At 49.0% G+C, this 134,370-nt stretch overlaps 2 protein-coding genes and 1 pseudogene across 2 annotated transcripts; 1 reads left to right on the plus strand and 2 right to left on the minus strand.

The window, feature by feature from the left end:
• Positions 1 to 36,877: 36,877 nt before the first annotated feature.
• LOC101617412 (annexin A8) lies at positions 36,878 to 53,936 on the minus strand. Its single transcript, XM_004658028.3, has 12 exons — positions 53,797 to 53,936; positions 48,874 to 48,964; positions 48,056 to 48,150; positions 45,719 to 45,832; positions 44,763 to 44,853; positions 44,154 to 44,233; positions 43,615 to 43,674; positions 42,820 to 42,913; positions 42,493 to 42,588; positions 40,813 to 40,871; positions 39,248 to 39,370; positions 36,878 to 37,792 (listed from the first exon to the last, which is right to left on the minus strand). The coding sequence occupies exons 1-12, from the start codon at positions 53,815 to 53,817 to the stop codon at positions 37,733 to 37,735; spliced, it is 984 nt and encodes a 327-aa protein (XP_004658085.1). The 5' UTR covers positions 53,818 to 53,936; the 3' UTR covers positions 36,878 to 37,732.
• An 11,675-nt stretch (positions 53,937 to 65,611) lies between these two features.
• Positions 65,612 to 100,430, minus strand: Antxrl (ANTXR like). Its single transcript, XM_012948654.2, has 17 exons — positions 100,192 to 100,430; positions 90,305 to 90,376; positions 88,862 to 88,933; positions 86,616 to 86,697; positions 86,479 to 86,512; positions 85,520 to 85,599; positions 85,357 to 85,425; positions 84,901 to 84,981; positions 84,751 to 84,811; positions 82,127 to 82,225; positions 79,534 to 79,603; positions 78,847 to 78,937; positions 77,336 to 77,434; positions 75,537 to 75,578; positions 74,617 to 74,727; positions 72,894 to 72,974; positions 65,612 to 66,031 (listed from the first exon to the last, which is right to left on the minus strand). Exons 1-17 carry the CDS (start codon positions 100,428 to 100,430, stop codon positions 65,612 to 65,614), a joined length of 1,803 nt encoding a protein of 600 aa, XP_012804108.2.
• LOC123455822 lies at positions 91,020 to 96,006 on the plus strand (annotated as a pseudogene).
• Positions 100,431 to 134,370: the final 33,940 nt, after the last annotated feature.

The following is a 134,370-nucleotide window of genomic DNA, read 5'->3' on the forward strand; positions in this document are numbered from 1 at the left end:
TCCCCAGGACCCATATTAGCCAGATGAACAAGGGGGATCATGCATCTGGAGTTCATTTGCAGTGGCTGGAGGTCCTGGAGCACCCATTCTCTCTCTCTCTTGCCCTCTTTCTCTGTCAAATAAATAAATCTAAAATATTAAAAAAAACAGGCTAAAGGAATACATGACCACTAAGCCAGCAATACAGAAAATACTTGAAGGGGTCCTGAGGTCTGGAGAGAAGGAAAAACACCTACATGAGGCCATAAGAAAAATAAACCATGCCTGAATAATACTTAATGCAAGAGAGTAACAGAAAAAGAGCAAGTGTTACAAAATCAAGAAGAATGTCAGGAATAAATTCACACTTTTCAATAATAACTCTTAATATCAATGGTCTCAATGCCCCAACCAAAAGATACAGGCTTGCAAACTGCATTAAAAAGTAGGATCCTTCTCTTTGTTGCCTCTAAGAATCTCACCTCTCCAAATGACGGACACTACCTTAGGATGCAAAGATGGAAAATGGTACTTCAAGCAAATGGGCCTATGAAAAAGGGAGGTATTACTGTTCTAATATCTGGCAGAATAGACTGAAGTCTAACCAACATTAATTATAAGAGATAAGGAAAGTTATTTTGTACTGATTAAGGGAACAATCCAACAGGAGGACATTACACTTTTAAACATATATGCACCAAACATGGGTGCACCCAATTTCATAAACAAACACAACTAGATGTAAAATCACAGATAACCTCAAGCACAATTGTAGTGAGCGACTTAAACATCCCTATCACCAATTGACAAGTCATCCTGGCAAAAATAAACAGAAGCATCTGCATTAAACAGAGTCATAGAACAAATGGACCAAACAAGACATCTAGAAAACCCTCCATCCAAATGCTGCAGAATACAAATTTTCTTCAGCAGCACCTAGAACATTCTCTAAAATAGATCATATATTAGGACACAAAGCAAATCTTAATTTTTTTTATTCATTATTATTTATTTATTTGAGAGAAAGAGACAGAGAGAGAGAGCGGGAGAGAGAAAGAGAGAGAGAGAATGGGTAAGCCAGGGCCTCCAGCCACTGCAAATGAACTCCAGATGCGTGCACCCCCTTGTGCATCTGGTTTATGTGGGTCCTGGAGAATTGAATGGGGATACTTTGGCTTTGCAGGCAAAATGCCTTAACCGCTAAGCCATCTCTCCAGCCCAACCAAACAAATTTCTCTCTCTTTTTTTTTTCTCTCTTCTTTTTTTGTTTTTTTCAAGGTAGGATCCCACCGTAGCCCAGGCTGACCTGGAATTTACTCTGTATTCTCAGGGTGCCCTTGAATTCATGGCCATCCTCCTACCTCCACCTCCCAGGTGCCAGGATTCAAGGCGTGCGCCACCACTCCCGGCGGCAAATCTTAATAAATACAAAAAAACTGAACTAATTCCTTGTGCTTTTTCTGATCCATGGTGGGATAAAACCACATATCAACATCAAGCAAGACTATAGAACATACACAAATTCATGGAAACTAAACAATACACTACTGAGTGATGAACAAGTCATTGAAGAAAGCAAGAAGGAAATTAAAAAAAAATTCCTAGAGTTAAATGATAATGAAAGTATTACATACCAAAACCTATGCAATACAATGAAGGTACTCCTAAGAGGGACATTTATAGCGTTAAGTGCTTGTATTAAGAAATTTGAAGACTGGAGAGATTGTTCAGCAGTTGAATGCACTTTGTTGCAGAGCCTTCCAACTGTCGACATAAATGGCTGGGCGCCAGACGTACTGTGGATCCAATGCGGATCTCTCCTGTGTAAACTCATAGTGCGATCCATTACTGAAGGTTTGTATAGTACAGTATACAGCCATGGGCCTGTAACACTTGAAAACTCCTCACTTCTTTGTCTCCTTTGACTAGCAATTCAATGTGGTTGCTACACATCTTTGCAGAGCCTACATTTTCCATGGTATTACCCACATAACAGGTGATAAGTTTGTTATATCCTGGGCCCACTTTGTGCAGCAATGCTCCTCCTGATCCGGAATGGTGATGTTGAGATTGAGTACCATTGGAGCGCCTCGTTAGTAACAGTAGAGAGAGGCTGCACTGAGCCTCAGGCTGCTGGTGGGGACTCAACCACAGAGCATGCTGGGACTCCTGGTCTTGCCAAGAGATCTGTTAATTTGTTCATCCAATGCAGGGGGTGTTGGAAGGGGGGAAGGCCCTGTAAGAATTCTTTATTCCTCTTGGACTTTTAACACTTTGACTGTAGTACCTGAGGCATGTGTTGTGGCTCATGATAATGGAATTCTCTGGAGAATGTGCTGATGAGAAGACTGATTTCTATGGCCGCGGATGAAATATTCAGTCTCTACTAGGTGCCTGTTAAGTCCATCGGAGTCAAGTTTCCCCCTTTAGATCTAATGATCTTGTCTTTGTTGGAGAGGATCAAACAGTGAGGACTTTTTCGACTCAGATATACTTGGATCCTTTGGTCTCCTAGCCCCTGGTGATAATATCTTCCCTAAGATTAGGGAAGGTTTTCAGCTATCATTATATTGAATAGGTTTTTATCTGCCTCTCTCCTTCTCTTCGCCCTCAGAAACGCTTTCCATTTTTTCATTTAGTGCTACCCTATAAGCCTTAGAGGTTTTCCTCAGCTCTTTATTTTGTTTGACTAGAATGTTTCAAAAGACTTGTCTTCCAGACATTCTCTCTTTTGTTGGGTCTTTTGCCTCCTGCCTGGCTTAAGGTGGAATCCTCTCTGGGGGTGGAGAGCTCCGTGTTACTACTGCCCAGGAAGAGGCAGGACCTCCCAAAGCGGCAGCCCAATGGGAAGGAACCTCTGGTCGCCCTCCCCCCTCACCGGATACTCTGGGTATAGGTTACTTCTAGGAGTTTAGGGACATCTGAAGACAGAGGAGGTTAGCAAGGCCGTGGGGGAGGGGAAGGAGGCCTTCTGCCCAGGGAAGGCAACTAAAAGAGGTGAAATGTTTCCTGAGGCCTGGAATAGGAGTTGCCCCTTGATTCATTCATTCTGTCAATATGATCAAAGTGTTCACAGCTAAACCCATTTCTTTTTATCTGTGCTGGTGTTGGGATGCCTGGGGACAAACAGGACTATACGCTATTTTGAAGTAGTGAACATTCTGGGAGTGGTGGACCCAATTCGACTTCAACCTTCACCCCCATCCCCCAGTGTGTAAGCACAAACTTGGTTATGGCAACATGAAAGAATTGAAAGAATTACAAGACAGTCAAACGCAGAGCTTGAGCCAATGTTGGGCTGTCTAGCAAAGAGGTCCCAGAGGAAGCTGTGTGGAGGTTGTCCATGCCAGGCCAGCTGAGGATGAGGGTGGGAGGAGGAAGGGCATTCCGAACAAAGGAAAATGTGCACACAAAATACAGGAGCAGGAAGAAACACAGACTGCAGAAGTGGTAAGATTATGGAAGGAGTGACTGGAGAGGTAGAATCCTCAGCACCAAAAAGACTTGAAGATCTCTCCAGCTAGCCCTTCTGCAGGAAAAGGACTAGAAAAGCCAGACAAAGTGATACATACATCTAGAGTTCATTTTCGTTTCTCCAGAAATACATATGTGTGTGTGTGCATGCGTGTGCACACACATGCCAAATATACAAATAAATAAAATTTAAAAGAATAAGAAAGTTTACAAGTAAATAAATTAATGCTATACCTAAATGCCTTGGGACAAAAAAGAATGAGGAAAACCAAACATCTGTAGATGGAAAGAAATAATAAAGATCAGGGAAGAAATAGAAAACAGAAAGAAAAATCAATGAAATAAATATTCGGTTCTTTGAAAGAATAAACAAGATTAATAAACCCTTAGCAAAAGTGACCAAAACAAAGAGAGAAGAGATTTAAATTAGACATGAAAAGGGCACCATTAAAACAGATACTAATGAGATTCAGAAAATCAAAATCTTAAAAACATGCTCCACTACATTTGAAAATCTGAAAGAAATGGACAGCTTTCTAGATATATATAACCTACCAAAATTAAAGCAAGATGAGATAAACTATGTAAACAGGCTTATAACAAGCAATGAGATCAAAGCAGCTATACGAAAATTTCTCCCAACTTAAGGGACAAAAATAACATGATCATCTCAAAAGATGTGGAAAAAGTGCTAGGAAAAAAAAAAACACCCACATCACTTCATGACAAAAGTATTGAAAATACTGGGAATAGAGGAATATATCTCAACATAATAAAGGCTATTAGTGACAAACCTGTAGCCAACATTATACTGATGGGGAAAAACTTGAAGCATTTCCACTAAAATCAGGATCAAGATAAGAGTATTCACTTTCTCCACTTTTATTTAATCTAGTACTGGAAGTCTTAGCTATAGTAATAAGGCCAGAGACACAAATAAGAGAAAGAAATCATCAAATTACCATCATTTGTAGATGATATGATTCTATACATAAGGGACCCTAAAAACTCTACCAGAAAACTATTAGAGTTGATAAATGCTTTCAACAAAGTAGGAGGATGCAAAATCGTCACCATGAATCAGTGGTTTTCCTATAAACCAATAACAAATGTGCTGTGGATGAAATCAGAGAAATACACCCATTCACAATTACCTCAAAAAAGTGCCCAGCAATAAGCCTAACCCAGGAAGTGAAGGATGTCTACACTGAAAACTTCAAAACCTTCAAGAGAGAAATTGCAGAAGACACCAGAAAATGAAAAGACATCCCATGTTCTTGGATTGGAAGAATAAATATTGCGAAATGCCTCTCTTACCAAAATCAATCTACATATTTAATGCACTTTCCATCAAAATTTCAATGACACTCTTCACTGCAACAGGAAAACAGAGCTACCAATTGACCCATCCATTCCTCTACTGCACATCTACCCTTAAGGCTCCACTCTTCACTGCAGAGATATTTGCTCAACCATGTTTATAGCTGCTCAATTCACAACAGCTAAAAGCTGGAATCAGCCCAGATGTCCATCGTTTGATGAATGGATAATGAAGATGTGGTGCATATATACAATGGAATTCCACTCAGCAGTAAGGAAAAATGATATAATGAAATTTCTACAAAAATGGACAGACTTGAAACAGATCATACTAAGCAAACTCACACCAACACAGAAAGACAAAAGGCACATGTTCTCCCTCATCTGTGGTTCTTAAACTGGAACACCATGAGTTTCAGGCATACCTGACAGGCAACTCGAGGAACATGTAAGATGTATGGAAGGGTTTGGGAGTGGGGGAGCAGGAGGGTGACAGGAAGATATACACCAAACCAAATCCCAGATGAATTAGTACCATAGCAAACTTCCTCCTTGAGAACAGACTAAAAGATATAACCCTCAATAAGGGCATGGAGGGATCTTCTGGTAAGAAGGGCCCTGAGGAGGGTGGGATATTTGGCTCTGGGGGCTGGAGAGATGGCTAAGTGGTCAAGTGCTTGCCTGTGAAGCCTAGGGACCCTGGTTCCAGGCTCGATTCCCCAGGACCCATATAAGCCAGATGCACAAAGTGGCACATACATCTGGAGTTCATTTGCGGTGGCTGGAGGCCCTGGTGCCTCCATTCTCAATATCTCTCTCTGTGTGCCTCTTTCTCTGTCAGTTGCCCTCAAATAAATAAATAAAAATAAACAAAACATTTAAAAATATTTGGCTCTCTCTTTTAGCTCATAGAAATTGGCTACAGATCTGTTGATCAGAGAGACTGACAATCAGCACTCAGCAGGCAGAGGTAGGAGGATCACCGTGAGTGATTCAAGGCACCACCCTGAGACTACAGAGTGAATTTGAGGTCAGTCTGAGCTAGAGTGAGAACATACCTCAAAAAATGAAAAAAGGGCTGGAGAGATGGCTTAGCGGTTAAACGCTTGCCTGTGAAGCCTAAGGACCCCGGTTCGAGGCTCAGTTCCCCAGGTCCCACGTTAGCCAGATGCACAAGGGGGCGCACGCGTCTGGAGTTCGTTTGCAGAGGCTGGAAGCCCTGGCGCGCCCATTCTCTCTCTCTCCCTCTATCTGTCCTTCTCTCTGTGTCTGTCACTCTCAAATAAATAAATAAATAAAAATTTAAAAAAAAATGAAAAAATAGAGAGAGAGAGAGAGACAGACCAAAAATTACTATAGAACTGGACAGAGAGTTCTCAGAAGAAGAAATACAGATGACCAACAAATATCTTAAAACACTCCTGTCAGAATGGCAATCATCAAGAAATCACATGACAATAAATGCTGGTGAGGTGTGAAAGAGAAACCCTTCTTCATAGTTAGAGGGAATGTAAACTGATATAGTCATTGTGGAAATGGGTGTGGAGGTTCCTGAGACAGCTAAAAAATAGACTTACCATATGACCCAGCTACACACTCCTTGGCATATATCTTACGGACTCAATTTATTACGATAGAGATACTTGATCATCGATGTTTACTGCTACTCTATTCACAATAGCTAGGAAATGGAACCAGCCTAGATGCCCTTCAACTGATAAATGGATAATGAAGAGGCGGTGTATTTACACAATGGAGTTTTCTTCAGCTGTAAAGAAAAATGAAATTATGAAATTTGAAAGGAAATAGGTGGGTCTGGAAAATATTACACTAAAAGGGGCAACCCAAGCTTAGAAAGTCAAATATCACATGTTCTTTCTCATATGTGTCTCCTAGCTTTAAATGTTTAGATTTGTAGGTAGTAAAAGTCAGTAGTAGAGTCCAGCAACCTAGCAAGGGGCTGTGAGGGAGGGAGAAGGCGGGGGGGGGGGGGGGTGTGTCTTAATAGGAGGGTATTGTAGATATGTAAAGAGAGGGGCAGGATACTGTGAGTGAATTGGTCAAAGTGGTGTCAGGGGAGGGGATGGAGGAGAGGAGTGAGAGAGAGTCAGGTAGCTTTGTTAGGTAGTCAGGGTGACTGGGCCCCCGAAAGTAAAAAGGCAGGAAGGTCTGAACTTGCTAGAGATCAAAGGATGATTGGTCTTCTTACATCTTGCCTAGTTCCCTAGACCCGTTTTTCCATACCAGACCCCCTCTCTGGGAAGGAAGTCTCTTTTTCTAAAATTCGAAGGTAATCCTGACATTGTGGTTTGGTCAAGCTTAGAAACCCACCACAATAAGGTGACAAAGAGATGCATGTGAGGGGAGAAGCCTCTCTCTGGGCTGCCTGACCATCACTCCCAAACCTCCAGATTCTGGTGAGTTTCCCTTCATCACTGAAAGGAGGGGAGAACCCCCTACCCCCTACTTCCCACATGTGATCTTTACCCTTCCTGCCTTCCACATGGCAATAACGCTTTGTACTTCATTTTTTTTTTTTTTTTTAGTCTCTAATTCTTTTATGTTTCTTCCAGGCCCACCATGTGGGTTCTCAGACCACAGGGGTACAATTTTTCTTCCCTTGGTTCTGTACTTCCCTCAATAAATATAATAATTTAATAATTATCCTTCTCAATCTTATTTTATCCAATTCTTTGGTGAGAGTAGACATGAACCAAGGGTTTGGGGTTCAAGAACTCATTCCTGAACCCCTAACACCCTGTTTCGGGAGGGGTGAGAGGAGGATTAATTAAAATTTAAGATGTTATGAATAAGCTATATGAAAACCTACCTTATTATTTTTTAAAGTTTTGTTTATTTATTTGAGAGAGAGGCAGATAGAGAGAGAATGGGCATACCAGGGCCTCCAGCCACTGTGAACGAACGAACTCCAGATGCATGCACCATCTTGTGCATCTGGCTTACGTGGATCCTGGGAAATTGGACCTGGGTCCTTTGGCTTGCAGGCAAGTGCCTTAACTGCTAAGCCATTTTTCCAGCCCCCAAACCTACTTCTTTAGTAGCTAATAACATATCATTAAGAGAGAGAGAGAGAGAGAGAGAGAGAGAGTTTGGGCAAAAGTATCCTGTGGAGATGATAATGTTTTGCCTAGAGCCATAGATTAGTATTAGAAAAACTTCAGTGCAGTGGTGGGATACCTTCTAGTGAGATGTTGGCCAGGGAGGCCCTTGATGCCCCCAAAACATTACAGGCTATTGCCCACCAGAACTGGGTGATAAGATTCCTTTTGCTGAAGGCTCCATATTCTTGGGCTTCAGATCATTCAAAAATCAAGTTGGAGCTGAGCTAGAAGGTCTCCTTTCCATTGATTAGATGTCAGGATTCTGGGAAGACCTAATGCAGCCTATTGGAGGAGAAAAGTCATCAATGGTCTTTACCTGCAGTGCACCCTGCTAACTATATGGCTGGCCAACCAGGCCAAATATGCTGACTGGTACAAAGGTGGCATGTCTGTTGTGGGGGAAACCAACTATTCTCCGCTTGACTTAAGGCCCACTCTGCAGAAGGGAATTCCTACCTGGTACTGAAAACCCAATCAAAATCTTATGAGTCAAGGAGGTCTTAAGTTTTGTGTGAGGAGGACCTACTAATGTCTGGCTAAATGCATATATTATACCCACCAAACTGCCCTCTAAATACTTACGTTTGTGCCCATATATATTAATGGTACTCTCACTTTTGGTTAGAGATGCTTCTCTTTTCAGTAAGTTTGTCTTTCTCTGTCTTTCACTTGGTGTCCCAATCTCTAAGTTTACTTTTCCAGCAAAAATTGGTGTTAGTGAAGTGTTGGTCAATGTATCTGAAAGAAGCTCTGGCATAGAATTGGAAAAACAAGAAAATGGGTCAGAGATATTTTTTTTTTCCTTAAAGGCCTTAAAGAAAGTCAGGCACGGAGTACAGCACACTTAGGAGGAAACAACGAACCTCCTGGAACAATGTAAAAATTGTTCTATGACTAATTTTTATGAATGGTGGCAATTGCAGCAAACTATGATTCTTTACCAAGAATTTTTACAGGAAAAACAACTGAGGTCAGAAAGAGTTCAATTGAGGGGACCAAAGTCTAAGTATTGGAGAGACATGAAAAGGAAAACTCAACAGAAATGATTGAGGGATAAATGGATCTAGTGGATCAGTGATTAATGGTGAGAACCTTCATTTTGTGGTTGTTTTGCCTCTCACCTTTAATAGAGTAATTGAAAGTAGGAGTTCAAGAAATTGCAAGTGCTTGTCCGCACATACATGGGGAAAGTGTGAAAATAGTTATTCATGATAGGGGCCTGATGGTAAATAATTATGGGATTGCTTGATGTAAAGAAATAGCAAAACGTTTCAATGAATTCTGTGGAACTGGACCTTTCTTGAAGTTTTCTCTTACGTGACATGATCACAAAATAAAAGACTGAGGATAAGAGCTGTGGCAGCAGAGAAGCAGGGAAAAACAGAGTACAGAGAAAAAGAAAAAAAAAAGAGAGAGAGAGAAGCAGAGAGCAGATAGAGAAGGAGAGAGAGAGAGATGGAGAAGCTCAGCTGCCTGCAGCATTAGCCTGTCAGCTTGCACCAGAACTTGACTTCGAGTTGTTATTGCGCCGCTCCCTTTCCCATTTCTGTTCGGGGACCCTACTTCAAGCCAGAGCTGGACCCCGGCATTTCTTCTTTTCCCTTTTTCTTTTTGTTCAAGGTAGGGTATCATTCTAGCTCAGGCTGACCTGGAATTCACTATTTAGTCTCTGGGTGGCCTTGAACGCTCGGCGATCTTCCTACCTCTGCCTCCCGAGTGCTGGGATTAAAGGCATGCACCACCATGCCAGGCCCTTTTATTTTTATTTCCCATTTTCTGACTTACTGTTCAGACTTATATCTGACAAAATCCTGGTATCAAAAAAAAAAAAAAAAGAGAGAGATCCTGTAATTCAATAAGAGGAAGACAAACAACCTGATTAGAAATGGATAAGACAGGATGACGTCGTCTACAGATCCTTCACTGAATTGTATCTACAAAGGCCTTTGCCCAGTGGTTCATGTACTGGACTTGCGTACTGGCTCAGGCTGGCAGAGCAGGACCAGCCAGAGTCCATTTTTGGTAATACGAATGACAGAGGAGTTCTTTGTGTGTACATGCCTTTCCCTCTTGGAAAGGGGGCTGCTGAGTGACATGCTGCTGTCCCGCAGGGAGAACGTGTGGGAATGAGGTCCAGCAGAGACCTGCAGAACCCTGGGGCAGAGAGCCAACACGCGGGGTGTGGCTTGAACTCCCCAATCTAACCATATCCCCAAACCTGATCGTGGATGTTCTAGCTAGGCAAACCTATGTGTTGGCTTTGATGAAAATGGGCCATCAAATCTTGACAGAGGGCTGGAGTGATGGCTTAGTGGTTAAGGCACTTGTCTGTGGAGCCAAAGAATCCAAGTTGGATTCCCTAGTATCCACATAAGCCCAGATGCACAAGGGGGCACATGTGTCTGGAGTTCATCTGCAGTGGCTAGAGGCCCTGGAGTGCCCATTTTCTGTCTGTCACTCTTCTCTCTCTTTCTGCTTGCAAATAAATTAATTAATTTAAAAAATCTTGATAGAGCTTTTCTTGAGAGGTGGGTGGGGGAGGGTCTCCATGACTCCCTTAAATCTAGGTGGGCTGTGCTATTTCTTTGACCGGTGGAATGGTTGGAGTGATGCACCCCTTTCTAAGCTCAGGACTGGCAAGCTGTCAGCTCACACGGCTTCCTTTTCTGAATCCAGATGAAAAACCCCGGCCACACAGAGATGCCACACGTAGCCCTCCCAACCACAACCCCATCCTCTGACAGCCAGGCAGATTTTTCAGTAAGTCGGTCTCCGTCTAGCTAACTGAGTGAGCCGCTGAGTGAGAAGTGAATACTTCCACCTGTGCGAGGCAATAATAACTCACCTAACTAAGCCAGGGGGTTTGGACAAGGCTTATTAGGCAGCTGTAGTGTCCAGGATAGCACCACGTTTGTCACAGGAATCATGACTGATATGGATGCCTGAGGTCCCCACACACGTGTTTTCACCTAATTTGACATCAAAATAGGAATCTTGGATCTCAGCAGGGGAACCATGGTGCTTTGAGCAATTGTAAGATTTCCCGAGTACCTGGGCTTCGCTTCAAAGAACGCTCAAAAATGACTGCTTCCTTCCTATGACCACTTTCAGCTTCTAGGACATAAATAGGGGTCCCACACCTCTCTGAGAGTCTGATCTGAACGTCTGACAGATGGGCTTTATTTTACCTGTGTGCCTGAGAACCTGAGGCAAGAGGAAAATTTCTGTTTTTTTTTTAAATTATTTATTTGCAAGCAGAGATAAGAGAGAGAGAGAGAGAGAGAGAGAGAGAGAAAGAGAGAGAGAGAGAGATAATATGGGCATGTCAGGGCCTCCAGACACTATAACGAACTCCAGATGCATGTGCCACTGTGCACCTGGCTTTATGTGAGTACTGGGGAATCAAACCCAGCTCGTTAGGCTTTGCAGGCAAGCACTTTAACTGCTAAGCCATCTTGCCAGCCCAGAAGGTTTCTTTTTCATGGGACTTATATGTAAAACTTTTCTTTCTTTCTTTTTCTTTGTGTGTAGTGTGATGTGGTGTGTGTATTAGGTATGCACGTGGCACATGCACGTGCGTGTGCAGATGTGAGAGACCTGTGGCAACACGTGGAGGCCAGAAGAGAAAGTGAGGTGCCCTCTTCGACTGCTCATTGGCCTGCTTTCTTGAGTTGGGGTCTCTTCACTCATTCCAGAGCTTTGGTTGTTTGGAGAGCCCCAGCGATTCTCTGATCTCTAAGCCCCACAGAACTGGCGTTATAGATGAACGGGACCACACCCAGCTTTATGTAAAATTGTTATGGAAACAAAACACATATACTGTAAGCATGTGACTTGATTAATTTTTTGCTACACGAACCTTGTAACCAGCACCCAGGTTAAGCACCTACAAAATTCACTTGTGCCCTGAGCCAGCCATAGCCACTTGATGGTAACCATCTCCTTCCCCAGAGGCTAGGATGCTAGAAGCTTCTGTGGATGAGGCTGCTAGGGGAACAGCCATCATGTTTTTATTCTGTGTGAGAATTCCTTTAGGCTGAACTCTTGATAAACTCTTGGATCTGGTCCCTCAAGCTCATGACCAGAAATCACAGGTAGATTCTCATACTGTGGCAGTCTTTAAGTTTTAGGACTCGGATATGGTGCAGCTTATGTGTTGGCCCAGGGAAGGGGCTATCAATAGAGCCCCCAGCTGAAGGCTCTTAGAAACCCGATGTGGTAACGTCTCCTACCTTGTGCTGTGTGGCTTCAGGTCAGCTGGGGGAACAACAATGTGGGTCCTTAGAATGCCCGGTCTTCATTCAGGGTGCTCATAGCCTGATTAGATCCGACGGTCACACATACCCAGGTCATTAAAGCCTCCCGAAGGATAGAGGAAAGAGAGAGGGGGAAGGGCTGGTGCTCATGGATGTCTGGGGAGTAAAGATACCCAGTGTGGTTGCAGCAAAAGGGCCTTCCCAGAGAAGTGGGGAGATGAGGGCAGATGAGCAAAGGGCTAAAGTTTCAACTTGCCCCAAGACCACATAGAGCCACTGAACACCTTTATTTTTTTTTATTTTTTTTTGTTTATTTATTTGAGAGCGACAGACAGAGAGAGAAAGATGGTGGTGGGGGTAGAGAGAGAGAGAGAGAGAGAGAGAGAGAGAATGGGCGCGCCAGGGCTTCCAGCCACTGCAAACGAACTCCAGACGCGTGCGCCCCCTTGTGCATCTGGCTAACGTGGGTCCTGGGGAATCGAGCCTCGAACCGGGGTCCTTAGGCTTCACAGGCAAGCGCTTACGCACTAAGCCATCTCTCCAGCCCGCCACTGAACATCTTAGAGGGCCCAACATGTGTCTGCTGTTGTCCAGGCTTCCCCACGCGGAGCTTCCGAGCCTATGGAATGTCAGGAGTTGATGGAAATCTTTGTTAGCTATGGTGGGTCCTTGGGGCCACAAGTAAACTTATGCTGATGAAGTTTTAGGTTGAGGCTGACCAATCGTGTGATTAGAGGGTTGGGACTCTGAGCCACAAAGAAACAGTTAGACCTTTGAGGAGAAGAAGGGGCTGCAGATTGAGTACAATCATGTGAGAAAGGAGCAAATCAGTTGTGTCCTGCGATGAAGCCTAATAAAACCTGTGCCCGTGAAAGCTTGGCCCCAACCGTAAACCCTGGTAAGAAATCGTACCCCTATGTGCCCGGGTGTGTGTGTGGGGGGCGTCCTGTGGACATGGACGCTTCGAATGCTCTCACAGACTCCATTCTGCATCTCCCCACTTGGCTGGTCTTGTTTCTGTAGCCTTTATGATAAAACCAATTGTAATCATAGAGTTCAGTGTTGTTCTGTGAATTATTGAAACTGAAGCCCTCAAATTTGTGACCAGTCGATCACAAATGCAGCTGGTCTGTGAATGCAGCTGATGTTCTGGGGAGCCCTTGCTCTGTGGCATCTGCACCGTACACACACACACACGTGCACACACATATATGTGTACACACACATGCAAGCGGGTGTACATACACACACACTCAGCAGTTGGCGCGTGTGCCTGCTCTGATGGATAGCGCCTCCTGGGATTAAGCAATAGAGATCAAATAGGACACACTGACAAATCCCCTGGTACGGTCAAAGTTCTGATCACCACGGTGGGCAGCCAGGGACTGGACACTGGCGCCCCTGCTGGGATAAGCAGGATGAGGGGGGCTCACATTGTGGAATTCTCTCAAGTGTCCAATGTGCTTTCCTATCCAGAAGCTGAGAACACCGCCCCCATGACCCCCTGCTTGGGCAGCCGTGAGAGCAGAGCGCGGGGCGCTTGCTTGCTCCTCCTCCTCTGGGCCCTTCTGCTTGCTTGCTTATCCTCAAAGGGGAATGTGTCAGCGCCTTCTTGGGGGGAGCAGGAAGGATGGAATGAGGAGTTTTTGTACCCCAGGCAAACAGTGATGAGAGAGCTGTTTTCCCTCCTTGCCCTGCAGGGGGCCTGGAGATGAGTAAAGGACTCTCCCCCTGGGAGCTTGCTTGCACCAGAGTCCGTGCCTTGGGTGCGCTGCCCGCTGCCCTCCTCAGGCCCCAGGACAGGTCTCACAGGTCAGTCTCGTGGGCTGGGGTAGGGGTGCTTGAAATGACTGAGATGCTGAAAGGTGGCATGGGGCCATGCTGCCAGAACATGTTGCGTGGGCACTGCCTGGACCACCCGAGCGCAGGTGTGTGGATAAGAACCGGGGGTCGCTGGGGCAGAGGCGAGGCTCTGAACATCTGGAAGACGAGTTGGCTAATACCTCGTTGTTGCAGTCAGATCCGCATTGCTGGTAGAAATCACCCAACCAAGAGCAGCTTCTGGGAAAAAGAGGTTTATTTTGGCTTACAGGCTCGAGCGGAAGCTCCACGATGGCAGGGGAAAACGATGGCACGAGCAGAGAGTGGACATCGCCCCCTGGCCAACAGAAGGTGGACAGTAGCAATAGGAGAGTGTTCCAAACACTGTCAAGGGGACACTGGCTGAAACACCCATAAGCCCGCCCCCAACAACACACCGCCTCCAGGAGGCTTTAGTTTCCAATTGCCATCAGCTGGGGAGACTAGCATTCAGAATGCCTAAGTTTATGGGGGACACCTGAGTCAAACCACCACACTCGTAAATCTAATTTTGTATCCATTCACCCTTCAGAAGTGGGTGCTGCTGCTGTCTGGCCAAAGAGGAATCTCAGGCTGCAGGGGGTGGGGAGCAAAGCCGCTCTGTAGGTTGCCAGGGTGGGAGGCTCCAAGTGTCCCTTCCCAACAGCACCTCTTGTTCCTATCACCAACATTCTTGACAATGGGGCAGTGGCCATTATGCACCCCCTTTTTTTGAGGTAGGGTCTCACTCTAGCCCAGACTGATCTGAAATTCACTCTGTAGTCTCAGGGTGGCCTCGAACTCATGCTGATCCTCTTACCTCTCCTCCAGAGTGGTGGGAGTCAAGGCGTGCACCACCACACCCGGGCTCCATTATGCCCTTTTGTCTGCCACCCCTAACTGACTCCCAAGTTACCCCACTGTGGAGGGAGATCTCATTACCACTGGAACGTGGCTCCCACCCCCTCAGCCTCCCCTACCTCCGTGGCTGCTAATGAGCACCCTAATCTTATTGCCTCCAAAATTAAAAGACGCCAGAAGACACTGCCATAAATCGAGTGAGTTGACTTCAATTTATTATGTTTTGAATCCAATTGTGTTTTTCCAACCCTCTCTGAATATCAGCCTGGCTGGAGGGGCCTCGCATTGTTTCTTTCCAGCCGGCTCCGTTGCGCTCAGGCACTGGCATTGGCTGGAAAACTCCGGCCCGAACGTGGGAGGTCAAGGGAGTTCAAGGCCAACTGGCGAGTCTCCCGCCAGCCAGCCAACATATTTCCTGCTGGGGAAAGGATTCAAAGCCGTGTACCCGATTAAAATGGCTCAAAAATTATTTTTAGTGCATAAACAATTCAAGAGACTACATAAAAGGGAGGGTTGCAGTAATGGATTTTGTCATTTGATGGGCCGCAGGGGACGTAATGACCGGAGGTCTGGGCTCAGCCTGGCCGAAAACTCTCTTGGTGAATCATCAGTCTTTCTCAGTCTCAGTTTCCCCATTTGAAAAATGAGAGATTTAGACTGCAAGAACTTTCTTTTTTTCTTTTTTTTTTTGTTCAGGAACCCTAGACTCCTTTTTCTTTTATTTGTGTGTTTCTACACACTTTGGTCCTGAGACCTGGTTTCCCACTAGCTAGTCAGAGGTTTGGAATTTGTAAGTGGGAATCTCGGATTGGAAGGCAGAGTGTGATCAGGATACCTTCCCCCACCCACCCAAGATTGCACCCCTCCAAGGCTCCAGTTACCCGCCTCCTCCCTGTATTTCTAGCGCTGGGGACCCTGTGCCTTCTTTGTCCCTTTCTCCCAGGCGTAGAAACACACCCTGCTTAGCTGTGTCCTTCCACTCCTTGTTAGTTCCCTTTACTGGGTCTCATTTCAATGGGGGATGTTTCTACTCACATCTCATCATTTGAGCCATGTGTGATGAATGCTGTTGCCTGCCATGGCTCTGAGTCATGGAGATGTAAAATCTACTTTAAAAAATTACTTATTTATTTATATATTTGAGAGAGAAAGAGGGAGAGAGAAAGAGAGATAGGGAGAGAGAAAATGGGCGCGCCGGGGCCTCTACCCCACCGCAAACGAACTCCAGACGCGTGTGCCCCTTCGTGCATTTGGCTTACGTGGGCCTTGGAGAGTTGAACCGGGATCCTTTGGCTTTGCAGGCAAACACCTTAGCCACGAAGCCATCTCTCCAGCCCTAAAATCTACTTCTTGACTGTGGTTCCTCATGGAGAATCTCCTGAAGAGAGGGACCACAGCCAAGACAAAAGGGGGACCCCCGCGAGGGAGATCTGGAAGCTGCTGGGCAGGCCTCAGAGCTTCAGGGCCAGGCCAAGGAGGGAGAAGCTGTCCACGTGGCCACTGGCAGCCTTGGGCCCAGAGCCCATCCCGGGTGCAGAGGCAGATGGTGATCCTGATGGGGTCCTGCAAGTGTGTCTTCAGAGAGCAGAAGGTGGTGTCATAGAATGACCGAGGCCGCAAGAGGAAAACTGCCCAGCCTCCACTTGATGCTCCACTGTTAGCTGGGAATGGTCCGCGTGAAGCTCCTGATGGAGGGCAGAGTGTCCTCAGAGAGCCCCGGGGAGCGGGCAAGCTTCAGCACGAGCCCGATGATGGGACGCTCTGCTCTGGAATGAGGCTCCCAGCGGCGCAGTGATGAGGCCACGGGGTCGGCTGTGGGGGAAGGGCCAGAAGGGGAGAATCCCCAGAGCGAGTGGAGGGAGAGGCAGGGCATGGTGCAGTGGCCAGGGCTTGCCTTTGACCCGGTGGCCACAGGTTGAAGGAGTGGGCTCAGGAATGGACTCACAAGGGTTACATATAGCTCCAAGCTTTGGCCAAAGATTTGGCCTCTGGGGGAGGGAGCAAAATCTGCTCTGGTTAGATGGTCCAGGAGCCCTGGGTAAGGGCTAGGCATGGCTAGAAAATACTCAACACGAGTCCCAGGCTGGGTCAGGGGCATATCTGGCTCGGCGTTCAGGTCTGTGGCAGGCTGTCTTGGGTCAACTGGTGGTGCCGAGTCTGAGTTCAGCCTCTGGAGCGAGTGCTGCCCCTGGAGGAGAGAAGGAGCTCTGGCAGAGATACTCTATTCACCTCAAGATGGAGAGGGGAGTCTCCACCAGGAGGGGACAAACCAGTCTCTGCTGCTTAAGACTCTGCTGATGGAGAAAGGATGCAAATGTCAGGTTTGTTCACAGATAGGAACAAATGGCCACAGGGAGCTTCCTGGCTTGGGGATTTGGGTGACTCAACAGGAACTGTATAAGGAAGCTAGGCCAGGACTTTTGGGTAAAGAGAAGTCAGGAAGGATCTAAACCAGGAGCCCAATCCAGGCCCTTAAGAAGCACGGGGGGGGGGGGGGGAGGAGAGGGCGGGCGAGATGGCTTAGCGGTTAAGCACTTGCCTATGAAGCCTAAGGACCCGGGTTCGAGGCTCAGTTCCCCAGGACCCATGTTAGCCAGATGCACAAGGGGGCGCATGTGTCTGGAGTTCGTTTGCAGTGGCTGGAGGCCCTGGCACGCCCATTCTCTCTCTGCCTCTTTCTCTGTCTGTCTGTCGCTTTCAAATAAATAAAAATAAATTTTAAAAAAGAAGCAAGGGGGAAGGGGACCTGGGCCACTTCATATTGCTAGTCACCTATTAGGGTGGAGTTGGCAGATCATGTGATAAAGTAAGGGGATGAAGCAGGGGCTGAGCAGGGCCAAACCCAGTACGCCAGATGCCTGGCAAACAGGTGAATGGGGCACAGGGAGGCCTTCCCATGAAAACCCAAATACTGTTGTGTCCTCTGGAAAAAGTGATAAGAAGAGAGCTGCTTATTTGTGTTTTTATTTATTCATTCATTCATTCTACTTTCTTTTTATATTTTATTTCTTCATTTTTATATTTTATTTATGTATTTGTAAGCAAAGAGTTGCTGACAGAAAAACAGAGTATGGACGCGCCAGTGCCTCCAGCTACTGCAAACAAACTCCACGTGCATGTGCTACTTTGTGCATCTGGCTTTACCTGGGTACTGGGGAATCAAACCTGGGTTGTTAGGCTTTGTAGGCAATCGCCTTAACCACTGAGCCATCTCTCCAGCCCTGAAAAGATTTTTATTTATTTGTAAGGAGAAAGAGACAGATAGATAGTAGGTAGATAGATAGGGAGAGAGAGGAAGAGAAAGAATGGGAACAGGAGGGCCTCTAGCCACTGCAAAGGAACTACAGACACAAGCGCCACTTTGTGCATCTGGCCTTGTGTGGGTACTGGGGAATGAAACCCTGGCTGTCAGGCTTTGCAAGTGAAGGAAAAACAGGAACAAGGTAGCTTTTCTTAAATGGGGATTCAGACAGGGACAGGGGCCCAGCGAGAACAAGGGGATGCACCCAGCCTGCCCGGGCAGGACGAGGCCCTGTGTCTAACCCGGGCTCACCTAGGACGGCTATAACAACACTCCCAGTAGCAACTTCCCGCAGTTTCTTCAGCTCAACACACCTGGGTGGGCTGGGCCCTCCTGAGCCAGCCCCCAGGACCCACCAACCAATCAGGGCTCTCCATTACACACTTGAGTCTGACAAGCCTCATCCTAATTGGACGTCTGACCCATGTAAATGGGCTTGTCACGTGTGTATAAGTTATCTCCTTCTTCCTGTGGTTCCTCCAAAAACACTCTTCCCTTTTTGGGAAGGATGGGGGGCATTTCTTTCTCCCTGGGTATTTTCTTGCTTGCCTCCTGTATGTGTCTTGGTTTGGGGTGCTTTCTTACTTTGTTGCCTGTGTGATCTTTTAAAAATCTCTGAATACTTTACTATTTCTTAATCCTCTCTGGTCTTTTCTGGGAAGGGGGTCTTTTGGTTCTCACGCTTACCACTCGTGGGTGCGTTTGCCTCCTCCAGAGCTCTTTTGCAGGTAGAGAGTGCTCTGTGATTGAGTCTCTCCATCTCCCCTCGCCCTTTCCAGCTGTGCAAGGAGGAGGATTCTCCCCTGGCTTGAGTCTTTCAGGACACCTCCTCCCTGGATCTTAGTTCCCTTTACAAAAAACCTCTTAGTTCACCAGTTACCCTTCTTGAAGTCTATTTTATTAATTCTTTGCTAAATTGGGTAAGGACTCGAAAGTTGAAGTTCGCAGGCTCTCCATGAACCACAAAAACTTTCATCCCCAGCAAGCACCCTTAACCCCTGAACCATCTCCCCAGCCCCCCCAAATTCTTTTTTTTTTAAATTAAAGCGAGGTAATTTTTTTTTTTTTTTTTTTTTTTTTTAGCACCGCGCTTTAAACAAATAAGGTAACAGGCCAATTAAGCAAGAGAATTTTAAGAAAATATTTATAGCATTTAACTTTTATCTTTTTTTTGGTTCTTAAAGGTAGAGTCTTACTCTGGCCCAGGCTGACCTGGAATTCACTGTGGTGTCTCAGGGTGGCCTCGAACTCACGGCGATCCTCCTACCTCTGCCTCCCGAGTGCTGGGATTAAAGGTGTGCACAACCATGCCCAGCTTCCTTTTTTTAAATTTATTTTTTAGTTGACGGAGATACCAACTGGTCCTCTTTAGGGGGCCTAATGTAACATTTGGGCACACATATACATCAAGTCATAATCATCTCCTGCTCTTACCATTTTGTTGTGATGACGGCATTCAGAATGCTCTCTGCTAGCTATTTTGAATTGTGCAACATGATGTATTTGTCTGTGTGGTTTCATTTTTGTTAGAAAAATCAATCTGGAACTTTATACTTTTTATTGAAAGCAGATGAAAAACAAAGCAGTGTTCTTCTTAAGAAGTATTAATATTAATATTAATAAAGATGATTCTGAATTATATTTTTTTCTCCACAACCCTAAAATTTTTATACCAAGTGGATTCCACTGTATTAGATAGTGATCGCATCAGCACTTCCAAGTCAAAGTTCAGGACATCTTTCCAAATATTTTGAAATTTTACTGGCTCTGTGGTACAGTGGTTAGTGTCTTGGCCAACTAGACAAATAGTTTGAAATTTTTCCCTCATCGTGTTTTGTGGCGGTTGTAATGCAAGCAAACAGAAACAAATCAAATGTAAGAGAAAGGTTTATGATGAAGGAAAGCAGCTTCCAGCCTCACCCCATCCCCGTCCTGGCCATGCCCCCTCACCCAGACGTCTTTTAAACATTTCCATTTATAGCGCATCTCCATCCCTCTAAACAGCACATTTACACACGTTATTTGACTCATCTGTAGAAAATGCATCGACCTCCTACAGCAGAAAAACGGGCGCTTTGTGTATACATCTCCCCTGCCTCTTTTCATCTTTGAAAATTTTATTTTACTGTCATTATTTTTAGTTCATCTGTTACTCACTTTTAGCTCTTTACGTTACGTTATAGTACTTTGATTCTAAATTTCACTGGCAGCGGGGATGGGGAGGGCAGTGGATGGTGGTGGCTCATTCTGGTTTTTCCCTAGCCCTCTTATGGAAGGATTCTTCCCCAGCTTGACTTGTACGGGTGCCCAGCTGGCTCAGTGCACTGTGACCACTACTGAATACTGGGTCTATTTTCCCCTCCCCTCAAGGCCAAGGCCTTTCACCATGAACACTGCTCTGGTTTTCCAAGTTGGCTCCTGTAGGTCCCCTGCAGGTTCCTTTGTGGAGAAAGATTGCCTGAGCAAATGAACCCAGCGCACCTGGGAGGGTAGAAAGGAAGATGTCCGAGAGAATGACGGCTGTGGATGTCTCTCCTGAAGTCCGGTCATCTCTTTAACTTTCACAGTGACTTGGGGGTAAAGTTTGATTATTAACATTAATTATGTTAGCTCTCTCACCAACATGGGGAAGGCATTTGTCTACTGGACACCCAGAGCACCCACCGTGAGAATTGACACCGAGGCTGCCCATTATTCTGTTATATAAACGAATCACCCGCACACTTCCAGGTCTAAAACGTCACAAATGTGACATGTACTTCTCCAGGAGTCCAAAATGGATCTCACAAGGCCCAAGTCAAGGTGTTTCCGGGCTCAATTTTACTTTTTTTTTTTTTTTTTGAGGTAGGGTCTCACTCTAGCTCAGGCTTACTTGGAATTCACTCTGTACTCCCAGGGTGGCCTCGAACTCACGGTGATCCTCCCACCTCTGCCTCCCGAGTGCTGGGATTAAAGGCGGGCGCCACCCATGCTTGGCTGCATTTTACTTTTGCGGTCTGGCTTCACAGGCATGGAATGGCCACCTCCCTTCTTGCCCTCCACCTTCATAACCCCCCTCAAGGTGGGACGCACCCCTCGTGGTTCCCTTCCCCCCCCCTTTCTTCTCCACAGAACTCTTGTGATTATATGGGGCCCACCTGGAATATACTGGATCATCTCTTCCCCACTCTGGTATGAAACTGCAAACTCCCTGAGATAAGAGACTCCCAAACATTTAATTTTAAGCAGAGAAAGAGAGAGACAGATAGAGAGAGACAGAGGGCACTGGCACATCAGGGCCTCTAGCCACTGTTAATGAATTCCAGATGCATGCGGCACTTCCTTCATCTGGCTTTACATGGGTACTGGGGACTCGAACCTGGGTCCTTTGGCTTTGCAGGGAAGCGCCTTAATCGCCGAGCCATCATCTCTCAAGCCCCTCAAGCACATTTTTTGTTTATATATATATATATATATATATATATATAGAGAGAGAGAGAGAGAGAGAGAGAGAGAGAGAGAGAGGGAGGGAGGGAGGGAGGGAGGGAGGGAGGGAGGGAGGGAGGGAGGGAGGGAGGAAGAGAGAATGGGCATGGGCATGGCAGGGCCTTTCAGTCACTGTAAACAAACTCCAGACGCGTGTGCCCCCTTGTGGGCATGCTGGTATTGCATGCTTGCGTCTATCGGTTGGATCTGGAGGATTCCAGCATGAGTTCTTAGGCTTTGCAGACAAGCACCTTAATCTCCAGCCCTCAAGCACATGTTTTATTGCTTGGAATTTCCTAATATGGGCTTTGGGAGGAAGACTTGGTTGCTAGGCGTGGGGGTGTGAAGGATTTTCCATTTTGATTGGCAGGATTGGGCGATGTAAGCCTTTCTGTACCGCACATTTCCGTAAAGTGTCTCCTGGACGTGAGTGTGTGTGTGTGTGTGTGGTGGGGGGAACTCTATCATCCACTAATCGCTTTCTTTTTGACCTTATGGGTTTTTTCATGTTACATTTAGTAGCCAAGACCTTGGCTCTGTGAGGTCAGGTGAGTCCCAAGTTGGCACTCATTCACTTACCCATTCATTTATCACGTGTTCCTTTGCCGACTCACTCGCTTAGTCATTCACTTGCTTGCTAACTCATTCATTCACTTCCTCTCTCCCTTAGATATGCACTCACTGGGTCACCCACCAACTCCTTTTTTTTATTTTTAATCTATTATTTAACAGAGAAAGAGGGAGAAGGAGAGGTTGGAAGAGAGAATGGGCACTCCAGGGTCTCCAGCCACTTCAAACCAACTCCAGACGAGTGCGCCCCCTTGCGCATCTGGATAATGTAGGTCCTGGGGAATTGAACCTGAGTCCTTTGGCTTTGCAGGCAAATGCCTTAACCGCTAAGCCATCTCTCCAGTCCACACTCCCTGGTTTTGCATCCTTCCCGCACTAGTTCACCCCCCATGTGGCCTATAGTGAGCTCCTGGTCCTACTGAGAAGCACGCAGCGACCACGAGAGCATGAACCGCCTGTGACCAGCAGGCGTCGGTAGACAGATCTTTCTGTGCGTCTCCTTGGTGAAGGATGAGTGATGAAAGGGTACCGAGCACGCTTCTGTAGGCTCACTGGGAGCCTCTGTACCGCTTCATCCCTGTCTGCTTGCTCCAACACTGATTTTGGAGGGCTCCGCCCACCCACCCCATTTTAAAACAATCAAACTGTCATAGTCAGCTGTGATGACCTTCCAAACCAGGCACAGTGATGGGAGAAAGGGAATTCACTTGAAGCTGGAAGTTCCATAATGGTGGAAGAAGCTGGTCCCCATTCCCAGATCCATGCCCTCTCCAGGAACTCCAGGCAGAACTCAGGAGCTTGGCAAACCTTTGGCTGGAATTCTAAAACACACCTTAGGGCTGAAGCCTAGGATCCGCCCACAGTGGCACCTCCTCCAGCCAGGCAGCTGGAGATGTAGTAAGTGTTAATAAACTTCTGAATCTGTTGGGGGACATCCATTCCATCTACCACAAAAGCACATCACATCCAACAGTCCCTAGTTCTGTAGTTGATAATAATGCTACATAAGGGGCTGGAGAGATGGCTTAGTGGTTAAGTGCTTGCCTGTGAAGCCTAAGATCCCTGATTCAAGGCTGGATTCCCCAGGACCCATGTTAGCCAGATGCATAAGGGGGCACATGCATCTGAAGTTCGTTTGCAGTGGCTGGAAACCCTGGTGCGCCCATTCTCTCTCTTTCTCTGCCTCTTACTCTTTCTCTCTGTCACTCTCAAATAAATAAATAAAAATGAACAAAAAAAATTAAAAAAAATAATGCTATGTAGGTATCATAACCTTTGACTTGCTGGCGTGGAATGAAATGTGTACATATTACAAAGCATTTTATTCATGATGTTTTTACTTATTGTTTCATTTTTAAAAATTCTTATTTGCTTGAGAGAGACAGACAGAGAAAGAAACAGATAGAGAATGGGCACGCTAGGGCCTCCAGCCACTGCAAAGGAACTCCAGTCGCGTGCGCCACCTTGTGCATCTGGAGTTTGTTTGCAGCTGCTGGAGGCCCTGGCGCACCCATTCTCTCTCTGCCTCTCTCTCCTTCTGTCTGTCGCTCTCAAATAAATTTTAAAAAAATAAACAAAATTTAAAAAAGAGAGACTTGAGTACACTAGCCCTTGTTTTAAAAGGGAGGAAAAACTTCCAAGAGGGTGGGCAGTTTTTGTCAGATTCACACAGCCAAACTGGAGCAAAAGTTTCTTAAAGACTTCTCCAGTGCTCTTTCGACTGCTGTGGTTAGAATCCCTCTGGTGGAATTTAAGGAGACTCAAAGGAATGTGCAGTTGATGGTATAAAGTGATGGAAGTTGGGGGCAAGGCATGCACATGACGTGGGAACGGCCTATGAAAATCACAGCGTGACTATTAGCACGTGGAAGGCGCTTCCGAGTGACGTTCCCTTCCCCTTCCATTGCCGGCTTTGGGACACGATCTCTGGGTTATACTGCTAAGGCTGAAGCCCTGTACATCATTTAGTCTCCCCACATTTGCTAATGACTGCATGGGCTCAGGGGGCTGGGGTGCACAACTTCCTGCTTATCCACGGGGAGGGTGCCCCGTAGACCCCCTGATGAGGGAAGGTAGAGGGGCAATCAACTATTACCGACTCACCTGTGAGGACTGTCACACCTGTGGGCACACATATCTGCACACCCATCTGGCATCTCAACTCTGCGTAGCTGGTCAGGATATTACAGCGGAATGAATTTTTTTTTTTTCCCGACATGCTTTAGCAGGATGAAAGTATTCCTTCAGGCTCACAGCGCGCAGGTCTTCTCTGGCAGCACATAATCGGTAATCATATTGTGGAGGACAGGACTCTCTGTGCCTCAGGAATCTGCTTAGTTGATAACTCAATTCCGTGGCTAGGTCCCATTTGTAAACAGTGACTGCACACCCCACGGAAACCCAGAATCCAATTAGTGCCAGGCTGCGCCATTTGTTGTGCCCTGCGCAGCCTCCCATTGCCCTTGCCATTCCTCCCTCTTGGCTGAAGGCTCCCAAAGGTCTGCGGAGTCACTGCTCATGTGACATCTGGCTGCTCACCTGCTCTTCATGACAAGCTCCACATGTTCGAACCAAGGCTTGAGAGGACAGGGTCTTTGTGGTCTTGGGGGGTCGGGCAGGAGTGTAGTGAATAGAGGCATTTCACCATCTCAGGTCCCACCGAGGTTTGGGGATCCTGGGTATTTTCAAACATCATTCATCCAGAGAGTCTTTCAGTGGGAGGAAACTCGGATTGCTTTGTGGTAATAAATATTGAGGTAGAGACTGCTAGAACATCAGATGTGAGGACTTTAACAACATACAAAACCAGAAGTTTCTAGACTGTTCTGGGATTCACACTCATGCCCCGAGTTCCAGCACTATGGAGTCTTTGATGGATTAAATTTGTCCCCAACAGCTCAGCATATCACTCTATGAGCTGTTTAGTCACCACCAGCAGATAGGTGGTTCCTTTCAAACGGGTTCTCTAAGGATTCTGAGGTCTTAACTGGACTGAGAGCAAAAGGGTGTCATGTTCAACCAGCAAAGTGCACCCCCCTGGCTTTAGCAGGGAGAGAGGTTAGACCTTGTTATTTTGTAAGCCAGGGCCTTTCACTGCTGAGTGATCTCTCCAGCCCCTGACTTGACATTTTGTACCAGTCCATCCTAAACTCTGAGAGGACACTTGCCAAGTAAGATCAAAAGGTCCAGGGGTCAGGTTGTTCTCGGTGTATCAGGCAGGGATGGTGGTCCAGTGGTGTCCCCAGATTAATGTGTGGCATCCAGGAGACATATATACAGGGGTCAGTATGTCATACTGTCCAGCCACATGGACTTTGCAGCTAGATATTCCCTAGTTCAAATCCTGCTTGTGACAGTTTCATGCTGGGTGACAGTGGACAAATCACCTAAATTCTCTGAGCTATTCTGTCTTCATCTGTGTAATAAAGATTTTCTCTCTCTGGGCTCTTGCGGTCATTAAATAGCATCAGATTTTGAAGACGGAGCATTTCCCAGCTCACCATGTCACATCGTCATTATTGCGGTACCAGAACCGAAGCCATCATGAGAAAACAACAGACCAACACTTCTTAGGAATATCGACACAAAAATCCTCAGCGAAATGCTAGCATCCCGAGAAACATATGAAAATGATTGTACACCATGACGAAATGAAATTTGCTTTAGGAATGGAAAGTTGGTTAAATGTAAGAAAATTAAGGACAAAATCCTTAAGGAAAAAAATAAACAAAAAACCTCAACAGATACAGAAGAAGGCATTTGACAAGATCAGTATGCTTTCATGATAAAAGCTAGAGAGGGAGAATTTCTAAAACCAGGTAGAGGGCATCTGGAAAGAGAAGCTGCGGCTGACATTGTACTTAAGGGGGTAGACCAAATGCTTTTCTTCTAAGGCTAGGAAGAAAGAAAGGAGGCTCGCTGTCCCCAGCCTCACTCAGCCTGTGTTGGAGGTCTGAGACAGGGCGAACGTGTGAATCCAGACAAGTAGATAAACAGATGAGTTTTCAAATGCATCTAGATGCAGAGGAAGCTTAGACGATATTCACAGATGGTGCGGCTCAAGGAATCCATATAATATCTCTGGTGGTTGGATAAGATGCTCCTTATAAACTCGTGTGCCCTGAATGCTTGGCCCCCAGCTGATGGCAGTTTGGCAGGTTGACCCTTGCTGGAGGAGATGTGTTGTTGGGGGTGGGCTTAGGGGTGTTATAACCAGTCCCCCCACGTTGCCAGAACTGTGTCCAGCCTCTGCCCATAACACCTTTCCCCTGCCATCATGGAGCCTCCCCTCGAGACTGCAAGCCAAAATAAAAACTTTTCTCCCACCAGCTGCTTTTGGTTTCTAATATCTATTAGAAAGAATCAATAAGTTCAACACATGTGCAGACGCAAGATCAATATAAAAAGTCAATTGATTTATATGAAACAGCAGTGGAAACAATTTGAATATAAAATGAAGGAAACAAACTCAATGGGCAGTAGCATGGTTAGGTATTAATTTAACAAATGAAGTGTAAAGCTTGTACACTGAAAATCGCAAAATACTCCTTACAGAAATGGAAGTAGACCCAAATGAATGGGAGGGCATCCCATGTCTGTGGATTTAGACAACTTAATGTGGCTAAAATGGCAATGCTTTCCAAGTTGGTTCATAGGACAACACAACCCCAGCAAAAAGATCACCTACTTTTCTTTCTCTCAAAAACTTATACGGAGGGCTGAAGAGATGACTTAGTGGTTAAGGCGTTTGCCTACAAAGCCAAAGGACCTCTGTTCGATTCCTTGGGACCCATATAAGCCAGATGCACAAGGGGGTGCGTTTGTCTGGAGTTCATTTAATATGGCTGAAGGCCCTGGTGTGCCCATTCTCTCTCTCTCTCTCCATGGGTCTTTCTCTCAAATAAATAGATAAATAATAAAATATTTTAAGAAACTAAAAAAAGCTCACATGGAAATACAGTACTACTCAGCAATCACATTCTCGGCATTTCTCAGAGGACTTATATACACACAACAGTACAGATGTATGGCCATAGCAGCTTTACTTGTGTTATTGTTATTAGTAGACACAACCACACGCACAAATCATCAACTGTGTTTTGGCAGGTGATGCACTCCCTCTCTTGTAAGGGCGAGACCCCTTCGAGCATGTCAGGAAGATCGTTTGCACCCTCCCACTTGCTTTGCCATGTCAGTCTATTCCTGAGGCAATTACTGGTCCAGTGCCCCTCACCACAGGCTAGTTTTACATAGATGGAACTTAGTATTGCACATCCTGTCATATCCAGCTTCTTTTTATCAGGAGCTTTGAGATGCTTCTGCACGTGGAATACATAAGTTCATATTTATTTATTTACTTATGAAACTTTCATACATGCGCACAAATCATGTTGATCCTGTTTCCCCAATTACCCTCCCAGTTCCCTTTCCCCTCCCGCTAAAACCCATCCACTTTCCGTTATATCCCATCCGACTTTCATGCATTATGTTGTGTTTGTTTGATTGACCCACTATTAGTTTTAATTTTATTTATTTACTTATTTGAGAGAGAGCGAGAGAGAAAGAAGAAGAGAGAGAGAGGGAGAGAGAGAAAGAGAGAGAGAATGGGCACGCCAGGGCCTCTAGCCACTGCAAACGAACTCCAGACGCATGTGCCACCTTGTGCATCTGGTTTATGTGGATCCTGGGGAATCAAACCTAGGTCCTTTGGTTTTGCAGGCAAGTGCCTTAACTGTTAAACCATCTCTTCAGCCCTTGACCCACTATTTAGTTAAATTAGGGTTGCTTGTATGATCATGAGTGGGTGGTCACTTCCTGAAGAAGGGGCAAAGTACCAGTGTGTACCCTACTAAAGGACGTGACCCTCCCCCTTCATTTCCTTTTTACTGCCTGTCAGTTTTCCATTGTATGAACATACACCTCAATTTGTTTATTCATTCATCTGTTAATGGCTATTTGGATTATTTTTAGGTTTTGTCTTTTATGAATAAGTCTTCAATTGATATTGCAATATAAATCTCCTTTTTAGATATGGTTTTTATTTATTTTAGATTAAAAGCTCAAATTAGAATTGTTGAGTCATACAGTGAAGTATTTGTTTAACATTCATAAGACATTGACATTTTAAAATATACTTATATCATTTCATTTTCTTACCAGTAACATGAGATAAGCTTGTTTGAAGTTTTGAAAAAGCACACACATTTTTGGGGTTTTATCTGTTACTTTTAGATATTCTTTTGTGAAATGTTTGCTCTAGTCATTGGTCCACATTTTAAATTAGGCCTTTTATTATTGAGTCATGAAAATTTTTAAATGTTCTGGGAACAGTCCCCTTACTTTTTTTTTCCCCAAGGCAGTGTCTTACTCTAGCCCAGGCTAACCTGGAGCATACTATGTAGTCTCAGGCTGGCCTGAAACTCACAGTAATCCTATTACCTCTGCCCCCTGAATGCTGGGATTAAAGGCTGCACCACCATGCCCAGCCAAGACCCTTATTTTTATGTTTTATGAATATGTTCTTCTAGTATTTGATTTATCTATTAATTTTCTTAAGACAAAGTGTGCAATTTTGATGAGGTCCAACTTATCAATGCTTTTCTATTGTAGTTACTATTTTCTGCCTTGTCTAAAGGACATTTGTTCTTCTAACCCAAGGCGTGAAGATAGCCTGTGACCTGGAATTCGCTATGTAGTCTCAGGCTGGTCTCAAATTCACAGCCATCCTCCTACCCCTGTCTCCCAAGTGCTGGGATTAAAGGCGTGCACCACCACTCCAGGCAGCCTGTGTTTTATTGTAGAAGAGTCTTGGTTTGTTTAGCCAGGTGTCCTGGGCAGATCACTCCTCAAGGGACAAAGTGGGCAGGGTGACCCATGAGTCACTACAGTGAAGAGGTTTTGAAACCTTGTTGGAGAAATAGAGTGTTCAGATGTGCGGTCACCGGGCACTCTAGAAACCTGGACTATAGGTAACTAACTCCCCACAACCAATTGCTGAGGAAGGCCTGGGTTCTCCCTCCACAGCCCCTCAGCCTTCCCTGGCTGAGTCAGTGGGAGTCAGATACAATGCCACTTAGCCTTTCGCCTGGTCACTGCCAGCCACTAGAGGGCACTGCAAGAGCAGATTTCCAGGCCTACTTGGTGCCATTCTGCGCAGGGATGCCGCACTGGACTCGGACTGCCCTTGCAAGGGTAGCAGCGGGGATAAAGGGAGGCTTTCATTCAGGTGCAGTCACCTGTGGAGGTAAGATGGTGAGTGACTTCAAGATAGCAAAGGGCCCTCTGGTTGACTTCATAGGACCAACATTTAGTGACTTTGGGTAGGGAAAAGGTTGGGGTGAGGAAAGCTATGAGCCAAAGAGCCAGGAGTACTTATGGGGAAGTCACAGCTCACTTACAGCCATACTATTCACTCCACCAGCAAAGCACTCTCGGAACATAGGTTACTGAGTCTGGGAGAGGAAGAAGTGGCTACAGTAACCCTAGGGAATTATTGACCGGCACAGGCAGAGTTAAGTGGACCGTTGCCAGTCAATGCTGAGTATGATTCTGAGGATTCATGTCTGAGTGATACTGACTGGAGTGTAGCTCATAGAATATCATAGAGAAGGAGAAAACTGGAGGCCTTGGAATTTCATCAGAACATAGCTGAAGGATCAGCCCCAAAGACAGGTAAGGCGGGTGGGCAAAGGCAAACATGCCACTGGGGCATTGGGCCCACCTTGACCCACTATCATCAGACAGCTGGGAGACCGACATTTTGGGCTATGGAAGTGCCTGGAGCTCAGGCCTGTGGCTCACAGAGGAATTTCATGTCTTGGTAGGAGCTGAGGACATTAGTGTCTGCTCCTTACTAAGGGGACAGAGGTGTAGTGATGTGGGTCACCATCGGACATTTATAGAGTCTTCCTGTGATGAGAATGGAAGGTGGCCAATGCCAGGTTCCTCTGGGCGAGTTAACTCAGGATCACAGAATGCTAGACTGGGAGGCTGGGGAAACTGGTTGAGCTTAATGTCAGAGTTTGGCAGAGGCTCCAGGGCTCCTCCATGACGCAGCCAGAAATCTCACTAAAGCCCAGCTAGGAGGCTCCCCTGCCCATCTCCTGAGAAAGCTTCCCTTTATCCTTGAGAATCCACTTCCAAGTCCTTAGCATGAGCCCTCCCTGATGTCCTACTGATGTCTTTATATCTTTGGCTCTTTCACTCTGTGGCCATGAAGCATACCATTCCTCAAGCGTGTCTGGTACAGACCAGATCCCTTCCGCTGTTTTGCAGTCCGTCTTCTTCCTGGAATGTTCTTGTCTGTTCTGTGTGCCCGATAAGCCGTGAGTCAGCCCTCAGAACCGTTCCTTCCTTATGACACCTTACCTTGCTAGTCCCAACCTGGTGACAGGTAAAATGATTAATGATGGAGAAAAGATGAGTTTCTCGCCAAAAACATTCATTCTTCCTCATTATCCCTTGCTCAAAGGATCTCAATTTTGCCTAAGTATTCAACTCCTAGGAAGGCATGTCTTCCCTGGAGCATAATAATCACAAGATAGGCCAAGCCCGGCATTCCAGTCCTATCCTACCCCAAGCATGAACCAGTGCTGAGTGCATGTTCTGGCCAATGCCTTTCAGTCTTACTGGACTGGCTGCCTGGAGTGGCAAATTCTTACCAAGGGACTCCGAAGGGAAAAATGCTGCTGGTTTGTTTCTTATAGTGATGGGGGACTCCAGAACAGGGTCTGGGGTCAGCTGGGTGTCCAAAGAGTTGAGAACAGCCACCTTCTCCCCTTAGATCTATCTCAGAATTGTTACTAGGCTTGGTGAGGGATTCCTTCCATGAGGGAACACAAGGGATCCTTGGGGGCTTCTCAGAATCAGAGACCATAGGGTATTGATGTAGGCTCATCGCCTTACAGAATTTTGTGTCCTACGTTCTGCACTTTGTTTCTTTTTGGTTATTCACACATGTTCTCTGAAAGTCTGTTATGTGTTAAACAGCAGATTTCAGTCCCCCATGGGCTCGCGTTCAGTGCCTGGATCTCAGTTAGTGGCTATTTTGGGAGGTACTTGGAGGAGGCAAACCAATATCTTCTTCTCTCTCTCTGCTTCCTGACTGCTATGATGCAAGAAAACTTTCTGCCAAATGTTTCCACCACCATGTCCTGCTCAAGCACATGGGGTCAAACAGTCATGGACTTCTGAACCCTCTGAAACCATGAGTCAAAATAAACCATTTCTCCTTCCCACATGTGTGGTTCCAGTGACGAGAGAAGTAACTAATATAGACACTGAATATTCAAAACTAAGAATTCCTGCCTTCAGTGCACTCATAGCTTTTCTGAACAAGAAGTTCTTGGGGAAGTAAATCTCTATAACAGAATTGCTCACAAGACAGCTTAAGCAGGAGAAAAAAGAAATCCTGAGAGGCTATGGGAAAGCTCACAGAATTGTGCAGGAAGAAAACGGTGTTCCATCATCCATGCCAGACAAATCTAAAACTCAGTCTTCTGGGACCTGTTTTATCCCTTGTCTCCCAGATGATGCTGATATGGAAGAAAACAAATCCAGTTCTGAGGAAGTCACATGCTGAAATGCACACACACACACACACACACACACACACACACACGGAGAGAGAAAGTGAGAGAGTGTGTACACAATCTCCTGTGAAGAGCATAGGAGCAACAACTTGATGACAGACAAACCATCTTCATTGCAGAGCCATGGCAAAGCCACGAGCAGAGGATACCTGTGACCATAAAGGAATTAGAGCTGGACAGACGCTAAAATAGTTAAAAGCAGATTTCTACTCAGGGCTTGCCTCAAAGGAGAAGAGATCTCACATAGATTATACTCAATTCCAGACACAGCACAAACAAAGGGGACTCAGAACCAAGGAGCAGGGTCAGGGTCAGAGGACAATTACCAAGGGGAGCTGTCAGGCCAGGCCAGGGTGGTCAGAAGTCGACTGGGAGTGATGGGAGAGAGAAGGGCAGTTCTTGCTGAACTGAAATCACAGGGTTGTTGCTCTAAATGGGCTTTATAAGGAAGTACACAGATGAACCCCAGAGAAGCTTCATGAGCCTGACTAAAGTTTGGCCAAGCAGGTAATTCCTGTCACAACTCGTTTATTTTTCTCCTTTTCTGAGATTGCATTATGCAGCAGCTCCTAAATTATCTTTGAAATATAGATGTGCAAAAAAGAATCCCACACAGAAATTTGCAAAATTTGGAATGTGGTTGTAAGATCAGAAGTGTCCCCAAAGGTGGCTGAGGATGCTCCTGGTGTCCCAGTCAGGTTTCCTTCCCCAGAGACCACAAGAGTCACCTGGGAACATTCAGTGGGACCATCACACAGGGAAGCAGCATGACTCCTTCATGTCTCCTTATCTCCATTGCACTAAAAGATGTCTTCTCTAGTCTGAGGGGCCTCCTGTTCCTGTCCTGCCCTGGTGTCCTCCTCTAAGGGACGCTAAGTACTATCTATTCTGTTCGGTGGAGAGTGATGAATAGTTTCATGGTTCTCCTAAAGCATTCTTCTGTTGGGTACAAAATTGGACATGACATTCCTTGGCCATCTCCTTGACCATAATTTTTCTTTCTTTCTTTTTTAATTAGGCAAAACTTTTATTTTCAAGCTCTTCAAAGATTCCCTTCACAAACATAACACATCATTCTAAAAGTATCCCAAATTCAGTCAATGGCACATCATCCAAGTAAAACACTTGGGACATGAAGAACTCTTAGGCTGTAATTTATTTTTATTTTAATCCTTATTTTCAAGCAGAGAGAAATAGAGAGTAGAGACACAGAGAGAGAAGGGGTGCGCCAGGGCCTCCAGCCACTCCAAACGAATTCCAGCTGCATGTGCCACCTGGTGTATCTGGCTTACGTGGGTCCTGGAGAATCGAACATGTGTCCTTAGGCTTTGCAGGCAAATTCCTTAACCACTAAGCCATCTCTCCAGCCCTAGGCGGAATCATTTGCAGTGTTCTGTGTACAGGTCACATTTTAAACCTTTTTTAAGGACATGAAAAATATTTTAAGGACATTAAAGGTACCAACAAAACTATAAAGAAACTTCAAAAAAAGAGATCAATTTGCATCATATATAAGATGGGGCACCCCAACATATAACATTATCCTTTCAAACAAGTCTGTATCAGAAACATCTTCTAAGTTTAGTATTAATTTTTTTTTTTCTCATTCAGAAATGAGAGTCTTCTCATTTAGAAAACCCATAGATCACTGGATTAGTAAAGCCTGTTCTCCTTCCACAATTTAATACTTTGTTCTCTTCATTTAGTAATTCTAAATTCCTAGGAACAAATTTTCTTAGAATACAAAACTCTTCAGAACAAATTACAGATACTCAATTATTTCAGCAAAAATGTTTCCTTCCTAAAACGCAAAACATCCAACATATAGAACATACATGATATTGCACATAGAGCCACACACAACATTTCACTTAAGAAAGAGATGCATTTTAGTACATTTTGTGGCAAGGCTTTAGTTTGTCTCACTAAGTACGTCAGCAAAAGAACTGAGCCATTCATTATTTAAAAACCCTACTCTTTTACTTGCCTTCCTTATTTGAGTAGAAACATCATTAATTTGTGTAGAATTTTGCCTATAGGACCAGGTCAGAGAGGGTCTGAAATACCTAAGTCGTTTGGCTACAGAAAGCTGTTGACTTGAGACCTGGTGGCATTCATTCATCACTTGGTGCTTAAAAGCATTCTTCAGTGAACTTCTTCCCCATAGTTCTGGGCTCCCGTCCTGTTGAAGCTCAGCAATGGCCTGTGAGACCTTGATCCTGGCCACGCCGGCCTCCAGGCCTCCACCTTGAGCTGCTCCACCAGTCACTGCTGGGTGCAGACGTGGTGGCGGTGGTGCTGGCTCCTGGGGCGACCATAACTTTTCTTGAGGTTCCTATTTGGTCACATGAAATCTTTCTTGGGGTTGGGGAGGGTGGGCTGAATGAATCCTGCTCCTGGTGAGCTGGCAGTGGGCGTAGGATTACAGGGTGACGGAGTCGTAGGTCTTCCTAAACCACAGTGGCAGAAAGCAGCTATGGTTACATTGTGACTCAGCCTCGAAAGGAAGTTGGGTACAGCAAAGGACTTCAGCAATTGGAAGAAAGAAAGACAGAAAGAAAGACAGAAAGAAGGAAAGAAAGAAAGAAAGAAAGAAAGAAAGAAAGAGGGAATGAATGAATGAGGCAGGAAGGAGTTCAAGCACCATCACCCAGGAGGTCCAGGTGACATAGCCAGCCATGGCTGTTAGAGGTGGCTGGAAAACTCTACAACCCTTTGGCATTATGGCTTGAGTGCTTGAGACTGTAGTCCCCAGCCCTGTAGTGGGATGGTATTTGAGGCTTTTGGAAAGCAGTTAGGATTAGATGACGTCTGGGCAGGGGTGGTACTCATGATGGGATTAGTGACATAGAAAAGAGAAAGACAAGAGAGGGCTCTTTCCCTCTGGGGGTCAGGCATGGAGGACAAGTCATGTAAGAGCACGTTGGAGGGTCTGCAAGCTGGGAAGACAGCCTGCACCAGGCCACACCTTGCGTTTGGATTTTCCAACATTCCAAGCTACGAGGAAAGGGTGAGTCTTGTTCACAAGATTCAACTATTCATGGCATTTTGTTCTGGTGGTTTTAGCAGACTAACACACATTGGTATGTAGCTACCAGTGACTCTCCAGCCTCACAGCTTCCCCTGGGTCTCATGGACGATCCTACAACCGAGCCTGACCCTGGGGACCTCTAGAGCTCATGCCAGCCTTGCAGATAGCAGGCTGCCCTGCGAGTGGGCTGTGTTGCTTGCTCGATGCATGCTATGAGTGCCACTGTATCAAAAGACGGGACTCGGGCTGGAGAAGATGGCTTAGTGGTTAAGGCATTTCTGCAAAGCCAAAGGACCCCAGTTCAATTCCCCAGGACCCAAGTAAGCCAGATGCACAAGGAGGCACATACATCTGGAATTTGTTTACGGTAGCTGGAGGCCCTGGCATGTCCATTCTCTCTCTCTCACTCTCTCTTTCTACCGCTTTCTCTCAAATAAATAAAATATATTATAAAAAAGATGGACTCTCAATCCTTTGATTGATGGGTTGGAGGGTGTGTCTGTGTGCTTGTCTTTGATTGTTAGACCTGGGGAAACAGATAGCATGTGTTCATTGAGCCTGGCAATGGACAGAGGGGCCATGAAACATCTTCCTAGTCCATTAGGCGACCATGGTGACTAGAACTGCCAAATATGGTCTTTTCCCCTGTGAAGCCACCATGCCATGCTATCTACATTACAGAGCTCTAGGAGACAGCTGAGTGCAGACCAACTCAACCCAGGCATCCAACATAGGTGTGGAGAAGTTACCATGTGATCCCAGTCACCTGCACGATAGTCACCCCCAACCTTCAAGTCATCCTCATGAGATCTCCAGACTTACTGGAGTGGGGACAAGTCACCTGTGCCACGCCGAGGCTGAATTCCTGACCTACGGAATCTGTGGGCACCGGAAAATGGTGTTTCACACTACGGATGTTTGACACAGCAACCAGAACCTCAGAGTCACGGAGCCAGCATGGGGCAGAGCCAGAGCTCACCTGTATGAGCTCAAAGTCCCCTCTTTTTCTGATAGCGCCCACTTTTTGGGGTCCCCTTAGCCTTGAGCTCACACTTTGGAGTTTGGAAACCGGAGCATATCTAGAGGCCACGGCCCCAAACTGGGCTCCAGGAAGGACTTGGTAGAGTTTTAGCTTTAGGCAGATATCTTCTTGGAATAGGTCGACCTGCTTCCAATACAGAAATGTTGTTATTGAAGAAAAAAACAAAAAACATCTTGGCCTTGGATAGCAGAGTTGAGAGGGGAGAAATGGGCACAAAGGGGCAGGTTTTGGATCTGCTGAAGGTAGAGCTCTTGATCACACAAACTGGAAAAAGGCAGGAACATCCAGGAGGCCATGGGCTCCCATCTTCGGAGCTGCCCAGCATAGTTGAAATATACAAGCAGAGCGAGGAGCACCCCTGGGTGGATGTCCTGGCCTGCAAAGCTACAGGCTGGAATAAGGGTAGGCGACTTTAACGTACTGTTTGACGTTGAGATACTGTATTTTAGGTCACAAATCAGGGGGCAAAAAGAAACCATTCTCAGTTGTAAGAGCTGTCCCAGGGTGAGAGTGGACAGAGTTTGCCCCAAATGTTCCCTTAGGGAAATGCCCACAAGTCTCATTATGTTGACTGCTCCCCAGAGCTGGGTTTCTGGCCAGTGAAATTGTCTCATTCTGGTAACTATTGAAAGTCTGCAGGACGTGGTGGCACACGCCTTTAATCCCAGCACTCGGGAGGCAGAGGTAGGAGGATCGCCATGAGTTCAAGGCCACCCTGAGACTACATAGTGAATTCCAGGTCAGCCTGAGCTAGAGTGAGACCCTACCTCGAAACACACACACACACACACACACACACACACACACACACACACACAAATCTACACACAGGGCCCTAGGGAGATTGCTCAGTGGCTAAAGGCCCTTGCAAAGCCTGCTGGCCTGGGTTCAACTCTGCAGTACCCACATAAGGCCAGACACACAAAGGGGTGCACGAGTCTGGATCTTGTGATAGAAGGCCCTGGCATGCCCATTCTTCCTCTCTCGTGCAACTAAATACATATAATTAAAAAAAATTACAGGCATGTTTTGAAAATACAAATGTTTATTATTCTGAAAGCCCAACAAATATTTAGAAAGACTTCCCTCAGCTTCTCCAGGCTCAGGGGCTCCTGGCTGAGAACAAAAGCCACGTGCAGGGTCGGGCGCTCTCCTGTGACTCAAGCTTCACCATGGGAGGAACGAACAGCTGTTCTGTTTAATGACTAGGCAAGCCTGAGCCTCTTAGGCCACAGTGTCCTTGGGCGAGGACATTGATTGTAGTCTAATCTAATTGCTCTGTCATTAGGACAGTCTGAGAATTGTCTGCCAGGGAAGCTGCTGAGCGGATGCTGTAGACATCCCATTTGGCATAGATATATGCTCCTTTCTCAGTTCCCACGGGGGTGTGCTCGAAAACAAAAATATTCCCCCCCCCCCACTGTTTGCCGCTAACAACACATATCAGCTAAGATACGTGCTCGAAATCCGTGCTCCTTGGTGTCTTCCTGGGAGACCCTGGGTCCAGTAGATGGGGTAGGTGTCAAGGCATCTATGTAACCTGTGCCCAGGTGACTTTATGATTAGTAATACCTGGGCAGCATCCATGGAGAGAGAAAGAAATGCTGCCCCCCTCTTCCGAGCTCCTGCCGGCCCCTTTATACTGGTGTTTATGTCCAGCCAGTGGTATGCTAGAGTTGGTGGTGTGCATGGACTGGAAATGAGTGGAGGTGCAGGAGGGAGGACAGACCCAGGCTGGCCTCGGCCTCTGGGTTGGAAGCATAGAAGACTAAAAGCTGGCTGCGGTTTCCCCTCCCGCCCCACCCTCACCCATGGCCAAGGCTGAGGAAGCAGGTCTTCCGGGCTCTGGCTTCTTGGCCTCTGCTGTCCTTCTTTGCTGTCCTCAGGGGTCGCTGCCCACCAGGTTCAGCAGGGCATTCTTGTAGTCGCCGCTGGTATCACTCTGGAGGGGAGGAGGCACGGAGAGTTAGAAGGCGATGTTTGTGACCTTGGCCTTGCTCATGAGGAGCAGGCCTGATCGGCGGCGCTGTCAGCACCCACGGACCTGCCTCTCACCGTCGTGAGGCTTCTTCTCTCGTCTGGAAAACTCTGTAGGTGATGAGACGCGTCTTGCTGGGCTGAGGTGAGGAGTGGGTGGCAGCCGCCTGCTTAGCTGCTGGCTCACATAGGAGGCCAGTGGTATTTGTCCCTCATTAATATGGTACCCACAGGTCCAGTGGCTGAGCCCCATTTCTTAGCCATCAGAAGATCCTACCAGGACTACCTACCTAATCAAGAGTCTTCTAATGGCAAGGCCGAATCACACTGGTCTCCTTTGGTGTGGCTGAGCGCAGCGGACCGAAGGGAGAGACACGGACTTATGAAAGGCCATGGTGGGCGGGGGGGGGGGGGATAAGGAGGAAGGTGGGAACTGGTTTGATTTTGCAGTAGTTTAGATCTCATGGGAATTATCTGTGTCTCTCTCTCTCTCTCTTTTTTTTTTTTTTTACAGTTTAGGAAAATTTGTTGATTTTTAAACTAAATTTCTTTTTACTTATGAAAAGCCATTAATCATCTTCTTTTTCAAATGTACATTTTTAAAATTATTTTTTTTTCTATTGAGATGGCTATCCTTTTGTTTTGATGATGATTTGACTTCATAGCCATTGAAGACTTGAGGATATGTTTGTAATGATTTGACTTCTGGCAATAGAATATTCAAGGCTTCATTTTACATTAATTGCCAGAGAAGCTCTTTGGCTCAAAGTTATAGTGCTGTACCAAACACTCTGGCATTTGAATGCCCTAGGAGTTTCACTAAGTGGAATCCAATTTGGCTATCCACTGGCACCTATCCGAATCTTCTGATTAAAAGTTCACTTCCAGGCCAGATGCCTTTAATTCCAGCACTCAGGAGGCTGAGGTAGGAGGATTGCCATGAGTTTGAGGTCAGCCTTGGGCTACAGAGTGAGTTCCAGGTTAGCCTGGGCTAGAATGAGACCCTCGTAGAAACTGTCATTCTCCCCAAATGATTCATTGCCAAGACTACTTAAAATCTAGACTGAGTGGGAGCCTCGATTTCTACTAAACTGTTTATTCTTATTGCCCCTTCAGATATGGTTTCTTCTCCAAGGATTTGGTGTATTCCCAAAGAGGCAATCATGACTCAAATGCGAACTGGGCCAGACGCTGTCCTCTATGCCCCATGCTTTAGTCTCTGGGTGCTCCTTCCATACTCCTGCAGGCTCCATGCACACTTCTGTCCTTCCTGTTCCCTGCATGTGCTCCCCGGAACCCAGCGCAGGTGCAAGATGCCCACTGGAAGGGGCTGGACACCCGTGGCATCAGTCAGAGGACCAGGTGTCCCAGGAATGCTTGTGTTTCTGGCTGGCAATAAAGTTGGGCATTAGTGGCTTACCATAATCATGCTGCTGAGGGTCTTGCCGTACATCTTCTGGAACTGGCCCTTGATAAGGTTTAAGTCAATCTCACTCCTTGAAACGATGTTCCTTATCAGTGTCCCATCACGGGTCCCTGCTCCCTGGACAAGACAGTGGAAATCAACCTTCACTTGTCACCTTTCCTCTCTACTTCTGTCATGATGGACAAACCTATGAGGTGGGGTTCTGGTGCTTTGTAGAGGAAGGAAGGGAGGTGAAGAAATGAGCGTTTGCTTCAGTGGGGGAAGGGAGCTTTGGTGACAGGGTTTCACTTCACTCAGTCTCCTCTTACTCATTGCCTGTGGTTCTTTCCTTATCAGGAACCCAATGCCCCAAACTGCACTATGCATTCGTTTGATGAATCAAATACTAGACAGAAAGTACTGCTCCAAGAAGCTTTGCTTTTGGAACAGCAGTGCCATCCAAGACAACTTAACTGGACACTTCATGAGCAGAATCTTATTTTTCTTTTATGAGAGAGAGAGTGAGAGAGTGAGAGAGTGAGAGAGTGAGAGAGTGAGAGAGAGAGAGAGAGAGAGAGAGAATTGGTGCTCCAGGACCTCAGCCACTGCAATCAAATGCCAGATGCTTGCGCCACCTAGTGGGCATGCACAACCTTGTGCTTGCCTTACCCGTGTGTATGGTTTACGTGGGATCTGGAGAGTTGGATATGGATCCTTAGGCTTTTCAGGCAAGCGCCTTAACCACTAAGCCATCTCTCCAGCCCATGAGCAGCATCTTCAGGCTCTCTTTCATCCCTGACTAATACTGAGTCTGATGGGACCTCGTGGCCAAAGAGAGCTCATGCTGTCTCTTCTTTGTGGGGCAGATGTGGCCAGAGGGCTTGTGGGGGGGTTGCTGACACTGTGACTCTTCCTTCAGGTGATGCTGGCAATTATGTACCAGAGAAGCTGGGCACTGATTTTAGTTCCAGAGAACTAACACAACTGTCTGTCTTTCAGTTCAGTTCCAGATATCAACAATTGCACTTTTGATGGGCGGCATGGCCATCAGTTTTTGTGGCCAGGGCAGCCTCTTGGACAACAAGTTGGCACGTGGACGCAGATAGGAAAAACTGAGATGTCATATGTGGCGATCTGCCCTGTGTGTCTACCCGTGAGCCAAAGGTGCTTTGGTTCCTGTGATGCCAGCTTGGGACCTCCAGCAGCAAATCTGTTCTCCACAAGGAGGTACAGTTCTGTGCAAAGCGCTGCTACTTAGCACATGAGTGGCCTTGAACCTACTAAGTCTTAGTTTCTCCACTCACAGGATGGGAATTGCAACATGGACCTCACAGAGCTGTGGTAGAGCTTCCGCGCAAAGAGCACCTGTGAATGCATCTGCTCAGATTCACCTTTGGAAAGCGTGGCTTGACGTCCCTACATTTAGCTTCCCCTCTGAGAATGCAAACCTCTCTGCTGCTTGAGGGGACAGGACAGGAGAAGTCCTAATGCTGGAGCCTGCGGTGGCTCTGAGGTCCTGGGCTATGCACTTGCTATCTGGGAGGGCTGACCATCAGGGAGGCGGCAGGCGTGACACTCACCTTCATGGCGTAGTAGAGTCTCTCTGCAAAGTAGCTGTGGAGGTTCCGGGTACATTTCACTGGCAAACAGGAAAGCTCCGTTAGCACCTGTGGTTGTAGGTGGCCTTGCACACGCCTCTGTTTACGTGTTGCTGCAGGCCTGAAGGGTTGTGCAAGCGTTGGCATGTTGGCATCCTTGTGCCCCGCCCAGCTCCAAAATGAAGGTTTTCGTATCAGGTGGGGTGGGGCAGAGAAGGGGACATGGGGCACTGGGCACACTCCCCAAAGGCCCCAACAGGCAAAGGGTGAGATATGAAATCCCCTGGACACCTGTGGGACTCAACACTTGAGGACAACCCTGGGCTGTCACACTCAGGGGCAGCTCCTTCAAGAATCCAGCCATTCAGCTCCACAGAGGAGCTCCGGAATGGTCACTGTAGTCCTTGGAGCCCCCCCGTTAGCAGGAACTTTACTTCTGAACTCCAGTGTGACAAGTGAAATTCCGCCTGGAGGACTAAGGTGCTGGGGCACCGAATGCAGAGAGGGGGCTGTGTGCTTGCTATTTCATGGGTTTAAGTTTCCCGGATGGTGGCGCTTGCTTGGGAGAGGTGGCATGTTAGCCCAAGGCTGAAGGAGTATGGACTTTGAGGGAGGTCGGCATGCATGTGAACCTTGCCTGGATGCAGTATGACCTGGCCACTCAACCTTCTGACCCAGCTGTGACATGACAGTGAGAGAAGCTTTAAGGAGAAATGAATAGGAAGGGACTGGCAGAGCAGGGCCCTGCAGATCTTTGTTGTTTGGGGCTAACTTTGGAGGACTAGGACGGAGCACGGGGTGGGGGAATGCCTAGGTCTGAACTGGCCTGGAAGTCTCCGATGTTAACATACACTAAGAGACGGGGTTGGGCTGGAGAGATGGCTTAGCGGTTAAGCGCTTGCCTGTGAAACCTAAGGACCCCGGTTCGAGGCTCGATTCCCCAGGACCCATGTTAGCCAGATGCACAAGGGGGCGCATGAGTCTGGAGTTCGTTTCCAGTGGCTGGAGGCCCTGGCGTGCCCATTCTCTCTCTCTCTATCTGCCTCTTTCTCTGTTACTCTCAAATAAATAAATAAAATGAACCCAAAAAAATATTAGAAAAAAAGAGACAGGGTACAGTGGCTGCTGGGCTCCACACAGAGGCAGCCTAGGATGGAGGTGAGTGCTTGGCCTAGGAACCCCGATGCTATTAGCTTTAGTGTGTGAGATGGTGGGGGTAAGTCCTTCTGTCTAGGGCTCAGGTCTCTACTCTGCAATGACTCTCCCTTTGTGATTCAGCTCTGGACCCAAGATGTGCTGCACAATCGTTCATCCTCAGTGGGTCTGGCCTGCTGTGAGAAAGGTTCTCCATGTTTCCCAACGTCAGTGCCTCAACTAATGACTAATGTGGTGGCAGGGCACCTGGAAGGACGCACCCTATGTGACACCCTCATGCAACGTTGGGAACCACATAGGCAACACAAAGAATGGGCCCTTCAGGCCACAGGTGACTCTTAAGGTGGAATCGTCCTGGGATCCTGGGCATCGACATGGTCCAGGCTGAGAGCACTGGGCTGGGGTAGAAAGGTCCCTTGCAGGTGAACATGGGGATTCAGTCACTTGCTGTCGTCTCCTCAGGCCTGTGGATGCGCGTGCGTCCAATCCTGAAACCTGAGCTCTTACCCACGGTGAGCATGGCCTCCTCCAGTGAGCCGTGGGTCTCGCTCTTGATGCTGTCCTCAATGCTTTTGTTGGCGATTTTCTCATACTCCTCGAACACTGCGGACAGGGAGCTCCATTTAGGGGACACAAATATAGACTGTACCTCAGTATATCCTCAGTCCACCACCCTTGCCTCCCTCTTGGTGGAGGGGGAAGATTCCAGGTTGGTCTAGCTCCTTTCTCAACTATAAGACATGGAAGGCTGTACGGTGGATGTTCCACATAAAGGGAGGGGCCCTGTGGCTGGGGTAGCCCCTGGGCCTCAGCATCGCCTGCGGCACTCCGTACCTCTCATCAGGTGAGTGGCACTGCGCGTGCACAGGATAGTGATGAATTTCATCTCGTCAGTCCCATGAATCTTCTCGCCTGCTGCATACAGAGCCTGGCATTGGGGCATCCACAACAAGACAGTGAAGAAGACTGAAGAGGGGCGGGGCAGAATTCCAGAGCCCCAGAGTTAGGCTGATGGTCAGCCTCTGTCTACTTGGCCAGGCTACCATGGGAACCCACAGTCCTGAGTTCCTTTACTCCCACAGCTCTGGCTTCAAAATTCTTTTCTGGGCTGGAGAGATGGCTGAGCGGTTAAGGTGTTTGCCTGCGAAGCCTAAGGACCCATGTCTGATTTCCCAGATCCCACATAAGCCAGATGCACAAAGGTGAGGCAAGCGCAAGGTTGCACATGACCACTAGGTGGCACACGTGTCTAGTGTTCTATTGTAGTGGCTGAGGCCCTGGTGTGCCAATCCCCCCCCACCATATATATATTCTATCCTGGCACCTATGTTACTTTAGCAAATGTGTTCCTCCCTCTATGGCCTCTGGGAGCACCCAGCAGTAAGCACTCCACCAACAAACAGAATACAAAGAGATCTGTGCTAGAGCATGCATCCAGGCCCAGTGACCCCGGGATTGTGGGCTGGACTTGCCAGGAGAGCTTTCTTCCCCTGATGCCTGACTTTCCCTCAGACACTACGGGACAGAGGCCTGCAGGGAGTTGAGCTGGTTGGGCCTATGCCAAAGAAAGTTCCCCTGGGCAGGGTCAGCCCTCAGGGTTCAGACGTCAGGGCTGGGGCTCAGCCTCACCTGTGCATCTTGGAGAGCCAGTCCTGGGTCCACAAAGCCGCTGACATCATCTCTGCTTCCCTAGGTTCAGAGGAGATAGCTCTGTAAGGCAGGCCGCCAACCAGAGCACCCGGGGGTGGGGGCTGAGGGGACAATGGGACTTAGAGGGGAAGCAGGGCAATGTTGTTACTTTTTGGCCATGTGACCTTCACCAGGCCACTGTCCTGTCTGAGCTTCACTTTGGGCATGTGTACAACAACAGTAGATGGGCTGCCACATCAGGTTTGGGGGTACAGTGAGTTTAAGCTAGGCAGAGCCAAGCATAGGGCCTGATGGGGTGCTTTCCTCCCATTTCCTTGCCCTCAGCTGGCCAAGGCAGGAGAGATGTGGGCTCCGTGATCAGGACCCTCCTGTCATGTGGAAACACCCCCAGCACATCGAGGCTGTTGGATGGTCCCATGGCTCAGCCCTTACCTGGAGACTCTGCTCAAGGGCTACTCCATGGGGGCAGCTTTGGGGACCTTTAAGCCACAAAGACCCTGCAGCCTGGGCCGGCGTACCTGCAGGAGACACACTAGGATCCGCTCCAGGTAGCCAGTTGTGTCTGCTTGGATATCTTCCTCCAGGCTGGATCCGTAGTCTGCAGGGAAAATAGAGCCAAGGGCACAAGCAGTGACCCAGAGCCGGCTTCCCTCCCCAGCGCTGCTTCCTACACTTCTGCCCATGGAAGCCTTATCAGAAGGACAAGTTCTTGACCCAGGCTGTGGGCACAATGGCTACATGTTGCAGTGGCAGAGATCTGTCAATTGGGTAGTCATTCAGACTCCAAAGAGATGGACTGGGCCAGAAAACCAAACCAAAACCTTCTTGTTGGTGACCCTTATCATCATCAGATTCAGCAGAGCCAAAGGCTTCGTGTGACACCCCCCTCCATGGGGTATGCAAACTGGAGGGACCAGTTAGCCTTCACTTGCCTTGAAGGCTGTTCACTGTATACAAGAGTTGAACTTTGGGAGCTCCAAGGATAATGGACCCTAGACAATGACCAATCCCAAAGGGTCCTTTCCAATGTGGCTCAGTTCCCTTGGGGATTTCCTAGATCTTAATTCCCTGCCCCAAACTGGGCCATTTCCAGCTGCCCACCCCGTCCATCTGGGCAGTTCCCTTACCCTCCTCGTATGCCTTCATTATCTCCCGCAGCTGGTGCTTGGTCCGAGATGCCAGAATCTCAATGATGACCCCTTCTTTGGTCCCCAAGCCCTGGGAAGAGAAACCTTCATGTGCTAAAGTGTTCTGCTGGTGGTCTTGAGCTCTGTCTGCACCGTCGTCTCCAGCCTCACTAAGTGCCCCCTCTAACTGGGGACGGGAAGCCTCACTTGTGTCCTTAGTGACACAGACCGAGGTCCAGCTTTCTCAGCTCTCCCTCCTTCACCAGGTGGTCTCCTATAGGCAGCTCTACCTGGCCAGCATCTTCATCTGTGAACGGGGACAATAAGCCACGCTCGTGCACAAGGTGAGACTGGAGACTCTAGATGGGAAGTGCCTGGTACAAACCCTTTTTCTGAATGATCTTTGCTACTGGGTCCCACTATCTCCTAATCTGTGTAGGCAAAAGGGACAATGCCCGGGAGTGCAGAGGTGGGCTTCCGATTCCACGGCGCACCCCATCTAACCCTATTCGGAGAAGTATTGATCTGGGCTTTCATAATGCCCAGTTCACTGTGGTGGTTGGATTCAGGTGTTCCCTATAAACTTAGGTGTTCTGGATGCTGGGTTCCCTAGCTGATAGCAATTGGAAATTAATGCCTCCTGGAGGTAGTTGTATTGGGGAGACGTGATCTTATGGGTATTATAGCCACTGTCCCCTTGCCAGTGTCTGGCACACTCTCCTGTTGCTATTGTCCAACTGATGTTGGCCAGGGGGTGATGCCCACCCTCTGCTCATGCCATCGTTTTCCCCTGCCATCATGGAGCTTCCCTTCAAGTCTGTAAGCCAAAATAAATCCTTTTTTTTTTCCCCCCCAAAGCTGCTCTTGGTTGGGTGATTTTTTTTTTCCAGCAATGCGAACCTGACTGCAACACCCACCAAGCTCCCTGGGTCGGCCATTCTAAATAACTGGAGTACCTTCATGGCATCGTGCAGCTCCTTGGCCTCGTATCTGTATGGTGGGTACATGAGGGCCACAATGAGTCTCTCAAACTTGCCACTCAGTTCTGACTTCAAGGTCTCGATGAGGTCCTGAGGCAAGGCACAAGGAAAGTTAAGATGTCCTGTCATCCAGGTCCACTGGTACAGGCAGCAAGGTGGTGACTGGGCCCACAGGCTGTCTTCCTTCCCATATAGACTCTGTCATGTGCTGGCTGTGGCCTCTTCAGCCAGCCTCTTCAAGCATCAGCTCTGTGAGATAGGAATACCGGATTTCCTGCTTATGGGGTGATGCAGAGAGACCCGGGTGGCAACTCAGCAGGCAAACGAGGAACACGTGCCCAGCTCACCAAAGATTAAAAACTCCATGGCTTACTACAAGCGCTGATGGTGGTAGAGTGGTACTTACCTCACCATTAAGTGCTTCAATGAAGGAAGGGAAAAAAGAAAGAGAAGGAAGGAGGGAAGAAAGGAGGAAAGGAAGTAACTGTTATGCCCAGATCATGGAGTCCCTAAAGACCACCAAGAGAGCTGGGCACATAGGCAACAGCAAAGAGCTTTATTTTGGGGTTAAGCTTGGGCTCCAGACTTTACCAAGGCAGTGGGTCCATCTGAGAGCCCCGAATGACGTCTGGGAGGAGCTTTCATTAGGTTCAAACAAAGAAAAGGGGGATTTCCAACATAGCAGTTACGTGATTGGTTGACATTTAGCAAGTGTATACATGTTGCAAGCTGATTGGTTACATAGTAGCTGAGGGACTTTAAGCAAGTTTATCTGTGGTCACAAGAGCCACAGGAATGTATAACATCTACTTGGTCCTTTTTGATTGGACTGTTATAGGGATTATTTTGGGTACTGAGCCGTTTGTGGTTGTTAGTCCCAGTAACTGCAAAGTGCTGTGTCAGTAATTTGGGCCCTGCAGGGAAACAGAAATTTAGGCCTATTAATATATTCAAAGTCTGTCATGGCATTACTTTGGTTTGGGCTCTTCAGTAACAATTCTGTCTCAGATATGTGTCTATCTAAAGTCAGATATCATTACAAGAAGCCACCAGGCCACACCCAGCTAATGTGCACAGGGCTGGCCAGATATCTATTTCAATACCAACCTTGCTGCTTATCGGCTCTGGGACTTTGGGGATCTTACTCAGCCTCTTTAATGTTAAACACAGAAAATAATGCATAGCTCTGAGGATTAAAAGAGAGGGGTTTTAAGTGAATGTTGGGGGCTAGAGAGATGGCTCAGCGGTTGAGGCGCTTGCCTGCAAAGCCAAAAGACCCAGGATGCACATAAGCCAGATACACAAGGTGGGCTCATGTGTCTGGAGTTTGTTTGCAGCAGTTGGAGGTCCTGGCACGTCCATTCATTCTCTCTCACACACATAAATAAGCTATAAAAATAAAATATATTTTAAAAATACACATTGTGGGCTGGAGAGATGGCTTAGCAGTTAAGCACTTGTCTGTGAAGCCTAAGGACCCAGGTTCGAGGCTCAATTCCCCAGGACCCACATTAGCCAGATGCACAAGGGGCACACATGTCTGGAGTTCGTTTGCAGTGGCTGGGGGTCCTGACACGCCCATTCTCTCTCTCTCTCTTTCTCTCCCTCTCTCTCTCTCTGTCGCTCTCAAATAAATAAATAAAAATAAACAAATTTTTTTTTAAAAAATACACATTGGTTTCTACACTGGAATACTTGAATTTCATCCCCAATCTTTCTTTGTATAAGTCTCCAAACTAGTGGTTAGAGCTAAGGCAGACTTCCAGGTACCCTTGGCTACGCCCGCACTTCTTGCATTCACTTGTGCCTCCAATGCCTGGCTCGGTCCTAGGGGCTGGAGTGCTCATACAGTCCCTGGTGGGGAAAAAAGGATGAAGTGAATGCAAGTGGCTCCACATGAGAAGTGTGTGCCTCTGCCATGGAACAGAGAGAGCCTGGCCTGCATTGCTGGGGTATGGGGAAGAGGGAGGTCAGCTTAGGTTGCTGGGCAAACAAAGCCAGAGGCAGAGCACAGGATGGAGCCCCAGGGGGCCACTGTGAAGACTGCAGTGAGAGACAAAGAGAGATAGAGATAGAGATAGAGAGACAGAGAGAGAGAAAAAGAGTGCTGAGAAAGCAGAAGTGAGGCCAGACTGCACAAGGCCATCACCAGGCAGAAGCTGTAACTAGGTCTGTGCGATAAAACACTGAAGCCAATGACACTGGCCTTTCAGATGAATTGCAAATAATTGTTCTAGGGTCATGCCCCCTGCACACATGCTTCCCTCCGGGATGGGATGATGCAGTCTGCAGCTCCCACCCAGCCCTGCTTACCTTGCCGAACTGGGCCTTGAAGGACTTGGCGATCTGCTGCCTCTGCGCGTTGCTTCTCTTAGTGAGAACGTCGGTGATGGCCTGCTCGTTGGTCCCTGTGGGGTGTGTGGGGGGGTGCACAGTGTGAGAGCCGCCTCTCTACCTCCAGGGGCATCCGAGAGGGCTGGAGAGGGCAGAGGGCGGCCACGTGGTGGCAACTTGGCAAGCTTCACATGCCTGGATGATTTTTCGGGGGTATGCAAGATACTTAGAAAACTCACCTCTTTATTCCCTACCTCCCACCTATACAGTGTTGGAGTGTGGCCCAGGTGTGGCCTCCTACCATGGAATCTGAGGACCCAGGGGCTCCTCGGTGTTGGTCACATAACTAAGCATCCAGACCAGTAGGCCTGACACCCTGCCCAGCCGCTCAGGGTGCCCGTGGCCTTAGACTGGTGGGCTCATCTCTCGGAAGCTCCATTTGCTCATGCGGGAAGTAGAGATCACGGCGGAGCTCTCCCAGGAAGTGGGCCGGCCAGCCTGGGGCAAGGCACAAGCTCTAGAACCCATGCGGCTGATGTCTGCCAAGTTCTACTGCAGCCCCCCTGAACTGCCATCCTTGGGCCTGTACCAGGCCCTGTGCCAGCACCGTCGTGTCCTGGATTGACAGGGACACAGTGGGCCCACAGTTCTTACAGCCAGTCTACCCATCCTAGGGCCGGTGATTCTCTGCGTCATGGAGTCACTGTCTCCGAATAAGATGGGTATACCCCTCATCCTTGGCATCTGCTTCCTGGGTTATGTGGGAGCCCAGTGGCAAGGCTATGACAGCTACTCACCAATCCCCTTCATGGCCTTGTAGAGGGTCTCTGCGTCAGGGTCTGGGTTGAAGTGCGAGCTGCCCTTCACGGTGACACCCTCCTGCTCAACCTGCAAGAGAGCCGGGTCTGCTCAGCTCAGGAAGGGCAAAGAGGGTGAGGCAGCCTCCAGTCTACCTGCCCAGCAGGAGAAACACCTGCCCTGGACACTAAAACTAGCTTGAGTGTTGCAGGCCAGTGGCTGAGTCCTTGGCCTACAGGTCCGAGCATCTGGGACCAGAGCTTGCAAGGAGAAGCCACCTGTACTTCTGAGAGTAGACAGCAGACCAGACCAGTCACACAGTGGGTGGAAATGTGTACACAAGGAATAACTACCTGGAGCTGAGTGGCTGTCTTGAGAGCAGGCAGCTGGACATGTTGTGTGGTTCCAGTGAAATGTTTAGGCTCAGCACAGCCACTCTGGAGGTGAGGTGTGGGTATTTACAAGAATTCCGAGAGCCAGGAACCCAGCTGAGCATATGGATGAGCTCCAGGGGTTTGCGAAACCACAGGGTCATGCAGATCAGAGGTTAGAAAACACGGCAGATGCTAGGTGGATTGTGAAATAAAGGCGAGAACAGAAGTACCTGGGCCCTTGTTTTACAAGCCTTCAGCCCAGAGCATGCACAAAGGCTGCTTAGATGTGGGTTCCGGGTAATTTCTCAGAAGCAGAAGATGGATGGCCCCTCTGAGGTACGTGTTGGAAGGGAAGAGAAGTAAAGAGTGGAAGGGATTTGGAGATATGAGGGAGATTTGCGCCCTTCCTTCATCACGTCCAGTGTGATTGTCCATATACCGGTTCACCAGCTTCCCAGTGCCCCCACCCACTCATCTGCTTTCTTTTTTTAAAAAATATTTTATTTTTATTTATTTATTTACTTGAGAGAGAGAGGAAGAGGGGGAGAGAGGAGAGAGAGAGAGAGAATGGGTACACGAATGAACTCCAGACATGCGCCATCATGTGCTTCTGGCTTACGTGGGTCCTGGAGAATTGAACCTGGGTCCTTTGGCTTTGCCTTAACTTCTAAGCCATCTCTCCAGCTCCTACTCATCTGTGTTTCATCTCCTACCATCTATCCATCTGCATTCCCATCTACCTACACAGTCATGCATTTTGTTTTTTTGTTTTTTGAAGTAGGGTCTCACTCGAGCCCAGGCTGACCTGGAATTCACTATGTAGTCTCAGGGTGGCCTCAAACTCACGGTGATCCTCCTACCTCTGCCTCCCGAGGGCTGGGATTAAAGGTGTGCACCACCACGCCCGGCACATTCATATTTTCATTCCTTCTCCACCTCTCCACGCAGCTAGCCAATACTTACACCTGGCTACCTTTTCTTCCTTGGCTCTTTCCTTTTTTCCTTCTCTTCTTTTATTTCTTTCAAACACCTGCAGATCCATCCATCCATCTATCCAGCCATTCATCTATCTTCCTCTTCTCCCCCTCCTTCCATTCCCATTTCTTTTCTTTTCTCCATCTATTGATTTTTTCATCTGCCCTTTCATCCAATATCTGGATTAGGTCCTGAAAATATTGGATCCTGCACAGATTCCCATCTTTGATACTTATTTTGAGAAAAAAATAAAAAAAAATAGAGTATCTTTCCATATACTTAACTTGAAGTTCAAATGTGTGGTGGTAGATTTTTTTTTGCCCATTTCTTTTCTTCTTCTTCTTTTCTTTTTTTCTTTTCTTTTTTTTTTTTTTTTTTTTTTTTTGAGGTAGGGTCTCACTGTAGCCCAGGCTGACCTGGAATTCACTCGCTAGTCGCAGGCTGGCCTCAAGCTCACAGCGATCCTCCTACCTCAGCCTCACAAGCGCTGAGATTAAAGGCGTGCGCCCCCACGCCCGCTTTCCTGTCTCATTTCTTTGTATCATATTTCACGACAGAAACTGTTGGAAAGTTCCTTGGGGAAATTTCCTCCAGAGGGCCAGCATAGTCCCCGATGCTGCCCATCTGTGTGCATGGGCACATTCCCTGCTGGTGGAGTTAGGTGCTGCCGTGACTAGTCGACAATGAATCCTTCCTTTGGGTGCCTTGACCGGATGCTCCACTCACGGTCTTCCCCACAGTCCCACTGGGTGAGTGTTAATGCGCTGGTTCGCAGGCGAGGCGGGCTTGGTGGTAGCTCTGGCCCCTTTTCCATGGCCTGACTCAGAAGCTGAACTTTGTCCACTGCCCCCGCTCCCTTGATGACTCAGTCTCTCCCAGACACTGGGTTTTCTTGGGACGCTTCACTGAGGAGCGCCTCACCCATAGGCTGGCTGATCCTCTGAGAGTTGGGCGGGGCGGGGGGTGGATATCTTAGCTCTCGCTCCCTATCCCTACGCCAGCGGTCCATTCAACAGGTATGAGCATCACACTCACCTGGGGACCAGTATTTCTTAGTAGCTCCCTGGATGTCGGCGTATTGATAAGCCTATTTTATTTCCCAAGTTAATACTTTTAGAAAAACAGGGTCATATTCTGGGAGTCAGAGGTTGGATCTACCGAGGGCTCTAACCCATCCCCCGCAGGTCTGCCTGAGATGAGGCCAAATAGACAGCTTCCCACAGGAAAGGTGACTCAGGCAGCCTCAGCATTATGTCAACAGCACCTTCCCTGATGGGCACAAAGGAGCTTTCACATATCACCTCACCCCATCACGGGGCTATCCCATAAGTCTGACAACAGAGATGTCTCTCCAAGAGGAGCAAAAGGGACCCTGAAGACAGGGGGACATATTGCAAAGTCCCCCTTCTGTCCTATTCCTGGTCCAGCTTCATCAGGTCCTCACTGGCAGCCCAACCAGACACAGACGGCCTATCCGTGGCCTTGCTGCCCCAAGCCAGCTCTCCCCTGGGTCCTGGAGGACCCAGCCGGCAGCGTTTGCATCTTTCCAAGTGTTAGAGTCTCAACATCCGCCTAGCACGCCTGTGCTTCAGTTTCCTCACCTGCGTGTAAAACCCCTGGTATCTGCCTGATAGACTTGCTTTGAGGCTCCAGTGAGATGATGACTGAGAAGTATCTATGGCAATATCCCAACACCGAGGGCCCTGTGAGTACCATCGCCATCCTGCCAGTCTGACCAGGGCCCTATCAGGATGGCTTTTAGCTCAGCCTCCCTGAGTGCAAGGCCAGAACCAGGCTGCCTTGGCCAGCACCTGACTTTGGAAACTGTCCAGCACTGGGGTCTCCGCACCAAACACACCTGCACAAGGCATGACTATGGAGGTGACCACAGCCCTTTGCACAGTCCTGGCTTCAGGACAGCCCCATTAAGCCCTGGGCAGCCTGTCCGTCCCCCTTGTCTGGAGCCCGGCACTTCTGTACCTGAAAGCTCCTCCCTGGGTGGCAACATGGTGACAAACATCATTTTATGCAGCTGGCTAAGCTCAGGTCCTCCACTAGGGTCTACCGAGAGTCCAAGGGATGGCTTAGGAGCTTGCAGGTGCTCTCTCTCTGTCTTTCTCACGCTTGCTGTCTCAGGAACTCGAGCAAGACACTTAATGTCCCTGAGCCTCATCTTCTTCTTCTCAGAACGCAGCAGCTAATCTATGCCCGGGGCTGCCTGTGAGGGGATAAGGGAGCTGCGCAGAGCACGTAGCCTTTGGCTGCCCGGGAGGTTTGCTCTCTTGTTTCCTGTGTTTTGAGTCTCTGGAGACAAAAATGGTCTCAGACTTAAACCGGGAAAGAAAGACCCGAGATGCTGTCAGTACATCTGCAGACTGCAGTGGGCATTGCCAGCCCTGGTCATGGGGTGGGCGAGACCCTCTTGCTGATTATTCCCCTGTCAACTCTTTTTTTTTTAAATTATTTATTTATTTATTTGAGAGTGACAGACACAGAGAGAAAGACAGATAGAGGGAGAGAGAGAGAATGGGCACGCCAGGACTTCCAGCCTCTGTAAATGAACTCCAGACGCATGCGCCCCCTTGTGCATCTGGCTAACGTGGGACCTGGGGAACCGAGCCTCGAACCGGGGTCCTTAGGCTTCATAGGCAAGCACTTAACCGCTAAGCCATCTCTCCAGCCCCAACTCTTTTTCTTTTTAACTTTAATTTATTTGATAGAGAAAGAGGGTGGTGGGGGGGAAGAGAATGGGTGTGTCAGGGCCTCCAGCCACTGCAAACGAACTCCAGACGCTTGCACCCCCCTGTGCATCTGGCTAACATGGGTCCTGGGGAATCGAACCTGGGTCCTTTGGCTTTGCAGGCAAACGCCTTAACTGCTAAATCATTCGTCCATCTGCTGCCCCTGTCAACTCTTAATAAGTGCTAGTGATTCCTGCTGCCAGTCCAGCCTCCAATACCCTCAGTTATGGGCACTGAGGAACCCCCCCACACACACAGCGGCGTGCTCACGTGGAGTGCTGGGTAGCCCCAGGTCCTTCAACGGCTTCTTGCTGCTCTCAAGGTGAAACCCCAGCGCCTTAGCGCGTCCCGCAGGACCCTGCCTTGGCTGCTTCTCCGGGGGTATCTCCAGCGCCCCCAGAGCACTTAAGCCACACCAAGCTGGTTCCCTCCAAAACCCAACTTCCCCGCCCTTCTGTGCCTTGCTTATGCTGCTCCTTCTGCAAGAAACAACCTGCGGGGGTCTCCCCAAAAGTCAGCCCCACACACATTCACACATGGCACTCAACCACAGACCCCCTCCTTTGAGTGCCCCACCCCCTCCAAAATCTCCCTCTCACTCCCCTGTCTCTCAGCTTTTGAGTTCAAGGTGTTTCCTTAAGTGTCTACTTTCATCCCCACTGGGTGCTTCTCAGGTATGAGCAGTTTCTTCTCAACCACGTACCCAGGACCTGACTGAACAGGTTCAGCCTTTACTTTTCCTCGCCCTGCACCCCTCTCCCCCACCCCGCAACAAGTTCTTATCACCCAACATGCTTCTGGGACCTGTCTTTACTGCTTGCCCCCCACTTACCCAAGATTTCCACCAGGCCATCTTGTTCACCTTACAGCTGCTTTCCCCAGGAAGATGAAGAAATGCTGCTTGGCCTCTATTCAGCCACTGGGCACATCTGTTCCTGTACAGGCCAATGATCCGATCAGATGGCTGTGACTGTGGGTGTGGTAGTACATGCAGGCCCAGGCCCCACCCAGCGTCCCCTTCCGCCCCCAGGGCTTTGCTTGGCTCTGGGCCCCTTCTGTGGCTCCCAGGCCCCACCCAGGCACTGCCCAGAACTGCCTGGGGGATCACACCATTCACTGAGAATGTTTGGGCTGTGGCTGTCACACAGACTGGAAATTCTGAGGCACCCTTTAAAGGGAGACTGAGTAAACACAGCTATACTTCCTTATAGGCTTAATTATAGAGGAAAAAAAATGAACCATGCATTTGACCCTTCCATTAACTTCACAGTTTCCACACAATTAACGGCAATACGAGCTCAGAGAAGGCCACAGGGAACCAGCAGCCCCATTCAATGGACATCTGGATCCTGTGTGTGTAATTTATTTATCTTGCAAGCAGACAGAGATAGAGAGAAGAGAGACAGACAGAGAGAGAATGGGTGCGCCAGGGCCTCCAGCCACTGCAAATGAACTCCAGATGCACACGTCCCCTTGTGCATCTGGCTTATGTGGGTCCTGGGGAATTGAACCTGAGTCCTTTGGCTTTGCAGGCAAATGCCTTAGCCACTAAGCCACCTCTCCAGCCCTGGATGTCTTTTTGTTCACTCTGTACCCTGTCCCTATATCTTTGTCACAGCTCCAGGAAGCACCCGTGGGCTAGATGAGAAAGCAGAGCCCCAGTGTTTAGATCATTGGTCCGAATGACACGCTTTGTGAAAGCAGTCATGGTCCACCAGGCCTCATGGACGCCTGTCCTCCTCTGGGACCTCTGAACAGGCTGGCTGCCAGTGGGGAAGAAGAGGCTTGTTATTGCCTCTGTGGAATTTGCTTACCCTGCCTTTCTAGAATGTTCCCTGGCACAACTCTCCCTACACCAGCCTTGAACTTCACTACCTCCTACATACCCTTCAATGTGAACCCCTTGCCTTTGAGACCACTATTTTTCCATTGTAGAAAGGCTCTTATATTGCTTCTAGAGTTTCCATGAAAAACAGCTCCATGGTGACATTTATTTTTCCTCTTCCATGAAGTCTTTCGGGTGACAGATAAAAATTGTTCCATGATGTGAAATGCTCAGGTTTTCTGACCCCAGATCCAGTACTCTTTGCTCTACACACAGAGTCCCTGGCCTGCCCCTGCTGGAGGCACAGGCTGGTGTGAATGGGGACAGCCCTGGGCTGGTCAGACAGGAGGGAGGCAGCTATTGCTTTGGGCGAGCAGTATGGGCAAAACTGGGCATCTGATGAGCCCATGGCGCTGTGAGATGCTATCAAAGGTGGGTATCTCTGCGCCATGGGCTGATGGAGTACCCATTCCAGGCCCTGCCTCCTTAAAGCCTGGGAGCCAAGACTCCATATGCATGCAAATGTGGAGTTGTGTCCACCACACAGGGCTCTATGCGCAGGTGTCTGGAGCCAATACTTCTTGGGTCAGATGGTGTGCCAGTGACAGAAATGGCTCTGCTGAAGAAGCGGCAGTGGGGAGGGCCCCAGGCTGAGTTTAGACAGAAATGCCAGCCCCTTATAAGGAGTTCTGACCTCAGTTATCCTGTCCTAATTTCATCAGTCCAGCTGCATATCACCATGGGCCTCTGGAGTGATATGCTATCCCCTTACCTATCCACCTTGAACCCTCACTCTACCTGATATTAGGGATGGCCTTTCTTCTCTCAGGTGTGGGTACTGGGACACCTGGCAGGCCTGACCATGGCTCGCCATCCTGTCTAAAGCCATCCACTTTCCTTGGAGTGCTCAGCTGACCAGGGCCATGTGATGTCACTGAGCTAAACAGAAGAGAATACTGAAGATTCAGTGTTCCTCCTCTGAACCCTGGAGCCACGCAGAACTTAGGAGACCAAGTGCACAATTGAAGAATTCACTGCACCCTGCCCTTTTGATCATGTGGGTGGGCTTTGGGAGGGCTACATGGAAAATGAGGAGGGCAGACACTTGCCTAGTGCTTGGGAGTGCTCAGGACGTGGCTGAGCTCCTGCAGGCCCTCCAGACCCCACCACACGTGCGTCAAACCTCAGGGCTCTGCCTTGGGCTGTGTTCTAGACACTGAGCTGAGTGCATGGTGCTGGCCATACAGGCCCCTGGCTCTGTGGGTGGGGTGGGGGGGAGCTTAGACGGTCAACACAGCCCTGCAAGCCAGGAACAAGCGCAGGGAGGAGAACCCAGGACCCAGCATGAGTGAAGGGGAGGAGGTGTTATGTGAGTCTGGGACCGTGAGGCTGATGAGAGAAAGAGATTCTCCACGGGGCCTTGAAGTACCACAGAAGCTAGCCAGCAGCTAAGTGGAATAGTACAAGGAGGCCTGGGCATGGGCTCCTGTAACCCGTGTGCAATGAGACAGAGTGTGTGTGTGCATAGAGGTACGGTCTGCCACACAGCGTACTCCCGTCTGTGTAAACACGGGACGGATGGAGGGAGAAGCGTGCACCGGCCTGTAGAGTGACAGGGTGTGCCCTGTGGAGGCTGAAGAGTCATGCGGGAACAAGTGGGTGGGGCTGGAGTCTGGGTGAGGCTTGTGGGCTGTCGGATGACGTCAGAGATGAGTGGAGCATCCTGAGGAGGTAGCAACGGGGGGATTTCGCTCACGTGTCCTCCCAGGGCCCGCCTGACTGGGAGGAAGGGCAGGGTACGGTGAGTTCTTCCATGGGGACCTGGAGCAGGGTGCGGACAAATCCTCCCAGGGTGACTGCAGGCCTGTGCTCACCGTGACCTTGGTTTTGACCGTTCAGTGAGAGACAAGGGGAGATCACAGGCCGGAAGTGGGATGAAGCGGTGGAGGGCAGCAGTTGGCAGAGGTTAGGATATAGGCACGTGGTATACATCCATGACCAGCTGTCCAGCTCTAGTGTTGGCCAGAGACTAACCAAGTCAGTTGCCTGGTCTGAGAGGAGAACATGGACCCGTGGATAGACCGTGGAACTGGATCTGCCCCACGAGAGGGCCAGCTCTCAGTGTCCGAGTAGCCCATCTGTCAACATCGGCCCACCTGACCTTTCTGGAACTTCAGTCCTCTGAGTCTCTCTGTGGGCATCAGGCTCCACTGTGGATGTTTCTACCATTTACTTTGGTCTGGAATGGAAGCATACCCAGTTTGTGGGCTTGTGGGTTTGGAATCTGGCATCTTCCTGTCACCTCTGGTCATTGAGGGCGGGGGAAGAGCAGCCACACACTGCAGCCTTTCATCTGCTATTGGGGTCCACTCTCAACTTCACGGTTCATGTCAGTTATCTGAGCTGCACGTGGACACTATAGACTTGCGTGCCAATCATCTCTCCTATCTCTTCTGCTCTGTGGAGTGTTAAGTTTCTAATTTAATGTGCTTCCAGAAGTTTCTTTCCCTTTCACAGGTAGCTGTTAATTGTCTTATAGTTTTATCATTTTTTGAATATTTTACAGACACTTTATTTTAATGTCCCTTCAGATTTTTTTTCTGTCTACTTTCTTGGCTACTAACTTCTTGTATCTTGACTCTTAGCTTTCTTTGGTTAGACACATAGGGTTTTCCCTCCTGTCTCCTCTTCGGCAGGAAGTAGTTTACCAAAGCTGGCCCAGTGCCCTGGTTGGGGAAGGTGTCTCAGAGGGAGAGTTTTGCTAGAATCTGTCAAACTCCATCAACTGGAGGTGGGTTCCCATGTTCACTTCTCAACCTAGATTTTCTGTACTGATCCACTGCAGACTTGAGCCAGTGATTTTCCACAGGTGTCCAGGGCAGGGAACCTTCTTCTGAGCTGTGTCCTGGCTGGGGAGAAGTCTTTGGTTTCTATTTTAGGAGGTTGGGAGTGTATGTGTGTAGATGGGGGGGGGGATAGTTAGCCTTATGTAGCTCTCTGTGGCTTGGGGAGGAGAAGATTCCAACTCCTAAACCTGGCAGACAGCAACTTAGTCCCTTGGACATAAGCACTGTCCTCAAAGCTTCAAGGTTTCAGCAGTCCACCACTGACCTTCCTTTCAAAAATATGTCTTCATCATTTTTTTCTGACACTTAACAATTGATTCCTAGGGCTGGAGAGATGGCTTAGCATTTAAGGTGCTTGCCTGCAAAGCCTAAGGACCCTTGTTCGACTATCCAGATCCCACATTAGACAGACACACAAAGGTGAGGCAAATGCAAGGTTGCACATGCCCACTAGGTGGCACAAGCATCTGGAGTTCGATTGCAGTGGCTGAGGCCCTGGCATGCCAATAATCTCTCCCTCTCCCTCTCCCTCTCTCTTTCTTGTGTGCATACACTCTGTAAAATAAAAATTTTTAAAAATGGAATTTCTGTCCTTAGCTAAACTTATCATTAAAAAGTGTGCTCAGCATTGAGGCTTAGCCTAAGGTGGTGAATGGACATTGGCCCATGTGGGCTGCTGGGTTGACATACCTGCTGGCTTATGGCTCCCCAGAGCCTCCAGCAACCCAGGAAAGATACAGAAAAGGCAGATAACTGGCTTCATACAGCTGCATGTGACGTTTTACCCTGAGCATGGGACGCAAAAACAGGGCTCAGAGATGGTGTGGTAGCTCCCATCTGTGATCCCAGCACTGAGGAGGCCGAAGCAAGAGGATTACCTTGAGCTTGAGAGAGTCTGGGTCAGACTGGGCCACAGAATGAGACTCTGTCTTATAAAAGGGGCTGGGGTAGGGTGGGGTGTGTGTGGGAGGGGTGTCAGAAATACCAATCAAGGCTGGAGAGATGGCTTAGTGGTTAAGGCGCTTGCCTTCGAAGCCTAAGGACAAATGTTTGACTCTCCAGATCCCATGTAAGCCAGATGCACAAAGGTGAAGCAAACACAAGGTCGCACATGCCCACTAGGTGGCGCAAGCATCTGGAATTAATTTTCAGTCGCTGAAACCCTGGCATGCCAATTCTTTCTCTAATAATAATAATAATAATGATGATGATGATGATGATGAAATCCAGAACATGCTAGAATGAGAATAGGCTGTGTGCCTGGCTAAAGAGGGTGGCACTGGAGAGAAAATGGAGATGTGGATGGGTTGAAGTTTAAATTGGAAGTTAAATAAATAATGGGCCATGACACATAAATTGGGGCATCCATGGAGTTGGTGAGAAGATATCTGAATTGTCTGTCTTTCAGATGAGTGAGTTTGGGAGGAGGGTGACTCAAGGATGGGTTCAGGCCCATCACCTTGGACAGGTTGTCACATGGATATGGAAGTACCCTGAATAATAGCCAGTCTTGGGATACAGAGTGTGACTTCCAAGTGCCAAAGCCAGCAAGAATGAGAAGGAGATGGAATAGTTTGGGACGAAGGGGAGATGGTGACACCACCAAGCAGCAGGGCTCTTTCGTGAGTGCCTGGCTCTGTGTGTGGGCATCAGACAGCCCTGTGTGCCAGCCTCAGGGCCCCTGGGTCTGCTGTCCAGGACATGATGAGTCAGTGCAGGGAAGCCGTGTGTTCACGGGTGGCTCAGGGTGAATGCCTCTCTCAGGCAACTCCGGACTCTTTTTTTTTTTTTTTTTTCTTGAAGCTTTAAAGAAATATCTCTGTTGCAGTCAGGTTCGCATTGCTAGCAGAAATCATCCAACCAAGCTTTTGGGAATAAAAAGGGTGTATCTTGGCTTACAAACTTGAGGGCAAGCTCCATGATGGCAGGGGAAAACGATGGCATGAGCAGAGTGTAGACATCACCCCCTGGCCAACGTAAGGTGGACAATAGCAACAGGAGAGTGTGCCAAACACTAGCATCGGGGAGCTGGCTATAACACCCGTAAGCTGCCCCCAACAATACACCTCCCCTTGGAGGTGGTAATTCCCAAATCTCCATCAGTTGAGAACCTAGCATTCAGAACATCTAAGTTTATGGGGGACACCTGAATTAAACCACCACACCCTCTAAGCTCCAGAAAAAAGAAAATAGTTCTAAAGCTGACAGTGTGGCGACAAGAGGCGCACGATGGAGGCCAACGTGAAGTCTTCATTGTATTTGGTCTATGATTTCTGTTTGCACCAATGCCTTAAAAGGAATGTTTCACCTCTGCCTAGTGACATATGTAAATTCTGAGCGCCACCTTCTGGAACAGTGAACTATCACATCCTCATCCTTAGGCCTCAGGAAGGTTCTCTGAGCACCCAATGCCAGGCATGGCCAAGGCAGGATGATCCTGGGTGGAGGTGGGAGACGTACAATGGAGACCCTTAGCCCTGTCTCTGCTGTCCCTGGACCCAAGGTGACGTTTCTGCAGACATAGCCTGTGCTAATTTCAAAGTATGAGCCCCAGCTTTCTACAACCCGGGAACCCCTCCTGGGCCATCTGCCCTCCAAACCAAAGTTTCCTTCCTGGGATACACCACCCAGCCTCAAATATCAGGGGGATAGGGAAGGAAGTGTCACGGATTTTGATCATAAAGAATTGCATACTTGAGTTTGAGACTCCAGGTTAATTTGGGGCTTCTGAGCTGAACCACTGACCCATATGTATACATATTGGGCTGGAGAGATGGCTTAGCAGTTAAGGCACTTTCCTGTAAAGCCGAAGGACTCAGGTTCAATTCCCCAGGACCCATGTAAGCCAGATGTACAAGGTGATGCATGAGTCTGGAGTTTATTTGCAGTGGCTGAAGGCCCTGGCATGCCCATTCTCTCTCTCTCTCTACCTCTTTCTCTCTTGTTCTGAAATAAATATATGTATACACACACACACACACACACACACACACACACACACACACACACACGTACATATATATGAGAAAGAGACAGGCAGAGACAGATAAAGAGAGAATGGGCATGTCAGGGCCTCCAGCCACTGTAAAGCAACTCCAGACACATGTACCACATTGTGTATCTGGCTTTACATGGGAGCTGGGGAATTGAACCTGGGTCCTTCGGCTTTGCAGGCAAATGTCTTAACCACTAAGACATCTCTCCAGTCCAACCACTGGCCATCTGACCTGGATGACTTTATAGTTCCAGAACCTCTGTCAGGATTATGAATTCAAGGCTGCAACTCCCTCACTGCTCAAAGAGATGATGGCGTTGCAGCCTGTCTTGAGCTGCTGGATCCCAAGCTGGTATGTCCTCAATGCCTGTCTCTTAGGAGCTCTGCTGTGTGGCAGGTCTGGGGTGTGTACTTAATCCAAGTCAGCCCTCACTACAGCTCACGGAAAACCTGCCTGGGGCCACCCAGCTTGCCCAGAGCAGTGGAACCCAGCAGGGACTCTGGTCCTTTTGTCTTTAAAACGTTTTGGAGTCTTCCCTCAAGGTGCCATTGGCTTCAGAGCCTAGGTTGTACAAACCAACCCTAACAGAATTGCTGAGAGAGGCTGGTGTGGGTGAGGTTGTATTCTCCCTGACTCCATAGATTAAAGTCCTGGATCACTGAGCCCAGGAATGTAACTCTCTGGAGATGGGGTTTATGATGGGCAGTCTTTTTTTTTTTTTTTTTGTAATGTGTTGTGTTCATTTTTATTTACTTGAGAGTGACAGACAGAGAAAGAGGCAGAGAGAACAAGAGAGAGAATGGGCATGCCAGGGTCTCCAGCCACTGCAAACGAACTCCAGACGCACGCACCCCTTTGTGCACCTGGCTTACGTGGGTCCTGGGGAACTGAGCCTCAAACCGGGGTCCTTAGGCTTCACAGGCAAGTGCTTAACCGCTAAGCCATCTCTCCAGCCCTGATGGTCAGTCTTTATCATCAACTTGATTGGCTTCAGTCAGATTCACTGCAAAACATACCACCGGGTCGTGGGGAGGCTATCTATGAGGGTGTTTCTGAGGAGCCATACCCTGAGCATGCGCATCACCATCCTGTTGGCTGGGGTCCTAGGCTGCAGGAAAAGGAAGCCGAGCATCTGCATGCACCTCTCTGTTTCCTCACTGCAGATGTGACCAGCCACCTCACCTTCTGCTGCTATGGCTTACCTGTCATGATGGGCTGTGACCCCTCTAATGTGACTCATATCCTTCTACTAAGAGATTAAGAAACAGTCCCACCCGGAGAAAAAGACCATGGAGGATGCAGAGAGGTGCCCATCTACAAGCCAAGCTTCCCAGAGACTCAGAGGTATCAGATCTGGCCCACATCTTGTGCTGAAGTTTGGCTCTTGAATGTCCCCAGAAGCCCATGCGTTCATGGCTAAGTCCTCAGCTGGGCACTCTTAGGAAGTGGTAGGACTTTTAAGAGGTGGGACCTAGAGGAGATCTTAGATGAACCTTTGAAGGGGTTTTTAGAAACCCAGCCCCTCCTCTTCCTCTTTCCCTCACTTCCCAGCCACCCAGAGGTGAGCAGCCTTCTATATCATGTAGTTCTCATTATGACATGTTGTCTAGCCATAGACCCTAGAGCAATGTGGCCGAGAAGCCGTGGACTGAAATTCTAACACTCTAAAACAAAACAAACCTTTCCTCTTTCAAAGTTGATTATCTGCAGGTTTTTTTGTTATAGTAACAGAAAGCTGATGAACACACCTCAATCTTCTAGCTTCAAGAACTAGGAGAAGATAAAGTTCTATTGAGTCACCCAGCCTGAGACTTTGTTATGTCAGCCATGGTAAACTAATGCAATGGCTTTGCTACTAAGAGCCCAGAGTCCCCATTTCTTGCACATAAGGGGTGGAAAGAAGTCCCCGCTCTCCTCACCCACCGCCTGAGCGCAGAGCAAGTCTTCATGTGGGCTCAGGCTGGGTTTGTACGATGGGAGCAGTGGCAGTTGGAAACCCTAACAGAGGGGCCATGCTGGGGTGGGTGAGTGCTTGCTGAGGGGCTCTCTGCTCATGGCTGAGTTTCCTGGGGACACTGGAGTGTGAGTGGAAGGAGGAGCAGGAGTGGGGCATGTGGGGTGACGGGGACCACTCATGATGAGACAGGTGGGTAAGACTCAAGTGCCAAGCTTTGCCTGACAGCAGCCTTGTGTGTGTGACAGCGTGGTTCTGGAGGTCAGGCATGCTAACTGCCATGGTTTGTGTAGTGTCTTTCAAAGGCCATGGGGAAGCCAGTCCCTCTTCCTCTCTGTCTTACATTACAGCCACTCCTGGAGGGGAAGTCCCTCTGGAGGTGGCATTAGTGAGAGGGACCTTACATCATTGGAAGCCTGCCTTTGAAGGGCGCTGTGGGACCCTAACCTCTTCCTATACGTCTTTCTGGCTCCTGATGTTGGCTGTGTCACATGTTGCCCTGACCAGAAAAATCACAGAGAGAGGCCATCTGATTTTTGGATTTGATACCTTCAAAACCACAAGCTGAGCAATCCTTTTAATCTTTGTCAAGTGAATTCTCTTGGGTATTTGGTTAGAGCCATACAATGTTGACTAGTGGAAACCTGACCCACACTGGGCCGACTAGAATCTTTCTTCCAGCAACACAGCCCTGGGAGAAGGCCAGCAGCCTGTGCATGCCGACTGGGTGGAGGATGGGCAATGAGAGAGGGGGTGGGATTGGGGCAAGTGAGGTGCATAGAGAGTTAGATAAGACAGAAGGAAGGAAATGCAGGCACAGGTAAGGGACAGAGCATAGAGGTCATGTGGTCAGCGGATGGTCTGAAAGAAGCTAAGAGTGAGTCTCCTAGGTTCTCCAGTGTCTGGCTCCACTGAAGCCTGGCCATCTTGGGGACCACTTATCAGTAACCTATGCATATGACACAGTCCTGTCTTTATGTCCTCTGGGCCCTGTTGAGAGAGTCTTTCTGAAATAAGTTGATAGAAGTCCCCCAGCTGGGGGAAGGGACCATGGGAACTTAGACCTGTGGCAATCACAAGCTGCGGGCACATTCTGATGTAGCCTGTGTGTATGTAGAGAGGGGCCTCTGCTGACCCTGGTGGGGATCCAAGCGGGGCTCTTGACTTCAAAGGGAACCATCCTGGGCCCAAGATTGGAGATTATACTGATAGATGGTGGTTCTGAGCACTTCAGCCCAGGCGGAGCCTCCACCCTTAGGGACAAGAGCAGTCCCCAGGATACCACTGCAGGAAATATCTCTGTACCAACTCCTGGCTCTTCCACTGGAAGGCTCTGGGATCTTGGGCATGCTTTGTAAGTTCTCAGAAAGGTGAGTGTTTTCCCAATCTATCAACAGGAATGCAAACAGGCCAAGCTCACACAACATTAGCGAGGATGCAATGACTCACTGGTGGGGCCCCAGCCACACATACTGAAGGATGAAACAACGGGGAGCAGCACCCCAAGGTTCTGCTGTGACATCCCATAGTCCCTTGGTTGAGGGTCTAGCATGGAGAAAGGGCATCTTATGTATCATAGTCCCTCCTGCACTCTGGGAGTTTCCTGTCACTTCCATGATAAGCGAGTGACCTTGGGGCTGCATTAAAGCTGCGTCATCATTGGATGAGCTTCTGGAGGGCCTGCTTTAGTCACCAGCTATAGAGCATGGGGCACCATGGGGGAGGGCACCGAGCCCTGGTCTATGGGCAGAAGATCTGGTCACTAAGGCCCAACCCAGCTCTCCTGTGCTCTCTGCCTGTACCTGTTGCCCTCTGCTGTTCAATGGATGAAGGCTGGGAGACCGGAGTGTGCACCTTGCCACAACCAGCAACCGTTTTCCCCACCTGCTCTTCCTCCTTCCGGGGAGGATACTGGGTTGATAGCGTAAGAGAGCTGCCAGACATTGAGAGAGGCCTGGAAGGGTGGGAGAGGCTTGGGCCCCATCCCAGCAGCTGGTGGAACCCAGAAGTGGGGTCCAGGGTGTGACAACATGGAACAGGGCAGGACGTAGCAGCTGGGGAAGGGACAATAAAGAGATACTGCTTGAATGCATCTTTGAAAGTCCCAGTTACAGGACCAAGAGGAGCGTGCTAACAAGCCCTGAGCTCACAGCGCCAGCTCTCCCAGCAAACCCCTCTCTTCAGAACCGTGAAGGATGGTACAGTCATTGTCATTCATCTGAGTTGGTCAATACTGGTGCCGAGCCAAGAAAGACCTGGCCTATTTTCATCTGTATTTGCATTAGAAAACCTCAGCTGCCAAGCCCTAGGATCACCTTCAAGGAGATCGGGGAGGGTGCAGAGCTATCCAGATTTGGAATAGCTGGCCAATCATGACACCCTGTGGTCCCTCCAGAAGAGCTTAGGGCTACTTGTCAGGGCCCCGTGCTCATGTGTGACAGACGCCTGTGAGATCACACAGACACTGGTGATGCACTGGGTGATGACATGGGGTTTGCAGAACTCAGCTCAGCTGACTTTTTTTTTCCCCTCTGAAGACACAGGACACTCAGGGGATGTTTGCCTGGTCTTGGTGAGGTGCACAAGAGCCCCTGAAACCCCTCAGGCTTGGGGACTGCATGGGAAATCTGCAAAGAGAAATCTTGCTTCCAAAAGGGGCTTTGCCTCTTTGTAGATCGTTCAACATTTGGGTGAAAATCAGGAACATGTAATCAGATGAAAAAAGTCAAGCATTTCTCTTTGCAAGCGTTTAGGGAGCTTGGGGGTGTGTGTGTGTATGTTTCACATGGGGTCTTTGTAGAAGATCCGATTTGTCCCAGGCTTTGGGGATAAAGGGAGAGAGTTGCAGGGAGTGGGACACACCGTAGAACTCTGTCTGTCCTGACGGGTGGAGCATAAACGCATGTCAGAGAGTGCGTCCTCTCCCCAGGCGACAAACGCTGATCAGCAACGGGTGCCAAAGCTTTCTGACCGTAATCCACCATCTGATCCATGTGTCCAGTTTAGCAGACAAAACGCTGTTCATCTTAGGATTTGTGTCCTTTTTTTGACCTGCTAGGCTGGTAAAGGGAATCTACAGATTGACGGGCTTTGGGAGGGAGCAGCGGCAACATCCGGGAGGGGCACCTCGTGCACCTGGTTGGGAGGGGTTGGCACTTTGGGTAACTGTTGAGGGAGAAGCACCTCTGGTAAGACTGCGGGCACATCCTGGGGGTGTACACGGTCTGTGAAATAGGGACGCAGTCTGGGCTGGTTTGGAGGTAGAACCTAGAGGAGCCGGGTGCCTTTGCGACTTGGTAGCACTGTTCGCCGGGTTGAAGGGCGATCTTTGATCTGCAGGGAGGCTGTGTGATGTGGAAACACTCCCTATTGGGGCGAAGGCAGATCTTTGGGCTACACGCCTGTGTGCAACTGGGGTTCATGACAGTGTAGTTGGAGCATCTCTCCTGTAAGGGGAAGAGAGAGAGAGAAGGTCATTGAGATGTCCCTGGGATTGGGCCAGAAGGCTGAAATTGCCTGGCTTAAGGTGGTGGCGTCGGGACACATCGGGACTGGACAGATAATGCTATTGATACTCCTTGTGAATCACATCAACTCATAATCAAAATGGAGTCACTTGTGTCAAGTACTAACAGAAGTGGAAAGCGATCATGAAAGACTGCTGGAATCCCAGCAGCACACAAAGGCCACCAAAGAGCTTTCAATCAATGATTTTACACAAACAGCTGCGTAGCAACCCATAACCCAGGATCCTAAATGCTCGTCCCTTTATATTTTTATTTTTAAAGTTTTTATTGGAAATTTTAATGTATGAACATGCTATAATTTGATTGTGTTATCCTCTTTTTTTATTTTTTTGTCCTCTCTTCCTAGTGCCATCCCACTGAGGACTCTTCTCTTTCAAGGCAGCCCTTCCTCTGATTGTTGGCCCATTCCTTTGGTCCTCCTCTGTTCTCTACATCAACATATTACGGGCATAGAACAGTGCAGGTCTTGTGACAAAAAGAGAAAGCTGAGTGTTTAGCGCTGGATGAGTCATCTCTGTCACACCCGCCGTGGCCCAAGGAACAGTGCAAAGTGGCAAAATGAACATATGAGGGCTGGAGAGATGGCTTAGCGGTTAAGCGCTTGCCTGTGAAGCCTAAGGACCCCGGTTCAAGGCTCGGTTCCCCAGGTCCCACGTTAGCCAGATGCACAAGGGGGTGCATGCGTCTGGAGTTCGTTTGCAGAGGCTGGAAGCCTTGGTGCGCCCATTCTCTTTCTCTCTCCCTCTATCTGTCTTTCTCTCTGTGTCTGTCGCTCTCAAATAAATAAATAAAAAATGAACAAAAAAATATTTAAAAAAAATGAACATATGAGTGCTGCTCTTTCTGCCAGAGAACCTTCTCCAGGGAGGCAGCGTAGACGGTGAGGAGAGAGTGTCTCGACGAAGCAGAGACAGAGTTTGCTCAGAGCTCGACCCCAAAGGAGATTTCTAATATGCCCTGCATGGCTCAGGGGAGATTGTCAAAAAAAAGGGAGGAAAGAATTTATTTATTTAATTTTTTTCTCCGGTATCTGCATTTTATTCTGCAGTCAAAACAAAAGTCAAAAAAAAAAAAAATAGCAAATCTAAACCCAAGACAAAAGTAAAATCCAAACCGGACTAGAACACAACAGACTTACACAGACTGAGCCTCTGGGCCTCCAGAGCTCCTAATCAGAACAGAGATAAAGAAAAGCCTGGCTGCTGGCAAGGCTGCGATGTGGCTCAGGTCTGGGATTGGTAGGCCTGTGAATGAGACAGAATATGTCGTCCTAAAATGTGCCTCTTTGACGTAAATATTGTTTCAGCTGAAGGCAATTAAGAAACAGCAGACATAGAAGAAAACCTTTCTGCCTCTTTCTTATCTAACTAAATGGACGACTGAGATGTCCATGCGGAAAGAGACTCATTGCTTTTTAAATCCTGTTTGCAAACACTTCTGCACAGACATCTACCTATCGGATGCCTGTTGAGCCTTGGACTGGTGCTCCTTGAATATCCTTATATGAATTGTTGTGGCCTTGGGTTACTGTTTCCAAATAATGCCTGTGGACCTTCCTCTTTTGCCTTTTCCCTTTTCCCTTTCTTATTTTAACTCTTTAAATATGGGCCCAGGTTACTATGCATGTATAACCCTCATGGTTCCCAGTAAATCATGGGGGAATCTCTCTGCTTGTGTTTTAGTGTGGTATTTGGTGTCAGAAGCAGGATTCGAAGCGAGCCCACCCTTGCAGGGAATCAGCGACCCTTGGAACGAAACACGGCATCACTATTGGGCCCTTTGTTCTCTGCTTCTAGGGTTTCCCTTTCTCCCCTGGTGAGTCTTTTCTCAGAAGGAGCCCCTCCCTCTCTTCTTAGAAGAGTCCCTTATGACTTGGTTCCTGGTTTTGTGTACCTAATGGTTTTGCCTTCTCTGCATATGCCATTGAAGAGTTTTGCGGGAACTCTTGTTTTCAGTCTGCTTGGTTCACGTGTGACTGTAAATAATTTAGCACGTTTACTCCTTGCTGCTGAACTTCTTTCAAGTGCCAAACACCCCAATTGCTGGGCGTTGGTGGTTACCAAGTGCCACTAGGACATTTGCAACCACCTATGATTGAGTCTAACTTCTGAAGCATGCCTCCTTTGTTAAGAAGAAACTGGTTAGGCTGGAGAGATGACTTAGTGGTTAAGGCACTTGCCCATGAAACCTGAGGACCTAGGTTTGATTCCCCAGGACCCATGTAAAGTCAGATGCACAAGGTAGGCACATGTGTCTGGAGTGTGTTTGTAGTGGCTCGAGACCCTGGTGCACCCATTCTCTCTCTCTCTCTCTCTATCATCTATATATCTCTATCTTCCTCTTTCTCAAATAAATGCAAACATTTTTTTAAAAGAAGAATCTGGTAATAGAAAGGCAAGATTAGCCCTAGGATACCCATTGGTCTCAAAACAATATCCAGGCAACTAGGGGGAACTTGGCCAGAGGTCAGACAACTAGAAATAGTCTGTCCCTCCTCCTCCTCCTCTTCCAATGGCAGCAGCAGCAATTACAACAACAAGAGGACCCATGCCATGTCAAAACAAAATTCTTTGGTTTGGTTAGCTGTTATGATTAAAATAGCTTGAAGGAGTTCCTTTCTTAAAAGATTGATGGTCGGGGGCGGGGGTGTGGTACTGAGGAGATGGCTTAGCAGTTGAAAGCACTTGCTTATGAAGCCTGTTGGCCTAGAGTTCAATTCCTCAGCCACCCATGTAAAGCCAAACAGGCATTTGTTTGTGGTAACAACAACAACAATAACACACACACACACACACACACACACACACACACACACACGCACACACGCACACACGCACACAACTAATTTTTTTAAAGTTCTAAAGATTAATAAGAAACAAAATGGCATCTCAAGTTGCAAAGCGTGCAGCGGAGGCTCCCCTTGGAGTCTGTCACATACTCTTTTGAACTGATTGGCATATTCCACCCAGGATCCAGAGAAGAGCTTATTTTCTGTGTCCTTACCTTGCCCCTTGCCTCACTCTCTTTCCCACCCATGACCGTTTTAGTTCTCACTTCGGAAAAGTCGCCAGAGATGCCCATCCTAAGTTACAACTATAGGGCTTCACCAGAGAGGTACAGAAAACCAGTAGGACAGGCAGCCAGCAGGTGGGCCTGGTCTGGATCTAGAGACAGGACCCTGGGAAATTCTGGTCATCTGGCCACAGCAGCTCACTGGGCCGTTCTTTCAGCTTCTGCATTGCATGACTTGGCATTCTTCACAATGGAAGTTTTGACTGTGGAGTTTCATTTTTCCCTCTCTCTCTCTATCCATACATATATTTTGGTTTTTTGAGGTAGAGTCTCACTCTAGCCCAGGCTGACCTGGAATTCACTATGGAATCTTAGGGTGGCCTCAAACTCACAGCGATCCTCCTACCTCTGCCTCTCGAGTGCTGGGATTAAAGGTGTGCACCATCATTTTGTTTCTAGTTCTGAGATAAGAAAATAAGTCTTGGAGAGGTTAAGCAACTCAGTGTGACTGAGGCAGTTTCATCTATGGTCACCTTGAAAATGTTAAAAGGGACTCCTCTTCACCCCCCCAACACAGTCCCCCAACCAGCTTCCTGTGACTTTGATCTGAAATGCCTTTCTGTGTCAGAAAAAAAAAGACCAAAAGCAAATTCACAGGACCATGTCCAACTATAAGCATCCATCCATCATCTATTATCAGTCATCCATCCATCCATTCACATATGCTCTGTGGATCCAGACGTCAGAAAGCAATGGAAAGCTTGCTCCTTTCAACACTCCAGTCTATAGTGCTGGAGCATGCTGGTCTTCCATATCCCTCATAAGCATAGTGAGCTCTGCTATGAACAGGTAGATAAAGACAGCATTTGATTTCCAGCCTTCGCTTCACTGAGGCCAAGTTGTCCTGGAACATTTGCACTGGTTGTTTCTTCTGCATGGAAGGAATTTCTCTGATTCCACTGACTTCTTAACAACTTGTTTGTAGCTGAAATGTCAAGTACCCTTTTCTAACCAACCAGACATTTTCTAGCATACGAATGACTCAATTTTCCAGACAGACTTTGTCACTCCGGACACTCCCCAGTAAAAATGTAAGCTCTTTCATGACAAGTGCCTTTAACCACTAATTGTCATAGCTTGACTTCCCTGCAGTGTTACTCACAGACCTCCTAAATTCGGATGCGTCTATGCTTTATACGAAACAGTTGTTCTGCGTAGCAGTTGAAACTTGCCCAGACACCAGCAAGCTTCAACTGCCACCTGGAACAACTCTTGGGAGAATGGGTTCAAGGATGAGAGCTAGCCTAACTAAGCTCTTGGGAGAATGGGTTCAAGGATGAGAGCTAGCCTAACTAAGCTTGGGAAACTTAGTTAGACACTGTCGCAAAATAAGAAGTTTATAAAAGGTCTGGTGTAGGCTGGGGAGCTGGCTTGGTAGTTAAAGGCATGCAATGTCTGCTGGCCTTGGTTCAATTCCCCAGCACCCACGTAAAGCCAGATGTACAATGTGGCACAAAGTGTCTGGAGTTTGTTTTCAGCAGCAAGAGGCTCTGGCACATCCATTTTTTCTCTCTTTTGAATAAATACATTAAAATATTTTTTTAAACAAAGGTCTGGTGGGTTGGGGAAATGATTCAATGGTTAAAGCCACTTGCTTGCAAAGCCTGCTGTTATGGTTTGATTCCCCAGTACCCACATAAAGCCAGACGCACAAATTGGTGCGTGCAGCTGGAGTTTGTGAGCAGTGGCAAGAGGCCACGTGTTCCCATATCTTCTCTCTCTTTCTCAAATAAATAAATAAAGATATTTATATTAAAAAATGTCGGGTCATATGGCTCAGTGATAAAGCCTTTACTTAGCATAAACAAGGCTCTGGGTTCAATTCTCCAGACCTACAAAGATATGAATATTCATACATGCTTTGCATATCACATTTTGTACTGCAGGAAGATGTACTTTTCAATAAGCACCCTGACAATATGACACTTGGGACAAAGCCTGTCTCAGAAGCGAGCCTCCCCCAGAGTCAGTTCTTAGCCTGGTCATGCCACGGAGCAATCTTGCAATGCTGAGCCCTAAACTAGATGTGAAGGCCTCGGTCTGTGAAATGCAGACACGGAGGAGGAGCTGCAATCACAATAAGGGGACTGAGCCAGGGTGCTGGTTCTATTGCCTTCTGACTGTGTAACTGAGGGTTGGTTTCTTGGTTTCTTGGCTCTCTACCTCCCTTCCAACAATAATGTTGGTGGTTTCATTAAAAAATGTAACTTTGGCCAGATGTGATGGCACATGCCTTTAATCCCATCACTAGGGAGACAGAGGAGGAGGATCACTGAGAATTCAAGGCCACTCTGAGACTACAGAGAGAATTCCAGGTCAGCCTGAGCTATAGTGAGACCCTACCTTGAAAAAAAAAAAAAAAAAAAGAAGTAACTTTGGGGCTGGAGAGATGTAGGCATCAGGTTCATAAAGATAGCGGGATTTAACAAAGTGAACCTGATTTTCCTGACTGATTTTGGAGATCTGAATCCAGACCTTGGTGGGAGGCAGGGTTTGGCTCAAGATTCAGAAACTGCATTGGGTTTTCGATACACGTTTGGAAGAGATGGTGCCAAAAACTTTTCTTTGGTTGTTTAAAATGGGGCAGACATTCATTTCACAAAAGTAGAAATAAATAAGACTGCCTACTTATGCTACAAAAATGCTCAGGTTTTAAATTTATATATATATGCATATATATATAAATATATATAAGTATATATATATGTATATGGTATTGAACTTGGAAGAGATGCTACCTTCTAAAACCTCATTTAGTTGCTTTTAGTTCATCTAGATTTGTGTGTCTGTGACCATGTCCGTGTGTGTGTGTGTGTGTGTGTGTGTGTGTATGCATGCCTGCATGCTTCAACACATCATGGCCCCGGAAATTCTAAAATGGTTCAGTTTACCCAAACCTGGGCAGTTAAAAAAAAATATATATCTATCTATCTATATATATATATATATATATGTATTAGCTTTTAAGGTGCATGCCTTTGAAGCCTAAGGACTCAGTACCCATGTATGCCAGATGCACAAAGTGGTACATGTGTCTGGAGTTCGTTTGCAGTGTCTGGAGGCCCTGGAGTGCCCCTTCTCTCTCTCTCTCTCAAATAAAAAAAAATCAAATATTTTAAAAAGTTTTTCCTGCTGGGTGAACATGACAGGAGCGAGGAGCATGCCCTGGTTCCATCAGGACCCTAACCCCGTTGCTTCTATTTCCTACCAGCAAAAGAGTCAGGATGAAAGGCTGTCTGTGGAGAACTTTAGGAAGAGGGGCACAGAACACATGGAGGGCTTACACGGTCCCTGGCTCTGCCTGCATTCTCTGCTGCTAGACTGGGGTGAAGTCATCTAGGCTGGTGTCCAGTGAGTTCCCACTAAGACAGCTCTTCTCCTGCTCAGGCCGCAAGACCAGCCCTTGAGAATGCGTGCCAGAGTTAAAAGTTTGCCAAGCAGGCTGGAGCACTGTATGATGCTGTGGATGGACTATCCCCTAAAAGCGGGGGTGGGGGGGTGGGGGCTGCAGGTCCCAGCTGAAGACACCTGGTTATAGTGCAGACAGCTGCAGGTCCCACCTTGAGCCAACTCTCTTTTGTCATGGCTCATGTTAAGCCATGATTAAGTCATGATGTTAAGTCATGTTAAGGGGACCAGAACACTGGTGGTTTAAAGGTCAAAAGCAATGGGCATTCTGTGCCTTATGGTGTCCCTCTGCTTGGCTTACCTGGACCCTTGGTGGACACCACATTACTGGCATCTGGTGGCAGGTCGGGGAAAAGTAGCTGCAACAAGGATCCACATGGCTCTGAAAAGCAGATGTGGCCATTAGCAAGCAGTGCCCCACGGACGCTGCCTCCAGCAGGCAATGGGGCTCCACATTGGCATGACTGATGATTATTCCCAGGAACACACCAGACAGACAAAGCCCCAGCGTACTCTTGGGAGAAGATTCCACCCTGGGTGTCTAGGATGGTCATTGTCACAGGGAATTTCAGAATCTGGGACCAAACTTTCTGTGGGAAAAGAAGCCTGGAGCTGGCTTTGGGGAAGTTCAAAGGCTGGAGGCATGGGTGGCACAAGCAGGGAGGTCATGATGCACGCATGGGCCTGTCCAGGAGCTGTGGGAAAAGGAAGGGCCTGCACCTGGGGGTCGCATTGGAGAGGACGGGTTAGAGGTCCATGTCCTGCTCCGGAGCATGTGTCGTGGGCCAGGGCAGAGAGCAGAGGAGGGCACAGAAGCCAAAAGAACCCTGGGCCTAACTGCGAGAAGCCACGCCTCATCCCTTCAGCTTATACCCGCCACTGACCCTGTGGAGGTTGGGGCAGGTGGGTGGAACTGGACCCTGAAGGCCGGGCAGGGCCACAGGCAGTAGCGCCCTCCCTCTCTGAAGGTGCTGGCCCACAGGCAGGGGAGAGGCAGGGTGGGATCTTGGCTGATCTGAGCAGCTGCTCAGGGCCAGGTGTACTTAAGAGAAACTGATGCGTCTGCTCTGCCATAGTCAGAGGCAGGGCAGAGAGGAGGAGTTCAAGGCCAGCCTGGAACTGCTGGCCTCTCTTTCTTCCTCTGCGTCAACATGAAGGGACCTTTCAGTTCAGAGCCCCAGACTGCTACCTACCTGGCCAGCTTCTCCCCACCCAGGATGGGCCTGATGGAGCATCTGGCTGAATGGCTGACTGTCTGTATACATGGGGAGCTTGTGATGTTCCTTAGGGTTTCCACGTCAGCCACCACCTTCCCGTGATTCTTTGGGCCATGTCAGCGGGCAGCAGGGTCCCCGGGGCATCTCTTCTCCTTCTAGTGCACGAAGCCAGATTGGCCAGGGCCACTAGCATGTGACAAGTTGTCATGGTGGGCAGGAGTGTTTCATGAGTTTTTCATGAGTGCCCACACAAGCCTTTGTCACTCAGTATTTTGGCTTATCCAACCACGGAGTAGGTGTGACATCAAAGACATCATAGGGCTGGAGATATGGCTTAGTGGTTAAGTGCTTGCCTGTGAAGCCTAAGGACCCCAGTTCGAGGCTCAATTCCCCAGGACCCACGTTAGCCAGATGCACAAGGGGGCACATGCATCTGGAGTTTGTTTGTAGTGGCTGGAGACCCTGGCAAGCCCATTCTCTCTCTGCCTCTTTCTCTGTGTCTGTGGCTCTTAAATAAATAAATACTATAAACAACCATTGTCAGACCATGACTTTGAGGATCGGGGATTGGCTGGGAAGGAAAGGTTGTGACTATGTGTTAAAATGGGGACAGTGTTGAAGGGGCTCCAAGTACTTGGAGAGACCGATGGGATAAGCGAGTCCTCTTGCGTGCTACTTTCCCCCATACTGAGGGGCCACGACAGGCACCTCGGGCTGTCTTCAGGCACAAAGTGATTCGGGCCCTGACCCACAGAGCTGTGTCCCCTCCCATACCCAAGTCTCTGAGCGCCGCCCGCTGCCCGTCACCTCTATCCCTCTGGTTCTGCTTCCACAGCCGCAGCAGGCGACAATCACAGTGGGACATGTGTTGACAGGTACCAGAGCTTGAGAAGGAGGCTCTTTCTCCTCTTCTGGCTCCTAGAAGTGGCAAGGGTCACTCTCCGTCTTGTGTACAGCTGCACAAGTATGGCCCTTGCACAGTACCAAGCCCTGCGGGGTCACTTAGGTGCGTGGAAAGCTACCCCACTGTGGGGACAGTCCTCAGCGAGAAGACTGAGGCACCTCTCCTGGCTGGCAGAGATGGTGCCCTTGGCTCTGCTGGCAGAAGCGGGGTCTGGAGCTGCGCATAAGCCAGCATAACTGGCTGCCCTCCTCTTCCCCACCCCCAGCTCTGGCCTTTGCAGAGGCAGCCTCCCCCAGGCCACCCTGCAACCAGCATAAGGGGCTGTTTTCCCCCAAAGCCCAAGCCCAGGTGTTCTCTGCTCCAGTCTCTCACTCCCTCCTCTGCTCTGCTCATCACTCCCCCCGAGCCTTGGCTGCCCTAGAATCTTCCGTTTGGGCAGGAATGAATACAGATGCAAAATGGCAGAAGGCCCTGCCTGAGCCTGGACATGAAGACCTGGCGCTGTCATGTGAAGCTCCTCTTCTAGAAACCCAGCTGAAACCCCAGCATGCCAACACAAAGTCCTATGGCACTCTGATTCTGACTCAGTGAGAACAGCTGCTCATGCGACCGATTGTGTGACCAAGGAGACCTGGGGAGGCTGGCAGGGAATTAGGGAATTGTCTGGGTCCCATCACTTCAAGTCCCGTGGCCTCCTTGTGCCGTCATTGACCTCCGGACTCCCCTATTGATGCTGACATAGTTGGGAGGTTCTGAGCCCAGGTTTCCTGATGCCTCTTCCCCACAGTCAGTGCGGCACTGTTAGGACCCAAACGCCACTCACCTGTGGCTCTGGTGGAGGTGGCGGTGGTGGCTCCTTCTTAGTCTGGAACATGCAGAACAAAAATGGCTGGTGTGAGTGGGTGGGTTCAGCTCTGTAGACAGAGGGAGCCCTGGTTTGGAGCAGGGGGATAACATGGTCTGGGTGCCTATGTGGGTGCCAAGTGCCCGTGATGCTGTGCCTAGCAGACTTCACCTGGCGCAAGAGAGCTCTGTTCCTTTCTGGGGTTGAGGCCAAGGTGCTAGTCTCTAGAGAGGTCAGTGGCTGGAGTGCCACACACATGCCCGGGCCCATCTGCAGCAGAGCTCATAGCTCTGCCTTCCTCTGCGTTAGAAGCTCCTTGTCTTGCAGTCTTCCCTGGCCTCCCCACCCTGAGGGCTGGTTCCCAGTTCTCTTTGCTTGCTGCTCCTCTGGGCAGAGTTGGGACCAGCTGGATCTGGGCCAAATCCTTTGACCTCTCCAGCTCTCTTGAATGTTCCTTCCAACTCCAGCTCACCAGCTCCTCTGGCTTCCCTCCTGCTCCGGAGTGCCATTCTCATCCTTTGCGTTACCTGGTGCCCTGGCCACTGCCCAGCCTGGGTGGCATTTCATCCTCAAGCCTAAAGCAGCACCTGGCACTGGACTATGAGCTTCCTGGGAAGGGGGAAGGCACTGCTGCCTCTCTGTACCTACCGAGCCTGGGGGTGAGGGGTATTGTATACACTTGTGCTCAGGTGAAGGAGTGACACAAGGCACAGGAAATGTGTAGGGATCTGTGTTGGCATTAGGGGCACCTTCATGCCAGAGGCTATTCACCCTGCACTGTATATGAAGCCTGCTGGACACAGGCAGGGCCCTGGGTTAAAGCAAACCTAAGCTGTCTGACACAAAGGCCCCAGGCTACAAAGGGGTCACAGCAGCCGGGGATTGGACCAGCAGGGGAGCTCTTCCCCCCATTCTTGGGGGTCACAGTGAGCCTGGACTCCTGGACAAAATCTTGGACCCCGTTATGGGCAGGAAGTAAGGCTACTCCCTCTCCAAGAATGGGATACCTGGACATTCAGATAAGACTTAGGCTTTGCCCATAACCCTGTGGCCCTTGGCCAGTTGCCTAGGAAACTCCTTATATGGGATCAGCCAGCACCTTTGCACAGCCCCTGCCCCTGCCCTTGCCTACGTGCTGGAATGAATGTCCCCATATGCTAATTAGGCATCAGCAAGCAACCTTGTACATCCAATCCCCTTAGGACCCTCTTCCCACCCTCAACTGCTTATAAACCCATTTCCCTGACAATAAACCAAGTGCTGTTCACTGAAACTGTCTCCTGAGAGTGATTCTTGTGCGCTCACCACCATGGTCGCCTGGGATATCCTGGGGGACCGCAGCCGGCCCCAGAGGACCCAGGAACCCACAGAAGCCATTTAGGCAGGACCTTGTCTTTTTCCCACCACATGGGTACTGTCCCTCCCTAGGCTTTTGTCTAAGTGAGGACTGGAGGTATCTAGCTGGTCCAGGTCTAAGGATGCTGGGGTAGTATTTATTTCTGCAGGGCCCAGGTCCAGCCTTGGCTTTAGATCCCATGAACCCAGACTGATCCATGATGCCAGCTGGGTAGGAGGACCCCGGGAGCCCAGGCTGGGTGTAGGGTCTAGGAATTCAAGGACAGAGTGTCCCTTTGTGGAATCACAGGATGAGCTTGGAGCTGATGGAGAAACTGCATACAGGCTGGACCGTGGTATTGTCACGTGTCTGTGACCCTGACAGGAGGGCGTGTGCCTAGCAGCCAGGGCTGGCGAGGGGACGCGTTGTAGGACTCACTCACCTTCTTGCAGCAGAACCTCCAGCAACACCATATCAGCAGTGGGATCAGCAGCAGGGCTGGCAGGAGGGCAAGTAACATTTTCTTGGGAATAGGCTGGATCTGGGGACAAGAGCACCATTGACCTACTGCGGTGTGTCCACCCCTTGCTTGTCAGATGCCTACTCTCCCTTCTCCCCAGGTTGCCTGACTGTGAGGAGCCACAGTGGGGCTAAGGACCAGGGATTGCCCCCAGAAAGCAGCCAACTTTATCTCCAGCCCTGCTCCAAAGCTCTGCTGTGAGCCCAGGTGAATATGCCCCGGGGGACATCTGTCATCTGAGGAGTCCCACCCTTGTTGTGGCTTGAACTTATAGGTCACCAGGCTACAGGTGACCCAGATCCCTAAGAGCCACACTGTTGGGGTCTCAGAGAGGTGCAAGAGACCCATGACTGCCTCCTGCAGCTCCTTTCCCTACCTCCCAGCTCTGCAATCTGGATTCACCTCTCCTCCTGAGCCCCAACTTGCAATCTACATAGTGAAGCAATGCCCTCCTTCATGGGCACCTGCAAACTCAGAGCTCAGGTACTGTCCTGGCTCAAGTCTGGGCCACAGACCTTCAGAGCGGGCACTGTGCTTCTGCCCGTCACTCCGAGCAGCTGTAGTTTGCCCGGCTCTCCCCGGAGTCACGAGAGTGTTCAGATTAAGGACCACAGAGAAGAGGTATCTGGGCCCAGAAACAGCTTTGCTGAAAGCACAGGGCCTGGTAGAGGGCAGTGATGGTGGCCAATGCCAGGGCCAGAGCCACAGGGGCTTCTCTGAATCTTTCTTTCCTAACTGCCTGTGCCCAGGATGTGTCCCTGGATTAGACTCCACATGGGCAGAGATGTGGGCTCAGCCCTCCAACCTGGGCATGGATATGAGGATGAATCAGACAGACCCAGAGGGCCCTGTCACTCTGAGAGGACCCCTTGAGCTAAGGGGAGTCAAGGGTGGTGACAAGTGGGCACAACCTCCTGCACCATTGCATGGAGCCCAGGTGCCCAGAGGACAGATAGGGAGCTGGGAAAATGGCACCTGGGGAGCAGCAGCCTCCTTAGGGGCCCTGGCTGAGCTGAGCAGGCTACACTCCTGATAGTGACCCCATTAGAGCAGGAGAGCAAGCCAACAGAGAAGCAGCTGGGGATGGAGAGAGGAGGATGCTGACTACAATTCAAACGACATGTGTCACCAAGCAGGATCGAGGGCCTGGGACAAGATTATGTCTGGGGCTATTTATTGGCACACATGCCTGACCGCAGCTGGTGAAATCTTTGGATTCTTGGACCCAGGACACCCATGTGGAAGGGCCATATACCCTAGACATCCCAGAAAGGCCCTGGAATACAATGTGGTACCTGCTCCACTCACTTCACTGGAAAGGTTCCAGTGTACCCAATCTGCCTTTGGGGCTTGGGGACCCTCTATGTCCCTTTATCATCCAGGGTGGATCTGTGTCAGCCTGGGACACTGCATGACCAGGGGCGTGGCCTTACCTGGGCCCTCATGCATCTGATGCTGTTGATGCTGACTTGGTCCCCAAGGAAGGCAGCGCCATTGCTCAGGCTGATTGTGATAGAGACCTCCCTAAGGCAAAGAGAGGGTGGCGAGGCATGAGAGGAGCCCAGAGTGACTCAGTCGGGTGAATGTTTTGTGCGCAGTCATTCTCATGGTAACTGCTCTGCGGTGCCAGCATTTGGACCTCCCAGAGCATGAACAGGAGGAAGGTGAGCCTTTATTCTCCAAATACAAGGAGCCATTGTCTGCGGTGGTGGTGGAGGGGCCCCAGGTTAGACAATGAGAGGTCATCCTGCCGTGCTGCTGTTCCACAATGGTACATCCCTTAGGATCAGGGAGGTCAGCGTCTCATCATGCCGAGTTTTGTCGCAGTGGCTGCCTTTGCTCAGAAAGGCAGCCTAGAGCTCAGGCTTTGACCCTTGGCTCAGCCCCAGCACCCTGGTACTTGGCTGGAACAGGTAACGGCATCCTGCATCCTGCCTCCTGTCCTGAGCAGAGCCTGGACACCATGCATCCCTTATCTCCACGGGGCACAGCAACCAGGGTGAGCGGGAAGGCGTCGGGGCCCACCCACAGCGGAGGGGACGCTCCCACATTCCATGCACTGTGCTGACAAACACTGACCCGTGATCTGCTCCCCAAGGCCTCCAACAGGGGACACTTACTGTCCAGGTCGTTCTATCATTGGTCCGGGACAAGTTATGGAGTTCTCAGTCATACTGATGACTTTTTCGTCTAAAAGAAAATGACACAAGATTGTCGAGGGGTGTCCTTCCCACACTGTCACCCCCTGCCTGTCATACTGACACTGGCCAATGATGACCAGTTTCTACTCCCTGCCTCCTTCTATTCCAAGACACCTGTTGAGCCCAGTCTCTCCCCGAGACCGCAGCACTCTGGGATCTGGCGGGAACACACAACAAGGGACCCTCCCTGCACTTGGAGCTCACTTGTGGGAACTGATGGGTGGGGGATGGGAGGAAGAGAGTAAAAGGAAAACAGGACGACACAAAGGACAGAGCACACCATGCTGTGACACTGATGAGCAGAGAAGGGCCGCGTAGGCAGGGGAAGGATAGATACTTGTTCGTGGGTGACCTGCCCCTTCTTTTAGACATACTGAGTCTTATTTGAAGAAACTGAAATATTTGCACACGAAATGATGCCTTCCGTAGAATTTGATTCAAAACAGTGGCGAGAGTCAGGGGACTGGATGGCATGGGACGTGAATTACTAAAGATAGGCGATGGGTGATCCAGATCCACGCAAAGTGTTTGGTTCCTCTGTGTACTTGTCCATTGAAGTAGCTTCTCTCTGAGGAGTTGGTGTGTAAACTGAGACCAAGCAGATGAGACTACCATGGAATGATCTAAGGAAAGAGTGTTTTGGGCTGCGCCATGTGCCAAGTCCCTGAGGTGAGAGCTACTGAGCTTGGTGAGTAGAGAAAGGAATAACAGGAGGGGTGAGCTCTATGGAGAGGTTTGGATTTTATTTCAAGGGCAACTGGTCTGTCATGAGCTGCCCAGGCTCCAGATGCAGTTGGCTTATAAAGGCAATATGACATGCGGATGTGCTGGGTGTGGGGATGGGCTAAGGGGATCAACAATGACATCCAGGTTTCAACCAGAGTGGCTGAGCTGGTGGTAGTGTCATTTGTGGAGCTGGGGAAACCTTAAAAGGGAATGGAGATGGTCCTTCTTTTGCTTAGGAGCCCAAGGGTAGCTTGGTAGCCATGATGGGAGAAACGTCTGAGTCCCGAGCCTATATTCTCTGCTGACTTCCTGAGCTGGGATCAAGGGCTAAGAGCTGAGTGGACCCCTGCTGGTCCCAAGCTTTCCGGGTTCTTGACTTCTCCTCTGCATGTTGGATTGAATGGCTTCCTGGGAAGGCTCTCTGGACACCAGGCTCTGAGCCCTGGAGATTGCTGCCCTGTTACATCTGCAGATTTGGGGTGCGGGGAGGAGAGACCCGAGGCCAGACCAAGCAAATGCTGCTATGAGGATGGGCCAACATCATGCTGGCTGCGCTAAGGTGTGAAATCTGATCCAGGGGTCCTTGGCCGTAGGGGATTTCTTTTCCCCTGGGTTTAGATGAAGTGAGAAGTGGTTGCATGTCCCTCCCAGTCTCTCTTTGCTCTTCTATGCTGCCTCTGGCACCATAGTGTCCACTAGGCAAGGCCAGCAAGGGTGCGGAGACCCAGAAGAAAGGGAGGAAACGTGGGGTCAATATATACAAATCAAAAAATGGGGCCGGGTGTGGTGGCGCACGCCTTTAATCCCAGCACTCGGGAGGCAGAGGTAGGAGGATCACCATGAGTTTGAGGTCACCCTGAGACTACATAACGAATTTCAGGTCAGCCTGGGCTAGAGTGAGACCCTACCTCAAAAAAACAAGAACCCCCCCCCCAAAACAGACTTAAGGACAGGAGCCATGTGATCATCCTAATAGAGAGAAAGACTGGGGCCCTGGTACCAGCCAGAAGGGGAGCCTGTCTCCTACAAAGGGATTTTACAGTGTGTCTGTCAAGTGATGAGCTAGTGATGGAGGGACCACACCTTAACCAGACTCCTTAGCTCCGTGTACTTCTTTTTATTTATTTATATATATTTTTTTTATTTTTTGAGGTAAGGTCTCTCACTCCAGCTCAGGCTGACCTGGAATTCACTATGTAGTCTCAGGGTGGCCTCGAACTCTCGGAGATCCTCCTACCTCTGCCTCCCGAGTGCTGGGATTAAAGGCGTGCTCCACCACGCCCGGCTAGCTCCGCGTACTTCTTGCTCTCTGTTTAAACGTCAAGTTACAACTCCAGAGACGGAGCTTGGGAGGGGGGTTCACCGGACCTGGTCATTTGTTGCTGTTTCCAATGTGGCCATATTGAACACATCTTTCACTTCTCGCTATTGTCTTTATAACTGACCCCTTGGGGACGGGTGGCGGCACCTCGCTTGTTAGGGCTGCCAGCACCCAGGTTCCAACCTGAACAACCTCAGTAACAGAAATACTTTAGGTCATTTTCGCTTAGTGTAAAAGTGGCTGTAGCTTTCTCCTGTATAGAGTTCATGACATTGAGATATGTCCTTTTCATTCCTGGTTTCTTCAGGGTGCTTATCATGAAGGAATGCTGAACACATTTCCCATACAGCAGCTCTGATTCACCTTCATCTGAAAGTGGATGTTTCTAGATTCTGAAAGAACTGATGTTGTGTGGGAAATATGTGATTCAGGGGCACTGTGGGGTGGGATGGGCAGGTTACTTACCGACGAAGTAGGAATCACTGAACTTGAATCTGCAAATAACTTGGTCCTGGCCTTTTGTATTGTGAAAACCATGTCCAGTAATGTCTACTTTGTACAATTCTGGAAGAACAATATTTAAAATAACCAATAATGGAGAGCTGGGAGTTGCAGGCCCTCTGATCTCACTGTCCATGGAAGTCCACCCTCAAGCTGAATCTCTAGGATCCCTTAAGAGGCAATATCTGGCCTCACTGAGCATCCATGCTAATGTAGCTGGCGGGGGCGGAGGGGGTCTGCACATTTGAGAGCGCACCCTCCCACCATTTCTGACCCAGCACACCCATGAAAGACTCCCCACCCTGCTCTTCTCTAGGATTTAGCGTGACACAGATAAAACCACCCTGTCCTGACCTCAGTGCTGTGGCTGAACCAGGTCCCCCTTTGCTTAGGGCAGGGACCAAATGCCTGTGGCGCCACTGAGCATTGAGTAACAGCTCTTTTCTGTGTCTTCAGTGTCGGACAGCCAGGAGCAGAACAGGAGGGACCGAAGAGACACTTGATCTATCCAAGAGTATCCCACACAGGAGACATCCTGTTCCAGCTATAAGCCCACCGTCCAACGTATCCTTCCTCATTCCGTGTTTCTTCCTCACCCACTGAGAAGACCACAGCCTATAGCCCTGGAGATCCAGCAGGATGGGGCCTGAGCTCTAACACCAATACACAGGGGACACTGAGAGGGCAGCTACGCACTGCTCCACAGGACCCAAGCAGGATTCCCATAGTTCTCCCTCTGCAAGTCCACAATCGTTATTCTGTATAATGGACATTCAACCTCGGGACAAAGCTGAATAATTCCTGTCCCTGTGGGGAAGTATGCCCCAGGGCAGCTTTTTCCATGCAGTTGTCTCATCAGGCTCCTGGCATACAAGATGATTCAATGCCCACCAAAGGGTACATTCTGCTTCATTTGGGCCACAAGGCCCCTTCCAGCCTTGGGCTTCCCCTCCAAGTGACGGACACTGATTTTGGCAGCTTTGTGCAAATTACCAACAGTTTAACATGGCAGTGGCTGAGCTGGTGTTTGGAGGCATGGTAACGGAATTGCCAACATTCTTGGGTCCTCGTTACAACTTGGACTTCACTTTCACAGCTTCATGCCATGGCCTCTCAGGGCCTCATTGCAGGGGCCCCGACTTGGTCACACATTGCTTGGCGTCAGCAGCTCTCAGAAACGGTGGCACAAGACTCCCTTCAATCTTGCATCTTTCATGCCTGCCAAGCCAGTGCCACATGAATGCTAGTACCAGGGTTTGCTGAAACCTCGGGATGGAGCCTGGCCTCCTTGGACCAAAACCATAGTGATCTTTGTGGACAAAGCCTTGGTTGCTGAGTCTGTGAACACACTTTCCTAATCAATTGTATGAAAGCAGGATCAGACTCTCAATTTTCAAATGAATTTGCATATTCTTAAAGGAGTATTTTTGATAGGCAAAGTCTTGTTTTCAAAATACTTTTAGTATTGTCTCAGTGCTAATCTCTTTAACAGTTATGGTTGCTTTCTCACTCAGCATCACCTTTGTCTGCAACTTTAAATTACCTTATTTCCCTACCAAAACAGCACAGTTTTTCTACATTTTTATACCTCTTGTTACTGTATCTCACTGTAACTCCGGATAAAAGCAATGAGTAGTAACCCTGTTACATCCTGAATGCTATCTTGAGCTTTCCTCCACTAAACAGATTGCTCCATTACTTTGAATTTAGTTTCATTAAAATTCTCAGGACATGGGGTTAGTGCAGCTCAACTGCTTACCAGAAAATAACATGAATATCTTCTAGCCCAGCTCCCTACAGAGGTGTTGTTCCCCTCTGCAACCTCGTGAGCAGGTCCTATCTGTGCTTCTCTTGGCATTTTGGTCTTACAGTCTCCCACCAGAATGGCCCATTAAGTTCTGCTCATAACATTCTAGGACATTCCTTTCCCAGACTCTTTCACATTTCTCCCATACGTCAGCTCCAAAGACTTGCAAACTGCATGGTCATATTGAACACAGCAACAACTTCACTCCTGGAACCAATTCTTTGCATTGGTTTCTCTTCTCATTGATGCATCAAAATATCTTACAAAAGCGACTTAAGGAAGGAAGGGTTTGCTTGGTTGTCAGTTGAGGGTGCAGTCCACTGATGAGGGAAGGCATCGTGGCAGGAGCCTGAGGCTGCTGGTCACGTTGTATCCACAGTCAGGAAGCAGAGGGAGAAGAATCCCAGGGCTCAGCAATTTCCTTTTTGTTTAGTCTGGGAGTTCAGCCCTTGATCTGGTGCTAATCTTCTTAATAATTACAGCTGCTGCCTACATTTAGGGTGTATCTTCCCATCTAGACTAACCCAATATAGAAACTCCCTCGTAGACAAACCCAGAGGTTTACCACCTAGATAAGTCTAGACACTGACAATTGACAACCCATATTAGCCAGCACAAGACACATATCACAAGTGCTACACACACTATGGAGGCGCCACACATGGCATGTACATTTCACATAAGCCCCCCAACACACGTTATATTCACACTTACTCGTGCAAATGCACGCTTTCTTATGAATTATGTCACACGACCATGAAGTGGTCCCCTCAGCTCTTACCTCCTGCACACACTGCGGAGGGCTCTACCGATGTGGTTTCCATGCAGGACCGGTTACTGAGCTGGGACAAAGAGAGGGGCGGGGATGTGAGCTTTTGGAACTGTGGAGAGAGAGGGGTTTCCTAGTCCTGCTCACATCCAAACAACTTACTGAGTTGACGATGTCATGCAGATTCCTGAACCCATGGCTCACCCCGATTACGTGCTCTGGGCTGTCTGCAACTTGAGACATCTACAAGAGAAGAGAGGCAATTGGTTCGAAGCCTCTGAGCCAGGAGTAGAGACATGGCGCAGAAGGTCCCCAGAACTGGAGCATCCACCCTTGCTCTTAGGTCATGATGGGATAGCAGGGTGTCAGGCCTTCAGAGCCAGATACTGGTTTCCATACACAGCCCAGGCTTGAGGGGTGGTAAGCTCTCTCCCACTCACCACACATAGGAGGATGGTTTGCTTAACCATGTGGGCTATCTTTTTGTAGCAGCCTCCTATTTCCCACAGCACTATGATGGGTGAAGTGAGAACATCACCCCCCCTTGGAATCCGGTTGCTTTCACAACACTACCCCAAAGGGCTACGGGATGGTACCTGGTCCCCTAGGCTGAAATACCTGATCTTTGCTATAATCAAGCACACCCACGGTGTAAATGACTGCCCCCATATCCCGGGCTTTGTTGGCCTAGAAAGAAAGCAGATGATGAGAGTATATCCTTCCTGCCCCCTCGCACTCTCAAACTAGAGATAAAGGGCTGTCATCCATAGATTGGCCTCACCTCCTTCATAGTTTCCTGAAATACATCTGGCAGCAATATCCCATCGGTCAGAGCTATAATTATGCTGGCGACACGCTTGCCTGTAGACGAAACGAGACACAGGAGTGGGCCTGGCGTGGAAAGCTCTCGGAGTGGTCTGGTGGGTGGGGATTCAGGCTCAGCGCTTCCTATTGCAGTCGTTCCTCCGTGCTTTGCTTTTGGGCACAGGTTCTCAGACCCTGTACTCAGCCCACCGTGAGAAGACTTTGCTCAACCCCCCCAACCCCCATCCCCGCCACTCTACAAATGAGCAGGAAGGTTCAGAACCCTGTCCACCAGCCAGCCTTGCCTCTTGCTGCTCCTAGACTACGCAACCTGTCCCCTGAAAGCAGTCCAGTCACTCTTCAACGAGCCTAGCCCATCCTGGGACAGCAGCAACAGTGGCCCAGACTTTCCATTCAAGGACACGCTAGTGAGACAAGTGGTACCACCTCTGGGCACAACCATGGTGGGCCCAGTGGGTCAGGACCCCTCAGTCACAGGGTGTTGGTCAAGAGAACCTCAGCTCCTCTCCCTACCAGATTTCCACACAAGTGCTGCAAGCCCACAGTCCAGAGAGACTGCTGCGTGAAAAAGTGCATTCAGGGCACAGGTCAAGTGAAGGAAGGAGATAGTAGAAGTGGAAGGCCTGGCTAGCCAAAGGGAGCTGAGGCCCTTGAGTCCACGTACTGATCCCTCTGTCCGCTTAGGCCTCTGTACTTTTCTCCTTTCTGTCCGCAGGCCCGTCTGATGACCAAGGACATCATCGTAACCAAGACTCACACATGGACCAGATGGGGCCACGAGGCCTTTACAGAAGCATCCTGGGTGGAGCGTAGCGGGCTTCGAGAACCAGGACTGGAAGGCACTTGGTCCCTGCGCACAAACCGCATGGAGCCCAGGTCCCAGGCCTACCCTGCCGAAGGTCAAAGTCAACTCACCTCCTCTCTGGGCCCTTTCGATCTGCTCATTTGCCTGTGAGGAGATGAAGAGACATTGAGGACACAGGGCGATGACCCCAGGGGGTACTCTACAAACCGCAAGCCAGCATCCGTGGGGTGGCCCTAGCTGTCCGTACCATTTTAAATCCTTTCTGCATGAGTGTGTAGCCTCCGGGCACAATTCTCTGAAGTCCAATAAGACCCTTACGGATTTCAGCTCTGAAAGGAGAGGGGGAGGGGGAGGGGGAGGCGAGGGATGCCGACAATGACAAAACAGCTTCTATCCCATTTGTGCAGACCACCTGGTGGGGGAGGACATCAGGCAAGAGCCCCGCCCCTTGCCCCCTCACTCCCGCTCTGCCCTGGGTCTTTCTCTGTGATCCCATGAGCACTCACTGAAGCAGCTCAGGAGAAGACAGAAAAAAAGTCCGGCTTTCTCTGGGCTCAGCCCAATCTTAGCATTCATGGACCCTGTCCACACCATCACTGGTGAGTGTGACAACATTTTGGTACTGAGCCAGAAGTGCCTTCCTAATGGGAACCTTAATGGCATGGGCACCTCCTCAGAGAAGGCTATTCTAGTGGGTAGAAATAATGGAAATACTGCCCAGCTCCATCTCCCCCATCACAGAGCCTTGGCCTGATTCCCTCCCTCCACCCTGCGAAAGGTGGCAAGCCAGTCTGCTTAGACCTGAGGCCCTCTAAGGACCCCCTGAGCTCCTGACTCAGAAAACGTGAAGCCTGGCAGTTAGCCCTGAGGGCTGTCTATAAGGTGGCCACTCTACTCCTCGGGCAGGAGGGGACATGGCTTTGTCAGGGGTTGTTAAAGCAGACAGCAGAAGCCGGGTGTGGAGGCACACGGCTTTAATCCCAGCACTCGGGAGGCAGAGGTAGGAAGATCGCTGTGAATTCGAGGCCGCCCTGAGACTCCATAGTGAATTCCAGGTCAGCCTGGGCTAGAGTGAGACCCTACCTCGAAAAACAAAAACACAAAAAAACAAAAAGCAGACAGGCAGCAGGCATTGGGCCAGGCAGGCTGGGTTTGCTGGCAGTTCTAGGGCATGATGCCCGGGGATGTGAGGTTCAGGCTAATGCAATGTGACAAGGCTGAGCTGGCACAGCAAGGTGACCCAGAGTAGACCCTGAGGTGATTTCCTGCTGGTGACAGAGAGACCCTGCCATGCAAGGGCTGAGCTCTGAGGGCCCATGCCCGGCCCAGTCAGAACCTGCCTAGAAAGCATGGAGGACAGTGCTCATAGTGCCCAGTCGGGGGCCAACCAGCCCAGCCCAGGTGCCAGCTCTCTGCTAGATCTCCCAGTGCTGAGTCTAGCTCCCTCTCTCCATGCATGCCCATTCCCTCTGCCTAGCCCTCTCTCCCCCTCTATTCAACCCCCTCCCCACCCAGGCTTCTCCTCTGGAGTTAAAACCCCCTTTCTGCCCAGCCTCCACCCATTTGCCTAACCCAACCCCATCCCTTCTTCCCGGTCCCTTCCCCTATACCTCCTGAGGCTCTGCTTCCTTTCTTGTCCCCTTCCAAAATTCTGCCACGGAGGACTTCCTTTCCGTCACCTCATTCCCACTTAGGTCTCTCATAAACCCAAGCCACAGGAACACCTCGACTAGGCCTTGCTAGAGCCTTAGATCCTGCCCTTCCTCCTGGCTGGACCTAGCACCTCTGTCCTTTTCCTGAGACCGGCTTGTCCCCAATCACTCCCTGCCCCTGGCTTTCCTTTACGGGCAGGACAGAGGTTTCCCCTCACTGGTCCCAAATGGCCTTGCCTTGCTGTTTCTCTTGCTCTGTGTGGAGTCCCAAGCAAAGCACCCAGAGCTGATTCTTCCTGCCAGAAAGCCCCAACTTCATGACGTTGGGACTCTGGGCACAGACAGGCCACCTCCCTGGCTGTGGCTGCCTGTTCCTCAAGTCTCCAACCAGCCCAGGGCCCTGATGGTTTCACCCTGGGGCTGCCCTCCTTGGAGTCACAGCTGCCTTTCTCCTGGCCCAGCACTTTCCTCTGCCTCCCAGCTGTCTTCCGGCCTCACTGGCCCAGGCAGAGAGTGGTCGGCTCACACAAGATGCCACTCAGGCAAGGGTCCTGGACAGACCCCTATACCTGCTCCATCAACATGCTGGATCATACACTTTATCATAGCCAGTCACTAGGGAAGATTTAAGGGGAAGAACTCAAAGCACAGGGTCTGTGGGAACTAGTAAAGCAGGAGTCTGAGACCCGTGAGCCTGCGGTAGAGATCAAGATGGGAAAGTAGGCATGTGGTGACCGGACTAGCCACCTTGTGCTGTGTGATGGGAGTGTCTGGAGGTCCCTGAAGGCCTCGATTCCTGGACCTCCTTATGACCTTGCCACAGGGTCAGAGGAGCACTTACCTGTCCGAGGTGAGTGGCATGACAATGTCTGCATCATTGGAATAGGTAATGAAAGACACCTGCAGATCTGGGCTGGGGACAGAATATAGCCCGTGAGAATCCAGTGCATTCCATTAACAAATAGCCTGTCAGGGAGCCAAACCCTGGGTCCCACCCCACCTCTTCTGTAGTGGGGACATTCAGAAATGGGGAGTTCAGACAAAACTTAGTGGAGAATTCTGAAGCTATGGAGTTGTGGGGGACCCAGAGAGGAGAGATTGCCAGAATGGCCCTGTGTCCATTACTGCGCCTACCACCCACACATACTAACAGATACACCCCCCCCCCGGAAGGAACACAGCTCATACTCATGCCCACCCATCCATGCTGAGACCCTCACATTCTTCCGTGAGGGCCTCCCTCTTCCTCTCCCTGGTTCCTGTCTGCTATCAGTTTTTTTTTTTTTTTTGCATATTCTGTTCTCTTTTTCTTCCTCCCTCTCTCCAGCCCTATGATCTCTCTCTCTCTCTCTCTTTCTTTCTCTCTCTCTCTGTCTCTAGTCAATCACATATCATCCCTTCCTCTTCCTGTCCACTGCTCTATGACTCAAGATCCTCAGATCCCCCATACAGTTTCCCTGCCTGAGTGGCTCCGCCTTGGTTCCTGACTTAGTTCACCCACAGTTATCAGACTTTTCTTCTTGAATATCAATCTTGCATCTTTCCTACCTAAGAACTGTCTGTTGCTCCCCTTGTTTCACATTGTCCTGGCAGGATGTCCCCTGTGGTCTTAGCCCCAGGGAATCTAGCTAGCCTCTTCTCTCAGCCTTTCCCGAGTCACCTTCTCTCCCTAGCCTAAGGCACTACCCCCTTTCTTAAGGTCACTGTTGTGGGTTGAATGTAAAAGTCCACCGCAGGCTGTTTCCCAGCTGGGAGTGCTGTTTCGGAGGTGCTGTGGAACCTTTATAAGATGGTATCGAGCTGGTTTAAGTAGGTCATTAAGTGTAGGCCATTGATGGTTATAGCCCAGTTCCCGAATCTTGCCACTGGTTCACAGTGGTTCAAAAGCCACCATGATGATTGGCTCCAACCCTGTATTTTCTCATCTTTGAGGACTCAGGTCACATTTTACACTGTCTTGAATGCTATGCTTTTCTCTAAGACTGCCTTTCACTTCATCCCTCAGGACCCCTTCCTCAAGCTGAGCACCTTGGAACCAAGTGTTGGTTAGTGAGATATTGATCCTCCTGTCTTGATGTCCCTCCAGCCTGACTCAGTCTGTACTCTGCTTACCTCCCAGGCTGGAGTGGCTGCTGCTGTCCTGCCCTGTTCAGCACACCAACCCAGGTCTGCGTTCCCTCTATGAAGGACTCTCCTGCCCATCGAATCTAAAGGACATGCCCTTTGCCATCCGGGGGGTCACACCCCTCAGCGCAAGTGTGCCTATAGCCAAGGGAAGCCATACTTTCGGAATTTCTCCACCAACTCTTCCACGAATGAATAGACATGAATCCAGTTGTTGTCCACACTGCCCGACCTGAAGAGGGAAGAGACGTGTGTCAAGGAATGAGGTGGCTTTATCAGGTAGGTGGATTCTGCCTTCCTGAGTCTTGAAACAGTCCCCCCCCCCTTTTTTAAGGTAGGGTCTCACACTAGCCCAGGCTGATCTGGAGTTAACTATGTAGTTAGTCTTAGGGTGGCCTTGAACTCAATGATCCTCCTATCTTTGCCTCCTGAGTGCTGGAATTAAAGGCGTGCGCCACCACGCCCAGCTTTGAATCGGGTTCTTAACAAGCTGCTCCTAGGCCAGTGCTACTGGCCACAGTGGGTCATCAGGGAAGGTGACTTTCCTGAGGGCCATTAGTGGGCAGAGGATGGACAAACAGCCTCATTTTCTGGGACTGAGGGAGCTTTGCTGTTGATGAGGCTGCCTGGATATGCTAGATATGGGCTATGTAGTCTCAAAATGGGAGGAAGTTTCAGTTAGAAGAGGGTCTCAGTGTTCTAAGGTGTGGGTCTCTGTGGGCCACCCTCTTCACAGCCCTCTCTGTGCATGTGCTATGGGCATTACTGCCATCAGCAGGCCCTTGCCCATCCTAGCTGAGGCCCAGAGAGTGACCTAGGCCTGGCCTGTAATTCCTATGTTGGCTTCTGGGGTTCTAGAGCATTAAATCCGCCTCATGGGTGGGGATCATTAAATGGGTCTGCGTGTGACCCATAGTCCTTTCTCTCAACTCCTGATTGTGGTTTGGATGTAAAATGTCCCCACAGGCTCATGTGTTTCAACACTTAGACCCCAGCTGGTAGCTGGACTTTTCTCCCAGTATTTACAATATAATGGCAAATCCCTGGGTTTGAAAGCCGGAGATGGTGCTGAACTCCAAAGATGAGTGGACTGGAGGACTGGGGTTGCTATTAGCTCAGTGAAAATCAAACCAAAATCTGCCCTGGAGAAGTGAATGGACAAGAAGTTGTTTTTTTGTTTTTTGTTTTTTTTTTCCTCCGACTCATACTGGTGGGGGGGATGTGGAAGGGAGTGTCCAGTTGTAAACTGGAGAGAAAATAACCTTTGTAATCAGTAACAATAAACAGACTGGTGCCGTAAGTCAGCCACAGCATTATGCTGTTGAGAAAGGCACAAGCTTGCTATCAAGGGGTAGTTAGTACCATGAAGAAAGGCATTGCAATATTACAATACCATCTTCTTGTTTTAGAAATTCATGTGTTTTAAAAAACACTTTTATTGGGCCAGACAGATGGCTCAGAGGTTAAGGTGTACCCATTCTCTCTCCCTCTCTGTCATCTATCTACCTCTCTGTCTATCTATCTATCTATCTATCTATCTATCTATCTATCTATCTATCTATCATCTAACCTGTCTCTTTCTCAAATAAACAAATAAATAAAATATTAACTATATTTATTTATTTATTTGCAAGCACAGAGAGATAGAAGAGAGGCAGAGAGAGAACGGGCATGTCAGGGTCTCCAGCCACTGCAACTGAACTCCAGATGCATGCACCGCTTTGTGTATCTGGCTTTATGTGTGCACTGGGAAATTGAAGACAGGTCGTTAGGCTTTGCAGGCAAGCGCCTTAACTGCCAAGCCATCTCTCCAGCTCTGAAATACATCCTTGTTACTCAGACAAAACACTGGACCAGAAGTAGCATATGGGAGGAAAGGGTTTATTCAGCTTGCAGTTTCAAGGAGAAGTTTCATCATGGCAGAGCAGAAAGCGGGAATCACATCTTGTAACAGCCGCTGGGAGGGAGCAGCACGAGAGAGCTAGCACTAAACCCCCAGTGGGCGGCACGGATACACCTTGAGGTCCTCCCCCAGTTACACACCTGCTGCAAAGCTCCACAACTCTCCCACATTGCCACCAGCTGAGGGCCATTTATTCAAAACACATGGGCCATGGGGGATGCTTCACATCCAAACCAACATGGAGGCATTGGGTTATATGGGAAGGGGTGATGATGTAAAGAGATCCTCACTGTAATGAGTTTAAAGATGATCTAGAAGCCTTGCATCCTGGAGAGGAGATGGAATTCCCACTCAAGGACAGACATGGTGAAGAAGTTGTAGCAGATGTCAGACTGTTGATTCAAGGAACGGTCATTTTTTTGAAGATAGCAGCATTGAGCATTTTGGAGGAACTATAACCAAAGTTATCCTAAAAGTATCCAGAAAAAAACAAACAAACAAACAAACAGAATGGCCCATTGCCAGGATGAATCAAAGATGGCTTTGTGATTCCTGAAAGGCTTCCCTTTGGAGACAAAGATACAAACTCCAAGGTAATTTTCCTGGCAGGTAACGCTGCAAGGTTTAGCATTTCAAAAGATTGATGTGATGTATTTGAAGGAGAAACCAACATAGAAGTTCTATCAAATACATTTCAGTTTGAAAATAAAGCCCGAGGAATGGGTGTGACAGCTGCCACGAGAGAGGGCTTTGGTTTTATCAGGTGTGAGCCCTGGGATTCTCATAGGTTCTTCCTCTGCAGTGAAATTCCAAGGGGCACCAGCCCCATGTTGCCGATGAAGCCGAGTCTATTGTGGTTCGGAAGAAAACATGCTGTTAGGATTAAAATCTTGCCAAAGGACAAGGTTTCATTCTATTCCCATTCAGATTACTTTTTGACCACTATAAAAAAGAAACTGCTTTTGCCAGTCCTAAAACCACTAGTTCAAATAAAGGCAAGGATACAGAAGGGAATGGTGTCATTGTTTATGATGACTGTGGAGTGAAGCTAGTGTTTTTTTAAATTTTTTGGTTTTATTTTTATTTACTTATTTGAGAGCGACAGACAGAGAAAGAGGCAGAGAGAGAGAGAGAGAGAATGGGCACGCCAGGGCTTCCAGCCACTGCAGACAAATTCCAGACGTGTGTGCCTCCTTGTGCATCTGGCTAACGTGGGACCTGGGGAATGGAGCCTCAAACCGGGGTCCTTAAGCTTCACAGGCAAGCGCTTAACCGCTAAGCCATCTCTCCAGCCCTTTTCTTGGTTTTTTGAGGTAGGGTCTCACTCTAGCCCAGGCTGACCTGGAATTCACTATGGAGTCCCAGGGTGGCCTCGACCTCATGGCAATCTTCCTACCTCTGCCTCCTGAGTGCTGGGATTAAAGGCGTGTGCCACCATTCCCGGCTTTGTTTTTTGCTTTTTAAGCCAAGGATGTGGAAGGACCCACTGCTCCTGAACTAGGAAGCAAGGATTGATTTTAGTGACAAACAGAGGCATTAACAGCAGATTGTGACTTGTGACTTTTAGTCATAATTCTACCTCCAATGGACTCTTGGGTTATCTATCAAGTCTGAAAAGTAACTTTGGATTTACTGAACTAGCCAATCATGACAAGGAAATCTTTTCCCATTACACTTAGTTCTCTGGTGATGTCAATAGCTTGGAACTGGAGGATGTGGTTGAATACAGCAGCACATTTAAAGATTTAAATTGTGGTGAGTGGAGTTTATTTTCATAGTGAAAAAAAAAAATGATTCTACTTACAGAAGAACCAAACAGTGTAATCCAAATAAAAATCATCTCAATGCAGAAAGGGATCTGAAAAAAATCCAACACATCTGAAAAAATTCCAACACAATTTCTTGATAAAAATAGTCAAATTAGGAATAGAGAAAAGTTCTTCATAATATTATAGGCTGTATATGAAAGACATAAAGCTAATATACTCAATGGGAAGAGACCAAATACTTTCACCTTAAGATCAAGAGTAATTCAATATTGCCCACTTCTATTCAACATAGCAATAGAAATTCAAGTCAGAGAAGATAGAGAAAAGAAATATAGTTAGAGAGGTGGGAGTGAAATTTTTGCTGCTTGTAAATGCTATTGTTTAACATTTTAAAAATACTGAAATATTCCACAAAACCTTGTTAGACCAAAGAATAAATTTAGCAGAGCAGGAGAGTATAAAGTTAACCAACAAAACCTGCCAAATTTCCATGTCTTAACAGTGAACAATCCAAAATAGAAATTCAGAAAACAATCCCATTTGTAGCAACATCAAACAAAAACAAAAATACTGAGGAAAAACTTTAATGAAAAAAGCAAAAGGTATGTACAATGAAAGCTATAAAATAAAATACTACTAAAAGAATGTAAAGACACAATGAGATGGAAAAATAACAGATGTTTGGGAATAAAAAGACGATATTGGGAAGATTATGAGTCAAACCTACCAGTAAAGTCAATGTATCTTTATCCAATCCTAATGTTATTTTCTAAATAGAAACTCCATCCTAAATTTTTCATCGAGAGGCCACAAATTACCCTCTCTCAAAATCTTGAAAGATAATTAAAAAGTTGCAAGGCTCATATTTCATGATTTTAAGCTTTATTATATTATAAACTTATTATTATAAGGCTAATCAAAACAAAACAAACTGGGCGTGGTGGTGCACGCCTTTAATCCCAGCACTAGGGAGGCAGAGGTAGGAGGATCGCCGTGAATTCGAGGCCACCCTGAAACTACAGAGTGAATTCCAAATCAGCCTTGACTAGAGTGAGACCCTACCTCGAAAAAACAAAATAATAATAATAATAAATAAAATAATAAAAAATAAATAAAAATAAAACAAAACAAAAAAGCTTATTCCCCAATTTCTGGTCATGTCAGAAAGAGGTAGAATTTCTAGAATGTGGAGCCTAATAGAAGGAAGTTAGGGTACAGGGCCTGCATCCTTGCAGGTAATCTTTGGCCCTCAGTCTCTTCCATCTTTCCCTCTGGTTCCTCGCTATCATGAGATGAACAAGTTCCCCTTTGCTATACATTCTTGCTGAAATGTACCGTGCCACCAGTGGTCCAAATCATGAAGGCCAAGGAACTGTCATTGGGAGAGTCATCGCCTAGTGGGTTTGGAGTTGTAAGTAATAGTGAAAAATTTCTGGAGATGGATAGTGGCAAGGGCTATATGGCGAATGTTTTTAGGATCTGGCTTGTACGCTTAAAGAAATGGTTAAAATTGTAACTATTATGGTGTGTTTAGCTTACCACAATTCGATAATTGCTTTATAAAGTTGCATGGGCTGTGATGCATATATATATATATATATATATATATATATATATATATATATATATTTTTTTTTTTTTTTTTCGAAGATCACCCAGACAAGAATGAGGGCACATGGCAGGGCTCCCTTTTCTTTAAATTTAATCCAAAGAAGGAATGAATGTAACAGATAAACTGGATGTGAACACCCAAGGAGCCTTCCTGGTGGCAGATTGGTTTCTGCCTCCAAGACCCTGTCAAGATACCCAGGGACACACCCAGACAGTTGGTCTTTGGAACAGACTTTGAAATCAGTCTGAGAGTTCCACTCTGCCTCCATATCTTTCTGTTGGGGGGACTGGTGTGGGCCATTCTCTAGCCCCAAGATGCCCTTGTTGTGCTCTGTACTATGGGCTGAGTACCCTTGGCACTGTTGGTTGGGGAAATCTTTTTTCTCTTCTACCCTGACTCCAGTCTAGGTCCATGCCCTGACCTCACCTGCTCTCTGTGGACCCTGGGGTCTCCATGAGAGAGCCAGAGTTTGGCTCCTTAGTCTTTTCACCTCTGCCTACCAGGTCCCCATATGACGACCCTCTCCCTGGATTTTTGCACCAGGTCCCTTGGCTGGCTTGGCCCTTTTCTGCTCCTAAAGATGCTGGTCCTCTTGTGTCCCCCACAGGACGCACAGCCTGCTTCTCTGACACACTCTTTATTTTTATTTATTTATTTTGTTTTTCGAGGTAGAGTCACACTCTAGCCCAGGTTGACCTGGAATTCATTATGTAGTCTCAGGGTAGCGATCCTCCTACCTCTTCCTCTCATGAGGGCTGGGATTAAAGGCGTGCGCCACCATGCTTGGCTTCTGGCACACTCTCTATAAGATCCAACCTGACCGCACAGTATCCTACCCTGATTGTGTCTTGGGATGCTGGTTCACCCCCTCTTCCACACACTATTCTCCATCTCTCCACTCACGAGGAAGCCCCAGGAGGGCTGAGACTTTTGTGTTGGTCCCTGCTTTATCCTTGGTGCTACAAATATTGGCTGGCTATTTTAGGAGTTGCTCAGAAAATTCATGAGTGAATGAATTAAGAAGAGGGAAAATGGGTTTGAGGAGATGGCTCAGCCATTAAAAGCACGCCTTGCAACCTGGGTTTGATTCCTCAGTACCTATGTAAAGTCAGGTGCACAATGTTGTGCATGCATCTGCATTTTGTAGTGGCAAGAAGCCCTGCTGCACCATTTTCTCTCTCTCTCTCTATCTTGTGTTCACATCTAGTTTCACAAGGAGATGCCTTTATTCTCCTCCTCCCCGCCATGCATTTCTGACCATCCCATCCCTTAAAGGCAGAAAGGCTGTCCTTAAGTAGATGGGTGAGGTGGGCCAAAGGGACAAGGGTGCGTTTCCCAGGTTCTGAGGATAGAGTTTTGGCTCACTGTGGCCAGGCTCAGCCAAAGCTGGGGAATCAGAGAGCAGGGGCTCCTTCTTGTATCCTTTCAGTACCTCAGCCAAAGTTGCAGAGTGCAGTAGAAACTCTGCCCAGCCCAGGAGGAATGGCAAATGGAGACCCAGACTGGCATCAGCTGTGGAGCCTGACCTAGATGGCAGAGGGCCTGAGCGGCTCCCCTTCCTTTCTCCTTTCCCGGCTTTGGGTCCAGTGAACAGCCTTCCAAAAATATTCCAACCCAGTCAAGTGACCAGAGGAACGTGGCCAGTCTCCAAGGATGTATGTACTCAGGAGCGGAAGGGAAATTCCTGCTTTTTTTTCACCCTACATTTCACTCACATCTGGAGAAAAAAAGGACAGGGCAGAATCCTCCCACTTTCTTTCTTTTTTATTTTTTTAAACTTTTTGCTTTTTTTTTAAAAAAATTTTTATTTATTTATTTATTTATTTATTTATTTATTTATTTGAGAGTGACAGACACAGAGAGAAAGACAGATAGAGGGAGAGAGAGAGAATGGGCGCGCCAGGGCTTCCAGCCTCTGCAAACGAACTCCAGACGCGTGCGCCCCCTTGTGCATCTGGCTAACATGGGACCTGGGGAACCGAGCCTCGAACCGGGGTCCTTAGGCTTCACAGGCAAGCGCTTAACCGCTAAGCCAACTTTTTGCTTTTTTTAAAATAGTTTTTTTTTTTTGTTTACTTGAGAGCGAGAGAGAGAGAAAGAGGGAGAGAGAGAGAGAGAGAGAGAGAGAGAGAGAGGGGCCTAGAAAATGAGTGCACCAGGACTTCCAGGCACTGCAAATGAACTCCAGATGCATGCACCACCTTGTGCCTCTGGCTTACATGGGTCCTGGGGAATATGAGCCTCAAACCAGGGTCCTTAGGCTTCACAGGCAAGCACTTCACTGCTAAGCCATCTCTCCAGCCCCTCCTCCACTTTCTCTCGTTTTGCCACAAGCTAGCTTTGCCTGACCTTGTACAAATCATGTGGCCACTTTCAAGCTCAATGATGTAACCCTCCTGAAATGGGAGGACAGATATTAACTTCCTCCAGCTGCAGTGGTGGTGGTGGGGGGAACTGCAGTATTCACATTGAGAGGCACATAACAAGTGATCAGTTAATTGTATTTCACATCCCTATTTATCCCCACAACCCTTCTATCCATTCCAGGGCTGGGCTTGGTCCCCTACTGAGTCTCACAGCAGGTTTCACGGGCAAGACGCATGCAACAGGATGGGGGGAGGTGAGAGGAGCCTTTGGCGTCAGAGCCACTCTATTTTAATTCTTTTTTTTTTTTGGTGATTTATTTTTATTTATTTATTAGAGACAGAGAGAGGGGGAATGGGCATACCAGTGCCTCTAACCACTGCAAACTCCAAATGCATGTGCCACCATGTGCATCTGGCTTATGGGGGACCTGGAGAATCGAACCTGGGTCCTTAGGCTTCACAGGCAAGAGCCTTAACTGCTAAGCCATCTCTCCAACCCAGGGCCACTCTCTTAAAGGACTGGCTCAACGAATCTGTTAGCTTCACAGTGCCTACCTCGTCCCCAATCCTGATGCCCAAGGGGGAACACTACCCCAGGCTGTGCCGTGCTTCCATGAGACAAGACCTTCCCCAGGAGCTCAAAGACCTTAGGCTAGATAGAGAAGGGACTCCTCTGTCCCTATAGCCTTCCTGCGGAAGCTCCCTAGGCTGTTGGCCTGCCTTGGGAGCTGGGGGCCGGAGCTCCTATCTTCACCATCTCTGTCTAAGGATGGAGAGAAGTGAGATGAGCCCCTGGTAGCGGATAGAGCTCAACCCACAAGCCCCTGTCTTGGTCACTACCAGCTGCCCGGAGGGCTTAGCCAACCCGGGAGTGCAACCTGCTCACGAGCCAAACAGAAAAGCCCAAGGGTTATCGGCAGCGCAGGGCATTGAGAGGACGCTGGCATGCGGGGGAAGGCTTGCAGCTCAGCCAGAGCCTCCTCAACCCTCTGCCCCACACTGCTCCGGTTGAGCGAGCACAGGGTCTATCCGCAGTCCAGCAGGAAGGGGCTGAGACCACCTCTCCCAGGGAATTTCCTTCAGGGGCTGTCTGGAGCCCAGGCCACCTCTCCTAGTCTGTCCCCTTCCTTCCCCTGACAACTAGGAAGGGGCTAAGGGCAAGCCAGCCTAAGAATTCTAAAATAGATCTGGATATGTGCAACATTTACAAGCGATCGCACTGGGTTTGTAGTTTTGTTTTTCACCGGGCATGGTGGCGCACGCCTTTAATCACAGCACTTGGCAGGCAGAGGTAGGAGGATTGCCATGAGTTCTAGGCCACCCTGAGATGACATGGTCAATTCCAGGTCAGCCTGGGCTAGAGTGAGACCTTACCTCGAGAAAAACAAAATTAAAAAAAAAAAAAAAACAAGTTTTATTTTTCTCTCAGCACTGTCTTTATTTATTTATTTTTATTATTTATTTGAGAGAGGAAGAGGCAAAGAGAGGGGGAGAGAGAATGGGCACACCAGGGCCTCCAGCCACTGCAAATGAACTTCAGACGCATGTGCCACCTCATGCGTCTGGCTTACATGGGACCTGGAGAATCGCACCTGGATCCTTAGGCTTTGCAGAGAGGCGCCTTATCTGGTAAGCCATCTCTCCAGCCCTGACGCTGTCTTTAAAATAGTTTCTTTAATAAGGTTGGGAGGGCAGGGAAGGAGGAGGCTAGCTCAGGGCCTTAGCTATTGTGGTCCAGCTCTAGGATTGCGGCTACTCCCTCAGGTCCCTATTCAACAGCTGCCATCCTTGCTGGGCTGGACAGAATTCCAGCAGATTCTGAACTTTGGCAGAGGTACTGAAAGGATCCAGGAAGGCGCTCCTCCTCACAGATTGCCATGTGCCTTGACTGAGGGCGGCCACCGTGAACCAAGACTGCATCCTTAGAGCTAGAGAACCTCACCCTTGTTCCTGTGACCCACCTCACCCCATCTCCTTGAGGAGGGCTTCCTTCTCAGGATGACATGGTGAGAAGTCCATGGGGGAAAGACATCTCTCCTTGTGTTGCTGCCTAGAGCCCAGACCGCCTTTCCCAGCCCTCCTCCTTTCCCTCCCTTGAAAGCCAGCCTGTGGTGGGCCACACTGAGGGAACAATCTCTACAGAATCTTGGGGGGCAGCTCACATGACTGAGAAGGCAGCTCTTAGTGACCCGTGGGCCAATTGGTATGAGGACCCAGAGTTGGGCTGGGGACAGAGCCATCTACAAAAACTGTGGGGACCTCCCTGCCTTCAGGAAACAAGCCAGCCACAGAGGCCTGCGGCCTGAGGTCTGAGCATAGCTGGCCCGTCCTCCTGAAGAAGCAGACCTACTTCTGCTTCCCGGGAGCCCCGTGGGGACAGGCGAGAGGGCAACTCACTTGTCCAAGATGAAGTAGAGGTTGAAGATGCCCTGGCATTCGTGCAGCGAGCGCCAGTACTGCCGGCCACTTGGGGAAGCGTGACCTTGGGAACTTCTAGAGCCCTTGGTCAGGCGGTGGAACATTCTCCAGCTAGGGCCCTGGTATTGGACCGTCAATGCTCTCAGAACGGGTGGAGGGAACAGCAGCGGCAGCAGGTACAGTGGTAGGCAGGGTGCACAGGGACTGTGGACCCCCATTTCCTTGGATGCCCCCTGTGACCTTGAGAGCTCTTAGGGTTCTGTGCAAAGTTACATGCAGGCCAAGTACAGGTCACGTCTGGTCTCCTGCTTTGCCGCCTCTGCCTATATACTAAGGAGAGGACGACCTTCACTTGTGCCCCATCACCAATGTGGCACACGACCTGATATGTTCAAAGCACAGGGATTAAGGAAGGCAGCTGCTCTGGGGCGTCCTGCTGCCTACCATCTGCCCAGCCCTTCCCCCACTGGACAGGAAGGTTGACATGGTGACTTTGTGACCTGCCCCACTGCTCAATGCCCTGTATGCCAACAGTACCGGGTGGCAGTCATGGGACTTTGGTAAGGTCTGTCAGATGAAGTCCCTTGTCCTTCACCCCAGGCCCTCACAGGGGGTCCTTAGGGCTCATCTCAAAGTATTTTGTAAACTGAGATGATGGCTCAGGGTGGCCTGGGTTGGGAAACTCCAGATACCAGGAGGTGACTGTGTGGGATGTAGAGGTCATTAGTTGGCCCTCACGCCCGCCAAGAGACAGAAGCGTCTAGAAGGAGTTGGAGATGGCCCACTGATGCCTGCATCCTCCTAGAATGAGAGCCCAGTCATCCTTTGATGTGACAAGCCGCCCCAGCCTCGGGTACTTAACACAGAACCGTTTTATTGCGCTTATGGGGTTCTATGGGTTAAAGCCTCAGGGAGGGGAGAGTGAGGGGCTTCCATAATGAACCCCTGGGAAGATCCGAAAGCAGTGGGGCAGGACTTGCATGGTGGGGACTGGGATGATCTGGAGTCTTCCTCAGTGTTGCCTGTGGCATTGGGGCGGGGAGACTCCAAAGCTGGGCTCAGCTGGGACTGTTCTTGAGACCCCTCCCCCCCAGCTCATGGCCTCTCCCTGTGAGCTGGGCCTCCCCACAAGGTGGTTGTATCAGTGGGGCTGTCCTTTCCTCACGGAGGCCCAGAGCTTTAAGAAGATCTGCAGTGAGCAACATTAAACTGTGGAGCCCTTTATGACATCACTTCACAAGTCATGGTATCATTCTTTTTTTTTTTTTTTTTTTGGTTTTTCGAGGTAGGGTTTTACTCTAGCTCAGGCTGTCCTGGAATTAACTATGTAGTTTCAGGGTGGCCTCGAACTCACGGCGATTCCTACCTCTGCCTCCCGAGTGCTGGGATTAAAGGCGTGCGCCACCAGGCCTGGCTGATGGGGTCATTCTTGCTGTCCTCTGCACAGAGCTGCCTTAGTCTGCCGAGGTTCAGAGAGAGGGACGGAGTCCTGAGCTGTTGAGAGGGGACAGGAGGAGGAGGATGGGTTCCCCTGAGCTTTGCGCTGCCGTATGACAGTGGGTGGCGGGGCAGAGGACGTGGTGTGGAGAAACTGGCTGCAGGAAATCACATTCAAGAGTGATTTAGAACCAACAGACTGTAAGGGAAGTGCGTTTGGAAATACCTTGATCAAATTTATTTAGTTATGTTTCTGTTTTTGGTTTTATGTGCATGAAAGTCACGAAAAATTAAAATCTTCCCCAAATAATTCTAAACTTGATATTTTTTTAAGTGTGAAATTTACAAGTGATAGCCCTGGGTTTGGGGGAAATTTTGTTCCTTTTTTTTTTTTTTCTTTTGCCATTGTCTTTAAAATGTCTTGAGGGTTGGAGAGATGGTTCAGTGGTTAAGGCACTTGCCTGCAAAGCCAGCCTAAGGACCCAAGTTCAATTCCCTAGTATCCACTTAAAGCCAGATGTACAAGGTGCCACATGACTCTGGCGTTCATTTATAGTAGCTAGAGGCTCTGGCATGTTCATTCTCTCTCTCTCAAATATATAAATTAAGAATGTCTTGAATAAGTAGCATTTTGAAATTGGTCAAATCTATTGTACTTACCTCACCAGCATATTGGGGTTCTCTTGCTTTATATCTTTCTCAATACTTCTGATCATTCATTTTATTTTCCTGTTGGGTGGACAGCTCATGGTGGTCTTAATTTCCCTTTTGCTAATTCCTAATGGGCGTCTGTTTACACAACTTGGTCAGTTATGTTTTTCCTTTGTGAAAAGTCCATGTAGATCTGTGTGTCCTTCTCCAACCATCCTTTTTCGTGGGTTCATTAGTCTGAATGCCGAGTCTTTATCATTGTCCCAAATAGCCTCTTCCAGGAGATGGTTTGTTTTTGATTTGTACTTTAATCCTTCCCCCTGCCTCTCTCTCTCTCTCTCTCTCTCTCTTTGTTTGGATGAATATTCCCCAAAAGGCTTGGTTCCAGGGTGGTGGTATTGGGAGGTGTTGGGACCTAGTGGGAGATCCTTATTCACGGTGGCCATACCCTTCAAAGGGATTGTGAGCCCTCTTCCTGGCTTATGATGCAAGTCATCCGCCACATGCTGGCATATTGTATCACGTTTCCACGGCCCCAAAGATATGAAGCCACCTGATCTTGAATGGGAACTTGCACAGCTGTGAGCCAAAATAAACATTTTCTCTCTGAAAGCGAATTGCTTTGGCTCTTTTGTTATGGGCAACACGAAGCTAATATATAGCTGAACTGTCATTCTCCATGCTTATCTTCTCCCGCCCTCCACAGGCGGTTATGTCTCTGATTCTGTCTTCAGATTCTCCAGTTCACAGAATGTGCCCTAATCTGGCACCAGCCCGCCATTCTATCCCTGGGGAATTTGGTGAGATTGGGGCTCTGGGGAGGCAGAGCCGTGGGAGGATACTCCCCAGACGACCTGGGAGAGCTTCTATGCCTGAGAAGACACAGCTCGGTTGGGTCCACCAGTGACCATCGTGAGCTACTGGGGTCTTTGCGTGATGCAGGCAGGATTGTGGGCACACAGCATATTGCTAGACTGTCCCCACCCTGTCTCATTGTCGTCAGGGCCAAGAATAGCGGGGTCAGGGCACACCAGGGTAGGAAGGGGTGGCTCCTTGCCTCCGACAACAGAGACTGAGCCAGAATGTGATTGCTGTACCTGTATTTCAGCTTCAGCCCTGGCCAGTTAAGGGTCATTGGGCCTAGTCTGGATGCTGAGTCCCGAGGGTGCTTCAGCAGGAAGGCCAGTAACGACGCCAGACTGGACCCTGGAAGCCTGGTCTCCTGAGTACTGAGCTTCTGTCTGTCTCTGCCTCCCAGTGGGTTTGGAGTAAAGATGGCAGGCCCGTGGAGAGGGCAGGAGTCGCAAGGGGCTTTGCCCAAGGAGACAGGATCAGCTGGAAGGCCGTGTGTGACCCCCAGGTGCACACAGAGCCCAGGCAAAACTTACCCTCCTGCCTGCCAGAGGCCTGAAGGTGGGCACAGTCCTTCCCCTTCTTCTCTTCTTCCTTTTAATTTTGATTTCATTTTAAAAATATTTTATTTATTTGAGAGAGGGAGAGAGAGAAAGAGAGAGAGAGAGAGAGGGAATGGGCATGCCAGGGCCTCTAGCCACCGCAAACGAACTCCAGATGCATGTGCCACCTTTTGCATCTGGCTTTATGTGGGTCCTGGGGAATTGAACCTGGGTCCTTGGGCTTTGCAGACACATACCCTAACCACTAAGCAGTCTCTCTGGCCCCATTCTTTGACAATTTCATACATGTACATAATGTACTTTGATCATATTCACCTTGCATTATCCTCTCTCATCCCCTCTCCCACTAAATTCTTCTCCCTAACAAATACTGCTCTTTATGTGTTCATGTCTGCCCCTATGTGTGTGTGTGGGTGTTCCCCTGAGTTAAATTAAGATTGCTTGCATGAGCATTGGGTGGGGGTTATTTACCTGAGTCAGTCAGACACAGAGTTATCTCCACTTACAGACAGCAGCAAATACTTCCTTTCTCGGAGGGCAAATAAGTCTCTTACACTAAAAGGTTACTTTAACTCTATGTTTGCCAAAGAGATCCTTATACTTTTCTTGGTGCCATTAAGTGTGACAAATATTTATTCTTTCCATTTCTAGAAATTTGTAGTCCAAGCCCCCTTTGTAAGCTGCAGTTGGCTGCTCTGGGCATGTCTCGTGACACTGTAGGTGACATGCTAGGGGTAAATGCAGACCTGAGTATGTGAGCACACTGTCAAGCGTTGTTGGTCTCACCTAACCTTCTACAAGGGCGTCTGCGACCCTCGTCACAGGAAACAGCTCCGTGAGGCCGCACATGGCGTCCTGACACCTATATCTGCCATTTACGTTCCAGGTGCTCTTGGCGGAACACCTCTCTGCCCATTCATCAGTCGTGGGAATATATGGCCCTGTGTGAAAATTGATGTACTTATGCATGACCTGAAGCTTTTGCTTTTTAAAAAAATATTTATTTACTTGAGAGAGAGAGAGAGAGGGAGAGAGAGATAGAGAATGGGCATGCCAGGGCCTCCAGCCACTGCAAACAAACTCCAGACGCATGCGCCCCCTTGTGCATCTGGCTAACCTGGGTCTTGGGGAAATCAAACTAGGGTCCTTTGGCTTTGCAAGCAAATGCCATAACTGCTAAGCCATCTCTCCATCCCTGAAGCTTTTACTTTGTGCAAAACAAAACCGTGTCCAGAAAAAAAAAAAACACACAAAAAGTTGACCCACTGGGCCTCACAATCTAGATGGATGGTGGGAAGTGAGGTGTGGAGGGGCTGTTTGTTCCACATTGAGAATGAGTCTCGAAATGGGGCCAAACTAAACCACAGACCCTCTGGACCCAAGGGGGGCTCAAGCATCCAGGTTGTGAGGCCCGCCCACAGCATGAAGCCCAAGATGGTGCTGGACAGAGAAGTTAGGGGTGATGTGGAAAAGAAGTCACAATTCCTGGAATGAATGCTTTGAAGTTCAAAAATATGTGGCCTAGAGAAAGCCTTCCATGGTTGTTTGATTCAGTGTCCCCCATTAAGTCAGGTGTTCTGAATGCTAGGTTTCCAGCTGATGGAGATTTGGGAATTAATGCCTCCTGGAGGGAGTGTATTGTTGGGGGCGGGCGTATGAGTATTACAGCCAGTGTCCCCTTGCCAGTGTTTAGCACACTCTCCTCTTCCTATTGTCCACCTTATGTGGGCCAGGGGGTGATGTCCACCCTCTGCTCATGCCATCATTTTCTCCTGCCATCGTGGAACTTCCCCCTCGAGCCTGTAGGCCAAAATAAACCTCTTTTTTTTTTTTTTTTTAACTACAAGCTGTTCCCCTGGTTGGGTGATTTCTACCAGCAATGTGAACCTGACTGCAACACCTCTAACAGCTGCCCACCCCCCAACACACACAGTATAAGCCACAAGCCATCCCAGCAACCCTTGGAAACATGGGAGCAATATGGCCACCATTAGCCATCCAATTCATTCAAGACTGGGAAAAACCAAAGCCCACATATAAATATGTTCTTATAGAAATTCTTTTTAAAAATATTTTATTTATTTGAGAGAGAGAGAGAGAGAGAGAGGGAATGGGTATGCCAGGGCCTCTAGCCACTGCAAACAAACTCCAGATTCATACACTCCCTTGTGCATCTGGCTTACGTGGGTCCTAGGGAATCGAACCATGGTCCTTAGACTTTGCAGGCAAATGCCTTAACTGCTAAGCCATTCCCTCAGCCCCAGAAATTCTTTTGAAAGGCACAAATATTCTCATCATGAATGTTAGATTTGTTTCCATAGAGTACTTGATATAAGAATCCATATATCGCCAGGCATGGTGGCGCACACCTTTAATCCCAGCACTCAGGAGGCAGAGGTAGGAGGATCGCCATGAGTTTGAAGCCATCCTGGGATGAAAAAAAGGTGAATTCTAGGTCAGCCGGGGCAGGAGTGAAAGCCTACCTCAAAACAAAACCAACCAACCAACAAACAAAAGAATCCATGTAGCACAGTGTTTGGTAACAAAACCATGGGACCCAGCCCATGTCTAGCCACATGATACCAGGGAGCTCTGTCCGGGCAGGTATTGGGGGGCATATTCCCTGGCAACAGAGTTTCTGGTTAGCAATAAAGTCCAACTTTTATTATTATTATTATTATTAAAGTTCAAGATCTGATACACTGGTCTGTGCCAGCAGCAAAGACCTCTACATCTTGGTTCTCGTGTCTGAGAGGGCTGCTACATGGGTGGGAGGGACAGGGGGGCCCTGGGTGCTGCCCAGGCAAGAGAAGGGAGCAGCCTAGAGGGAGTCCTGGAGCAGCTGGCTGGGAGGTGGTGGCATTGTGAGCAGTAGGCCAGGGGCAGGCACTCTTGGCTGGGTGGCAGGCTGACCGTTGGGCCACAGGAGGTCTGGGCACAGAGGGTCTTTAGGAAGGAAAGGTTGGCATACTGCCCCTGTAGGAAGAGAAGAAATGAAAGCACTGGAACCGGGCCCAGAAGCGGTAGTTCTGGCTCAGGGATGGATACTGGGTGACATTCCTTCTCTTCCTGGGTGCTTCCCTCCAGCCTCCACTCTCCTCCCAGACCCATTGAAGACGGTAGAAGTCTGCCTGGTATGGGGGCCTGGAAAGATCTGGAGGTTCTGATCCTCGGAATCTGTGGCTCCTGTACTTTATCCAGTAGAAGTGACTCCTTGTTAAGGATCTCGAGGTGAGGAGATGATGCTGGCGATGTGTGGGCTGGGGACCATATGCAGTTGCCGTGTCAGAGGGTTCTAGGATCTGCCTTGTGAGGGTGCAGGCTGAGAAAAGGGGCCCCTGGAGAGGTTGCCTGCTTAGAAGGCCGGGGGCCTCAGCTGCAGGATAAAAGTTCTGACACACATTGATTTCTGCTCAACTGACAAATTCCAGACTTCTGAATGAAGACAGGTGCGCAGCACAATGTAATGGGATGGGAACTGGGGCTGAGTATAGGGCTGCCAGAGCTGGGGGATTTTACCCTCTGGTGAATGCGTCAGTGGCAGCCAGCCAGCACTATTAACCATGTCTACCAGCTCCTCTGGCCAGGCAACCAGCCAACGGACTTCATGGGTGCCATGTCCAGAAGCTGTCTGGGAGTCTCAGAAGTGTCCTCAGCATTCCTCCTTGGCTCATGTTGGGACATGGTTCTGAGTCACAGTCTCAGAGGGCAACCAGCAAGGGGCAAATCAGTGACTCTTCAGCCCACAGGAGCATCCCCGTAGCCCACTCACCTGGTCCCTGTCCCTGGATGGAGACCACATCAATGGCAGCCGGTGACAGCTTAGAGGATTGAAATTGCAAAAGGTCATATTGCCCTGAAAAGCAGATGTGGACATGAGACAGCAGTGTGGCATGGATACAGCTTTAAGAGGGAGCCTGAGTCCCCAGCCCCAGAGAGCTCTATTAGGGACAGATTGAGACAAAGTCCCCGTATGTTCCTGGGGAAGGAGCATGTGGCTTTGGGTATCTGAAGTGGTCACTGCGGGATGTAGAGTTTCAGAATCTGGACTAGAACTGGCAGGAAGAGAGGCCAAGAGCTAGCTTTGGAGTTCAGAGGTTAGAGGGGTGCATTGTGCAAGCAGAGTCCTTCAGAAGGGAGAAGGGTCATGATGGGAACATGGGTCTGGGCAGGTGCCACAGGAATGGAGATTCCTGCACATGAGGCTGCACAGGAGAGGATAGGCGAGAAGCCCATGTCATGCTTAAGGGAAGGTGACATGGACCAGGACAGAGAACAGAAGTCAAAGGGGTCAGTCCTGGGCCTAAACTCCATGGCCAAACCCATACAGCTCAGATGCTAAGGGCCCTGTGTGACCAGGGGGCTGGGCCCTGCACATCACGGCAGGCTGTGGCAGTGGCCTTCTTCTCTCTGGTGGCTGTGCTGGCTTCTTGTGGCTCACAGGCAGGGGAGGGGCAGGGCTAGCTTTCAGCTGGCCTGGGAAGCTTCAGAGGGTCAGATGCCTGCAGGAGGAAGTGACAGGTCCACCAGCCCACCAGCGACACAGACCAAACAGGGAGGAGGAAGACAAAGCCAGGTGGGGAGCAGGGGCCCTTTATGCCTCAATGCCAGTTTCGTGGGGCTTCTCTGTCCATGGCCTGGAGCTGTGTCACCTTCCCAGGTTCAAATCTGGGTTGTCTGGGAGAAAGGGAGGCTTTGGGCTGACCAGCTTTCTGCTTCTCAAGGCCCAACTCCACACAGGAAGCTGTGGTGCCCTTTAGGGTCTCCACGTCATCCACTTCCTTCAGCCATCTCCTTCCTGTGGCTCTTTTAGTCAACCCAATGGGCAAGACACCCACTAAGTCAGTTCTTCTCCTCCTTGTGTGTGAAGAGACTGGAGCCAGGCTGGCCAAGACCACTGGTATTTGAGTGGTTTTCATGGCGGGCAGAGGTGGTTTTGGACTAGTCTGTTCTAACCATACAAGTCCTTTCATTACTTGATGTGTCTTAGCTCTTTCAACCCCACACTAGGGGGACAACAAAGACATGGCCAGGACTGAGACAATGCCTGTTAGGACCAAGGGACTGGACAGACCAGGTGGACAGTTGGCATATCCTGAAACCTGGACCCAACCACAAGGTGTCCAGGTACTTAAAAAGGCTAGGTGGGGTTGGGCTTTTTGTGTGCCACTCTCCTCTGGCATAGGGTGACAGGCATCAAGCATTCTCAGAGGTAGAAATCAATTCAGATCCTGTCCCACAGAGACTTTGTCCTCTCCCAGGCCCCTGCCCCTGCCACGAGAGCCAGCTGCCCGTGTCTCCCCGAGCCCAGCGTGGCGTCAGCCCCGGGGACCTCACCTCCACGCCTCTGCTCACACACACGCCGCGGCAGGCGCAGCAGCAGACGATCACGATGGGGCACACGGGCGGCGCAGGTGCTGGGGGAGGCGGCGGTTTTTTTCTGGGCTGGTAGGAGAGAGAAGAGTGTGTGTGTCTTGTCCACAGCTTCTGGATCCGGGGCACGGTGACTCTTTGTACAGCACCTGGCACTCAGCTCATGGTTTGGAATGAATGGAAGGATGGACTCCACTGTGGGGGAGGGTCCTCAATGAAAACGAACAACAAACATCCACGGCTGGAGAGACGGCATAGCAGTTAAGACGCTTGCCTGGGAAGCCCAAGGACCCATGGTCCACTCTCCAGGTCCCATATTAGCCAGACGCACAGTGACATAGGTGCACAATGTCACAAGGGGGCACATGTGTCTGGAGTTCGATTACAGTGGCTGGAGGCCCTGGCATGCCAATATTCTCTCTCTTTCTCTTGCTAAAAAAAGTTTTCAGATGGCAGTGACCTTGGGATGACTCAGAAGGCATCATGGTACTGGGCAGAAGTGACAGAGGAGTGCTCAGCACTGCAATATCTCTATCACACCTTCCAAGGCTTAGGGTCCATTGCAGAAGAGGTGGTGGAAAGAATGTAAGAGCCAAAGGAAGGGTAGGACTCCTTACAATGTGCCACTCCAGATACAAAATGCCCTGAATATCCATGACCTCACAGTGCCTGACACTACCTACACAAGACCACAATAATAGGAGGAAAAGATGATGACATCAAAATAAAAGAGAGACTAATTGAGAGGGGGAGGGGATATGATAGACAGTGGAGTTTCAAAGGGGAAAGTGCGGGGGACGGAGGGTATTACCATGGGATATAGTTTACAATCATGGAGGTTGTTAATAAAAAAATAGCAAAACACACAAACACACAAATAAATAAAAAGATCAAAAAAAAAAAAAAAAAGAGACAGTCTGTTGGGCTTGCATCAAATAAAAACAACATTCAAATTCCTCCTGGTTGGTATATATGGTACTGCCCAAAGTGCCAACCGCCTATTTCTGTGTCCTTGGTTTTGCCCAAGCTATCCTTGCGAAGCAGAAGCCTGGCCTGGAGGCCGTGCAGGGGACCAGCACTAGCAAGTGACTGTCTCCTCCACCTAGCTCTGGCCTTTGCAGAGGCAGTCACTCCAGGTCACACTATAATCAGCACAGTCCCACATCTTGGGGGTGCCATCCCTCCCATTGTCCAGGCCCAGGCTATCCCTGCCTTAGCCTCTTCCCTCCGTCCCTCCCTTCTCCTCTCCTCCTTACCCCATGTGACTCTCGGCTGCTCATGCTCCTGGTTCCTGGGCTCATGTGCACACATCCCTCACAGCTCAGGCCAGCCAGGCTGCCCCCCCACCCTCCTTGGCCCCCAGGTCCCTAGGTTGACCCCAGCCAAGCTCTGAGCTCTGCCACACAGTAAGAATGAAGGAGCCAAAATACCCCAGGTCTGGAGATGAGGAGCTAAATCTGACACACAAGACTCTGTTCCTAGAAGCCCAGCATCCAGCAGAGACTGTGGGGTCCACTGAAAGCCACTGATTTAATAGGAAGAGCTGCTCATGCTGGAACAGGACCCTAAGGGGCTGACTATGTGACCAAAGTCCCGATTGGTTACCGGGAGCCTGGGAGGGAGTTGTCTGTTGTCTGGGTGACATCATTGTGGATCTTACAACCCTCCTAGGTCCTCCTTCCCCATATGACTCCTTTTCTTTGCCTAGTTAGGTCTTAGGTCCTCAGCACAGGCTACAAGATGCCTCACTGGTTGATCACTCACCTCCTCTGACATGTGAGAATCCCAGGGCCCAAAGCATGACTCACCTTCTCTGGCTGTGGTGCTGGTGGTGCCTTGATGGGCTAGAGGGTGAAAGAGACAGAAAGCTACATGGCTTTGATAAACTTCCCCCAGACACCCCTGTGCTGAAGTGCTGATCCTAGCCCATAGTGCTGTTTGAAGGTGGTCGACCCCACTGGGGAGGGGTAGTGGGATGAAGTTACTCATTGGCAGTGCCAAAATGAGGTTATAGGGGTCTGAGCTTTGCTTTCTGACTCATGACTAGAGATGAGGGGCGGGCTTCCTTGCCATATGATCCTATCATGGTGTGTTGCTTTGTCACAGGGTAACATGAACTGAAATCTCTTAAAAATATATATATATATATAAATAAATACATAAAAACAAACTGTGAGCCAATGCTGGACATGGTGGCTCATGCCTTTAATCCCAGCACTTGGGAGGAAGAGGTAGGAGGATTGTCACCCTGAGACTAGAGAGTAAATTCCAGGTCAGCCTGGGCTACAGTGAGACCCTACCTAGAAAAAAAAAAAAGCCTATGAGCCAAAATAAAACTTTCTTCCTTTAAAGTTGATTGCCTCGGGTATTCTGTTGCAGTAACTGAAAGCTGACTAATGCTGATGCACCTTAGTCCTGCTGAGTAAGGAGATCCTTGTCTGGAGCAGGGGACCAAACATGACTTGTGCTGTGTGTGGGGACACCAGGCACCTATGACGCTTTAACTAGCAGGCTTCGTCTGACCCAAAGGAAGCCCTTGGAGAGCACCCAACTGACCTGTCACCCCACCTGCAGCAGGGAGCACATCCCTCCCTTTCTCTGGGAGAAGCCCTTCCTGGCCTACCCTCCCTAGAGACTGGTCCACGCTTTCTCTGATCACTGCTCCCCTGGGCAGACATGGGGTTTGATGGCCCCTGTGCTGTGTGCTCCCCTCAGAACTGCTCCTTCCTCCTCTTTTGTACTGTTCTGGAATGTTCCTTCCAATCCCAGCTTACGGGCTCCTCTGCCTTTCCTCCTGCTCTGGGAGGCCAGGGTCATTCTTTGCTCTTGCTCTGCCTGTATCTTGGGGGGTGGGTGGCATTTCACCCTCAAGCCTGAACAGTGATCCGCTCTGGACCATAAGCTCCCTGGGGACGGGATGGCGTTGCTGCTCCCTTTCTGTACCTCCTGAGCCCACGGGGGAGGGAGTGCAGATATATGCGTGTGCTCAGTAATGGCAGGGGAAGGAAAGAGAACTGTGTAGAGAGTTGGTGTTAGGGAGTCCACTCCTGTCTGTTCAACGTCCTCGTGCGTATGGAATTAGAGGTGATTCGTGAGGAACCCTGTCCTGCTGCTATACAGGAGCTAGCCCTGGTTGGGTTTTTCTTTGCCTGTAGGTATCCAGCTGGTGAAAGCTGGCCTTGGCTTAGAAGAGCTGGCATAGCCACACTCCAAGGCCCAAGATGCCCTCACCTAACTGCCTGTGCTGGCCTGGGCAGCACACCCTCCCCCCTTCCCTGTGCCAACGCAGGCTGGGTAGAGGGTGTGGATTTGTGACGATAGAGACTGCATCTTTCAGGGTCAGAGGAGATGAGAAGCTGCCTCCAGCTATAAATGCCGTGGTGCTAGACCGAGCCTGCATCCGGTGGGGTTGGTGGCGGGGGACAGAGGCCGCTCACCTTGCGGCAGCAGAGCCACCAGATCCACCAAAGCAGCACAGGGATCAGCATCAGACCCAGCACCAGGGTGATGAGCAGCAACAGCGGGCTTGGCGCCTCGGGTGGGGGGATGGGGGCCGGGGGATGAGTGGCTGGGGGAGGTCTAGTGGTCAGGAGCGTAGTGGTCGTTGGGGGCGGGGTAGTTTGGGGAGGAGGAGGGCTTGGGGGTGGAACGACCGGAGGCGGAACGACCGGAGGCACCGTCTCTGTGGTTGGAGAGGTCTCTGTGGTTGGAGTGGTTGCTGGGGTGGTCGTTTCTGGGGTGGTCGTTTCTGAGGTTGTCGTCTCCAGGGTTGCAGTAGTCGTTATCATCGGTGGGGTGGTGGTAGCGACTGTGGTGGTGACCGGCTCCCTCTGTTGGAGGAAGAGCGAGCGATCACCGCAGTCAGCAGAAAACCTGGCTGCAATGCGGAGGCCAAGGAGTCTACTTCCTGGATGCCAACCGCTCGCCATCCAGACGGTCACTTCTCCCTCCCCACCCCCACTTCTTCCCAGGCTACCTGGCCTCAAGTGACCGCAGTGAAGGTAGGGGCAGGGCTGCTCTCCGGCTCTAGCCCTGCCCCATGCTGCTCCCTGAACCCAGCTGAGGATCCTTTGTGGTCTGAGGATCCCAGAGCTCACTGAGGCCTAAGCTGACTGGCAGTACATGGCTTTGCGAGGGCCACAGGAGACTTCAGGTGAGCAGAACCCTGAGACAGTACTCTCAGAGAGATGGAGGGCCAAGAGCCCTGAGTCCACCTCTAATGGCCCCTTTCCTCATCTCCCGCTTCTGCAGGCAGGAGCTCGCTTCTTGTTTCTCCTCCTGCACCTCCCGTACCCCGGAGTCTCAGCTTATAACCTGCATAGGAAAGCAACACCTTCCTTCATGGGCACCTGCAAGCTTGGAGCTCAGATATGGTCCTGGCTCAGCAGTCACAGGCCACAGAGCTACAGGATGAGGACTGTCCTCACAGTGGCTGGAGCCTGGCCCAGCCCTCCCCTGAGTCACAGGCATGTTCAGAGTGAGGGTTATGGGGACACAGAGATGAGTTACTTGGGCTCATGAACAGGCTGTAAGCAAAGGTCATGTGGAGGACCATGGTGATGGACATTGCCAAGACCGGAGCCGCAGGGCTGTTCCAGCTCTTAACCGCCTGTGCCCGGGCTGTGTCTCTGGGTGGACTCCTGATGGGCAGCAGTGTGGGGTTCAGCTTGCCTATCTGTGCATGGATGTGAGGTTGAGTCAGGCAGGCCCAGAGGGACCTGTCACTCCTTGGGGTCCTTGTAAACAAAGACTAACCAAGGATGGTGACGTTCTGTCACACTGTGCTGGGCTCGGGTTCCTGGAGGTCCAACACGAAGCTGGGCTAAGAGCACTTAGGGAAAAGCACCTGCCTTCCCCAGGGTTTCTGGCCGGCCACAGTCCTGACAGCTCCCTTACCACAACAGGAGGGGATGCCCTGCAGGTGACAGCATACCAGCAGAGAAGCAGTTAGGGAGGGAGACAGGAGATGGCAAATGACATGTGTCACCAAGCGGGCTTGGGGGTCCGGGCCATAGTGGGTTTAGAGCCACACCAACAATGATGGCTGATTCATTGTCCCCCGTGTCCCCCAGAACTATAGCAGGTGGTACTTTCAATCTCTATGTCAGGGATACCCATTAGGGGCATCCATGTATTCCTGAACAGGCCCTGGCAGATAACCTGGTATCAGCCTCACCTGTCCCCATGGAAACTGGTATCTGTGTGCCCTCAGGTCTCACCCATGACTGTCCCCATTTTGGACTTCCCGGGGGGGGTCTGTATCAATGTAGGGGTCCACACAGCCAGGGCCTACAGCCCTCCTGGGTACTCACGCAGTCACTGGTATTCACGCTGAGGGCACGGTAAAGGAAGTTACTCCCATTGTTCAGGCTGAGGTCAATTGTGATGGTTCTAATGCAAAGAAAGGAAGATCTCAGGAGGTTGCCTGGAGGCCAAGGCCTTGGCTAGAGCTCTCTCCTCATAACTATGACACAGGACTTCCTGAACTCAGGACCTTTGGAGAATAGATGGTGGGTCATGATATATTATTACCTAAGGTAACAGTCAATCCGTGTGACCTGGGTGGAGCGGCATGAGAAAAACCTCATACCGCTAGTGTGCTGTGGCTGTGGTTACTTGCTTCATGTCCTCGTATGTTTTTGGCTTTACAAAGTTTGCCATCTTATCTCTGGAAGGTGGCCTGAGGAACACCCTTGAGCCCATCAAACCGCCCTTGTGCAGAGCCTGGCCTCTATGGGGTCACCAAGGGCAGGTAGGAGGGTACTGGAGCCCACCCACCAATGGACAGATGCTCTAGAGCAGTGTGTGTGGGGGGGGACAGCTCACATGTCATACGCTATGGCCATAAACACTGGCTATAGTGTCTCTTATCTCTGCATCTCTAGGGCCAGGAATCATACATAATACTTACTGTCCAGATTGCGTGATCGTTGGTCTAGGGCAAAGTAAGAGAGTAGAATTCAAAAAAATTGGATTCTTAGCTAAAGAAAGTGACATGAGAGAAAGATCATTATCTATCTGTCCATGAATTTCTGTCAGCTTCTGCTCTCCTACACAAGGAGTGGCTTCCAGGTCATATACAGTTCCTGATGCTTTTACGTACTGTTGACCCGTTCTTTGGAATTAGTTTTTCTGTGTAGCCGAGACTAACCACACGAAGAGCAGCTAGGGAGTGATCCAAGGGAAGTGCTTTGGGCTGTGGGGATGGCAAGGGCCAGGGTCCTGAGGCAGTATCTACGGAGGCTGCTGAGGTGGTAAAATAAAGGAGCAAGGAGGAATGGAGGAGGTAGGCCTTGGAAAGAGGTAGGAGTTTTTAGCCCACGTTCGGTGAATCTGTTGGGCTAACACGGATCTGAACATTCTGACAAAAAAGCTACATAGGACTTGCTAGTGGGCTGGGTAAGGCTTTGTGCGTGTGTGTGGGGGGGTGGGAGAGCATGCGTGCATGTGTGTGCATGTGCAAGCCACAGGTGCACACTGGGTGTTCTCAACCTCTCCTCCACCTCAGTTTTTGACACAGGGTATCTCACTGAATCCAGAGCTCACGGGTTTGGCCGTACTACTTGGCCAATAAACACCAGAGATTCCCCAGTCTCCTCTTTCTCAGAACTGGGATTACAGGCATGCTGTTACATCTAGACTTTTTTTTCCCCATGGGTGCTGGAGAATCCAAAGTCAACTTCTCATGCTTCTGTGGCAAGCGCTTCACTGATCAGACCATCTATCTCCCCAGGCCTGACACTAGGAGTTGGGACCAGACAGACTTCATGGGCAGCATTTACTGAGGAAGGGAAACCTGAATAGATTTTTCTGGCAGTTGCTTGTTCCTTCTGTGGGGGCCTGAGCAGAGCTGCTTCGTGGCTGCAGTGAGAGCTTCTCAGCCCAGCCCACGCTCTCTTCCCATCTCTTGAGCTGGGTCCAGAGGTGGGAGTCAAGCTCCATTGCTGTTGGTCAGGTTCTCTGTCTGTCTGGACCAAGCTTCCTGGTCCCTGGCTGTCCCTGTGTGGGCTGGAATGCATGGCCTCAGAGGGGCCCAGTGATCATGTCATCTGCAGTTTATGGAGGACTATCCCTTTCTAGCCCTAACCCTGGCCAAGGGAGCTTTTTTTCCCCCCCTCATCCCAGAGGCTAGAACTGTAGATATGCACCCAAGAGGGACAGAGAATGGCCCTCTCTGACCTCAGCCCCAGTGCCAGGTCAAAGGCAGTGAGGATACCCTGCCTGCTCCAGGAAGGGCCACTTGGGTGATGCCTTCAGGGACACTTTCGGGAGACATTTCCCAATGGCAGAACTGGGTTTCTAATTTGTTTTTTTTTTTTTTTTTTTTTTTTGTGATGGTTTGAATATAAAAATGTCCCTCTTAGACTCACATGTTGGAATACTTAATATCCAGTTGGTGGCATAGTTTAAGAAGGTCGTGGAACTTTTAGGAGATAGAGCCTTGCTGGAGGAAGTGTATCACTGGGGGATGGACCTTGAGCTGTTCCATCCCAACTCTGCTTATTGTTTTCTCTCTCTCTCCTCCCTGTGATGTGATGATATGACCTGGGATTCATACTTGGGCTTGTCATGCCTTTCCTGTCATGATAAACTCTACCTTCTGGGACTGTAAGCCAAAAATAAACTCCTTCTTCCCATAAGTTGATTCTGGTCAGAAACGAGAAAGAAACTGATGCACTCATATTTATTAAGGCAGTCGCATCTGTTTCAAATATTTGTTTTGTTTTTTTTTTTTCTCACAAGACAAGGGCAATAGGCATGGCCATCTGGACACTTCAACTGTATGGGGCACACAAATAATCAGAAAACCACTGGTTACCCCTACCCTCTCAGTGTCTCTTTTGTGGTTTTTACATATCAGAGCTACAATTGGGAACTACTGTGTCCCGTGTAAGAACATGTGTATGCTGCTGTTGGTTGCTTCAGCACACTTTAGGGGCTCTCTTATAGCCTGTTTAAGTTAATTTGAACATATTATGAAGAACTATATATTTTCAACTGATTTTATTTCTAGTTTCTTTCTTTTATAGTATATGTTATTTTAATAAAATGTTTGCATAAAGATTTTAAATAATTACCAAAATTGATAATAATGTTTTTTGTTTTGTTTTTTTTTTCCTGAGACAGGATCTTACTATGTAGTCTAAGCTGGTCCCTAACTCTAGGTCCTCCTGTCCCTGGCACCAAAGTGTTAGGATTAGGATTATAGGCATATAATGTGAAATTTTAACTTTACAGTTAAATTTCATTTAATAGACCAAAGAAATCTCCATACCCTAGGTTGTTTTACAGCTCAAGAAATCTTTGCCAAATACAGTCTCTTAGGTTCCTATTCTATAAATGTCCAGAGCAAAGGATGAGACCATTTTTTCTTAGTACTAAAAATGGGGTAACTGAGCTGGGGAAATGGCTCAGTGGTTAAAGGCACTTGTTTACAAAGCCTGAAAGCCTGGTTCAGTTCCCTAGTACCCATATAAAGCTAGATGCACAGAGTGGTGCATGCATCTGAAGTTTTGTTTGCAGGAGGCCCTGACATACATTTTTTCTCCCCCGCCCCTCTATTTCTCTCTCAAGTAAATAAAATATTTTAAAAGAATTAGATAACTGGATAAACAATAGGATGGAAGATTCATGATATTAAAACAAAAGCCATCACTTGTTTACAAAGACTGTTGGCCCAGGTTCAATCCCCCCATACCCATGTAAAGCCAGATGCACAAAGTGTCACATGTATCTACAATTCATTTGCAGTGGCAAAAGTCTCCCTCTCATAAGTAAAATAATAATAATAATAATAATAATAATAATAATTTAAAAAAGAAAAACTCATCTTAAATTACAAGCACATGACAGGATAAATACATCCCCTTGGGAAGACTGTGTACCCACTAGGCTTTGAATCTTAGTCTACTATCCTGTCCCACCCAGACTGTGGAGCAGAGCTGATGATGGGCTGGGCAAGGTTAGTGTGAGGGCAGGCCAGATCCATGCCGCATGCTGAGGGAGTGAAGCTTGCTGCAGAGGCCTTGGAGGTAGGAAAGTTACTGGTTTTTCTGTGTTCGGAGGAGGGGAGAGATGGAGTATCCTTCCAGGTCCCTCTTTCCACTCTTCCATGTGGCCTCTAGCCCCACAGAGTCTATGTGGCATGGTCAGCAAGGATGAAGAGATTTGTCTGGTGGAGGGGAAGGCTGTATGTTGGAGAGGTGTGATCTGGATCACTGGAGGAGTTACTTACTGACGATTCTGGAGTCACTGAACTTGTATCTGCAAATGACTTCGTCGTTGCTATATGCATTATGAAAGCCATACCCTTTAAACATTACTGGGTCAGTATCTGCAAGGACAACATGAAATGTCTGGGTGAAGGAGAAGTGGTTATTCACTCTGTTCTCATTGTTCAGGACAAAAATTCCACATACTAGGCAGCAATTCTGTCTCCAGATTGTCATATGACATCACCAAGGGTTCATGCTCATGTGGCTGGGAAGGGCCTTGCCACTGGCTACTTCCCCCACCATTTCTGACCCAAAAAGGTCCATGAAAAACAACATATTTCTGGGCTGGAGAGAAGGCTTAGCAGTTAAGGCGCTTGCCTGCAAAGCCTAAGGACCCATGTTCTACTCTCCAGATCCTACCTTAGCCAGATGCGCAAAGGTGAGGCAAGTGCAAGGTTGCTTGTGCCCACTAGGTGGTGCAAGCACCTGGAGTTCAATTTCAGTGGCTAAGGCCCTGGCGTGCCAATGATCTCTCTCTCAAAAATAGAATAAAATAAATATAAAAACAACATGTTTCCAAGGACCAGCATAGCCAGGTCTCCCAACCCTGAATTTGCATGGTTCCATGCTGGAGATTACAGGAATGGGATCAGGACAGAGGCACTGAGAAATTCCCTGCCTCATCCAACAGTGTCCCTCATAGTTGACATCCTGTCCAGATGCAGAGATAGAGGCCAGCACATCCTTCCCAGTGCCGTCCTTCCTTACTCATTAAGAACCATCAACCGTGGGGATCAGCAAACTCTCTTAACACCCCTGGGACGAGCTCCCCTACCTTTGATGCCAATTCACAGGGGACACAGAATGGGTAACTGGGTGTTCTTACAGAATCCAGGCAGGATTCCTGCAGTTCTCCCCCTTGCAAGTCCACACTCTTTCACCTGTCTCAGAGCCTAGGCCAGCACATTTCTATCCCCATGGGGTTAAGATGCCTCAGGATAGTTGACCAAGGATACTTCTATGTACCCACCTCCCTTCTCGGGCTCTTAGAACACAAGTTGACTCAATGCCAGCTAAACAGCATGACCCATTCTACATTATTTAGGGCACAGGCCCCTTCTGGCCTGAGGCTTCCCCTCCAAGTGGCAGACACACTGACTGCAGCAGCTTTGCCCAGGATGGTCCACAGTTTAACAGGGCAGTGGCTGAGCTGGTGTTGGCAAGCACCTGCCACCTTGGTTTGGCTACAGCGAGGAAAGAGTGACAGCTTCCATCTTTGCCTGGGTATTGTCGCAGCTTCCCAGACACCAAGGGCTATGTGTCCCTGGGTCAGGCAGAGACATGCAGTGGTCAGACAGACTGCATGGATGGGCTTCTTTCTCCAGAAGCAGAAGATCCCTGTGTGTGGAAGGGTCCTCTGCCCTTCCACCCCTCAGAACTGCCATCTCCCCACTCTTATTCAGGGAGAGCAGTGGAGGCAGCTCAGAGTCAGGCACCAAGATGGAAATACCAGCACCAGCTTCCCATACTCGGGTACCTCTCAGCCTCCAGATGCCATGCCTGGTCACCACAGTATCTACAGTCCTGGCATGTCATTTCTACCCATGAGAGGGTCCCTCTCAGTCCCCAGGTACATGAGCCCAGGCTGGGTACTGTGGGTAGCCGAGCTCAGATGTAAGCAGCGTCCAATGTGCCCGGGCCTGGAACCACGGGGGTCAATGGGAGCTCTCAGAGACCCAGCACCCGATGCCTTGTCTGGAGGTGGCTGAGCAGCTGGGACACCCCCAGAGAGAAGGGGGGGCTTAGAGCTCCCTGTGTCTCCCTCTTCTTCAGGGTTCCAATACAGGTATGTGGAGACCAACTCAACATGCTCTGTTCCTGCTGCTTCTCCAGAGACCTCAAGTGCGTTGTCCTCTGGCACACTGACATGGGACCCCTGGGCTAGACTTGGGGTGTCCTTGTCACATCCAACCCTCAGGGACAGGTGTGGGCCACTTCAGCACTGGGGTGAAAAGAACATGACTGCCGCTCAGGCCTGAAGGTTTCCTTCCGTTGCCAGGAAGATGGTGGCTGTCTGTTGGGCCCAGTTCTTTGACTTCACCCATCGACATACTTACCTTGCATGGCCCCATTCATGCTCGTGGAAACTCCACTGACATTTCTTTCTTTCTTTCTTTTTTTTTTTTTTTTTGAGGTAGGGTCTCACTCTAGCCCAGGCTGACTTGAAATTCACTATGTAGTCTCTGGGTGGCCTCGAACTCATGGGGATCCTCCTACCTCTGCCTCCCGAGTGCTGGGATTAAAGGCGTGCGCCACCACATCCGGCTCCACTGACATTTCTAATCCTGGCAGTGCCTGGCCTTTCTGGTAGGACACCCAGCTTGAGTACTTTTTTTTTTTTTCGAGGTAGGGTCTCACTCTAGCCCAGGTTGACCTGGAATTCACTCTATTCTCAGAGTGGCCTCGAACTCACGGTGAACCTCCTACCTCTACCTCCCAAGTGCTGGGATTAAAGGTGTGCGCACTGTGCTTGGCTCTTAAGTAACTTTTTAATTTTTGTGTCTTAGAGTGATGGGGGAAGAGAATTGGTGTGTCAGGGCCTCAGCCACTGCAATGGCCCTCCAGACACTTGTGCCAACTAGTGAGCATGTGTGACCTTGCATGTGCCTCACCTTTGTGAGCCGGGCTTATGTTGGATTTGGACCATTGAACATGGGTCCTTAGGCTTCGCAGGCAAGCGCCTTAACCGCTAAGCCATCTCTCCAGGCCTTGAGCACTTTTAAATTTGAACAGATGACATCTGAAATGCTCCTGAATCCACCCTTTTGGAGTCCCAACATGACTCCACAAGTTCTATATTTAGCCTCATGTGATGAGTCACAGTGAAAATGTGGGTGCACCAACAATATTGTCTAGTGTCATCTGCAGGCTGTGTGAGTACAGTGCATGTGATAGGACTTGAGTTCTACCCCCAAAACACCCTATTATGGGCAGGCAAACAGTACAAAACTGAAACAAGTGGGTATCCGAAAGGTCTCAGGCACCAAGAGTTCTGCATAAGGGATGCGCAGCTCTCGCCTGCTTTGTATTTGTCACTGTGTATCGATAAGAATCTTCAAAATATTGCGCGTTTTCCCTAACGTTGCAAACCCAAGCTTGTGTTCTGAGGTAAAGACGGCAATTACCTGTGCGGACCCACCTGGCCACTCCTGACACCCAGTCCTCGCCCAGCCACACGCACACACGCGCCACTGCCCCGGCATTGTCTACAAATGCATCGCAAACCATACTTCCATAAACACAACACCATAAACACAAACATACCACAAGCCTCACACACCCCACACCCTACGCAACTCACCGTATAAGTCCACAAATATATATAGCAAAACCTCACACGTCACATAACACCCAAGTACCGCATAGAACTCGTGAACCTAGCATAGTATACCTCCCACCCCCCCCCAAACCACACACACATCATGCGCACACTCATGGAACACAAACAACATCTATGCTACAACGTGCTACATGAGACACAGATGCCATGCACACAACATGCACAAAACATGCCATCACACATGTCATGGGTACCATGGGCAGGGACACAAGGAACAATCATACACAAACACACCATGCCACTCATACCACACATTCCATGCTCCACGCATCACAAGCACCCATACCCACATTACATACTTACACACGCACACACACAAACCATGTACCCTTTACACACACGGACATGCGCAGACACAAAGCCTTGTGCCCAAGCAGCTCTTCCTCAGCCCTCACCTCCTGTGCACAGAGGGGTAGGCCTCACATATCTGAGCTCCAGGCAGGTCTTTGTTCCAATCTGAGACAGAGAGAGGGAGGAAGGGGTCAGGCAGTAAGAGCCTAAGGTTGGGGGGGTCACCGTGGTCCCCCACCACTGCTCACAGCCATGTCACTCACATCATCAACGGCCCCATGGATTTCCTTAGTCGTACCGCCCACATCAAATACATGGTATTCCTTGTCTGCAATTGCATTCAACTACAAAAGAAGGGAGTTGATCACTATGTAGCAGGTCCTTGCAAGTGGGAAACAGTCGCACTCCTTTGATGACAGTGGGGTGCCAGGGTCAAAGGCTCTCTTCTTCCCATAGCTCGGGGTTATGCAGAGGGACACTGTGGCCTCGGCTCATGGGTGAAGGATGGATGACTCAACCATTCTGCTCATGCTTTGTAGCAGCCACCTTGTTCCCTTTGGCAGGTGGCCACCATGCTTTAGGAGGCCCGGGCAGTCACCTTCAAGTCCTTTACCCAATAGGCCACACCCAGTCCCCTGGGCTGTCACCTGATATACATCCGCAGAGTCCACACCGACACAATAAATATATGTCCCCAGGTCTCGAGCCTTATTGGCCTAAGGAAAAAGATGAAAAAAAAAAATAGACTTACTGAGTGTGAATCATCAAAGCGCAAGAAGAGTTGGGGGATAGGACTCACCTCATCTATAGCTGCTGTCCATACATCATGCGTCATTTTCCCACTGATCACAGAAATGATCATATTCTGCCTCTTGGTGCCTGTCAACGATGTGGGGAGTGAAGCGGTGAGCAGGGATCCAGGCCTCGTCCTGCCCACCGTAAGAAGGTAAGGTGGTCCACGCTCCTCAGCCTCCTGGGGCAGAAAGCCTAGAGCCAGCTCAGAAATCCCCAGAGGTTCAGTGCTCAGACTACTAGGGAGCCTGGACTATCCCTGCTCCTGGGCAACCATAGACCCTAGGCCCTGAGGGCAGTCAGGTCACTCCCTTGGCAAGCCCAGCCTGTTTCTGGACAGACAGGAGAAGCAGCCAGACTTTGCTGGTAAGGATACCCAGCCAGCTAGGTGAGGGCTGATACCAGTTGCAGGCAAAGTCCCAGGGCCAACACACTGGCAGTCGTGGGCCCAGTGGGGCAGGACTCCCAGTCAGAGGATGTTGGGCAGGATACCTTGAATCTTCTCAATGTCTTTCCCCATCCAAATGCTACAAGCCTGCATTCCAGAAACAACGTGGGCTCTGGCCGTGCTGTCTGAAACCCAGCTCAGGAAGCGGGTCAGGCCAAAGAAGAGGAAGAAGGGGAGACCTCCCAGCTTTCCATCCTTTCTGTTCATAGGTCTACCTCAGTGTGACTGAGACCCACACATAGGCACACAGGGCTTCCCTGGACTTCTAGAAGCATCCTGGGCAGAGTGCTGTGCTGACTCACAAGGGGCCTGCTGCTCAGAGATGCAGGGCTTCTGCAGGTCTGGGTCTGTACACAGTCTGTGGAACCCCAGGTTCCTGCAGACCCACCCTGCTGAAGGCATAGGCAGGCAGCTTACCTCCTGACTGGGCTTGCAGGATCTGCTGATTCACCTGTAAGGAAACGACACATTGAAGACAAAGTGAGATGATCCCGGAGGTCCTCTGTGAGTCAGCACCCATAAGTGGTTATGCCTTCTAACCTTTTCCAGTGCTTTGTGCAATAAGCATTCTCCAAAAGTGTAAACCCGCTTAACGTTGTCGAGTTGCCGACGGATTTCAGCTCTGAAAAGAAAATGAAAATACCCAGGCATGGGGTGCACACCTTTAATCCCAGCGCTCAGGAGGCGGACATAGGAAGATCACTGGTGAGTCCGAGGCCACCCTGGTGCTACAGAATGAGTTCCAGGTCATCTTGGACTACAGTGAGACCCTACCTCAAAAAGGGGGGGGGGTAGAGAGATGATTTAGCAGTTAAGTGCTTGCCTGTGAAGCATAAGGACCCCCGATGGAGGCTCGATTCCCCAGGACCCACGTAAGCCAGATGCACAAGGTGGTGCATGAATTCTGGAGTTTGTTTGCAGTGGCTGGAGGCCCTAGGGTGCCCATTCTCTTTTTCTCACTCTCTCTCTTTCTCTCTCTTCCTCTTTCTCTCTCTGTCACTCTCAAATAAATAAAAAACAATTTTTTTTTTTTAAAAAAGGAAAATAGGGGCTGGAGAGAAGGCTTAGCGGTTAAGCGCTTGCCAATGAAGCCTAAGGACCCCGGTTCGAGGCTCGGTTCCCCAGGTCCCACGTTAGCCAGATGCACAAGGGGGCGCACGTGTCTGGAGTTCGTTTGCAGTGGCTGGAAGCCCTGGCGCGCCCATTCTCTCTCTCTCCCTCTATCTGTCTTTCTCTCTGTGTCTGTCGCTCTCAAATAAATAAATTAAAAAAAAAAAAAAGGAAAACAGGGTGAGGCGAGGGGTACTGACAGTGACTAAACAGATCCAAGTGGTCCCATAGCCTTGTCCACTGTGCCACCCATGTGGGTGAGGGAGGGCACCAGGGTCTTTCTCTGTCTGTGATCACGTGAGCACTCACTGAGGCAGATTAGCAAGGGACAAAGCTGCTCAGTAGATCCCAAAACTTGGTGTGATGGCAGGCCTCTTTGGAGCCACTTTCCAGGGGGCAAGGCCTCTTTGTTGCCTATTCATCTCTCCTGAACATCCAGGCCCTGGTAAGTCTCTGCTCGTCTCAGTGAGGGGAGAACCGCCCTGACTTCAACCCCCACATGGGCTCTCCCTGCCTTGCCCTCCACCTAACAGGAGCTCTGCAATTTCTTCCCTTTCCTCACTAAATACCTTCTCACCTTTCTTCCAGGCCTGCCCAAGGGCTCTCACACCACATGGGTATATCCATTTCCCTTTCCATAGTTTTATACTTCCCTCAATAAATGTAATAACTTAATAGATTTCCTTCTCAGCCTTCTTTGATATATATATATTTGGAGGGGTTAAATACAGATGGGAACTTAGGGTTTGGGACTCAAAGAATTTCCTGAGCTCTCAACATTCCCTTATATCTCCTTTGTCTACTTCCCTCCCTCTGCCCACCCGCCCCTCTGTTCCCCCTTCTCCCTCCTGTCAGAATTCTTCCCAGGACTTCTTTTTGTTTTGCTCTTTCACCTCACTTCTGCTCAGATCTCTCCTAAACTCAAGCCACTAGACACACCAATCAGACCTTTCAAGCACCCTTAGGACCAGGTCCTTTTTGGTTGCCTCCTCCCACATGGTCTTGGGGTGCCATCTTCCTAAGTTTGGAGCCTTTGTCTCTTTTCTGGCACTAGCTAGACTCCATCACTTTCTGCTCTTGAGTTTCCTCTAGAACCATGGACAGAGGCTCCTTTAGCCCTCTAGACACAAGCCGGTCCTAAAAGTCTCTGACCCTCTCTGTTCTTCTTGTTCTGCATGGAGTCTCAAACAAGGCATCCATAGCAGATCCTTATTCCCAGCTAGTCAAAAGATCCTCAATTTCCTGTCTCTGAGACTCTGGGCACAGGTAGGCCAACTCCATCTATAGCTGTCTGCTCCTCATGTCTCACTATAGTTTAGTTCCCATCCAAGCCTGGGACTCAGGACCCCATCTTCATGCTTCCCTGCTTGGGAATATGGGGAGCAGTTGCCCTCCCCATGCCCCAGCACTTCCCTCTGGTCACTAGCTGTTCCCCTGCCCCATGGGTCCAGGCGAGCAACTTGCTCACACACAGGTCCCCATACAAGCAAGTATTCTAGGAGGATGCATGCAATAGACCAGCAGCCCTCTCAGTCCCCTATGTTGTTACAGCCAAGTCCTATGGGAGATTCAGGAGTGATAAAGGTAGGAGATAAAGAGAGAGAGACAGAGAGAGAGAGAGAGAGAGAGAGAGAGAGAGAGAGAGAGAGAGAGAGAGAGGGAGGGAGGGAGGGAGGGGACCTTCTAGAAGCACAAGGATCTATTGGTTCTAGTGAAACAAGGGTCCAAGGGGGTCAGCGAGCTAGGGTTGGAGGTCAGCGTGGGTATATGGTGACCAGCCACTGGGAACTGATGGGAGCCCCAGAAGTTTCTTGGAACCTTCATCTTCTGGGAATGCCCTGTGTCTTGGCAACTAGGCCACCCTTGGGATTCAGAGCAACACCTACTTGTTAGAGGTGAGCGGCATTCTGATTGCAGCGTTGTTGTTGAAGACAATGAAGGACATCCGCATGTTTGGGCTGAGGACAGAGAACAGCCCGTGAGAAACCGGTGTTCTCCGCCAGCAGCCTGTCAGGGAGGAGGCTTGGGCTGCGGCGCTGCCCCCACCCCGGCTCTGCTGCGGTGGGAAAATTCAGAGACTGGGAGCTCAGATACACTTCGTAAAGGATTCGGAAGTCATGGAGATGCGGGACCCAGGGAAGAGATACTATCAGAATGCCGTCTTGTTCCATCCTTGTCCTCTAACCCCCATTATTCACACTCACATGCACACGCACATACGCACCTGCACACACACAGACACACATGTGTGTGCACAAAGAAGCACACATGCACACCCCCCACACACACAAGCATGCACACAAGCACACATGCATACCAAACCCACTTTTGCACACAATTAAACTCATTTACCAGTGATGCACAGCTAAAGTGACCTTCATTCTCCTCAAGAGCCCCCCTCCCCGACACCTGGCATCTCCTCTACTGTCAAGTGCTTTGCATATCCAGTCTCCTTTCCTCAAGGTCCCCGGCAGAGCAGCCAATGCTGCAGACACACGTGGGACCAGTGTGCTCTACCCCCAGCACGACAGCCTTGGTCTGTGCTACCTATGCAGGGGACTCCCATGTCCCCCAAATCTAACGGCTATATCTGCTGCGGGCCAGGGGACAACCCAGGGAGTCTGCACTGGGCAGAAGCCATACTTTAGGTATTTCTCGGCCATGTCTTCCCAAGCCGTGAACAGCTCATACCAGTCCGTCACTGCACTGGATCTGAAAAGAAAGGAGAGTTAAGCCACGTGAGGCCGATCGCTTGAGGAAGACAGATTTGCCTCCCCTAGCCCTCCTTTAAGACTCTTAATAGGGCTGCAGGGAAAGCTTAGTGGTTCAGGCATTTGTCTGCAAAGCCAAAGGACCCAGGTTCGATTCCCCAGGACCCACGTAAGCCAGATGCACAAGGGGGCACAAGCATCTGGAGTTCGTTTGCAGTGGCTGGAGGCCCTAGTGTATCCATCCTCTCTATCTCTCTCTCTTTCTTCCTGCCTCTCTCTCTCTCTCATAAATAAATTAATAAAATAATTTTTTAAATTTATTTATTTGAGAGCGACAGACACAGAGAGAAGGACAGATAGAGGGAGAGAGAGAGAATGGGCGCGCCAGGGCTTCCAGCCTCTGCAAACAAACTCCAGACGCCCCCTTGTGCACCGCCTTGTGCATTTGGCTAAAGTGGGACCTGGGGAACCAAGCCTCGAACTGGGGTCCTTAGGCTTCACAGGCAAGCGCTTAACCATTAAGCCATCTCTCCAGCCCAATAAAATAATTTTTAAAAAGACTCAATAAAGCTGCCCCCCTCCCTGGGTGCTAATCCCATCCTGGGAGGCTTCTAACCTGCCCCTTGGGTAGAGATTATTTTGAAAACCTGTATGCCCATCACTCATTTCTCATGACACCCCCAAATTCCTCTCACTCCTCCAGATTTCCCAGCATCCACAATGGCAGCTGGAGACATCCCCTCCAAGAGCCTGGGCCTCAGCCATGGAAGGTGAGTTTCTGAGACTGGCTTAAAAAATATTATTACTGGGCTGGAGAGATAGCTTAGTGGTTAAGCACTTGCCTGTGAAGCCTAAGGTCCCTGGTTCGAGGCTTGGTTCCCCAGGTCCCACGTTAGCCAGATGCACAAGGGGACATCTGGAGTTTGTTTGCAGAGGCTGGAAGCCCTGGTGCGCCCATTCTCCCTCTCTCCCTCTATCTGTCTTTCTCTCTGTGTCTGTCGCTCTCAAATAAATAAATAAATAATTAAAAAATTTTATTACTAATTTATTTTTTAGTGAGCGTGCAAAATAATGATTTTCTTTATGATATTTTCATACATGTACATCATTCTACTTTAGGATGATGTATTTTAAGTTCCAAAAGACAACTGTCAACCTGGACTATGATACCTAGCAAAGTTCTTTGTCATAACTGAAGGAGAAAGAAGAACTTTCTATGATAAAAAACAGGCTAAAGGAACACATGACCCCTAAGCCAGTTCTAATGAAAATAACTTGAAAGAATCTTTTGGAGTGAAGAGATTGGAAAGTATATACACGAGACTGCAAGAAAAAAAAAAATAAACTGTGCTTGAATATTAGCTAATGCAGAGAGAAATAGAGAAACACTAAGTACTAACAAAATCAACAAAAAAGGACCTTAAAACAATACCTCTGAACTTAATTAGTTTCAGCTTCTCAATCAAAAGATGGAGGCTAACTGAATGGATTAAAAGTCATATTCCTTTTGTGTGTTGCATCCAAGAAGCACACCTCCATAAAAGACAGGCATTGCTACCTTAGGGTGAAAAACCCAAAAAGATATTTCAAGCAATGGGGCTAGGAAACAAACAGCTGTCATTCTATTTCACAAGATTGACTTCAAACCAACGTTAGGCAGAAGAAGATCACTTTATACTGGTTAAGAGAAACATCCAACAAGAATACATTACAGTTCTAAACACATACAAACCAAACATGAGCACACCCATTGTTATTAAACAAACACTAATAGATGTAAAGTCACAGATTAACCCCAGCACAATAGTAATGGGTGACTTCAATAACTCACTCTCACCAATTGGTAGCTATCCTGGCAAATAATAATAATAATAAGCACAGAAGTATCTGGATTAAATAATATAATAGAAGAGAATTTCTAAAATAGATCATGTTAGGGCATGATGCAAAACAAATCTTAACTCACGTAAGAAAATTAACATAATTCATTTGAGTCTATCTGATCATAATGGAATAAAGCTATTACTCAGCAGCAAGAGACAGACTACAGAACACACACAGACTCATGAAAATTGAACCTGCACTATTGAATGGTGAATGGATGATTGAAGAAAACAATATGGAAGTCAAAATTTTCCTAGAGTCAAATGGCAGTGAAAATACAATATATCAGAATAGTGATGCTCATCAGAAAGATGAAAGGATACATACGTATGTATATATAAGTATGTATATAGTATATACATATAATATCTATAGCATGTGTTACTTTCTGTGTATGCACCATAGAATAGTATGTAACCATTCCAAGAAATGAAATGCGGCTGCATCATGGCCAGATACAAAAGGACCCACATCATACAATGCCCAGTCATGGGATACCTGCAACAGACACATGTATTGATGCAGCAGATGGATTAGAGCTTAAAGTGGGGCCAAGGAGGAAGGCTGGGGAGGCCTTGGTAAACGAAGGCACATTTTTAAAAAATTATTTATTTATTTATTTGAGAGCAACAGACACAGAGAGAAAGACAGATAGAGGGAGAGAGAGAGAATGGGCGTGCCAGGGCTTCCAGCCTCTGCAAATGAACTCCAGATGCGTGAGCCCCCTTGTGCATGTGGCTAACGTGGGACCTGGGGAACCGAGCCTCGAACCGGAGTCCTTAGGCTTCACAGGCAAGCGCTTAACCTCTAAGCCATCTCTCCAGCCCACGAAGGCACATTTTTACTGTGTGGTGGAGGAAAAGCTCTGGTGGTGGTCATACAACATCAAGGATATATTTCATGCCCACGAATTGTATATTCACAAACAGTTAAAATGGTCAGTTTCAGGCTGGAGAGATGGCTTAGCGGTTAAGCGCTTGCCTGTGAAGCCTAAGGACCCCGGTTCGAGGCTCGGTTCCCCAGGTCCCATGTTAGCCAGATGCACAAGGGGGCGCACGCGTCTGGAGTTCGTTTGCAGAGGCTGGAAGCCCTGGAGCTCCCATTCTCTCTCTCTCTCCCTTTATCTGTCTTTCTCTCTGTGTCTGTCTCTCTCAAATAAATAAAAAATTTAAAAAAATGGTCAATTTCGTATCATTATGTATAGATATCTTTTCTGGAATAATTATAAAAACTAACAAAAAAGGAAAGAAATCAAAACTAAACTAACAGCATGCATGAGCTTTGGAGTTGGCAGACCTAAATTAGACATCTGCGGAGCGTCTCTGGCAGGTTACTTAACCTCTCTGATACCATTTTCTCCTGTTCCCCAGGGCTGACCCTTCTCCTGGTGGTGATAAGGGGAGGGGAACAGGTGTGGTCACAAGACACAGGCACCCTGGTCACTCTGAAGTTAGAGGTCCAGGCTGTAGGGCGTGGGTGTGGAAGGCCACCCTCATAGACTTGGGGGTGTGTTGGCATGGAGCAGAAAGTATTCCTGGAGAAGGTGACATGGGGAGGAAGCATTACAAATAAGTCACCGCAGAAAGACTTCGGGCTTCTTTCTTACTGGACTGGAGGCTGGCTCCTTGGGAGGGGCTTCCTGCCTAGTACTGAAAACCTAACCAAAAGCCTATGCTGGGGGAGGTCATAAGCCCTAGGGGGGAATCTACTACTGTGGTTTTACTAAATGGTTATATTATGCATGCCAACCTGCTCTCTAGTTTTTTATGTTTATGCCTATATATTAATGCTACTCTCACTTTTAGTTAGAGAAAGTTCTCTCTTCACATGGCAATGAACACTGGGGTGACTCAAAAATAGCCAAAGTGCTCAGAAAAAAACAATGACAGTGCTGTGTCATCTCAGTCACAGCCTGTAGGGCTAGGGGACCATTGTGGAAGAGGTGGCTGAAAGAATGTAAGAGCCAAAGGAAGGAGGGGAGTGATTACAATACTGTTTTCCAGACACAAAGTGGCCACGATATTCAAAACCTCACAGTGACCAACATAAGACCTGAATACTAAGAGCAGAAAAATGATGACATCAAAATAGAAGACAGACTAGTTGTGAAGGGCTAATAGCCCTCCCTGAAAACTAGAGGGAAGTAATGAGTTAATAACTACCCCTAAAACTAGCAGGCAATAAAGAAGTTACAGACACATGCAGCCTTGACAAGCTACTCCTGATTGATAAACTTCTCTTAACTCAGAAACCTTGAGGGAACAGAAACTGTCTGGTGGGATATCCTCCCTAGACAACTTGGCTAAAAAAACCTTATTCTGGGGCTGGACAGATGGCTTAGAGGTTAAGTGCTTGCCTGTGAAGCCTAAGGACCCCGGTTCGAGGCTCGGTTCCCCAGGTCCCATGTTAGCCAGATGCACAAGGGGGCGCACGCGTCTGGAGTTCGTTTGCAGAGGCTGGAAGCCCTGGAGCTCCCATTCTCTCTCTCTCCCTCTATCTGTCTTTCTCTCTGTGTCTGTCGCTCTCAAATAAATAAACAACAACAAAACCTTATTCTGAGCAATGACACAAATAACTACCCTTCCTTACCTACTTCCTTTGTTCCTGTACCTGGTACAGTCTGTTTTTCTTAGGATCCCCCTTATAAGCTGGCACCCTAGCCTGGCCCAGTACTTTAGCCTTCATCCCACAGGAAGGTTGCTGCCTCTCACTGTTTCTCTCAATAAATAGTCTGTAGAGATCAAGTCTGATGTTGTCTTTTGTTTTCTCTTACGCTTTCCTTACAAGTTGGGTACGAAGAAGGGAATCAGGGTCTGGAGAGATGGCTTAGTGGTTAAGGTACTTGCCTAAGAAGCCTAAGGACCCAGGCATGATTCCCCAGTACCCATGTAAGCCAGAGGCACAAGGTGGCATATGCATCTGGCATACTTTTGCAGTTTGCTAGAGGCCCTGGTACACCTATCCTCTGTGTGTGTGTGTGTGCCTCTTTCTCTCTCTCTCTCAAATAAAATAAATAAATGAACTTTTTTTAAAAAAGGGATTTGGTGGAGGTTGATTTGGGAGGGGAAAGGGGAAGGTGGTAGGAGAGGATATGATTGTGTCATATTGTCTATGTGTCAATTAAAAAGCTAAAACCAAGACTTCAAGCGTTGTTACGTGGATGTCAGTCTATCTATTCTATATGGTCTACACAATGAGTACTACTTGAAATTCAGAACCTGGCAATCCTATCTTCCCATTAGCGATACTAACTGAGGTCAGGTTTCAAGAGTTTTCCGGGCCAGAGAGAGAGTCCAGTGAGCTGCTGGACCCAAAGAATTTGGGGAGGGTCCTCAAGAACTTCATAAATAGCAACCTCTGGAGCCCGAGAAGCCCGTCTAACAGCTGACGGCAGCCAGCTAAAGGAAAGGCTTTGATGGTGAGGCTCCAAGTAGAAGATGGCAGAGGCGACGATTATCCTGAGTGGTTCTCAAGCCCTTCCTCCCATGCAGATGAGCCCCCAAAGCAAGCCCCCGCACCCCAGTCCCTCACCAAGCCAGACCATTGTGCCCTGTCTCCTGTATATAGGCATCATGGAGGCAAAGCCTGGGTGGGCTAGGGTCCCTGGGGGAGAACTGTGGGCTGTACAGGGACTGGGGTCTGGAGGCTATCTCTGCTTGGTGCCTGCACTGACTGTGGCAAACACAGACCCGGGAAAGTCCCATGGCTCTGGGGCATTCCACTCCTCTGTCCTCACCTGTAGGACAGTCCAGAGCAGATCGTCTTCTTTCCCTTTAGATTCTGTGACAACACAGTTTCAGGGAAGGAAGCCAGGCTGTAGTTCTGGAGCTCAGAGACCCTGACAGCCACCTTAGTCACCACGCCCCAGGGAGGCAAGAAGAAGTGAGGAACAGAGAAAGCAAGTGCCCAGCCATGACAGGGTGAGTTCCTTCCCTCCCAGCCACCAGTACATCGGGAGACGTTCCCCTGAGCCCAGTTCCTGGACTAGGTTGACTTGAGCTCTGCCTCTCCCCACTAATCACCCTCTACCCACTCCAGGCTGCTCTGGGTACTGTCCTCTCACTTCTCTTCATGTGCACTCCTCTTACAGGCCTGATTTTTCTTAGCTCCTCTCCTGGGCTTCTAAAGACCATTCTTCTTTCTATTGCAGCCCCAAATCCATCCTTTGTCTTTCGTCCAGAAGAGAGAGCCAAAGGACGCCTTAGGAAACCAGATCCTACCCAACTCTCATAAAACCCTTTCAGACCCCAATCTGGTCTGTATTCCACTCTCACCCTGTCCTCACACTCCAATCCCCTTGGGATTATCTGACATTGGATTTCAGGACCTTTGCACCGGTGGCTCCCTTCCGTGGCCTTTTGAAAGTAACCTGGGCCAGAATGGACATGCGCAGGCTGGAGCGATGTTTTGGCGGTTAAGGTGCTTGCCTGAGGAGCCTTAGGAAGCATATTTGACTCTCCAAATCCCACCTAAGCCAGGCGCACAAAAGTGAGGCAAGCATAGGGGCTGCACATGCCCACTAGGTGGTGCAAGCATCTGGAGTTCCATTGCAGTGGCTGAGGCCCTGGCATGCCAATTCTCTCTCTGTCACTCTCTCTAAAACAATAATTTGTAATATAATAAGTTTTATTATGATAAATTTATTTATTATAATCATTTATTTTATAATAGTTTGCACATTGCAGATTCAAATTTACTCCAATGAAGAAACCAATGAAAAATGAACCTAATACATGAGCTGGATGGGCATGAATGTCCAAGGAGCCACCCAGGCTCTGCCCTTTCTAGGTAACAAGGGGACCTCACTGACATACTGCTTCGGCCTCTCTCTTGGCAGAAGCTGGTATCCCATCAGGCCATGTCTCCCAGGGAGGACCACCATGGGCCAGGGCAGGAAGGACCACTCACGCATCAAACACAAAGTAGAGATCAAAGTCGCCTTCACAGTACTGTAGGGTTTCCTCCTCATACATATCTTCTGTGAGGTCTATTTTCCGCCGAGAGCCACGGAAGCTAAAGGAGTCCTCATAGAGCGGGCGGAAGGGTTTCTGACCAAGATGGGCGTACGTGAAGCTCCTGGCTGTAACGAGCGGCAGAGGGCACAGATGTAGCAGCAGCAGCAGGAGTACAGAGCAGGGCCCGTGGGGACAGCAGGTCTTCATTGTTATGTCTGAACCTGGGACTGGACACCAGAGTCTAGGTAGGCTGAGTTCTGGACATCTCTGGCCTTTGTTGCTTCTCCCTGTACCCAGGACCATAGCCTCTCTTAGCCTGTCACCAGCGCACACCACCGTCCTCTGCCTCATGTGCTCAGAGCACAGGCACCCAGAGAGACAGCCGCTCAGGGACATCGGGTCTCACACTAACTAGCAGCCTTTCCCTCAACACCTTGGGTTATGACAGATAAGAAAGTTGACATGGTGACTTTGTG

Source organism: Jaculus jaculus, chromosome 18 (assembly GCF_020740685.1).
Source record: "Jaculus jaculus isolate mJacJac1 chromosome 18, mJacJac1.mat.Y.cur, whole genome shotgun sequence".
Lineage (NCBI taxonomy): Eukaryota > Metazoa > Chordata > Mammalia > Rodentia > Dipodidae > Jaculus > Jaculus jaculus.

Coding starts and splice junctions, on each gene's coding strand:
- LOC101617412 (XM_004658028.3), bottom strand. CDS start 53,817: ATGGCCTGGTGGAAATCTTGG. Junction 44,854..45,718: donor AGCTGCACGATGCCATGAAG/GTACTCCAGTTA, acceptor TTCTCTTCCCAG/GGCTTGGGGACCAAAGAAGG. Junction 43,675..44,153: donor TCCTAGTGTGTCTCCTGCAG/GTACGCCGGCCC, acceptor CTCTGAACCTAG/GGAAGCAGAGATGATGTCAG.
- Antxrl (XM_012948654.2), bottom strand. CDS start 100,430: ATGGGGGTCCACAGTCCCTGTGCACCCTGCCTACCACTGTACCTGCTG. Junction 85,600..86,478: donor CGAAAGGGCCCAGAGAGGAG/GTGAGTTGACTT, acceptor TTTCGTCTACAG/GCAAGCGTGTCGCCAGCATA. Junction 77,435..78,846: donor TCAGATGCATGAGGGCCCAG/GTAAGGCCACGC, acceptor TCTTGTCCCCAG/ATCCAGCCTATTCCCAAGAA.